The sequence below is a fragment of the Melanotaenia boesemani genome, chromosome 16, assembly GCF_017639745.1.
Source record: "Melanotaenia boesemani isolate fMelBoe1 chromosome 16, fMelBoe1.pri, whole genome shotgun sequence".
In the NCBI taxonomy this organism is placed as follows: Eukaryota; Metazoa; Chordata; class Actinopteri; order Atheriniformes; family Melanotaeniidae; genus Melanotaenia; species Melanotaenia boesemani.
Window position 1 is genome coordinate 21,005,617 of NC_055697.1, and position 121,896 is coordinate 21,127,512.

The 121,896-nt window shown below is 38.1% G+C and overlaps 7 protein-coding genes across 12 annotated transcripts; 3 read left to right on the forward strand and 4 right to left on the reverse strand.

Annotated features, from left to right (window-relative positions):
• Positions 1-24,413: 24,413 nt before the first annotated feature.
• Positions 24,414-26,525, reverse strand: hmx2 (H6 family homeobox 2). Its single transcript, XM_042010622.1, has 2 exons — positions 26,037-26,525; positions 24,414-25,384 (listed from the first exon to the last, which is right to left on the reverse strand). The coding sequence occupies exons 1-2, from the start codon at positions 26,308-26,310 to the stop codon at positions 24,837-24,839; spliced, it is 822 nt and encodes a 273-aa protein (XP_041866556.1). The 5' UTR covers positions 26,311-26,525; the 3' UTR covers positions 24,414-24,836.
• A 5,591-nt stretch (positions 26,526-32,116) lies between these two features.
• Positions 32,117-34,266, reverse strand: hmx3a (H6 family homeobox 3a). The gene is made up of 2 exons (XM_042010510.1): positions 33,688-34,266; positions 32,117-32,861 (listed from the first exon to the last, which is right to left on the reverse strand). Exons 1-2 carry the CDS (start codon positions 33,974-33,976, stop codon positions 32,242-32,244), a joined length of 909 nt encoding a protein of 302 aa, XP_041866444.1. The 5' UTR covers positions 33,977-34,266; the 3' UTR covers positions 32,117-32,241.
• A 23,940-nt stretch (positions 34,267-58,206) lies between these two features.
• On the forward strand, positions 58,207-63,256 carry ikzf5 (IKAROS family zinc finger 5). 2 transcript variants are annotated; one of them, XM_042010837.1, is made up of 4 exons: positions 58,207-58,626; positions 58,855-59,026; positions 59,961-60,134; positions 60,382-63,256. In XM_042010837.1, exons 2-4 carry the CDS (start codon positions 58,894-58,896, stop codon positions 61,344-61,346), a joined length of 1,272 nt encoding a protein of 423 aa, XP_041866771.1. In that variant the 5' UTR covers positions 58,207-58,626; positions 58,855-58,893; the 3' UTR covers positions 61,347-63,256. The 2 variants fall into 2 exon arrangements, with proteins under 2 accessions (XP_041866771.1, XP_041866770.1); XM_042010836.1 differs by having other exon boundaries at positions 58,863-59,026.
• A 53-nt stretch (positions 63,257-63,309) lies between these two features.
• On the reverse strand, positions 63,310-70,341 carry cuzd1.2 (CUB and zona pellucida-like domains 1, tandem duplicate 2). 4 transcript variants are annotated; one of them, XM_042010549.1, is made up of 17 exons: positions 69,802-70,341; positions 69,581-69,625; positions 69,318-69,462; positions 69,014-69,198; positions 68,776-68,871; positions 68,300-68,338; positions 68,115-68,213; positions 67,791-67,826; positions 67,598-67,696; positions 67,496-67,522; positions 67,279-67,420; positions 66,886-67,091; positions 64,550-64,725; positions 64,193-64,423; positions 63,954-64,114; positions 63,564-63,808; positions 63,310-63,449 (listed from the first exon to the last, which is right to left on the reverse strand). In XM_042010549.1, exons 1-17 carry the CDS (start codon positions 69,851-69,853, stop codon positions 63,427-63,429), a joined length of 2,007 nt encoding a protein of 668 aa, XP_041866483.1. In that variant the 5' UTR covers positions 69,854-70,341; the 3' UTR covers positions 63,310-63,426. The 4 variants fall into 4 exon arrangements, with proteins under 4 accessions (XP_041866483.1, XP_041866482.1, XP_041866487.1 ...); XM_042010548.1 differs by having other exon boundaries at positions 67,279-67,423; XM_042010553.1 differs by lacking the exons at positions 67,598-67,696; positions 67,791-67,826.
• A 2,095-nt stretch (positions 70,342-72,436) lies between these two features.
• Positions 72,437-76,488, forward strand: agt (angiotensinogen). The gene is made up of 7 exons (XM_042009935.1): positions 72,437-72,518; positions 73,915-74,359; positions 74,442-74,808; positions 75,100-75,224; positions 75,363-75,511; positions 75,715-75,871; positions 75,960-76,488. Exons 2-7 carry the CDS (start codon positions 73,946-73,948, stop codon positions 76,134-76,136), a joined length of 1,389 nt encoding a protein of 462 aa, XP_041865869.1. The 5' UTR covers positions 72,437-72,518; positions 73,915-73,945; the 3' UTR covers positions 76,137-76,488.
• Positions 76,489-77,233: 745 nt separating this feature from the next.
• Positions 77,234-85,333, reverse strand: cog2 (component of oligomeric golgi complex 2). The gene is made up of 18 exons (XM_042009934.1): positions 85,187-85,333; positions 84,663-84,824; positions 84,382-84,447; positions 84,212-84,292; positions 83,897-84,000; positions 83,358-83,466; positions 82,848-83,027; positions 82,554-82,678; positions 82,139-82,265; positions 81,873-82,012; positions 80,982-81,043; positions 80,747-80,898; positions 80,373-80,558; positions 80,077-80,149; positions 79,603-79,745; positions 78,389-78,528; positions 78,021-78,204; positions 77,234-77,879 (listed from the first exon to the last, which is right to left on the reverse strand). Exons 1-18 carry the CDS (start codon positions 85,241-85,243, stop codon positions 77,781-77,783), a joined length of 2,190 nt encoding a protein of 729 aa, XP_041865868.1. The 5' UTR covers positions 85,244-85,333; the 3' UTR covers positions 77,234-77,780.
• Positions 85,334-89,395: 4,062 nt separating this feature from the next.
• Positions 89,396-113,715, forward strand: pgbd5 (piggyBac transposable element derived 5). 2 transcript variants are annotated; one of them, XM_042011036.1, is made up of 8 exons: positions 89,396-89,815; positions 89,891-90,132; positions 95,785-96,215; positions 100,246-100,380; positions 105,171-105,351; positions 106,151-106,348; positions 107,461-107,566; positions 108,206-113,715. In XM_042011036.1, exons 1-8 carry the CDS (start codon positions 89,763-89,765, stop codon positions 108,399-108,401), a joined length of 1,542 nt encoding a protein of 513 aa, XP_041866970.1. In that variant the 5' UTR covers positions 89,396-89,762; the 3' UTR covers positions 108,402-113,715. The 2 variants fall into 2 exon arrangements, with proteins under 2 accessions (XP_041866970.1, XP_041866968.1); XM_042011034.1 differs by having other exon boundaries at positions 89,396-90,132.
• The last annotated feature ends 8,181 nt before the right edge of the window (positions 113,716-121,896 follow it).

A 121,896-nucleotide genomic window follows, 5' to 3' on the forward strand; every position in this document is an offset into this window, starting at 1 on the left:
GAGAATATTATTCCATTTATTCTGTTTGTTCAGGTAATTCATGAAGGACTTTGAGCAACACTGAAGCATCAAGATGAAGACTATTGTGCCTTGTGTACAAATGGACACTTGCTTATTTCATTGCACACATTTCATCTATATGGAAATCAAACGATGCACTCTCAAGCTTTGTTTGCCTGTTTGTGTTGTCCAGCAGGGACAATGAAAGGAAAATAGGAATTGCTTGTGTGCTGGGAACTTTTATAGAAGAAACCCTTATGGCATTATTCCAGGGCAAGAGAATAGTGGAGCTAGATAAAAGAGATGTCTTGTGTCACATCCAGCCCAAATCTCTATTATGGAAGAAAGTGCAGCTTTTTTGCTTTTTTTTTTTTTTTTTTTTTGGCTTGGTTTGTTTTGTTTTTGTGTTTTGTTTTAGAATATGATTGCACTATTAGTGCTCACGCAAATTTACCATCATTTAATTTTCTGTATGAATTCTATTCATGATGTGGCAGCATTAAAACAGAACGATAAGTAAACAGAGCAAATTGGACATTTTAGTAGAAAATTAGAAAGTACTTAATTCAGTCTAACAAGTTATCAATCCCCTTGCAGTACTTTCATTATTAATCTCAAAAGCATTTAATTTTGTAAATTATTCGCATTTTATCCAAATAATTGATTTCCATGCAAATTTGCTCAATAAAAACGGCTATCAGCTGAGCCTTCACCCTTAAAGGCCCATTTATGCTCGACGCAGAAGGTGGATACGCAGATGGATGAACTGCTTCATCTGTCTTCTGCATCAGCACGTAATTTGGTAAATTTTCATGGCACTTATCCATCGCTTGGCATAGAAGACGGAGCAATACTGCTAGAAATCGTGGGGCAGCGCTGAACAGAATAGCTGACATGAAACCAGGTAAAGAAACTTTCTTTTAAAAATGTTTAAGGCAAGTTGGGCGGTTAGAAACAACTTTATAGCGACGCATTAACCACTGCCAAACGGTGTCTTAAACTCATGTCGGTTGGCATGAGTGAACTCTGGACTCTGCCCACTAGTGGAGGAATTGACTTAACCATGACGACATAAAACATGCATGTAAGTATGAGGACAGCGACAAATGACAACGTCACTATTTACGGACATAAGGGAGCATATATGGGCCTTCAGAAGGTTGTGGCAAAGCAGTGAAAACTGTAATTTTACAAACCAGAGAGAAGACCTCCTCTATACCAGAATTATGCCATATCATAGTGTTTAAATTTTTAGTAACAAATAAACTTGGTTAAAATCTGAGTGAATATTTCACAGTAGCAGCAATTATGTAAAACAGCAACATGGGAATAAAAAAAAAAATCAAACTGGAGGGAAAAACAAATCGGAACACCATTAAGATATTGTTCATTTCAATTCATTAAATCATAAGAGAATGCTGAAGGGATGCTTGGTGAAGAAAACCTGGTATCTAAACAGAAAAAAATTGGTCATATTTTATTCAGACTTCCATGGGGGTTTCCAAAAGACTTATAACTTTAATTTAAAAGAAATATAAATAAGCTTTTACATTGGTGTGTCTCCATATGCTATTTTAAAGTTTTACATGTGCATTCTGTTTTTCTTTTTCTTTTTTATGGAAGAGAAGCATCTTCAGACCTTTTGGTCACATTTTTGCTGATTTCTGCCTCAAACAGAGGACAAAGAGACCCCTGTCTTCTGCGCCTGCCCATAGACATCAGGAAGTTAAGGCGGAGAGAATTAGGAAGGGGCAGAAACAGGGCTCCCAACTACAAGGTAACAAGGGAAAACCAATCCCACCTGGAATTATCCTGATACTGGAGACACAGGGCTCACCAGACAGCAGATCAATGGGGCTCTCTGGAAGGAAAAGGAAGGAGGAGGGGTCCAGTGCAGGATATGTTGCCTCTAAGAAAGTGTGCCACGCCGTGTCCAAATTACCCCCAAAGTTGTGGGAGATCCAGTTACCTAATCAGATGTTTTAGTTTGAATGTTCACTTGTCTGTTTTGGCTGTATGCCCACACTACACCAACCAAGGATCTGTCTTTGGGACTCATATTACAGATTACAATGACACAGAATTGTCCAACAAGCTCAATTCTGTTAAGAGCCTCCACACAGCACACAGCACCAGCAAAAGTAAAGATGACAGTTCAGTTTAGTTTACAAGTTTTAGGACCAAAACCATAAAAAGATTGTTTCGTGACTAACATTGTGATTGCATGAGAGCTGACATGTACAATCTTGAATAAGCACAGACGCTCTCTAACAGCACAGCTTCACTAAAAGTTAATGCCCATTGTTCAAGTACAACAATGGAAACATTTTCTCAATTTTTTTTTGGGGGGGGGGATAACTGGACTACAACAAAAGGCTAAAAGTGTATCAGCTGTAAAAGGATCAAGACTACCACAGGTCCCTACAGGTGCTGACTATCATGTTGTACACGTTCTTTTCCATAGACAGCATGTTTACCTTATTGTACAACTAGATTCATAAGCCCAAGGCCCTCTTGTCTGCCTTCATGCACCAGCACCTACTGCTCTTCCTCTCACCTGTTGTCTGCCTTTATGAGAGCATTAGCTATCCCTTTGTAGCCAGCACACATTGGAAATAAAAGAGCAGAAACTCCTTGGTCCTCGCACTCCCAGCCACCACCACCATCCCGATCCTACAATGGTCGCTTGTCTTGTGCCATGTTTCAAGTGAATGTCATCATCCAGCAACTATGAATGAGTAAAACGCACTGCCTCACATATTGATCCACTCCTTTTGTGAGCCCTTCCAAGCTTGTCATAATTAGCGTCGTCCATTACCGGCTTTGCTGCACTAACATGCCCATTAAGAGTCAAAGCTTCTGTTCTTCTCTGTGAACATTCATTTGGCCTGGATATTCTTAATAAAAGAGCATAAATAAAGGAATGGTGAAATATCTTGTGGAAAGATGAAAAGTGGAGAACATAAAGTGGGTGTTTAAATGCATTAAAAGGCATCTAGATTTAATTAACACCCTAGATAGCTGGCAGCTTTGTTCATGTGCTGTAAATGATCATCTCAAAAAAGATGAGAGCTATAATTTCGAGTATGTTTTCAAAAGGTGCTTTCTGAATCATTTCTAAAGCCTTCTTCCACAGCCCAAATTTATAACTTCCTTTGTCCACTTTAGTGCCAAAAGTAATCTGTTAGAGCAAGGCTTTAATCATCCTCTCTGTGTTAGCAATGTGCCCGGATTTGGTAAAAAACAGTAGTGAGTCTCATGGATTTGTTAGTAACAATCATGACTTCCCAAATCAAACCAAAGATTATTTCATAAAAGTAAAGAGCAATAACATCAGAGATAGACAGGCTTGCTAATGATGATGTATCAGTCTGACAAAAAATATGGACGTTTGATGATCTATCTATGCAAAACATAAAAAGTTTCAAACAGAACATGTTGACACTTCATGGAATTGCTTCTTCAGTGGTCCGAACTGGAGTATTGATTGCAGCACAAGAGGTTCACATCTAGCTGTTTACTTTCTCTGTTTACTGTTTGTATTCCTCTGGCAGACGAAGATATTATTTTTTGTTGAGGACCCTAGAAAAGCGTCCACCCTGTGCTCAGTGTTCGACCCCAGCACCCACTGTAGCACCGCTGATATAATGAGAGAATGTGGAGAGAAACTGCCAGCACCAGTAGAGGCTCTTGGTGAGGTATCCAAACAGCAGCCTCCGCTCTTGTGTATATGGATGGCATTCTGGGATGCATGCATGTCAAGTTGACCTTCCTGGCCATCAGCTGGCTAAGAGCAGAAATCAACACAGGGTATGAGAAGGAGGGAGCACCAAGGTAAAGTGCTCACCCTGGGCCATTATGATTAACCATCAGCAGTTTTTGTGTAATCATCGTCAATGTGCTTGCTGCAGAACTCTATATGGAAGGGGCTGCAGAGGAAAATCAATGACATTATATTACTGTGGACATGCTTTATTGACCTCTGTTGGTGTTCACACATTTCATACTTGATTTGTATCTACTGGCAGGCATTTAGAACAATGTGGGCAATTTGGGCAATGAGGAAAAACAGGGCAGCGTTTTTAAGCCTGAAGCCCATGCTTATAGATTGAGTGCTGCTTCACGAAAAAGAGGAGCCTATTTAGATGCACTTTCTTCATACATTTCATGAAACACCCAGAGGTGTCCAGATAGAGAGAGAGAGATAGATAAATAGATAGATAGGTAGATATGGTGGCATAGGGGCCAGACACAGTATAATGTGTGAAATATCTTCTTCAGGCAGACAACAGTAAATAATAGTTGGATGTTTCATTATCTGAACACCAAGCCGTGACAGTTACATTTATCCAAAATGTATTGTATCTAAAGGTTAAGAGTAGTTATGAGAAAAGTAATGTATTATTAAAATACCTTTCGGAGTGTAGTACCTTCTGATATATTTTCCTTGGTAATGAAAGTAGGGTTCAGTGGAAATGTAGTAATTTGGAGGCCCATATCTTCAAGCCTTTATTCCCCCTCTCTCTCTTCAACAATTTATCCGGGGAGAGTGAAGAGCTCACAGCTAGCGAGCAGACAGTAAACATTTTGTTATAGCCAGAACCATCTCTTATTACTGGTTTTTCATTTAAAAAGAAAGCCTTTCGAAGCATTCAAAGCATTTCGGCGGATGAAGATGCTTCACAATTTTCTCTCTCTCACCCTCTTTCTCTCCTCACTATACCTGAATCCTTTCTCTTTTTGATGCTGTTAAGGGAGTAATTGAGTGCAGAAAATGGCTTGGCTTATTTGGACTGAGCCTGATCCAGAAATGATTAAAGCTAAAGGGGTTTGAGGTATTCAATGGGAGAGAATGACAGAAAGAATATGGTTAATGCTTTTTTTCTTTTTCCATTTTGTGAGAAGAGAAGGAGACGGGAGGGGTGGACAGGCTGAGCGCCGAGCATCCAGAGAGGTTGGTGTTCGAGGGGACTGGGTGGGGGGAGGGGGTGTGAGCACACAGAATAGCCCGTACTCATACCCCTATTAAAAGCATCAGGGTTGTCAGAGACGGTAAAAAGACAGGAAATCACGGTAAGAAACGAAGCTTCTTTTACCAATTACTGAATACCGAGTGCACACCTTGGAGCCCTTTGTCCTCTGTAGCACCAGTTCCCTGTCTCTCAACCCCTTTCTCTCTTTTTTCCTTTCTTTCTGCCTTTCTGTCTTTCTCACTGGCTTACAGCCTTTGAGTCAGATACATTAGCACCAAGGCCTGGAGAAGAGGCAGCGTTTTCAAAGCCCAGTTGGACTCACTTCTAGCATGTCGTTGTGGCTCCTTTTCAGGCTTTTATTCACAGACAGCAGGGGCAGGTCTGAAAGAGACGCCCTCAACCTCTCCACTCAAACATTTATCTCTCCCTTTTTCCCTTGCTACAGCAGAGATGATTAGTAAAGGGAGCCATTTACTGATTTGTAGCCCCTTTCCATACAGCATGTTAAAAAATAAAAAGGCAGCACATTGAGCATGTCTGATTAACAGACACCCACACAGATGTGCACATTCAAATACATACTCTCAAACAAACATGTAGCATACATGAGCACTCTTAAACACAGAAATGGATACAAATCTGTATCAGTCAAACTATAACGTGGTTACACATGACAGAAGTATTTTTTTATCATCAATTATTGATATGAGTGTGAACCTTTAGTTGAGCATCTGTCAGGTCATTGGGTTTAGATGGATGGGCTCTGCCATGCCCTCTCACCTCAGCCATGACTCTTGGGACCCATAAACACCTTGTAGACTGGCTCTCCATTCCAGCTATTGACTAAGTCAGTTAATTACTTCCCAGTTAAAACAATACCAGATAGCTAATTCAGTCTGTGGAGACCGTTTAATGCCTTTTGTTGTGTGGGTTTGTAGGCTGTTCATGTGTGTAACAGCATAGCCACACTCTGACATGGGAACAATCTTGATGTGGTCTCACATTGTGGATTTTGTGAGGATTGTTGCTGGGGATGCAGTTATGGTGATAGCCACCAGTAATGGTGTCATTAAAGAAGATATAGCTTCCAAATTAGAGGTTCACAGAGCATATTTGCCATGGATATAGCTACCTTCAGGATCCATAACATTGTTAGTGAGTTTTCATAGACCATCCAGACAGATGCTGTCAGCTTGTTCAGGGTTTGCTCTTATCAAGACACATGAGGATATTATAATGTAAGATTACTCATTCTGAAGGGCTCTAACTCAGGGTCTGTTCATATGTAGCCACTCCAAACACCCCAACCCCATATCTGCTCCACACCAATCCCTTTACATCGTCCTCACCTCATCTGTCATCCAAATAGCAGACAGCAGGAGACACTTTTCAAATCACCCAGTGTTTTTGCCAAGAGCGCTGTTGTGAGGCTAATAAGATTTTCATATACTCTGAAATATATTACTTTATTTTAGCTTTCTGCATGAGTACAGGTATTTTTAATGGTTTGAGATTTTTGGTTTGGTGTTAATGTCAACCATCAGGAAGTTGCCAGTGTTGACAGCAAGAATGTGTGTGTGTGGCATGAGGCATTGCTGTTCTCTGGCAGCCATTTGCAAGGTTAATGTTGTAGAAAACAACATCCATCTTTTTGCTTTCCCTTCTCAAAACAGTTTCATTTGTTCTACTGCTCTGGTCCTTCTTCTTATAGTGTTGTCAGATATGACATGTATCATATTATCAGCGAGTGACGCAATCAATAAAATCTCAGCATTGATGCTGCAAACAACTTGCCCAATGAATGTGAATATTTTAAAACATGGGGTCAAAGTAGCGTTGTATATGCTGCACCAACCATCGCCTTTTCATCCCAAACTGGTTGATAAATAAGACGTGCTGAAGGCACCAACTATGTATAATAATAACAGAATGAATTTACCTTGAGAGCTTATGATGAACGAAGCTTGCATACCTTTCTACAGCTTTGTTTTCTGTTGTCACATTGGTGTTCTGTGTGAGTCAAACTATTTGATTTAGGAAATTGCATTAAACATACTGAGCTGAACAGGCCATGGTGTTTCCTCTTTGTCTTTTTATATGTACAACTGTATAGTTGTAATTACTTAATCTTTTTTTTTAAAGAACATATATTTAAATGTAGCATGGAAAGGTTGCCCAATGATGTTGAAATTTATACATCTATACTGAAAAATCTGTAATTTTCCATTTCTGTGGTCAAACAAGTTACCTGTCAGTTTGGAGTGGTCGTTTGGAGTTTGGAGTTTGGAGATCACAGACCTCCGCAAAAGCCATAGGGTCACTTATCTGAGATAAACCCCAAAAGGACCAACAGCCCACCCAGTACCCCTTATATTTTGAACCTTCTGGATCACCAGGTCCAGAATATCAACATGATCCAGGTCAAACATTCAGATTATAACATCTACCATGATATCTTGAATTGGCAAAATTATCTCTATTTCCCAATAGTAAAGAATCCTTAAAAAAAAATCCTGGATCCAGGCAGTAGGCCAGATCACCCCCATACTCCATTTCTGAAATTTTGTAAAAATTTTATCAAAATCCATCCATAACTTTTTGAGTTATGTTGGGAACAGACAGACAGAAAACCTGACGAAGACTCAGATGGGGGATAAATGATCAGCTCCTCTTACTACAGTAGGAACAAGTTAGGGGTAGACATCCTTGACATGATGCAGAGGCAGCATTCATCTCGAGAGGCAACTAGAATATGGTCTGTTGCATGAATGCATGGGTCCTCTACTGGACCTGCATCAATGCCAGAATTGAGCTGTCGACATGCAACTCAATAAATCTATATCAGTTGGCATCCAGCCCTCTGTTTTGTTACTTTAGTATGAGGCTTTTTTCTAATTTTTTCCCTTCAAATAACTGATAAAACGTATAAAGACTTTAAAAAAAATGATGGATTTTTGTTATAAGTTTGCTGGAAAGTGAATTTTGTAAGCTATTAAATCATTTTCTATTTTAAATATTAGGATCAATTAATCATTTATTTATTTAGGCTTTGTCTACCTCTGAATGATAGAAAAAAAAAAAGATTCAAATGGGAAAAAATAGGCCTCTGTAAACGCCACCTTTATCATTTTTATGCTGCGTTGGCACAGTACGAAAATGACCCCCCTCTGGGGGTCTTGGAATGTTGGCAGTTCTAGTGTTAAAAAAAAAATAATCCTTGATCCAGGTGGTAATCTGGATCACCCCCAAAATCTAATCAGTTGTTCCTTATTCCATTTCAGAGATTTCCCAAAGATTTAATCAAAATTCATCCTCTACTCTTTGAGTTATGTTACTAACAGACACTCAGACAGTCAGACTAGACTCTGACAAAAACCTCCACCTTAGCAGAGGTAATAACCACAAAGTCTCTGATGGAGCTTTGTTGCAGTGTCTGCAGAACTTTTCTAGCTCCAAAACAAAAAATAAAGGCAGAAGTTCTAATGCAGAAGTTTTTAACTGACTGACTGTGCTCAGGCTGGTCTCACAAATGGTTTGTATAATTTCAAAATAATGCATCGATATTTCTTCATATCCTTTGAAATCCTGAGCCCATCAGGAATGATAAATTAGTGGTGCCAGTCTGAGTTGGTGTCTACAGGATGTTTCTGGATCCAAGCAAAACAAACAAAAAGGCAGAAAATGCAGAAATTTTTAAAAAATATCTTTATCTTAATTCACTGATTTAACTATGGTACACTATGAAAGTTTTGCTCTCTATTCATCCATCCATCCATCCATTCATTTTTTCCATAAAATTCTGTCCTTAAAGATTATGAACAGGATCGGCAACAAAGGGCAGCCTTGGCAGAGTCCAACCCTCACTGGAAACTAATCTGATTTACTGCCAACAATGCGGACCAAGCTCTGACGCCAGTCGTACAGGGACTGGACAGCTTGTACAAGGGGGTTCAGCACTCCATACTCCTGGAGCATGACACGGTCAAACGCCTTCTCCAAGTCCACAAAGCACATGTAGACTGAATTAGCAAACTCCCATGCCCCCTCCAAGACCCTGAAGAGGGTGCAGAGCTGGTCCACTGTTCCACGACCGGAACAAAAACTACACTGCTCCTCCTTAATCTGAGGTTTAACTATCCAACAGACCCTCCTCTCCACAACCCCTGAATAGACCTTACCAGGGAGGCTGAGAAGTGTGATCCCCCTGTAGTTTGAGCACACCCTCCTGTCCCCCTTTTTGAAGAGGGGGACCACCACCCCAATCTGTCCAGGGGAATTGTCCACATGCTGCAGAGGCGTGTCAACCAAGACAGCCCTACAGCATCCACAGGCCTAAGGAACTCCAGGCGGACCTCATCCACCCCTGGGGCCCTGCCACTGAGGAGCTTTTTAACCACCTCAGTGACCTCAGCCCCAGAAATAGGAGAGCCAATGCCAGGGTCCCCCGACAAAGATGTGTCGGTGGGAGTGAGGTGGTCTTCGAAATATTCCCCCCACCAACCCAGAACGTCCTGAGTTGAGGTCAGCAGCCCCCCATTCCCACTGTACACAGTGTTGATGAAGTACTGTTCCCCCCTCCTGAGCCGCCAGATGGGGGACCAGAATCTTCGTGAAGCCATCTGGAAGTCATTCTCTGTGGCCTCTCCAAACTCCTCCCATTCCCACGTTTTTGCCACAGCGACCACCGAAGCCACGTTCCGCTTAGCCTGCTGATACCCATCAGATGCCTCCAGAGTCCCACACGCCAAAAAGGCCCAACAGGACTCCCTCTTCAGCTTGACAGCATCCCTCGCTGCTGGTGTCCACCAACGAGTTTAGGAATTTCCATCACGACGGGCCCCGCGACTTTACAGCCACAGCTCCAGCTGGCAACAATAGAGGCACATAACACTGCCCACTGGACTCAGGGTCCCCTACCTCACCTGGGACATGGTCTCACTGTCATTGCCCACGTGAGCATTGAAGCGGTATTTGGAGTTGATAGGCTTTGTCTATATCTGTTTGCTTGTATTTTTTTATTTTCTTCTTTTTTTATTTACAGTTTGCAATGACATCCAGTAAAGCACTTTAATATTTTGGGCTGGTTTTGATGTTCCAATTGTAACTTGAAATTACACTTGCCTACAGGTATTGCTGAAAAACTGTGTGTGTTTGCAGAGAAAATCTTGAACTGTGACTATAAAAATATGATCAATATGGGGTTGTACAGGTCTTTATAAACCCCTCATTAAACCCTGCTTCATTTTCATGTATTTAATCAAACTGGACTTAGTGCACTGCATTAAAACTGCAGCGATGCATCATTTAATTACTTATACACAAGCAAATACTGAAAATGTTTTATGTTTGCTTTCAAAACTATATGCTATTGCCTTCTGTAGTTTTTACATTCCAATTTCACATCAATGAAACTTTTTCACTTCACCTTTTTTTTACATTATTTCTCATTGGTTCTCAACACACTACAAATCAGACTTGCAACTTGACTACTCTAGCCATATTTGGCTGCTCAGAATTAACAACTTTGTCCTTTCATCAAAAGCAGACTTTCAAAACAGACATGCTTGCTGCAAAAAAAAAAAATCTTTTTTATTAAACTGGAAGTCTTATAGGTGGCTGAATGAGATGATCTCCATAGCCAGGATGGAGCAAATCTGTCTGGAAATCTGGAAATCTGGAAAAGCAATGCACAGGTCTGCCTGCATGAAATTTAGATGCCTAAATTGGCATCATTAGCCAAAAACTAAGAAGTGATGATCCACCCTCTGGTTGTGTTTCCTGTTTTTTTTTTTGTTTTTTTTTTTGTGTGTGTGTGTGTGTGTGTGTGTGTGTGTGTGTGTGTGTGTGTGTGTGTGTGTGTGTGTGTGTGTGTGTGTGTTTTATTTATTTTATTCTTGTTCTTCTTTTTTTTTTTTTTTTTTTTTTTTTTTTTGCTGCTATATTGCTTAAGTGATCTAAAAGCTTGTTTTTACATTCCAATTTCATGTCAATAAACTTTTTCATTTCACTTTTTTTCACGTTATTCTCAATGGTTACTGAAATGGTAGCATGTGCTTGTGTATATATTTGATCATCTGTGATATTTCCCTGACTTTTACCCAAAGACTGTGTGCTGGGACATGGGACCAACTGAGAGATCTTGAACTAAGCTGTCATGTAATAACTTATATATTATAACCACCTGGAGGTGCTGTCAAATATGGATAAAATACATTTTTATTCATTTAAAAATTAGATTATTAAGATCTGAATCAAACAGCTGTGTTTACTGTTCCTTTTACCCCCAACCCTGGTGTGTTTTAAATTCAATATTGCCAACATTAAATTCAATACAAAATGCTCCTATTATCTAAAAACTACAATTCCTCACACACACACACTATGCAGCTGGAAAAAAAAAATCTGTGCCATGATTGTAGTTTATCCGGTTTTAAAGTCAAACTAGTGTTTTTATGGTGTATTTGAGCTAGATCTTCCTGTTTTGCAGTTGTAAATAGGGTCCTAAAAACAAATGCTTACTTCATGTTTCAGTCATATTGTACAGCCGAACCATTAGTTACTCAATAACTAAATATCTATATGTCAGTTTATTTTAGATATTCTAGCCAAACCATTCCATAATTGACAGCTTTCGCATGACGTCTACAGCTGACACCAAAAGCAGCCAACAGGAAGCAGAGGAAAAAAAACTCCCAGATGAACCTGTAGCAGGGAGACTTTTATGTAAAACCCAATGTGGCATAATACTACATGTCTTGCTTATTTTGACTATAAACCTTGTATAATGTACTGTATTATGGGAGAGTGGCAACGTGTGGTTAGAGTGCCTCCAGCACACCTCCATGATGAGGTGATTTGGGCGCGTCCACTGGGAGAAGGATCCAGGGAAGACCCTGGAAATGCCTGAGAGAAATCGTAATGCGGAAACACTGTGGGATCCACCTGTGACATGCACACACACAAAATAATGTTATTATTAAGCAAAACTTTTCCGGTTTACCAAGAGTTCATAACTTTTTTTCCTCTTAACCTTTGTCAAGTGAATGCATGATATCCATAGTCGCTGTCAAAAATGTGCTGACTAAAACCAAAGACAGGATGAATGAATGCTCAGGCTCAACAGCGATACGGATCTCTCATGTTACTGTAAATACGTAGCAAATCTACAAAATGTTGTGCAAAACTTTTCATATGATATTCTGGGCACAGGTGTTGTTTGGTGTCCTACTTTCTTCTTATCAATACTATTTAATATACTATATAATAATATAATAATAATACTAATATTGGAGGTGAACTGATAATAGAAGAATAAAATTATCCTTTCAATCACGTAAATAAAATCCCAAAAGTCCATGGCCAGATTTTGTTTAAAATGATCTATGAAAAAAAAGAAAGAAAAGAAAAGAAAGTAAAACAAACAAACAAACAATAAACAAAACACACACCTACTCCCTTAAGAATTATGGTATTATATATTATATATATATTATATATATATATGAAAAATATTTATTTCTGCATTAGAAACATAGCTTATTTTTTGAGTTTGTTGTTAAAAAAATAATAATTTACATAATGTTAACATATACTTTAGATTGACTAATAAGAAAAAAATGCTATGTCATGAAAAATGAATATTTTTGTTGAGTTTATTTTCAAGACGCTCATCTTATTCTTTCAATTTATTTTTTTTATATATATATAACAAGTTATTTTGTTGAAAAGAAACAGAAAACCATGCAACTGACTTACTATGATTTTAATTGTCTTGATAAGTAAAACCAACAAAATGATAAGAATTTCAATTATGCACAAATGTGTCAAAGGAACTATATGACCACTTCATGAGCTTTGTCAGATATCATTCAGTTTTCTGATGGGCTTCATTATACTTCAGCTACAGATGATCATGATTTCTTCCATGGACACTGACTCACATGCTATATTTTCCAATGACTGTATCAAATGTACTATCTAAAATGGACACGACCGTGGATTGAAGAACTCATGTTCAAGTAAACTTAGAGTGTACCACATTTCCAAAATGACCTGCTCGTAATCAGTGAATAAAATATTCGTATGCCTGAGCCAACAGAAATGGACAAAAAAGCACTGATAAATTGCTTTTCTCATTGTGAATTCTACACACAATTGCTGCATTTTCCAGGCTAAATGGAATTGTACATTAAAGTCTGAATATGCCTGACTTTGGGGGAGTGACACATTTTATTTTCTTTTTTCCCTCCATAGATGTGGCCTGTGGAAGCCACATTTTTGCAGTGCATTCTGTGAAAAGGCCATCTTTAGGACCTCTTGATCAATCTGTGACCTTTAAGTACGTAGCCATCTCGTAAATAGGAGGGTGCGCTTACAGAGACTTCAAAAGCAAGGGGACCCGATAATTTCAAAATGGAGCGGTGTGGAGTGGCGCTGGTGGGGAGTCCATAAAAGCCTGCCTTGTTCTCTACACACCTCCTCTTTGCTCCACAACAGCCAGTTAGGGTAATAGCTCAAGGGAGAAAGGGAAAGAGAGAGGGAGAGGAGGAGGTATGGATGGATGGATGGAGAGAGTGAGAGACAGACAGAGAGAAAAACAGGTAATTACTTCTAATCATTGACTGAGGAAGAGCTGATGACCCCTACAGTATAACCAGTATAACAGATTGTACTGTTCTGTGTTGAAAAACACTGAGGGGACCGGATGTAGTTCTTTCAGCAGGTAACAACTGGGAAATTAGTTGGTAACCTTACCCCCCCACCGTGGAGAGATCATGGAGAGATACTATTTTCCTCTTCCTTTTCTTTTCACTTTCACTGTAAGGAGTTATCTCAATATTCCTCTTGATAATAACTGTACAAGAGACTGTGGTACTTTATTATATCACAGGTTTTATTCTATTTAGGTTGGGCATCAACTGAAGGGAAGGAGCTCTGGTTCAACAGCAAGGATACACAGACTCTAACACTCAGAGCCACAAAAGACTGTGTATTAATTTAATACCTGTCAAAACATTTTCTTGAGTCAAAATAATTCAGACACTCAAGCTAAAGTACTCAAGAAGTAAAAGCTAAATTTACTTGTTTTTCTTGTTATTTTAATTCATATGCTGGTACAAGATTGCCTTGCAATTCCCCTGCAAACTGTTTCACTTTCCTAAGCCCGATTTTCCAGCAGCAGGACTGTTTTACTTAAGTCATGCACTGTAAAACACAGTTTACTGTATTTATTAAATGAAATTGCTTCTAACAATGTGGTGGAATTTGTAGCAATATTTCCCAGAAATCACCATCCTTTGATCGCAACCACAATTCTGTTGTTTTTTTGTTTTTTTGTTGTTTTTTTTTTTCTTAAATCCCAAACAGGAAAATGAAAATGGAAAAATGGAAATAAAAAATGAGTGAGAATTGAAATGCAGTGTAAAAGAAAAGTGTGTTTGTAAAAATTAACACAAAAAAGTTGAAAAAATATTGGAATACATCATGTTTTCTCAAGAGTAAGCAAATTACAGCCATATGGATTGATATTGCTAAACAACTTCACACCTGCAATTAATATCATCAGTGCACCAATATTGTAGCACTGAGTATCACTTGTTTCTGAATGATTTCTCTCACTGCCTCACACATTCACAGTGGTGAGCTACTGGAAGTGTGGACTTTAGCAGAGCCAGCGACACGGGAAGACTTATTGATTTTGAGCGGTGTCTCTTCTTAGGCTCAGTGTGACTAGACAGTGGCCTCATGACAGTGGGAGTCTTTAGTGGATCAATTGGGAGCACTTGTGCTGCTTGTACCTGTTTGTAACTGATAAGACAACACTTCAGACAACTGGTAATGATTAGCTGTGGATAAACACAGCAAATCAACATATTGGGGAGGAGAACATGATGAAATTTGTAGAAGAAAACTAACTTGGATTATTGATCGTCCATTGTCTTTACAAATAAAACTCCAATACCATTTTGTCCTGATATTTTCAGCCACTATTTTAAGAATGACCATTATCATAATGATAAATCTGATTAGACATGAGAATTTTAAAGACAGATGAAGGGTTGCAATCGCCAGCAGGTTAATTAGACTGGATTTTCATATTTTTCTTGGAACTGTGTGAAAAGGTCTACTAAGGGGCCATTTTGTTGTGTCACTTAAGACTCATGAGATCATTGCAATTTCATCCATATCCCATAATGGTGACACGGAGAGCCCATATCCTGATCCTGTCCCAGTTAAAAAGGGAGTCATGAGATCATTCATATCTTGACCTAGATGCTTAAGAACACAGATGGGATGACCTTTCTAAACACAAAAGTTATTTTTAAAATGAAGGCAGACAACATTAAAATGAAGACCACTTTTTGTGTAAAAATAAAGATTGAGAAAGATGAGGCCATATGATATGAATAAAGTCAATGAGGGAGTAATGTTTGCGGTAAAATGCTTCTCATGTTGTCATGTGACAGCTTTAACCGTCGTCATGGGAAGCCCATCACTTAAAACAGGTCAGATCAAAATGTGCCGCTGGGAGTTATGCCTTCTGTCAGCTCTGCCAAACAATGGCACAGCAGTGCAGGCGTAATTCTCACTCTGTTTGTTTTCAAAATTACAGTATCACTAGCACATTTTCCACACCCATGCAGTATCCTGTTTTTTTTCAGGCTGCCTCAGCCAGTGCATAGTTTTTGTCATGGCTATTCAAAAAGAATTACCAATAACACAGCTAATAATAAAAGGCTTGTAATGGATACATGGGGGGGTTTGTCATCTCGCTACAGTTTAATCTGGCCTGCAGGTACTCTGGCAATGGAAGACAGGTAATGTGAGACTCAAAGATTCGCTGCATTAGTTCTGCTTAGCTAACCGTGAATGCTAATTGCAGGAAGAACAAACTGCTACTCTCCCCTCCTTTTCCTCTCTTCTCCCCCCTTGGACGACTGCAGAGCATACTGAGAAGTACAGAGAGTGTCATACAAACATTGGTTGCAATGGAAACAAAGACGGTTGTTCTGCAAGCAAGATTCAATATGTGAAGCATTGAACACTGAGCTGTGCAGCCATCAAGTTGTTGGCTATGAGCACACTGATTCCATTTACTAAATCAGTTATTTGGGAGTAATCAGATTACTGTAATGATCTGATATGACACATCTACATGCATTTCTGAAATACAACTAACAATACACTGTTCCCTTGATTCACAGCAAAAAAAAAAAAAAAAAAAAAAAAAAAACCCATTCAAGACAGAAAAAAGTTTAACTTTTTAAATGTTCGATAAAGATCTTTTCATTCAGTGGAGTAGCTCAAAATACGATTTTGGATGGAGGCAACACAGGAAACTAGTTGTGTATATAGGCTATGCCAAAATCTCACCGCTCGTCTCGTCACGCGAAAGTAAGGTCACGTCATCAGAAAAGAGGACGTATAAAAAAATTGATTTCCAAGTTTATGAATTGATATTGGATTTGTTAAATTTGAATCGATTCAAATTGATAAATTGATTTTTAAACCCAGCCCTGCTAAACATGACAAAATGCTCATGTACTAATCACAGAAGTTAAGAGCAGAGCTCCTCATTAAAGAATTTTCTACTGAGAGGAACCAAAGCTTGACATGCCTCATGAGAAAACAGGACAATAAAAGAGAGAGGACTAAAAATGGGAGCGTTCAATCCAGCACTAGCTCTGATACTGATACTAATCTGTGGACAAGGTCAAAGACCCAGTTACACACTAGAGGCTATAATGGCTCAAAGGTGCTGGTCAGTTTTGGCCGCATAGCCTGTGATCACGCTCTGAGGTTCTGACCTGGGCAAATGAGAGGCCATAACCCTGTTGGCAACCACTATCTCCTATCAGTCTTCTACTCAGACATCTATAGACTACCTACAGGCCCTCAGGACACAGCTATCATATAGCCACTGTACCAAGCAGTCCTGTCTTTACCTTGCAGTGGAGATTTATTGTAATTAGAAGATTCCTTTACAAAAGCTTGGGATCAGCGTTTCTCTTAGGATCTCTGTGCGGTCCCAAGGGGGACACCCTTTGATCCCGACCTTCGAACCCTCAGGGTTAAGCCTTCCCTTTGCAAATGAGCTTGTCACGATGGGCCACTTCCTAAATGGCAAATTGCTTAGTGCCATTTCGAGGTCCTGCTAGTTTAACAAGCGTGTGTTTTCCTTCACATCCACAATGACTTACCACATCAATTCTGAATGCGTTTAAAGAGTTTTTGTAGCCATAACATAACATAAACATTTATATGTTATGTTTTACAACTTTACAGAATAATTATGCACAGAAAAGTTTCACATATTTCATGTGAACATTTGAATTAGAACTGTGTTGAAATCTGGGTTTTTGTTTGTGCCTTTAGGAACTTCCTTAGTTCTTGCTTGTGTTTTGTGTCTTGCTTGTCTTTTGTCTTTTCACTCTGCCTGCCACTGTGTTAGCCAGATCATCCTGAAGGCTGTAGTAGCTCTTCAACCATCAGGGACGGCAGAGAAGAGTTGGTATCGAGTCCCACCCTGCAGCATGTGGTTTATAAGTTTCTGTCGCTCCCCGTCTCCATCATTTTCTCAATCAGATTAGTTTGTCTAATAGTGAGAGGAAAGGTTGTTCCCAGTGGGCCCTGCAGGCTTTGAAAAACAGGTGGCCAAGCGCTGAAATGGTTTCCTTGAATTGATCTGAAAAATGATGTCAGTGGGAGCCTGTATTCATGTTATGACTCTTGGTCACCAGCATCTAAAAGATTGTGTGACTGTATACAATCTATTGTATCTATTAACTCCAGAGTAGATGCAGAGAAATTTTTGTTTGCATTTTGAACTGTGTAATTAGTCCCTGAATCAGGCTACATTTCCTTTAAAATTCTTTAAAATTTCTTTAAAATTTCTTTTGATATTTACCTGTAACTGCACTTGTATTATAAGATATCTTTCAAATCTGTCTGACCACGTTTCAGATGACTTAGCCAGTAGCCTTTCCCAATGACCTTTGTTAGGTTTGTTCACCTGCAAGACCATGGGAATCTCCTCTGCTGAAATATATCTTCCCCACTACACACACAGAGCGTGCCTCACCAGCCGCTCAGCACCAAAAACGGATTGATGAGGGGTGCAGAATTAGTCAGGGCAGGGAATCCTTGGCCTCAGGCCTAGCTAATTCCTTTCTAATGTGACGACAATTCTTTTGAAGAACTGTTTTCTCGCTGACCAAATCTCTTTAAAAGCATCTTGGGGGTGCAAACAGGGCCGAAAGGGAGTGCGCTGTGGCAGCCCACACCAGGGCCAGAGGGTGTGCTCGGGTTACACCCTGCCTGCCGTGATGCATTGTTGGTGGGACGCCTAGGCTCCAGAGCTTCCCCCCTCCTCCTTCCCAACCCACCACCTCCATCCTCCTCTTAGCACTGTTTCTCCTGAAGAAGCTGCTGCAGAGCCTTACAGAAACTCTGACACCAGTCCAGAGGATGCACTCTGCACATGAAACCTTACACTCAACTAATGGTTACAAATGTGTTTTCAAAGAAATCCCTGGCCTCTAGTACAAACCACACACACACAGATGCCCCTGGATGTGCACACACACATGGTGCCAGAAATATGGACACACTGACTTACAAATTTGGGGACAGCTAGTGTTTGCTGTAGTGGGAGATGTTAAAAATAAAATGTAATCCTGAGATTTGAAGTTTATATTTTAGTTTAATATAGTGAAAACATGACAGACCTATGTGACATAATTAATACCATTAACAATTTACAGCAATGATAACCAAACATGCACCCTTCAAGGAGTTTCCTTTAGAAACTGCAGGTGGCTTGTGGCTTTGACTGACACTTCACACGGATTTCAGTGACCTCTTGCTTTTGCCTCTCATTCCCTCAAAGACGATGTATTCCCTTCCAGGGGAGTGATCCCTAATTAGCTGTCAGGTGATAGTGCGCTGCTCTCATTGTGTTCCCTGCTGCTGTGCTGCAGGCTATGTGGTCAGCAGTCAGTCTCAAAGTGAAGTGACAGATCATCTCTCTATACACCAGACCCCTGCAGCTGAAAGAGACCACTTGGTCTTTACAAAGAGATCCCTACTCTCTGTATAAAGAAGACCTCAATATCAGATCTCATAACAAACAGATCACTGACCCTGCAAAGACAAAGGAATCACTTGAGAATCTGTTTATGCTCTCAAATAAAAACAAAAAACAGAAACAATGAATGCATGGATGGCAGAATTAGGATTTGAATTATTTAGTGGCCTTTGTGTTGTCTGGTTGTTGGTTTTAATGGAGACATGGTTGTCATGCTGTTTTCCAACATGTAGCAACTCTGACAAAAACCTCTTGGAAACACACAATTACATATTGCTATATTAAGTGCAAAAAAAAAACAGAAAATAAAACCAACAATATGTTCCCATAAAAGCCCTATCTTCTTACTTCCAAGGATATAGCAGGTCATTCTGATATAAAGATATGACTTCTTCCTGTCTGTCTGTCTGTTAGGTCCACTGCAGGTCTCCTCCAGACAGTTCCAGTATCCACCCAGGCAGCAAAGGGACCTTGTTTGAAGGTCATGTCAGCACCAGGGCGTAAACGTTAGACCTTTTTGTGGTTGGGGTAAATGTACAAGGCCGCCCTGCGGGAGCACTCCTTCCCTCTCTTTAATCGGCGTGTAACAGGCCCTTGTAGAGCCAAACTGTCTGCGACACATCAGCACTTAGAAATAAAAACCCCTCAGCCAAACCTGCAACAGCTGCGGTTGGAGAACGGCAGCTGGATCATTTCAGAGGGACAACACAAACGAGTCTGCTAACTGAGGGGAGGCAGGAAAGAGCTGATCTATTTTAAGCCTGAGCTCTGCATTTTTGAATCTTTCAATGTGAGCACTGAAATATGAAATATTTATTTATCTATCATTCTTAAAATAAAAATAATTTAATATGAAAAGGCTCTCAGTCTTTCTTGACACAAAGCAGTGCAGGTGCATTTAATTTCACTGTTGTTGTTGGTAAGTACTATAATATCTCATGATTTCTGATAATAGCTCCCTGCAACTATTTGTCCACATGTTATAGTTTTAGCTTTGTTGTTTTCATTTTTTTTCTTTTAAGAAAAAAACTGAGATCATGAAGCTTATCAAATTATATTTTTGTGTTGTTGCTCTGTGATCTGCAATACATGGGAAAATAATACCAAAGCTTCAACAAATTTCATAATGCATCAATATTCAGCTCCACAAACTGAACACTCTCAAAATACAAAGGCTAGAAACTTAATGAGACAAACACATAATATACAAACATCTTTCTGTCAGTGGAGTCGATCATTTGAAGGAGCCGAGAAAGCAAACTTAACAGTTCTAATGCTCTAGCCGAGAAACTTAATTTACCAATTTGCAGGAAGACAAGATGGCAGGAAACAAGCCAATTTGCCACGTGTGCAGCATACAGCAAACCCCAGCCTTGCTCCCCGGCCTCATGAGAGGTAATTATCCCTAAAAAAGAATGCCATGCTGTATTAAGATGTAGCCGCATCAAAACGAGGGAGACAGCCTCATTACAAGTAATTATGAGGGAATTAGAAACATCATTTAACTAAACGAGCAAATAATGTCCAGGATATTGAAGAAGCTGCCTGCACTTCTGCCGACCACTGCAAGTCCCATTACAAAAATTGTAGGTCTTTAATAGAATAATGACATGCTTTATCTTCTCTGCCGCTCTCTGAAAGGGTCTATGAGCAGAGGGAAGGGCTTAGGGAGAGAGGGGAGGACGTAAAAACAACTGTTGCGGAGCTCTCTGTCTCGGTGGTCTCATGCTTGAGTGTGTAGCATAAGGCCTTCAAGATAATCCCCCTATTATCCTTACAAACACAAAATGGGGGGCAGAAAATTGTATCTCACTGCCATTATTGTGTCAAAGGTAACGCTAATGGACTTATCCCAGAGTAATAGCAGAATTTTCTACACGAACTGTAGTCTCTAATAGTTAGATGCGTATTGCACCATGAGTGGCACTTCAGAAAGGAGAGTTCAAGAAATGTCAGTAATTTAGCAATGAAGCTTAATGCAGTTCACCATCAGAAGCATAATACACATTTTTGGTTAAATATTGTTCTTGGGAATATAAATTCGAGATTGAAAGGTTTTTACTGTGGTTCACATAACAGTACTGCTTCTCTTTGACCTTTTGCAATAAACATCTCAAAAGCTACCATATTAATACTAATATTCACATCATTATTAATTTGATTCATTTTAGTAATACTTCAATTAATCCTAAGGGAAATATAATTGTTTTGGATAGATTATAAATGATGTTAAGGAGAATATATAGATATTTTTTGTAGAAATGAAAGAACTTTTGTACTGCCCCTGCTGCAGCAGGTGTGAAGAAGCCTCTGACTGAAGACACTGTTCAATGTTAAGGTTTTGCAGTCTTTTCTATTGCATTCATGCAGCATTTGTTCCACAATCAGCACTAGGGACTGCAAACAAATAAGAGAAGTCATTGTTTTGTTTGGTTGGTTTTGGTTTAACTAGATGACAGACTAAAACTTTTAATCAGCAATTTCATTCCATGTCATTAACATTTTGACTGCTCTATCATACAGATGTATCCCTAATGCATTAAAATGATTTTTACTATGCTTTGTATTTATATGTTTTTATACACTAAGTCCATACATTGTATTTTCTGTACATCTTTGCCTGGAAGCATATTTCTCTCCTGTTAAGGGGAAAGGGCTGTGGAAGGGGGACACAAACACAATTTCCCTTCAGCTCCTTCATTTCCAGTTGATATAAAACAGAATCATGAAAAATCACTTCTGCTCCAAGCTCTCCTTTTTAACCATTAACCCATAAATACAGAGCTGATTAAAGCCAGCGGATGACAGGGCCTGCCTCAAAAATCTTGTTATGCTCCCCTCAAATTCATTTAGGGAGCAAACGGGTCTTGAGAGTTGTCTGGCTTAATGCATTGCGATCGCTTTTAAAACTCTTGTCTTGAGGCAGACCCGAGATTCTGCATCTGCTCGTGGTGTTATACTTCATATCCTTCCACTCTAATATGAAGCCACACATGCCCTCTTTAAATCAAATGGCTGTAAATATGTTGGGAGCTAGTTGAAAAGCCCTTATCCAAATGAATGATGAAAGGATGGAATATGTAAAAAAAATTAAATCTATATATATATGAGGAGAGCATTAGTGGTGTTGCCGCCTGTTTAAATCTAATGGAGTCTTTATTAAGTTATTTTTGATCTAGATCATTTTATCTCAAGATGTAAAAGAGGTGTAAAAGCTGGAGTTTTTGTATAATTCATAATGATCCTGTAAATATGCTCTAAAAACTACCCTGAGAATCAATTTACCCAATGCAGTCTGTCTTTGCCTCTCCCTTCCCACACTGTGTGTAGCCCACAGTTTCCATTACTCCCATCATAAATTATCCCACAGAGTGAATTACACTTGCTTTTCACCTTACCAGGCAGGTTTGATGAATCCTAAGGCACAACATATCATCTCAACAAATCTTCATCATCATGCCAGTCGCTGTCTCTTTGCAGTTTAAACCACTTCAAATCATTTTCATTGCCTTGCTATTAAAATTTGTAATTCACGCCTGCCATTGAGGTGAAACATAGTTACATCAAACACCCTCCTCTGCCTCCCACCTATTTTACTTTCTGTCTCCGGCTCTCATTCTCCCTTTTACTCCTCGCAGCATCTCCTCACATCTCTCTCTCCCTGCCTGTCTTGTAAATCAAACAACTTCATGTGACAGGTCATGCAGATTTCCCACAAGTCAGAGGGGTGCAAACATCCATCCAAAAGAGCAGCACATTGCCGTTACACATGATGACATAATGACCACTTGGAAACTAATAAACAGCTTCATTCAACCAAAGCTATTGCTCCTTTTCATAAGCGTTACCGTTCCCCATCCCTCTTTCCGTCTCTCTTTTCTCTTTCGCTCCTATCTGTCATGGATTCATCCTCCTGTACCTCACCTCTTCGCTGTAGCTGGAGTTACCCATAAATCACAGCTGTTGTCTAACGCTATCCATTTTCCCAGAAACACAGGGCGGCTGTTGCAGAAATTGGGTCAGGCATAATCTGGGAGGCAGCAGAGTCTGGCTAGTCATAGGTATTGTAGCCATTAGCACACAGTGAGAGATTGGTGGGATGGTAAAATGGGGTTGGATGGGTAGAGTGTAGGGAGCTCCCTCGTACATGATGTGACACCCAAGAAAAGCTGGCAAATGACACAATTTTATCGCTTCCCATCAACCACAAGTCATCTGAGTGTGTGTGCATGTGTGTGCTTGGCTTTCAAGTTAATATGTGTGAGCAGATCAAGGTGTGTGATTAGTATTTTTTACATGTCCTGCACTGTTATCAAGATAGTCTTTTTTTTATCTAATCTAACCTGTAAAGTCGAAGGATGCACTGTCCACAAAGTGTGGCTGATCCAGTAATCCGTTACACAAATGAAGAATAGGAGTACATCTCAGTGACAGCCGGTGTCTTGAACTTTCCCAATATGCCTCCGTCTTAGGTTTCCCCTTGCAAGGCCTGATGCCCGAGAACTATTGGAAGCAGACTTCAAATGAGAGTAGATCCCGCCCAGAGGCATGATTGGCTAGTGATAGTGTGCATCTCATTTCCAGCTTATGTGTTTAACTTACTGCTTAGAAACCAGCTTCAACCTTGTCATTAGCAACAGATATCATTTGCAGCATTTTTTAAAATATAACACTAATTGGAAAATGCCACTTAATAAAAGCACCAGAAGTTTTAGAAAGTTTTTTTTTTTTTTTTTTTTTTTTTTTTTTTGTTTGTTTGTTTGTTTGTTTTTTGTTTTTATTCAGCTTGTAGGTTCAGGAATCAAACAGCTATAATATGTCAGCCTTGCAAAGAAATAAATGCCTTATATTTCTCATTGTATACCTATAAATGTATTGTCTTTCTGTGGAGGCTGGAATTGAAATGCACCTGTTAGGTAGCTCATAACCACATATTGCGTAGAGCGCCAACAGAAATTTACTGAAAGCAGTTTGGTTTAACATTTAACTTAATCTTCTTCCTGCATTTTTTCCCCCGTTGTTTTAATAAAGGTGTAAGCATCCACTCAGTTTAAAACACCTGTTTCCAGGAGGAAATTGCTATAACTTTACAATCTTTATAACAAAAATGTACATATTATATTGCTAAATTTTTACATAATAAATTACTACTCTATTTTACCCAATCAGAATGTTGTTGTGTGCTTCCAGAAAATGAAGTTTTTAAAAAAAAATTTAGTTCTTGCTTTAACATGCCTTCTGTACTGAAAAATAAAATGTTCATATGTAAGCAATCAATAGCAACAAAGTCCATATAAGAAAACCAAGCAAGCCCCATTTTCACTGAAATAGAAAAATTTATTGAATGTGTTTAACTGAAGGTTTAAATTACAATAGAAACAGTTATATTTTTTCCTCATATGGAAGAGTTGTGTCTTTCTTCTCCTTGGATGAAATAAAATGTCTGACTTGTAACATTTTGCCACACCGAAGTGTCCAAGCATCTCTTTTTCAATCCTGCTTTTCCTAATGTGATATGAAGATTTAAAAGCATTTTTTTTTCAAAGGAAGAGAGCAAAATAAAAGTACAAAATTATTATTGATTATACACATGGTGTATTTTATACATGTAGGGAAGTTTGACTGCTTTCTCGTGAGACTTACAGTTGCTGCATATTATCCAACAAATAAAGTAATACAATTAATATACACGGCTTATGTGGAGACACTAATAAGGATGTTGTATTTGTAATGAGTTTTTAATGTGGACTGTAGTGATAAGCATACAGCACAGTCAATCAGTATTCGATTTTGTTATACAGGTTGTATAAAGGTAACGCTGGCAGGTTGCTCCCCGGGTAATACAGGGGCGTCGGAAAGGCGATAGACCGGGGAACCGGTACACGCAGTAAGTTGTTATCTCTGAAAACCAGCGGCATCCCAACGAGTGTCTGTGCGGAGGCGTGGGCCATGTTTGCCGCCTCCAGCTCCGCTGAGAGCTGCCTTTTCCATTTGTTCCTCCTGTTCTGAAACCACGTCTTGACCTGAGTCTCCGTCAGCTGTAGACTGGAGGCTAAGCAGGCCCGCTCCGAGCTGCTCAGGTAGCGTTTCATGTCGAAGGTGGACTCCAGCTGATATACCTGACTCCGGGAGAAAACCGTGCGCGTCTTCTTTTTGGCCGAGTTGCCCTGTTTGTCCGCACCGTCTGTCTGTCTCTCCTCCGACAGAGGTGACATTTGATGGCACGGTCTTTCCTGCTCCTCCTTATAATCCTGCAGCAGAGGCTGTGACAGGTGCGGCCGCCGTGCGAGCCCGTCATTTCCAGACAGAAGTCCTTTAGCGGGACCTGAATGCATCACGAGGAGGAGGAGGTGATAAGTTTCATACCTCACAAAAGCCTATGATTTAAATGTGCTTTTTAAAACATGCGAATAAAACTATATTTATATGCTACGTGTATTAATAGACATAGCCACTCAATTTAAGAATTTGTCAAGTGACTTATTAACTTATTAAATCGTCAGCTTCAACCCAGAGACTTCTTAAATAAACTATCCACCATGACATGCAAGGCGTAGCTAAAGTAAGCTATTAATTCAATTCTGCTCTATTTAACGCTCAATTGACGATGTGTAGTGCAGCCATGTTTCATCAATTAGTCTTTATTCAATTTTAAACGAGAGGAAACATGGAAGGCTAATTGTTCGACCTTTCACTCTTTTTCGGTGTTAGTCAGCACAGAGACAACGAACAGAAGTAGATGTGCAATCACAAATATATGCTAATTAGACATGCCCTGCAGTGCAAACAAAACAACCACAAACATAAATAAATAAATAAATAAAATTAAATAAAAAAACAGGACGCCTACTTCAGAAAAAAACTTATGTGGTTAAAAAGATTTAACTATAAATAAAACTAGTACTTAACTGAATAATAATAATAATAATAATAATAATAATAATAATAATAATAATAATAATAATAATAATTCTTACCTAAACAGGAGAAGTTGTGGGTTTGGTGCTGCGTGCACGGCTCGCTGTGACCGGTGTCAGAGCAGAAACAATCCGCTGAGTCCTCGCCACCGCTGCACTCTTCCTCGGAGGACACCGACAGTGAACGCCTCCGCGGCGGCGGCTGCGGCCCCTTGGAGAGTTCTTTGGTCCCAGAACGCAGCTCATCGGTTGGTGTGCCTAAAATAGACTGGATGGTAAAGCTGGAAATCGGGCCCGAAGAGCACTTGCTCCCGCTGTCCTCTGCGCTACTCATTCTCGCTTCATAACAGTATTTAAGTATTAACTGAATCGGTCTGTCCGCTTGTATTCCGTGATTGCTTTCTGTACGACTGGTGCGTAAAAATTACGAAAGCGTCTTTTGTCTGCCTTGTTTTTCCTTTCTTTCTTTCTTTCCTTTTTTTTCTTTCTTTTTTTTCTTTTTTTTAACCCCCACCCCAGCCTGTTTAATTGTGGAGTATTAACATTGAAGGAGTTGAAGGTGTTTTTTCTAGAGCTCGGGGAACATGAGTGTATTCCTGGTCCTCCTCTTCACGCTCTGGATCAGCGGCAGCAAGGTTGCGTTGCCTCATTTGCATGTAGGTAAGCTCCTCCTGGGCCAATCGCAGCTCCCAACATAAGCCCGGAAATTTCAAACTTCTGTCAAGCTTCTGAGATGAAGAGAGGGAGAGAGCCCAATAAGAGCAATATTTCTACATTCAGGTTACAGGCAATACCAAGAATATATGGCTAGCGCAACTAGGAACAACCGCAATTTTGGCTTTTATAATTATATTTAATGCACGGAAACCAATCACATTGTCCTCGGAAACGATGTTGAGATTTATGAATACATACATACATATAGATAGATAGATAGATAGATAGATAGATAGATAGATAGATAGATAGATAGATAGATAGATAGATAGATAGATAGATAGATAGATAGATAGATATGAAAAGTGCTAAACCGTCCAACATGGCCAACATGGCGAAAATACGACAAAGGCTTAAAAATCCCCCCCCCCCGAAAATAATAAACTCATTCTGCGTCCATTATCTATGGTTAAGAATTAATTTGATCATTACTGAGCTAATCTGCTTCGTGATGACCGCGCGTGGAGTGGAGGCCGGCTAATTGATTGACTAATTGATTGGAGGTGGTGGGGGCTGAGGAAGCGCACGCGTGAGTGTGCGCGCACTCCTCCCACCTTCATCAGCCATGTTGTAACTGTGTGTGTGTGTGTGTGTGTGTGTGTGTGTGTGTGTGTGTGTGTGTGTGTGTGTGTGTGTCTGGCTGGCTGCGGGACAGCTGCGAGGCTGAAGGTTCGGGTATATTATCCCCGTTGTTCTGCTTTGTTTGGAAGCCCAAGACACATCGCAAATGCTCAGCTTTAATTAACGTGTCAAACAGCACCAACATAACTTGCTTGTGGCTTTAAGACAATTTAAAAGAAACGGAGAAAAGACCTGGGTTAATTATGGACTAATGACATCAGATTCTGTCGTCATCGTCAGTGACATTTGGATTCCTGTGCGTAAATATCCTTAACTTAGCAAAAAGACCAGCATCCACAAAGGTATGTTACTAACGCGCAGGGGGAGGCTTTACTGAAAAGGAGGGGGGCAAGCACTATATGAGGGCAGTCTGGGCGGATGCTGGATTTATAGTGGTTACACATAAGGCGTGAAATCTGCAATGACAGTTAAAATGGTTTATTTTATATGCGTTGTTTTTTTTATACAAAGACCCTTGTCAGTGTGCCGCCTTCACCACTTTCAGGCGACTTTAACAAAGTGGAATAGGTTCATCACGGAGATAGTGGACACAACTCGCTACTATTATGTTGAAGAGAATAAATTACAGGTGCTGTTTTTATGCCAGGGTTGGCATTTATAGTCGTCCCGGCCGGTTTCTTCTATTTGTATGGAAATGTTCATCCCCCTATACGCCTCTGCATTTCGAGGCCTGGCGAGGCCTAAAACAGGAAGAAGCGGGCCCAAGTTCGTGCTCTATCACAATGATAGGTGGTGTATGGCCGCCCTACCGCAATAACAGAACAAGATCTTTAGCAGGAGAGAAAGGTCTGGGAAAGACAGATGAAGTTATGAGGCTTTTTGATCTGGGAATCAAGCTTCGATAAATATTAAACAAAGACCCTTTACACGTGTGTATTATGATATATGGCGTGTCCAAGTCTAGAATAAGGAAATTACCAGAGAAAATGATATCAATAAATTTTCTAAGTATAAACGTTGATTATGTTTCGATTTTCATTCAAGAAAGCGGGGCTTGCTCTTTTTTCAGTAGGCGTTTGTGTGGGTCTGTGCGCGCACGCGTGTGTGAGTGTGCGTGCGAATGAGAGAGAGAGAGAGAGAGAGAGAGAGAGAGAGAGAGAGAGAGAGAGAGAGAGAGAGAGAAAGAAAGAATTGAGAGAGAGTTGTAAACGCAAGCAGAGCACCCGAGCCCTGGAGGTGTACAATTTATGTAATCTGAGTGTGGAAATGAACTGGGTAATTTATTGGAAAACACAAAGTCAGGAAGATTGGATCAGTACAGCCTATCCAAGGGCTCCTATCCATCAAGTTCCAATTAACAACCTAACCATTGAGTTTTAATGGCTTTCCAATCTACTGCCCTGATAGACTCATCAATTCCTCGGGGAGAAATTAAGAAAATCGACCGCCCCTCGGCGTTTCAGTGTCATTCTTCACAGCAACTATATGTCAAATTAAAAACACAATTAAAATTTAAACTGTTCCAATCAGACGCTGCCCCGCAACCTATGTTTCACTTAATAGAACTTTGATGAAAATCTGATGTTCGCATTCAATCAGGAAAGCAATGGCATGGGTATAAAACTAGATCTGCTCTTCAAGAAGTGTCAAAATGACTTGTTTAAACACACGATGTTTGACCCAAGGATGGGAGGAGCTGGTATAACTTTTTCTTGCGTTTAGCTAATTATGGATTTACTAGTGAGTATCTGTGCGCTGTGCGACAGGCTGCATGGCAAGAGATTTTAAGGATTTTCCAGAACTTTGAACAATCATGTTTGGCCCCCTTGCCAGAGGCAAAGAGGACGAATGTTGTCATATATTGGAAATTTTGAAGGTTCATTATCTTTACATCACGAAGGGGGGGTTTGCTTTGGCAACAAAAAAAAAACCTTCTTTTACTCCACTAAATAAAAATTTAAATATCATTTTAATAAGCCAAAGTCCACATAGGCAGCAGCTGCAGAAAAGCGGTGAGCATTATGCAAAGTGTTCAAGGTGTCCGGGCCACTTGTGGGTTTCAAAACTGCTACTGAAACCCACGATAGGGCTTAAAATGACCCATTCAGTCCTCCATTTTAATACAATACACTGAGCGCTGTCCTCCGGTCACGTCCGTTTGTCCCCGTTCGCGCAAATGTGCTTTATCTGATTTTGGCCCCGCTCCCTTTCCTCCTTTACATAAAGATGTAGCACAAATGGAAATTATCGAGTGGTAATTTTTTCAATTTATGCGCGCAAATCAAGGTCATAAGCTGAGCCGAGGCTGTGTGTGAACGTTGCTCTTACTTGACGCAGCATGCTGCAGACGTTCACAGATCGATATGTGCCAGAGGAATAATGCCATACTAATCTATTAATTTGCTGTAATGGGGCCGTGTTGAGTGTGCATGGTAGGTACACGTCAATACTCGGGTGATCTGATAATATTTGAATGGACCCTTTGTCTCTTGATGAGGTCATCATAGAGAGTTTATAGCTGACTGATTAATTTCCAATAACTGTATTAGCCTCCAGATCAAAACAATAAATGGCTTTAAAGCCTGTTCTCACTAAAAACTACGTGTGCCTCATATCTGCTCGTTTCATCTGTTCAGATTTGACTTTCAGGTGTTTTCTTTTTGCTACAGTTTCCAACGTTTGGGAAATGCAAATGCAGTGTGGACTTGTCTGCTAATAAATTATTTTATTCCTTGCACTACAGGCTCAACAGGCTACTAGGACTGTCTTTAAGCTTTGAAACTCATCGTCAAACACCACCAGTGTTGGAGCAGCCTTTGTTGAGAGTTGGTATTTTAGCTAAATGGACTATACAGGACAGAAGTTTTTACAACTTTTCATCAAAGTTTGAAGGAAGATATATATATATATATATAAACGTCTAACCCTATCAAAGATCATCTGTGTCAAAATATTATTCTTATTCAGTACAGTTTAATTAAAAGTCGTTGATGTTCTCAAATCTCGTGAAATCTTAAATTAAGCTGAAAGGATAGTTGCATCAACATTGTCTCAGATGTTGCCTCCCCGCCCTAAAAAAAGAAAAAATAAATAAAACAAACAGAACAACTTCTTCTCCCTTTCAATTTCTGTTATTTGTTAGATGTTTATGTCGTTTAATGAATAAACTTACCACCAAAGTAATCCATTTCTAGGCTAAGATAGTCTAATCTAGTGTCCAGTGACACCTGTATAATCTTGTGTAACAAAGTACCAGTTTAATAATTCATCTGTAATTTGAAATTTTACATCTTCATTTACACCTTTTTTCATGTAGATGAACTGGTAATTTTATCTACAGAACAGTGTAATTATTAACGGTGGAGACACTGTGATATAGTGTTTAATTCGGAGGTAATAACAAAAACACATTACAAGGGAGAAGACGTGTTGTCTATGCGATCTTTTTAAAACAAATTACGCAACTAGTTTCACAGCAACTAATAAAGAGAGACGTTTCCACCGTTAGCCTCAAAGCGACTATATTTTGGCAAATTGCAGTGTGTGTAGTGTGTGTGTGTGTATATATATATATATATATATATATATATATATATATATATATATATATATGCTATATCTGTGAGTGTGTGTGTGTGTGTATACACAGACAAGACACACATATGCACACACACACATTATCATGTCCATGACACAGAAAACGGGGGAAAAATAAAACAGCAGTTCATACTTGGAGAGTAATTTACTCTTCTGAATACATCGCCCGTAATTTTGGCAAGATGGTGCCAATTACGCATCTAATTGACCGAATCACTCTTTATGCAAAATAACGTTTTAAAGTGCATAACACTAAGATGATTAGAGAAACCCACCTGCCATCGCTCCAAGTGCTCGTGCATGTGCGTGCGCGTGGCCGTGAAGTATTGAAAAATTAAATTAAAGTTGTCTTTTTATGTAGGCCAATAACACTCAGTCTGATTACATTTTTAATCAGAAGTAAATTGTCCAATCGGTTACAGAAAAAATACAAAAATTGCACAACAACGTAAGGAATATTCTCCATTTATTTCACAACATAGTTCAGCAATACAATATCAAAACGTTGTTTTTACTGTACAAAGAAGAAGCCTTGTGAGGACGTCTCAATAAATATATACATTTACTTTTTTTTCTTTCTTTCTTTCTTTCTTTCTTTCTTTCTTTCTTTCTTTCTTTCTTTCTTTCTTTTATTACATCTATTTTTAACCGCCTGTTCAAAAACACAAAGTAGCTGAGGAGACTTGTGCTTGAAAGACCTGTCCATGTGGAAGGAGCGAGAGAAAGTATTACGAAAACATAAAGCTACATGTGGATTGTACAGCTCTACAGTGTCTTGATTGTCCCCCGTCAAGCGCAATAAAAAGGAAAAACGAAAAAGAAAACTACATCAAAGCCTCATCAGTATTCCGACATGAATAGATGACAAAACACGTGTTTCCCGTTTAGTGGTTTCATTCATTCACAGCACAGAGTCAGCGTATTGCACATCTTTGTGTCATTGGTTTTGGAAATGTAAAAAAAAAAAAAAAAAATCAAATGAATGTGTTAGATGAAAAGTATAGGCCGCAACCTATTTTTTTGTAAACAATGTAGTTTTCGTAAATTACACAAGAATGGCCTGTCTAGGAACGAGGAGAAAAAAATAGTCGTCAGGCGGTGCCAGAGGGCTGAATCCTGAGGTGATCGTCACATAATAATAATAATAATAATAATAATAATAATAATAATAATTTCGTATCATGTGTAAACGGCACCCTTATGGAAAATGGAAATTTATTTGCCAAAATAGGTCCATGTTTGTCTGACAGTCTCCTCTAATTTTTCTTCTTTTTCTTTTTGTGAACATGTATAAAAATATTGTCTTTTTTTTTTTCTTTACTTTTTAGTGAGGTGAGATACCAACTGTTGCCACAAAACTCAGCTGTTTTCAAACCGGTCTGAGCAGCGGCACTGATGTGACTATGGGATGGGAGTAGTAGACACCGGGATGCGGGAAGGTGAGCAGCGGCTGGCTCACGGGCACGTTCGCAGCGGCGCCCCCGCCTTCTGAGGCAGAGTTCTCGTGGTAAAGAATGGGCACCCGGACTATCCTCTGCGCCGCGGCGTGGCTCAGATTGGCGGCCTCCAGCTCCGCGGCCAGCTGTCTCTTCCACTTGTTTCTCCTGTTCTGAAACCAAATTTTCACTTGAGTCTCCGTCAGATGGAGGGACGCGGCCAGGCCCGCTCGCTCCGAACTGCTCAGGTAGCGCTTCATGTCGAAGGTGGACTCAAGCTGGAACACCTGGCTCCGCGAGAAAACCGTGCGTGTCTTCTTCTTGCGGCACGGCTTTTTTTCCTCGTCCCTCTTCTTCCACTCCTCCAGCTCATCTTTTTTGGCTTCTTCCGTGTCGCTTTCTTCCAGGATTATCTCATCACTGCTTTTGTTGTTGTGCTCATCCTCCTCGTCGTCGTCTTTGGCATCCGGCTCGGATTTGAGTACCAGGTCGGGAGAGTCTCTGTCCGTACCCGAGGTTGGAGAGGAGTCTCTGGCTGCTGGTTTCTCAGTGACTGGAATGAGGACACATGCAGGGAGATGTGGTCATAAACACAGTGGACTGTGTGTTTCGGTGTTTATTACAGCCTGTTGATACCAGACATTTAGTTGGCTTTGGGAAAATAAATAAAGCCTGGAAAATGGCTTGCGTCAGACTAAACATAAACCATTTCAGTATTTAATAGCACCCTTGTCAAATGTATTCAAACAGTATCTGTGTCCTGAACAAAAAAAAAAAAAAGCTTTATGTTAAATAAATATAATTGTGCTTTTAGTTAAATTAGCTTTCTTAAGTTCATCTATCAGCAAATATGTTTTATTTTCTGTGCGTTAATTTTTAATTGTGTCAGTCATAACAACGTGATGTATCTCACAAGTATAAATCATAGAAAGAGGCAGGTAAAAAGGCTGTCAGTGGCCAAGCCTCTGGGGTAAGATGTGCACCACGAACGCCAAAAGACAAATCAAAAGCATGCTGCGCATCGTCACCCTCAGCCAATGATTTGATGATGTCTACTTCATTTTATGCACAGTGTGTTACTTTATTGATCTATTATCTCACGTCGTGGCATAACAAAATAGGCCTTCTTAGAGGAGAAGGTGCTAAATCATCACACTCTCAATGGCAAGACAGTGGGAGTGATTTCCATCATGAAAATAAACAATGTATTTTATCGGTTCTATTTCTGTTGAGGGGTTTCAATTATTTTGTCGTTGTTTGTGACTATTTCTAAGTTACTATTGCTATTTTTTAAGATATTTAACCTACGTTATATGTGTTACTCATTATGATGAAAGCTCAAGCACCTAAACTCAAAGTGTCGCAGCTGCTTGTCTTACCTTCGGTTCTGTGTAGGTGAGCGGCTGAGCTGAGGGTGTAGGGGTACCACCACGCCGAGGTGCGCTCCAAGTAGTGTGCCGGTAGACTGAACCTCTGTGCGGGCAAGTCAAAGCGTGGAAAGTTGAAATCCCCGACCTGTGAAAGGGAAAATCCTCCCTCTAAGGCCGCCTTGGTGGCAGCCAACATCGGCTTGGGCTTGGATGGTTTACTATCACAGTTCAGCAGGTTCTTAATGAAGAAAGGAGAATCCTTGGCCGGAGCGCACGCCTCTTGCGTTGTCTCTGGCATCGCTGTTGCGGTGGTCTGAACAAGAAGGACCCCGGAAGCAGGATTTTTTTTAAGGGGAGAAACAGACAAAGCTGACTTACAGACTGGATATCCTGGCTGAGAGGTGTTCTTGTTTTATTCTTCTCCTAAACTTGAGTTCGCACCATGAAGAGCGCGTCAAAACACTCGTCCTTCTGGGCTTGAAAAATAATCAGTTAAAGTATTTAGTGGTTAAGAAAAGACATGCACCAACATGGACGTGTCTCATCCCGGAGTCTTCCGTCAAAACGCAAAGCGTGTCCACCGTGTCAGTCAGTCTGGCGTCTGATGCTAATGATGAAATAAAAATGTCATCCAAGTTAAATGCGGAAAGTATAGGCGATTGGGCATGTACAATGGCAAATGGGATTAAGGGAGAGACGGTGAGGGGAGGGAGAAAGAGAGGGAGAGACCATCCTCCCCTCCCTGTGCGCTGTGGCTGCAGGCTGTGTGCGCTCCCCTGTTATTGGTCTCATACAGTCCAATTAGCAGCAAATAAACACGGGGCTTTTACCGCGAAAAGGAAGATTTGGACCGACAGAACGAGAGCGGGAATTGACCCGAATTTAATGTTTGTTTAATTTTATTTAATACTTTCTTCAACGTATATGTGATGATAAATATCTAAAAAAATAATGAGAAATAAATTATATATTGTAAAGACAACCTATTTAAAATTTGTAGCTTTTATTGGCCTGTAGTCTTTTCCCAGGACCTTAACATGTTGTAATTTAGTGGGTTCACTAAAAAAACAAAAAAAAAAAAAACATTTCTATTAGCCTAAATAAAAAGCAAATTATTCAAAATCACATCCCAACATACGTGGGAGTGAGGTCTCGGGTTAACAGTCATCTACACAACAGCGCACAGGCCCCCTACTCTCACTATCATGCAAACTCATAAAACAATAACCGTAATGCAATCTTGAACAGCAAAGTCTTAGAATCATGTGACTTTAAAAAAAATCAATATTAAGTCTTGTGCAGAATTTTTAATTGGCCTGCTTTCATCAAAAATTAAATAATACCGTAGATGCCATGCCTGCCAGCACTCTTAACACGTTAAATAGTCTCAATTTTTTATTTTATTTTATTTTTCTTCTCCACACAGAGGCACAATATGAGAAAAGGCCTGAGATCAGACTGCAGCTCCTCAACGTGTCACCAATGGGCGATTATAATCATATTTCTAATTTATTGATTTTTTTCTTTTTTTTCTGAGGGCCACTTCCACCATGTCTGCGGGTCGCATAGTCAGTTTTTCATCCCTAATCGATTTCGTTAATTTATCCCTCAGATTGCACTCTTTGTAAATGTGCTATGTATATTCACTCATTGATATTAATTGACTTGTTAAAAACCCGTCTGGGTGGTAGTGAGGAACAACGGAGAGACAGCGTCCTCTGTGGGCCACGGGGAGGAAATGCACTTGAGAAGAACGTGTGTTAATGACTGATTTAAGCCTATTGTTGTTTTATCACGTTGTCACATTGTGGAAACTCACTTTTCACTCTGACGACAAAAACGGGCCCTTACCGAATAAAAATATTTAATATGAAGCTAAAGAATTTTTTTTTACTATGTCAGACATGGAGTACTTAAGATAAAACTAGATAAATATGTTGATGCAATGTCTTAAAAAGAAAAAAACAAAGTATTGTTCTATTAAAAGTGTGTTCAGTATTTTATTTATTTACACGAATAGTACTATGTATGCACTAACATGTTCATATAATTAATTAAATCTATTAATTTCATCAATAACTCTAGTAGAAATGTCCATTCTCATACTGATATTTAAATAAATAAAACAAATAAATAAACAAAAATTACATCATTCCAACAATCTTCAGGGAGTGATTTTGAATTGAAATTATCTGGTGCAAGGACTTTGATCGTCTCCATTCAGGTCATACAGTATTGTTATATTTATTTGATTGTTTTAGGTTAGTTTTGCTTTAATAATGATACTGAGTAAAGCATGGTGAGCAAAGTTAACTTAATATCCCTAAAGATCTTTGGACATTGTTGCTGTGTGACAAGAGCCTTGTTTACCAAACAGTAGCATTCAAAGACAGATCTAGGACAAAAACTGATTGCAATTTCCTCTCTGTTTATGTTTTACAAAATTAATGATAAAGAAGAGAAACTACATAAAACTGTGGTGGATCAAGGTCCTAAAAATTATTATTTTGCATTAGTTTGGCTGCCTGAACACCATATTAGTAATATGTTATATTTTTTCAATAGTTGTGTGGGCTTTGTTTTTTGGAACTCTGCTGCAGGGATGGCACAACCTTGTTGTAAAAATATTGCCAGTTTTGATGATGATGGGGAAAACAAGTGTGTAACTGCATCCAAAGTCACAAAGACTTTGACAACTAAAGCAAATGTTACCTACATGTGCAGTACTCAGGTGGAAGAGCATTTGTCTACCTGGATCGATTCCTAGTTTCCCCATACCATATGCTAAAGACGTCCTTGCAGGAAAGACACTGAACCCTTCATAGCCTCCTAAAGTGTCTGTCGGGATATAAATGTGTGTTAGTGAAAAAGCACTTAGTATAATAACAAAAAAGTCCTGTATGTTTGAAAAGGTGAATGTGACATGTAGTGTAAAAGCGCTTTGAGTGGTCAACATATATCTAGAAAAGTACTATATAAGTACAGACCATTTACTGTCAAACATTCTCATTAAACATTCTCAACAATTTACCTCATGTCCTAATCACTGTCACCCTAGAGAACACCACCCTCATCATGATGGAAATCTTTTATTGTGAGATTAAGGTGATCACTCAGACCAAGTCTGCGATGATTTACAGCAATCGTACCACAATTTGATCAAAATCTCTGATAATTTACACAACCTGGAAAACCTTTGGTGAATAGGTGAATTATCTAAACCTTGACCCTTGTAGTTAGTTATTCATTGTATGGTCTAAACCTGTAAGACCAATGCTTTGCTTCTGTTAAGGTTGTCCAACAGGTTAAAAAGAATACAAACAATAACCCTGAAAACACACTAAGATCCCAGAAACTAAGCTTCTGTGTGGAAAATTGTGCAGCTCCTACTTTGCATTGATTACAAACACACAGCAGATATTGCATAAATAAGCCCTCTGAATGCTCCATAAGTCTATTTTTCTTGCTCCTTGGGTAGGTTACTATGACTTTTATATTATTTATTTCAAAGTGCCCAGATATTGATTATTTCACACGGAAAAATGACAAATGGCAGGAGAGAATGACACGGTCAGCAGGTTCTATTAGAGAAATGATAGTGTTGCTCGTGGTTTGTTAAAAGGTCCAGTTTAGATACTTTATAGGTTTACATCCATCATCATCTAATGACCTATTTGATGAAAAACACGCGCTCTGGTGACAACAGCCCTGTGCAGCCAACTTTGCTTTGTAATTGCTCCCATATTAAATATAGATTTTTGTTTTGATATCTTGTGAGAATTCCTTTCTGTGGGTCAGAAATGTGATAAAAGACAATGGCAAAAGCTCAGAGGAAGAAAACTGGAAAGAGAATGAGGGAAAATAGGTGGCTAAGAGACATTGACAATGGAACTGTGAGTTTGTTATTGAGTTCTTCAGCGATGGAGGAAAGATTCAGGCCATTTAATGAAGTAAAAATAGCAATACACACACAATAATAAAATTAAAAGTAAAACTCTTGCGCTAATAATAAAGAAAATGTACAAATAAACATTTTTGCTTAAAAAAAATGCTCCAGTAAGTTGAACATGTTAATTATTTAAGTTTTATAGTAAGAAAATAATTTTAGCATCTAGGTAAAGTTAATGTTAACTACATTTTCTTGTCCATTATTCTACTCTAATATCATAAGCTAAACTAGATGTTTCTTGTATAAAATTATTTGAAAATGAAATGTAAATTTAATAATGCTATACTATAAATACGGAAAATCATAATCAAATCACAGTGAAATGCAGAGCTCAGTTTTCAACACAAAGTTTTCAAAGGTTAATTCTGCTTACTAAAATTCAACAGAATTGGGAATTTAAGTAAAGAGTAATATTTACCCAACATGTGAGCAATCTGAGTACCTTAACATGTTAAATTATACATGTATGGATTTCAGCTATTTAATATGTCAATTTAAAACAGTAAAAAAATTCAAATCTAAGGTACATCATATCATTAGAAGATTCAGAGAACCTGAAGGAATCTCAGCAAATATCAGCAAGAACATAAAATCCATAAAAACACATTTAAAATGTGTGCCCATCAGAAACTATTGGAACTTCTACACAAATCCATTAGGAGTGAAAACTTATGCTAAAGGAGCAGCTACATCAATCCAGACCCATGAAAACATTTAAGACATTGTGAAACAATGGCAAAAGTCCTCATTAGGCAAAAAAAAAAGAAAAGAAAAAAGAAGAACATTTCACTTCCAGGCCAGTTAACTAAATCTAACTGACCACCTGAGTTTGCATCTTGTTGTTTAAATGAGATAATGTAGACATTATGATACACCAGGTGTGTAACAAAACATTTTTAAAAATCACTTCTTCAACATTTGTTTGTTGATTTTATAGTATTTTCTAGTATTTAAATGGATTGTATCACTCCATTCTACTTCTCACAGCCTCCTGACCTTGGAAATGGGGTCATACTTGAATCATAAAAATATACATTTTACTGTAGGCGGTCAGGTTTAATCCAATTTTTCTCAATAAATCTACTGTTAACTGTAGTTTTCATCTATATTAATGTAAATCAAAACATAATAAATATAAAATCTATAAAGTAACTTGCTAATAACACTTTCAAATAAATGTAGTGAAGTTAAAGAGGAAAAATGACAACAAATAGTAGTGAAAACAATTAACTGAAATGTAATCGTTACTATACTAGTTTACAAATTAGGAAAACTCAAAAGAAATATGGTAATAATAGGTAATTATGTGAATTATATCATGCTCTTTTCCTGGCCCCTGTTTGGACAAATATTGTAAAATGTAATAAAAGAGTGCTGTGATGAATACCCATGCATGCAACTTTTATGAACATGTTTTCATTAGATATGAGAAATTCAAACAAAGTTTGCACAAAATCACAGTATCTCACTGCAATGAGCAAAAAGCAGTATTTATCACTTAAACTTGTCCACTCTGTCCTTCTTGCACTCTTAACCATCAACTTCAGCTGCAACGAGCCATTAAACAAACGAAGGCCACACTGAGATTGTTTAGATTTAAGTATTGCATTTAAAGGAATTAGTGGCCATCCACTGACCCAGCAAGCTTTAATTGGGAATGTGCAGGTATTGATTCTATGTGGCCAGGCGAGTCTTGAATTACAGCCTGATTAACTTTTATGTGGTGTCTTGCATCGGCCATTCGAAATAGCTCAATGTCATTTAGCTGATCCTAACTGAGAGGAATCTTGTTACTTCCTGTGTAAACAGGAAACAGCATGTATCTAAACTGTATCTTAGATTCATGAGAATGACAGCTCCTGGCAAATTGTAGCCCACTGTCTTTTAAAAATAATCACAAAATATGTTGCTTAGCATATATCTTATGGGCACAAAGAAGATATATTCTCCTTTTTTATCTCCACTGTTCTCATATTATCTACATTTTATCACCCTTTCTCTTACTTTATTGTTTCTCAGCAGAGATTATGACCTCTGTAAGGTTTGGATGGAAACAGTCATTGGAGTGATGTAGCCCTTTTTCTATATTATGAGCAGTTTTATCAGGGCCTTTCAGGTGCCTAGCCTCTATGTCCATACTCTGTACCTTCAAAAACTCTTCCCTGGATCGTCAGCTTTTACCTTGCCTGCCTATGTGTCATTACAAGTTGGTAATCTGGAGAGGGTAGCAGAAAAGTTCTCATCAGTGTCAGTCTGAGATATAGACATGGGCTGGGTAACAAATGGCCAAATGCACAGGCAGCAGAGCACACCATCAATAAAGCAATTTCTTGTGTCATAACAGCTACGCTTTTCCTAAAGCCAACCTTTCAAAACTTTTCCCTCTGCAAATCGCTGCAGCTCCACCATTAGAGTCCTGCCTTGTGAATTTAATGGATTCCGTACAAATAATATTCCACCATAATGGAAAAGGTTGAAGTCACTGAAGACAGATGAAGTCATAAACACGTATAATTGAGAATCAAAGACCGATAAATTTTAAACTGCTATCCGTTTTCTCTTTTTAGATGATGATCTATGTTGGTGCGACTGCAGGAAAATGGAAGAGATTATGGGGGAAAATTATAACAATAAATTTTCTAAACATACACCTTGATTATGCTTCGATTTTTTTTGGAAGAGTAGAGGGCAAAGGAGGGGGTTAGAAAGAAAGCTAGGATTGCTGAAAGCTTGCCGGCTAAATGGCACCATAAAATAGGTTTCCTGCTCTTTTGCCTGCAGAGCGTAGGCATGCCTGGAGGTGTGATCCCCAAACACCCCCCCCCCCCCCCCCCTCCTCAAATGGGGGGAAATGAATTGTGTAATTTATTGCAAACGTGCACACAGTGAGATTAGATCAGCATATCCCATCAAAGGAACAACAATCAATCAGCCTCTAGTTAACAGCTTGAAACACATAAACCAGGGCACCTAATGGCTTTCCAATTTAACAGATTGATAGACTTATCCGGTCCTAAGGGATGAATTAAGAAAACCGGGTACTTTCACACAGGCACTGGCACTTTTGACAGGACCTTTTCCCCCCTCTAGCTTACTTGCTATCTATTCTTCAGAATAAAGAGACAAGGTTAACCTCAAAATCAAGAAAAAGTCCATTTTCCCTCTTCTCTCTTTTTTCTTTCTGTTTAAAAAAGCATGCTGGAGCCTATTTGTTATTCAGATGAGGTGGGAGTGGAAGTGTGTCAGATGTGGAGAATGGGCTCATTTTAATGACCTGATTATCGCGGGTCATTTGGAACTGTGAAATCAAGGGAGCCATTCAAAGCCACTTAACAATATCTAAATGTGACCCCAGTGATCCATTCGACCAAGAATGTAGTTTTAAAAAGGGAGCTTGTTTATTTCATATCTTATTAATCACATAATTGATTGATGCAAACTCAGCAACATAAAATATTTGCTAAAATATATAAAAATATTAGTATGGATTAGTTAGACATTTTAGGAACTATTCTTGATCAGTGGTAAATGACAGGATTTATTCTTCTGTATATTTGGAAGTATACAGCTAACTAAGCATGAAGGTTGGAAGCAGGGTCAATAACAAACCTATTAAAAAATCTCCTACAAAATTATTCACTCAAACAACTCCTCTAATTAAAGAAATGCCAGTCTATCATTTTCTAAAAGCTCATAACTATGTACAAATTAGTTTTATTTTCTTTCTAAAACAAAAATACAAAGAAAAAACTATCTCAATTACAAGAAGAAGAGATTATTGCTATATTTTTTAAGAGTGTAAGTTAAGACAAAATCCGGAAATAAGTTTTTCACAAAACTTTTAGCAGTTACCAAAAATTTAAGAATACTTAGAAGAGGACACTTAGAAGGCCCAAAAGTTTCTTAAACAGATGAAAAAGAGTTTTGAAAAATGTCCTAGATCAGGGATTTGAAGCTCCAAAGCTCAGTAGTGTTAGACCCCCACCTGGCTCCGCCACAGACACACCCACTCCTGCCAGGCATCATAGCAGCCAATCTCCAGAATACTAACCAGTCACACCTGTAATCAATTTACTCACCAGGCTTCAAATACTCCAGCTCCCCACTCAGTCCTCGCCGGACCTCGTTTCCACATAGATGGACTTTCCTCTTTACCCCTTCCCGGTCTCGACTCCTCTGGCTGAACTCCAGACTCCAGTTTGGCTTCCTAGCTCCCTACACTTCGTAAGTTGTTGGTGAATCCTTGACAACCTCTGATTTGTCTCAGTGGGGTCCTTCATAACAAATGGCCACTGTTCTGGAGGTTTTTGATGTTTCCCCACTTAAACTTATCTGACTAAAAACAGTCATTCTGCAATACTTGAAAACAAGTTAAGCAGGGAAACATGTAAAACCTGCAGGACTGTGGCCTTCAGTGTTTCAGATGCCTGATGAACTGCTACAGATTACAGGCGAGATAGTGTTAGAGATGTGCTCACATCTCTCACCCAGTGTATAAATGCTAAAAAAGAGCAATAACATTCTATGAAATTAATAATATATATATATATATATATATATATATATATATATATAAAAAATTGCAAAAATGTAACTGATGGCATTCTTGTTTTCTATCTTTAGCTCGTCAACTTGACATGACAGTTGTCTGCTCACTTCTTTTAAATCAGAAAAACTGCTAAAAGCTAATTTTTCATCACTTAGTCAATCAAGAGGTGAGTATAAAGTTACATTTTTAAGTTGGTTAACAAGTTATTCAACAGTGCTGTTTGATACATAAAACAGTAATTCTGATTATTCTGTAATTTATTAGTCCTATCGGTTTCACTGTCCATTTTATGCTTCTTATCAATATAACCATTAATATGCATTTGTTTGTTTGTTCATGTTCATCTATAACTTATACCAGTTTAAATAAAGCAATAAATGATTCTATTCCGGTAAAATGAATGAATGAATGAAGCACAAGTGTTATATATTTTTCTTTCTTATGTCTACCAATGAAATGTGTCAAAAATAGCGTCTGCCAAAAATATGCTGTCTAAAATATCACCATTCAAGTAACTTAAAGACAACATCTGCGTGGTGAATTTAAGTTGCATCTACAACGGTGTTTCACAGAGAAAGAAGGTATAGAATTTCTTAAAAGTTTTCTCACACAGTCCACAATGTTGCAGTGTCAGACATACAATCAATACATCAACTCCTCTACATGTATCCTGTACACTGGGATGAGGATAGTGGTGTGATTTAATATTCCATTCTCAAAGCTGGTAGTAAACTGATGATAAAACCAGGGTGCAAACAAACCATCCAAAACATGGAATTTCATAGTTTCACATTAAATCAGAATCAGAATTCTTCTCTTTATCAGAACACTGCAGCAGACTAGAATAGAAAAATCACTCTAGAGATGTTCTTTAGCATTGTTATAGCTGCTACAGAATGTTTTCATATATACTCTGAAGGGAAGTGTAAGACAAGTTATTTCCCATCAGTAAATGTCAGTAAACCCTTCAGTGTTTCTCTATTTATTTTATTTTTATTTTACTATTTGTATATATTTTCATGTGAAAAGTAAAACTTTGAGCATTCACTAATGGGAAGTCCAAGTGACTTACAACTCAATTAAAGATTTCTACCCCCTCATTATTTGTGAAGACACAATCAAATAAGGTTAAACTGGCTGCAATACCTATTTAAGGCATTTGGCTATTAACCCAAAACCTTGACCCAGTGAACTTGTGTAATGGACACTCAGTGTCACCATATTATCTTGTCCCCATCTACAGAGACAGCTGATCTTTCTGTGTCACTGCATAATTGAGGAGCTGTTGGTTTCAAGGATGTGATCCTGAGAGGGATGTGAAAGTGTTCCCCTAGAGCACCACAAGTATATCAGACTTGAGTGAGCCCAGAACCACAGACTTGGTGAACCCACAGGGAAGAGATAGTTAAAAATCACCACACAGGCTGCCTCTAAGTCTCTGGTCTAAACATATGGACATAACTGATGAACACAATTTAGCCTAATGTGTCAGAATTCTATATTTAAGACTCATCCTGTCTTTGCATCAGCAATACAAATGTACAGCGCTGGAGTCAATTTCCTTTCACATCAGGCACTTCACAAAATGGAATGAGATTCAGGTCATGGGTTCGGAATGAGCTGAAATTGATCACTGATGGATCAATGAATTGGGTAATGAATAGAAGCCCATTACTAAGCAGTCAAAACTAATAGCACTTTAACTGTCTCTTTGTTTCTGCTCTTTTATCAGCCTCGTTGGAAACCTGCAGCTATTTGACACATGGGAGGATCAATGTTCCAAAACTAAAGAGGACAAAAGAGGAAACAAGTAACCACCAAACAGGAACAAAACTGTCAAACTCAACCAGAATCTAATTTTCCAGGTCGAAGACCAAAGAATGTGTTTTCCTACTTGACACCAATATCCTCCCCTGTGAACACAACTTTGCTGGCCCTCTTGTTTTTATCTGAGAGGAGTAAGGAGCACATGATCACAAGTATGTCTAAACATGATTGTCCCCTACTCCTCCCTGCCCATGATAGACAGTAATGGGTGTTTGTTTACACTCTTATCTCTCTCTCTTGTGTCACGGAGTGGTAAAGAGTGCTATTATTGTCAGCTGATTAGCATGACTCCTCTGCCTCTGCAGCCTGTGAGGATATTTGAGCAGAAAGTCATTGTGAGATAGAGACTTTTATTTATGAAGCAAACATATGTATATGATACAACACCAACTTTGCTACAGTATGAGGAATTCCCTTCCATGTTTCAAAATGACAAGCCCAGATTTCATAACATCATCAATGGAAACCTACAATGATGCTTCTGTGGCTGAATGAAGGAAAATTCTAGAAGCATGTTCCACCATCTTGTGAAACACCAGAGGAATGGAAGGTTCTATAGTAACATGTTAAACTAAATACAGAAATGAATGAAGAATGGACAATGTGACATATATATATAAAAATTGTCCCCTCGCCCTCCGTGGGCGGTCTCATCCATCCAAGCTCGGGTCCTCTACCAGAGGCCTGAGAGCTTGAGGGTTCTGGCAGTATCTTTGCTGTTCCTAGGACTGCACTCTTCTGGACCGAGATGTCTGAGGTTTGTCCTGGGATCTGCTGTAGCCACTCATCCAGTTTGGGGGTTACTGCCCCGAGTGCTCCGATGACTACGGGCACCACTGTTGCCTTCACTTTCCAGGCCTTCTCAAGTTCTTCTTTCAGGCCTTGGTATTTCTCCAGTTTCTCATGTTCCTTTTTCCTGATGTTGCAATCGCTTGGTATTGCGATGTCAACCACAACAGCTTTCCTCTGCTGTTTGTCCATCACCACAATGTCCTGCTGGTTTGCCATTACCATTTTGTCGATCTGGATCTGGAAGTCCCACAGGATCTTAGCTTGGTTCTTCTCTACCACCTTCTGAGGTGTTTCCCACCTTGACTTCGGGGCTTCCAGTCTGTACTTCGCACAGATGTTCCTGTACACTGTACCAGCCACTTGGTTATGATGCTCCTTGTAAGCTTTCCCTGCCAGCATCTTGCACCCTGCAGTTATGTGCTGGATTGTCTCAGGGGCCTCTTTGCACAGTCTGCACCTGGGGTCTTGTATGGTAGATCTGGGCCTCTATTGCCCTGGTGCTCAAGGCCTGCTCCTGTGCAGCTCATGTTTTCACATCTGTGGTCTGAATCTCTTCCTTTGGCCAGCTTATTATTCCCGCAGGGTATCTGATGACCATCAGGGCATAGCTGTTAATTGCCCCGACCTTGTTCTTGCCATTGAGCTGACTCCTTAGGACTTGCCTTACTGGTCTAAGGTATTTGGCTGTGGCTGCTTTTCTTGTGGCCTGTTCGAGGTTGCCACTTGCTTGTGGGATTCCAAGGTACTTGTAGCTGTCCTCAGTGTCTGCTATTCTGCCATCTGGGAGTGAGACCCCTTCTGTATGGACTACCTTCCCTCTCTTTGTCACCATTCGCCCACACTTCTCAAGTCCGAATGACATTCCAATGTCATTGCTGTAGATCCTGGTTGTGTGGATCAGTGAGTCAGTGTCTCACTCGCTCTTGGTGTACAGCTTGATGTCATCCATGTAGAGGTGATGACTGATGGTGGACCCATTCCTGAGTCGGTATCCATAGCCAGTCTTGGTGATTATTTGGCTGAGGGGGTTCAGACCTATGCAGAACAGCACAGGGGACAGGGCATCTCCTTGGTATATGCCACATTTGATGGACACTTGTGCAATTGGCTTGCAGTTGGCCTCAACGGTGGTCTTCCACTGCCGCATTGAGTTTGCAATGAAGGCTCTTAGAGTCCTGTTGATGTTATACATCTCCAAGCATTCCATGATCCATGTGTGTGGCATTGAGTCATAGGCTTTCTGGTAATCCAGGCAGTGCACAGATTGGTATTCCTGGTTCTGCAGTCCCGAGTGATTGTTCTATCTACTAGCAGCTGGTGTTTTGCTCCTCTGGTATTTTTACCAATACCCTTCTGTGCTGTGCTCATGTATTGATCCATGTGCCCACTTATCTTAGCCACTATGATGCCTGACATGAGCTTCCATGTGGTGGGAAGACAGGTTATTGGCCTATAGTTGGATGGAACCGTTCCCTTCAGGGGATCCTTCTGGATCAGGATTGTCCGGCCTTTAGTTAGCCATTCAGGGTGGGTCACCATCCTTTAGCAGCTGGGTCATTTGTGCTGCCAGGTGCTCATGGAGTGCAGTTAGCTTCTTCAGCCAGTAGGTGTGAACCATGTCAGGCCCTGGTGCTGTCCAGTTTTTCATACCTGAGACTCTTTGTTGAATGTCTGCCACTGTGATCGTTATTGGTTCTTGTTCAGGGAGGTGGTCTGCTCTTAGATCCATCAGCCACTGTGCACCACTGTTGTGCGATGCCTCCTTCTCCCATATGTTTTTCCAGTATTGTATCTCCAGCCTTGGCGGGTCTGCCATGTTGTTATTACCCTGCCACTGAGAGTACACTTTAGCCGGTTGAGTTGAGAACAGCCGGTTTATTCGCTCCAATTTCTCTCGTGTACCTCTTTAGGCGGGTGGCCAAGGCTTGGAGTCATTGTTTGGCAGTTTCTAGTGCTTCAGGTATGGGAATCTGGCTGTACCTCCTGGGTACCTGTTTTTTCATTGCACCTTTCTGGAGCTCTGATAGTTGGCTCACTTCTCTCCGAGCTGCCTTGTTTTTCCTTCAACCTCCTCTTCCATGGTGGATATGTATCTTTATGGTTGCTCTACGGTTGATAGCCAAGCACCTCAAGGATCACTGCTGCTGAGGTGTAGATTAGCTCATTGGTTTCAGTGATGGTCATTTTAGGAATCGTTCTCAAAGCTGCATTCACATCTTCCAGGAGACTTTCCGATGATGCTTCACTCAGCCTCTGTAATTGGCATCAGAGTTGCCTGATGTTAATTTTTGCCATGATCTTATCTCTTAGGTCAGTCGCTGCCTTGTGCAGTGTGATTGTGCTTATTGGGGCTTTGTACCCAATCTCTGGATGGGGAGTTGTTGTTAACTCCCCCCTGACCTGGCGTCCTGGCTCCCCCTTGCCGTAGTATTTGTGTTGTACCTCGTCAATCTCAAGCTGTGATAGCAGTTGCCGTCTATGGATGATGGAACTTTGAGCTACTAGTTGTTTGGCAGTGAGTGTTGATTGTGGGTTATTTCCGTATAAACGTCACATTCAGATTGTAGAAACAGTATAAAATAATAGATATCACTTTAAGAAAAAATTAAATCATAAATGTAATAATACTTTTTAGTGTGTTACATCAGCTTAATTATAGAGTTATGAATCTTTGCTTGGCTCATGAATTGGATAGGTTATGGCTCACCTGGTAGTGATTCGTTGCTTCTAAAAATGCATTTCACTGTCTTCCATCTTTAGAGTATTAGCTACATTTTAGTGATTAATACAGTGCAACTCAAATTAATCTGAATTTCCTTTTTTACTTTTACTGTGTTTAATATGAAACCTACATAATTTTTGTATGCTCCTATGTACTGTATATTACATAATAGTCTTTCACCACAGAAATCCACATTTCCCTTGGAATTACTATTCACTCATTTACTTGGGATTTAGTTTGACTGCAGTGTTATACTTATAAGAATAGCTGTGCTACCCAGAAATCATATTTTACATTTATACAGTCCATGCTTCCAACCATTTTTTAGTCATGTATGTAGAGTGACAAGTAGTGAATGAATGGAGTAATGCATGCAGCAAAAGTTAAAGCTCTTGACCAAAACCAACTGGAGATGGTCTGACCGTATTTGGTCATATAGGGATAGATGGTCAAACTCATCTTTATTACCACATTGATTAGAAAAGTACCATATAAATAAAGTTTTATTTGATTTTATTTGATTTAGCAGTGTATATTGGATAGCACTGATTTAAGTGCCTTTAATATGCACTGACTGATTAAAGTACCAGTTTCTCAGGCTTTTCAACACAATAACTTCTCCTGGACATTTGAAATTTGCAAGTAGTGATAACAGTTATCTTTAATGTAAATCCAAGACTTTTTCTCAGGATAATGAATAAGATCAATAGTGTGCATAAATATAAATAAGTATAATAATATTTCATTTGTAACCTAAGTTTTATGAAATACTCCCCAAACATAAAATTAAAGAAAGACCATTTGACATTTCATTGTTTTCCCTGATGCTAAGTAAAAATTAGATACATGAGAGACTAACATCAATCCCTAAAGGAGCCATTGAAATTTTATTACACTGAGTATTCACATGAACCCATGACAACTCTATCTTCTACAAATCTTAATGCACCCCAATAGTCCTCAGGGCACCCAGGAAAATTACCCATTTAATAGCAATAAATAGTCTGACTCAAGGGGACTTCAAATCACTCTCTATCAGACTCACACGCTAACACACAATAAAGAATAGCCACATACAACTGCTTAACAACACATAGTTCATTCAAGTGTTTATGGCCAAAATAGCACCCAGTGCCTGGCCATATATGTATTTATTTATTTAGGGCTTTACATAAACTATGATGCTACATTTTTTTATTGACTTCTTTTAGAATGACCCAGAGATAAACTGGTTCTTATATCAAATAAATTTTGAATAAAAAAGAAAAAAAAATGTTTATACTAACTGAATAAAAGGTATTACAACAAAACATTTTCTCAAGTACACATCAAGCTTTACTCAATCATAGAATAAAGTTTTACATAAAAAGAGGATTTTATAAAACAGACATTATTGTAGATTGAGATAAATATACATAAAATGGCTTAATTAAATGTCAATGTAGAAAATTTAAATAATTTTACATTGACACAACACTGAAGCACTTAAAAACGTAAAACAGACATTGTAATGTACGCATATTTAGCACTATTAGTGCATCTGGATATTTTCTTGTAATGTGGCATTTTCTTTTACAGCCTTTACTAAATTTTACTACACAAGGTTTAGTCATTCAGCTGACTTTGTGCTATTTTAGACTTTTGGTTATGCATCTTTTCATTTCTCTTTCCTGTCAATAACATTTCTGTTAATACTTGTACTTTTTCATTTACTCGCTCCTTTTTTTTGATATTGTGCATAATGTCACATAGTTTTGTGTTAATCAAAATGGAACATTGATTATTTCTAAAAACAAAAAAGGGCTGCCTATCTGTGCAAATGCAGGAAAAGGGGGCAGTTATTGACCAATTGACTTGATGTGAAGGAGGGATATTCTTTTTCCCCACAGTGAAAAGACCTTGAATGTAAGGCCAGCAATCACTCCACCACCTTACCTCCACCTACAACTGCCTCTAATACCCAACTGTGTCCTCAATCTCCACTCCAACAGGCCCAGGTATGCAACTCTTCCGTCAGTGGCGTTATGTATTTGGCTTTCTATTTCACTTTAATAGGGGAGAAATTGCCAACATACTCTTTTACAGCCCCCTGGCACCATTAGAAAGCTACCTGTCATTTGGATTATTTATGAAAAACTATTTCATGCTTACTTACATTTGCTGCTTATTTTCCCCTAGTGTGACCTGCAGGAGATTTAGTTCCATTTTGAAAGCCTTAAAGCCAATTCTTTATGTCTGCAGGTCAGCATTGTCGATTGAGTTGAGATTGAAATACCAGCATGTAGTGGGAAAAGTATGGCAAGAGGAAACCAATAGTATTTTATTGTGTTGGGGGGCCTGTGGTAAGGGAAAAGAAAGGTGTAGTAAAGGAGGTGCAGCAATGGAGGGGGAGAGCAGGGGAAAAGAAGGTGATTTTGGGTGGATATTGAGTTGGAGACACCCACGGAAATGCGAGGCAATGCAAATGCAGCTTTAAAAGTTGAAGAATGAATTGCACACAAACATCTAGTTGCTACTGAGAGGCAAAGACAACAAAGACCAGGGAAGAACTGAGTCAGCAAGTTGGCATTGAAAGTAAAAAGAGAGGACATAAAGAGGAAGTGGTCTTAAATCTACAAGCTTTTATATTTCATCCAAAAACATGTCAGAAACCTTCCCCATGCACAGTGTTTTACAAGGGCAACAATGATAAACTTTGCTGGGTAGTTTTTCTTTCTGTTTTTTATCTCCTCTGTGTTGCAAGCAGTTATACTCTTATTCCCGTCTGTACAAAATAATTGGAAATCTTTGGCTGTCAACATACCAGTTAATACCAACGCTCCATATATAAGGACAAAACAGTCCCACTTCCCTTGGAGCATGCATCTATATTCATAATCTCATGCTTATGGTATTGGCTCCTTGATTCCTCATTGTACTCAGACACACACTGGACTGGGCTTGGCCTGGGCTTTATACAATGACCTTAATAAACTGCGGCGTGGCTGTGCAGGTTTGTCACTGTCACAGGTAAATGATGTAATTAATGAGTGTGTTGTGGTGTGGATAGGAGCTGGGGTGTTAGATTTTAAAGACCTCTCCAGCTGACTGGGTTTCGGGAGGCCCAGCTGGACACAGGCAGCAGATCAATGTGGGGTCAGGGGTCAGTCAAACCGCCCATTATGGACGAGGTAACTCCCATCATCATCTGGCTAACGATGCCTGCAGGAGGGCTGGCGAAGGGAGCCGCCACAGGGAGAGCACACAGCTTTTGGAGCTTCAGGCTGGAGTGGTTTCTGAAGCCTGAAACTTAAAGATCTTTATTTTTACACACTGGAACAGCAAAAATCTGCAGTACTACTCCTCTTTGGCCAGTTTGCATCATCTTTGTGCAGTATGTGCCATATTCTGTCCTATTTGAACATAAAAATATGCTGCCCCAAGGAACTGGTTTTAACTAATTTGAATTGAAAAAAGAAGTTAAATACAGTCATTGCACCCATCAGGTGGGTTGTTTAATTATTTATGGAAATGCCGTTTCAGAAAAAAAAGAACAAAAATATCCTGCTGTGTTCAGAATTGGAGTTGTCTGTCAGCTAAAAATCCTCATATATCACAATTTATTACCATCACAACACAACAGGGTGTCGTGTTGCTGTTGTTTGTTATTTTTTGGTCATGGGAAATATTTTATGATTAAACTGTCAGTAATTGTTTTTGATAGAGCACATAATACTCCAAGTTTTGTGCTGAAAAGAATATTATAGTAGCCTCAAGATGCATTTCATTTCATGAGTTAGAGAACAGTTAGTTAAATAATGTTTTCTTTGTGATTTGTCTTTCTGGCTATTAAGCTACCTGTAAAATCCCTGAAAAATTTAATGCCAGTGTGACATATTATATGTTTTCAATTTTTCATGTATTTATTGTGTTATATTCTGTATATATATTATTTATTCTGTGTGGTTAGTTTATTTTTTTGTTGGAAAACAATGCTTACCCTCTAGAATATGTATAGCGAGCCTTCAGTCAGAGGCTTCTTCAGGTCTGTTTCAAAAAAGAAAGAAGCAGGAGGCCAATGACACAATGGCATTTGTATTCTTATTTCTTTATTACAACAATACAATTAAATTTAGATGAGTAAAAATGGTTGTTGTTTGTTTGTTTTTTCCAAATCACTCCATTTCCAGAACCAAAATTTTAATGACAAGTAAATTTGTGTTTCTTTTTCTGAATTTTATTAATATTTGCTGATGCATTTGAGTTACCTGTAAATATTTATTTATCATTTTTTGTCTGTTAATCAATCACTTAACCTAATTTTGTTATTGGTGAGTTCTTTTATTTGATAATATTTAATAATTTTATGTAAAAACTTTTAATTTTGAATAAGGTGAAGCTATAAACTTTCGTACAGTTATGGTCTGAACTACTGTATGTTTTTATCTCCTCTTCATTTATTATTTGCAAATAAATATCAACCTTTTTGGGATTACTCTCAAAAAGGGCATACATCTCATTATTGTAAACTATTCCTCCTATAATGACAGTCCATTTTAGATCACGTCACAGACACATCTAGTTCAACAGATCCATACAGAGATCAGAAGAACTTTTAAAGTTCCTTTCATATGTCTTGAAGCTTTGAGGATGTTTTTTGCCCTTTATGAGCTCCAAGGAATACAGTGGCCAGTTTTACTCATGATGTTGATACATTATTAACATTACAGCAGGGGAGCATGGGAAATCGTTCCTGGCCAGATTGCCTCTGATCAATAACCTCATAGAGCGGAGGCCTCATTAATCTAAAACTTCCCTCACATTAGCAGTGCTGTCCAATTCAGAACACTCTTTACTCAGACTCAATAACCACTCAGATCAGATCAAGGAATACTGAAACCTGTCATTATTATTATAAGAATCCTAATTTCTAAGGAAAATATTATGCATATATATATATATATATATATATATATATATATATATATATATATATATATATATATATAAAGGTTTTCATGAGAACAAATGGAAAAGGGAACATTTTTATTGCATTTAAAAGTCGTACTTTTTTAAACATTTTTTCCCTCATTAATCTGGAAACTCTTTGTGTCCTGACAAAGTCAAAGGCTACTTTATTCACATGGTATTGCCTTATAAATAACAGAGGAACTGAAATTATGTTAGACAAGGAGCTTAAAATTGTGTTTCATCACATGAATAGTAACTGAAACAAAAAAATGCTATTAAATTAATTGTACCACTAGCAAAATTAAAATAAACAAGGCGTTCCCTCTGGTCTGAGTTCAGCAATATTTTATCTTTTTAATTTCTCTTACTTTTATTCTTCTCCTATTGTTGCACACTTTAATCCAATTCTGTTATTCTTATTGTCGTATTGTGTCGGCCTGCTGAAGGACTAAAAAGGGAAATTAGCTTTAGCTTTAATCTTGCAAATTTACATTCATATGTATATTAATATGCATTATCCCTTTTAAAAAAATCAAATAAAATAAACTCAAAACTCAACAAGAGAAATGAAGAGCAAATATATTGCGTAGCTTTGTGATTACAAAGATAATATCTTTATCATTTTTCTATGTCTGCTGATGAAAAAGAAAAACATGGGTAAAATTTATCATAATTAAATACAAATCTTTCACATTTGTTTGGACATCCTATAAACTAAACTACAAATTGATAACCCAGACAACTGAGAAAACGCAGTAAATGGTGGATTAACTTTAAATTATTGCAGCTTTCTATTTTTTTTCATTTGAGATATAATGATGATCAGCACTAAATGTGTAGGCATGCTGCAAGCTGATGCTCCACGTGTTAACTGGTGATGTTTAAAGATGTGCCAGTGGATGCACTATATTATCATCTTATGGACAGGCTAATCTATTACCAGCCTTCTCATGGCACAAGTGAAATGCTCGTATTAGGGCAACTGTGCGTTCAGAGGCATCATTCAGGACAATGAGCTATAGCCAGAGAGTGACAAGCTAGAAAAATGTCCCCACTTTTCAAGCTGTACAAATGACATTTTGCCACGATAAGTCACAACTGGACACTTCATTTCAAGTTGGGAACTAGCCGGCCAGTCAAAAGCTATTATACCATCTTCTTTATTTGTGGCCCATGGTTTTGGTAGAGGGACCATCAAATAAATACTGCTAAAATGCCACTTCAGTCAAAAATATTGGCCAATTCTTTCTCTGCCATGACTGGGTCCGGATGGCAACCTGTTTCAGATGGTATAAACCTTTTAGAGTCAGGTGGTCAAGCAGCCAGCATCCATCACACCACAACAATACCATGAGTTAGTGCTGGATATTCAAGTGAGTGCTGCTGATCGCTTGTGGCTATGCTAAAAGCTTAATAGTTAAATGAATTGATTACCAATTTATCACTGGGGAATTGCTTGCTTAGAGGAACAGTCTCTCACCAATAAAGAAGAAATGACTATGAATACATTTGAAAGATGACGATCTTTGAGGAGTAATAGTATAATTTGTCACTTGTGACAGTCTATGTGATTGTTCTCAATATTTCAGCCTGTTTGGAGTATTGGATAGAATCATGGTGGGTTGTCAGAGACAGACTGGGGTGTGTGTGAATTCACTGAATGGTGATTCAATGTGGAAATAAGGTAGTCAGAAGAATACACTTAGACTTTCTAAGGTGACAGCAGCTTTATCGCGCATTGCCTCATAAAGTCCCATCATATCCGCTCACCTCTATTATCAAATGGGTGTTTAGTGTGCCTTTGTGGGTGGATGTATGAAAAGCGGACAAAGAGAACGGATAAACAACCTCATTTGTGTGAGTGTGTGGAGGGTGATGTCATTAGAGTAGAAAAAGATCTAAATGAAAAGTGAGCTGATCCTACCTGAGGGCAGAAATACTCAAGGATCATAAAGACTTTGACACTTTTTTTTTTTTTTTTTGGAAGAAGAATCCTGCCATACTGGAGTGAAACATAACTGTTTTTGTGCCATTCCCTGCTAAAGCTTAGGCAGCTGTGGTCAAACTTGGGTCAATAAAATGTCTGTCTGTCCATTGAGTTCCCACATCTATCAAATGATTAAAGTTTGTCTTTAAAGGAGAGATAGAATTCAACAAGGAGAGAGTGGAACCTTTCTGTGAGACATGCAGGAAATTAATCAAGGAAATGGGGTTTTTGGTGTGCCTATATCACATCTAATCTATCCTTTGTCCACATGTAGCCGGCTCCAAGCCTCACCAATCAAGAGTGACACGCTGGTTTTATGAAAAGCCACTTGTTCCCTGCATAATTGGGAGGTCTGACTGCTGAGTTAAATGGGAGGTGGAGGTGGAGGGAGGGCCAGTCTTGTTTGCCCATGTAAAGTGTGATCCAGATAATAGCATTCTCATCAAAGGCAGCAATTACATTCATTACAACGGCGAAAGGCGCGCCTGCAAGGAAATTAAGTGGTGAGAGGAAAGAAAAGCTTAATATATACCTCCTTTATCCTATCCCCCACCTCTCAGTTCTTTTTCCAAATGCTCTCCGTGGAGCTGTAGACCTCAAGAAAGAAACAGTCTCAGTCAAAGAAGAATAAATCTTGTCCAAGTCCCCCTTTCACCCTTCAGTGTCCAAGAGGGTCCCGTCTGTTACTATGGCTGCACTTGTCTGGGATTAAAAAGCTTTCTATGAAGGTGATCTCTAATGCTGCTTTTACTCAAGCACAACAAATGACACCAAGTCTTAAAAAACTGCTGCAGACCTTCTTTAAATTAAACTCCAATTTGATTCAGGAAAGGAGGCACAAATGAATTGTCTTGTGTGGCATCAAACCACAAATGGCCTGTAAATCAAGCGATTAAGAGGAGAAGGGAACCTTTTCATTCTCACCTTTTGAATGTGAATCAGAGCAAGTGGATAACACCACAACCTCCTCAAAGACAGGTGATGTTCCTGAGGCTATCCTACATGTGCCAGTGTATTTTTAAACTCACTCATGCCATTTAGATAAGCTTTACAAAGCTTTAACCCAGGCCAGACCTTCAGAAGATATTAAAAGACTGTAACTGAATAAAAAAATTAACAGGTTTTTAATTGGCATTTGTAATTTTGAATCAATTCAATACAATATGTTAATATATTCCCTGACAATGATGTTTAGAATTATGTATATATATATATATATATATATATATATATATATATATATATATATATATATATATATATATATATATATATATATACTGCCCTTCAGAAGAACAGCTTAATGTATCCTGAATGAAATATTAGGTTAGACCCATTATTCCCCTTTAGTATTTTTAGGTGTGATGAATTATTTCTTCAATCGAAAGGCCACAATGTTTTGAACTTCAGGAAATTCTTCATAGTAAATTTAACATAGGATTAGTGGTTCAATAATTAATAAGGTAAGAATTAAAAACAAAACTATTGAAACAAATTAGAGCACAGAGAAGTGTGCACTCTGTCTTTTTGGTGCCCACAAATCATCCTGGCTGTGTGTAAATTATTCAACAGGTTCAGGCCCCCATAGAAACCTGAGCATAATTAAATTGCAATAAAATAACGTTAGTGTGGACAGGCTGTTAGTGGGTGATGTAATTGGCTGCTCCGGCGGTCATGGTTCAACCGATGAGGTTCACTGTCATAGCTTCTGCTGGTCCTGTACATGCTCCTTTCTAAAGACTGTGAGTCGACACAGATTATACCAGACAAAGCCTGGACACAGAGATGGCCACAATCTGTGTAGTGTTGAGGTATGAGCTCTCAGCATATTAGCCTTTATGTGTCTCCTCTGTTTAAAGCGTCATGGGGAGCACTTTAGCCATGCTGAGATGTAGTTATTTCACCACTGGTATGTGTGCACCATCTAGTGTCCAGACTGTTCAACTAAATTTACATGTGTGACCAAGGAATAGCAGCCGTACATGGACATGCTTGTATTTTTCAAAAATGTTTTTACAATGATAAATATTTCTTTTTCTCAAATGTCATACAAACACATTACACAAGCCCAGCTGTTGTAAAGAATACAGTGTAGATTGGTAGATAAACTCTAGGGTCAACACTAAATGAGCGACTCGTGTTACAAAGTCAAGAGAGCCCTCGCAGCAGGTTTACATTACTTCTGTAATACTCTTGCTTTGACAGTAGCAGTTGTAATGCAGTAAAAGGATACAGTGGTCTCTCTCTAACTGGTCATTTATCATCTTCTCCTCAGTGGTTTTCCTACAAGTTTGACACAAATGGGGCAACATGATCTCCACCACACGCTTACTGGTAAATTATTGATTGTAATAAAACATGAATGAATGAGTCAATAGTTTCTGAAAGTATTGTAATTGTTGGCATAATTATAAGCTGTATGTCTAGTAGTGCGTCTTGTAACAGACATGAGCGGGCAGACCATCAGTTAAATTTATTAGCTGGTGGTGAGCGATAGGTGTTACTGATCCCTCATATTTCTGAAAAATTACACTCCCTTTTGTAATAGGATATATTATTTAAGTTGATGGTTTAAATATAGATTTTTAATTATTTATTTGTTTTACAGAAGGGAATACAGTATCAATATCAGTTGTAAACAATCTACATAATGTACAAGAGATTATGAACAAGATCCTGCAGTTGAATGCTGATAGACAGGTATTTCAGCTCTAAACTCTTCACTAATCAGTCTTCTAAAGGCAAAATGGTTGTTTTCATATTAGTGCTAAAACTAAGCATGAGACCTTTCAGTGCTTAAAATAGTTATTTATAAGTATTTTGTAGAAAAGCTTTAGTTTAAAAAATACTGCATCATTATTTTAGAAACACAAATGTAACAAAAAATGAAAGGCCTTTTGTCCATTGGCACTTCTCAATTAATTATAAGTTACATTTGTACATTCTGTAAACAATACACCTAAAACTGTATTAATCAGCTGCATCTTACTCATGCCACTGTGGCATGTTCTTATGGCCTTGCTGACTTTCAAAATCTGATCAATTCAGTGGTCAGGATGAGGAAAAGACAGGGTCCCAAGAGGTCCAAGAATCCAAATCTTATCCTAGAAATATAGTTGGATCACAGAGATGCACAAAATAAACAAAGTGAAATTCAAAAGAGATTTGGTTTTGGATGTCTACACCACAAAACCACCTCAGATATTTAAAACTAATATTACACAAATTAACTTTCATGATGACTAAAGTTAAGATATCAAATTGGAGCATGACATTGAGGAAACTTCAAAATACCCTAATAGGACATAAACTGAAACAAATAGATGAAACAAATCTAAATTTATTGTAAAACTGCCAATGAAAAGACACAATTATCACACAGCTGGAAAAACAACCAAAGTCTGATAAAAAAAATGTACCATAAGTAGCACCAAAGATTAAAAATGACTAGAACTATTTCTATATGAAAGAAAAAATAATCATATAAATGATTAAATTACATGTAATGATGCAAAATATCTGCATGATGCAGATACAGAAAGACACCCAAATTTACATTTAGATTTTTTTTTCTTGTTGTTTTGTCTATATTTTAGTCGGGATCATGATTACCTGTGGTGATGAATAACACCAGCCTTGTTGTAGGCTTCTATATTCATTATCATTGCACGAGACGGCATTACTACATCCGCAGTTTTGCAAAAGGAACCTTTCTTCGCATGTATATTGTAGTTTTAGAGGGACGGGTTTTCTCGGCGCACACAAATTTAACTTTGACCCCATCGAGTAGTTAATTGTTTTGATTGAGCCGGTTAGTATTCCTAGCAAGTTTAAGACATTGACTAGATACTAAAATATCTTACAAAGCTATTAGAATTTTTTTAAATAATGATGTGTTAGGATACATTCGGCGTTGTTTCTGACTAAAATGTTTTCTAATCGGTAAGCTAACGTTAGCTGTCTGGCTAACGTTGCGTACGTAGCTTTGGTAACATGACGATGGCCAGGAGCTGCGTGTAGAAGCGACCGACCAGACATCGGATCTCGTCGATTTCCTGCTTGCCAATCATTCTTTTGCACGATTATGTTGTCTTTGTGTACGACAGCCCTCTAAACTGTATTTCAAATCAATCAAAACTGGCTACATTTATCTGTGTTTTAATTTTCAAAAGGTTGGTATCAATCTCTAAAAATCTGCTAGCTAACATTAATATTTCAGCTCTTTAAGTTGGTGTGATTACATGATTGTTTTTGTTATTATATTGTAAGTACATTTAATGATACAGGTTTATCTTTATAATTAAATTAAACACAACTTAGTAATTGTGTTCAATACAGTAAAAACAATGTTTTTTGCTTGTTTTTTGTTTGTTTGTTTTTTTGTTTGTTTGTTTGTTTTGTTTTTTAGTGTATAATTGCATCACTTTCACTCTCGTCCAATGGGTGAGGAAAAGCCGGACACACTGGATTTTGTGAAGGATTTTCAGGAGTATCTGAGCCAGCAGACTCAGCATGTCAACATGATTTCAGGCTCTGTCAGCGGCGTCAAGGAGACGGACGAGCTGCCAGCAGGTAATCGGATGTTGTCATCCACTGCGTAAAACCGTATGTTTGATGTAATATCCTTCAGGTGCTCCTTTACAGTTTGTGGTTTCATTAATGCTCTTACTGAAATCATCAGTTATCAGGCGTGGTTATTCCTGTCAGTATCTGTCCATAAGTCTGTGTAGAATGTCATTGTTAAATCCCAGAGGGAGTTTATCAGTTCATTTTTAGATCAGAGCTGAACAGTTAAAAATAGCTTCTTAGCAGCATTAGATTAAAAAATATGCATTTTAATTTTCTTTTACAAATTTATTATGCATTTAGAAGTGGGGATATTTCTCCAAGTTACATTTAAGTGATTGTTGAAATGTAGTTTACACAAAGACATAGTTTCAAATGATATGCAGGTTGTAAATATTGAACAATATAACTGAAATGTTGCCAACAAAGCACTTCCAGTTTATCCAAATGGGAACAGCTGATTAGACTTTCAAAAAGAAAATGCATTTATAGTATTGCTTATGTGGTATAGTGTCTTAGTGCCCCGCAGTGTATTTGCCGTATAAACCTGCTGCGTTGGCTGGATGCAGGTTAGTAATAACAAGGTTGCTAGTGCAAGTCATGCTCAGACCATTTCTTTCCTTATAGCTAATCCAATTAAATATGGTGAAAGCCTGAATGTTAATCATTTTCAGTTTTGCTGGTGACCATAATCACTATTGTTATCTATTTTCCCAATATGAAAGTGTTGGGATTATTGGCATTCAATGACAATAACAATTTGACAATCAAGTTAAGATCCCTTTTGTAATCAGCTGGAAAACCAGCTATAGAAATGTACCAAAAAGCAGCTATACTTTTCACAGATGCAATATCTTACAGATGTAAAACCAGACTTTGCATGTTGTTTTGCTTCCTTTTGTGTCTTTACAATAACTCCTGCTGATGTTGCTACCTGCAGACTGCAGTCAAAATGGGCTGGATCACCCCTCAGTGGACATGTCATTGGAGGACAGCTCAGGGATCTTAGTGGATGGTTTTGAGAGGACCTATGACGGCAAACTCAAATGTCGTTACTGCAACTATGCCACCAGAGGCACAGCGCGACTCATTGAACATATCCGCATCCACACAGGTTAGTGTTTTCTAATCCATATGAAGTTGTTTTTTATCTTTTTTGCATATGTCAAAGAAAACAACATAGTAATACGTTACAGGTTTTTTTTTCATACATTTATTGTGCTTATTAATTTGTCACAAATTTTCTGGCATTTAAAGTATTTGTGATATACATGCAGGCCTTCTTTTTTATTGTATAGGATACATTGCACCTGCATAATTTTGTTATTCAGTTTGTCTTTTTTTTTCTCTTTAACAAACAGGAGAGAAACCTCACCGCTGCCACCTGTGCCCATTTGCTTCAGCCTATGAACGCCACCTCGAGGCCCATATGCGCTCACACACTGGTGAGAAGCCTTACAAGTGTGAGCTTTGCTCCTTTCGCTGCAGTGATCGTAGCAATCTGTCACACCATCGACGTCGACGTCACAAACTCTTGCCAATGAAAGGCGCTCGATCACTTTCCCATAAGAAGATGCTGAGTGTTTTACAGAAAAAAGCCAGTTCGCTGGGCTATGGTCGACGGCTCCTCATCAACTTTAGCCCCCCTTCTATGGTGGTGCACAAGGCTGACAATGTGAACGATTTCTCCCATGAGCTGCCCCACTTACGTCAGGAAACATATGATAATCAGAGTAGAGCAGTTGAAGAAGGTCTGTCCACAAATCAAAATCACCATCACCATGATATGGTCATGGATAACCCCCTGAATCAACTGTCCACACTGGCAGGCCAATTGGCCAGCCTCCCTTCAGAGTCCCAGGCCCAGACTCAACCTCCCATGTCTCCTGGAGCAGAGTCTGTCGTGGATGAGAAGCCTTTCCTCATTCAGCAGCCGCACCCTGCCACAGCTCCTGTGGCTGTCACAGTCAGCATTACTCATCCTTCTTCCTCATCCCCAGTCACCCCAGAGCCCCGGGCTCCTCCACACAGTAACTGCAGTCCTGGAAGTGGACCATGCAGTGAGCACAGTGGGCACACCAGTACTCCCAGTATCTCTAACAGCCAGCCCAGCACACCGGCCCCAGGCCTGTCCGCCCCACTTCAAGACCCCCATATGCTACATCACTGCCAACACTGTGACATCTACTTCCCTGACAACATCCTCTACACCATCCACATGGGGTGCCATGGCTATGAAAAACCATTCCAGTGCAACATCTGTGGCCACAAATGCAAGAGCAAGTATGACTTTGCCTGCCACTTTGCACGTGGACAGCACAAGTAATGACTGACCAAGGAAAGAACTTTGAACAGACAGCTTTGTTTAATTCTATAGTAATTTTATTTATTGATCTTTTACTTAGCCTTTATGTAGCCCAGTTTGTAAAAGCTGTACTTAGACAAGAAAATGTCAGCATTTAGATATTTTCATTTAGCATATTTAAAGGTGCCCATTCCAGTGTATTACAGAGGAATGATCAGTGTTTTGGACAGGTTGAGAATTTATTTGTGGTGGTGTAGGCAGCTACATTCCAATAATCTCATAAATCTTATAAATTCTGTCCCCACTTAGCTAAACTACAGAACATGAAGGTGGGTAACAAAATCACAATCATAGATAGAGTGTAAAATAGGGGAACTGATACAGTAAATGGAGCACATTTGTAATTTCCCTTGAACATGTTTAATTAACATATATACCAATGTTTAAGTGAGAAGAATAAGATTATTGTTGCATAAAAGGTAAATGTCTGGAAGTAGAAAGGTTGTTTTGCTTCCAGTGAAGTGGTAATAGTTTCACTTAATGTTTTGCAAAAACAAAAACTGTTTGCAGAGTTGCTAAATACTATATATTAGTTGATTTAAATCACTATGAAACAAGTATCACACAGTGGAAAAGCTCAGCTTACTTTCTGAAATAGCTCTCAACACATTCATTGTGAAAAATACAAAGTGCATTTGAAAGAAGGACAAGTCTGTGAGTGCCACACATAAATTCTCAACACTCCTGGACTATATCTACCTATTGCTCTGACAATATTGATGCAGAGTGAAACTGTTAGCCCTGAGTGATCTTATTTAAGCCTTGTTGAAATTATTTTAGTGCTAGGTGCATTATTACTATTTTTTGCAGTGCCTGACAGAGTCACTTTCTTGTGTCCAATTTGGATAGGACTGTTATTTATAGACAAATAGATATTACAATATACTTTTCTTACTTCAATGACCTGACCCAGAACCTTATGGAAAAAGTTTGGTTATTGTAGATTTACTGTGGGAGCCATTGTTTTTTGTTTGTTTTGTTTTTTGTTTTATTTTTAAAATTGTTGGGCCAAAATTTAGTTCCATAAATGCTGCTAAGAAACAAGAGTTTATGCCAGCTCTACTGTATAGATGGCATCAACGGTGACACTTGGCCAAACTTTGGTGGTTTTTGGTCTGCCAACTGCTTTGTTGTGTTGTTTCGAAGTTCCTCCATACAGTGCCCTACCATTGTGGTGGTAACTCACTTTGTTTAAAGGGGTTTATTCATTTAGGTGCGTCATGTGCACCTAAATTCTGATCTTTTGATATTGTATGAAGTCATTTTGATATCCAGTATCTCTGTGTTTAGGACAGAATCACTAAGTCTTGTCTCTCATATAAAAACTTTCTCAGAATTGCCACGTAGCACCGGGATTGCCACCTTTAGGCCTTTGTGATAACTCACACTGAAATCCAGTCACATGGATCTCAGTATTTTTCTGAATATTTACTGCATATTGTATTCTGAATGGTTGGATAAATGTTCAGTGTAAAGAAAGAAAGAAAAAAAAAAGCTAAAATATGTTGCAGTAAGACTGCAACTTTAGCAAAGTTGTCTTTTGTCATGGGTACTGTTGTCTTTGCTTAGCAACATGTGTAGAGAATAAAGTTCATGTTTTTAGAAGCATCTCTGTGTTACCAAATTTACCAGTAATGGGGACATCCAGTAATAGTTGCCTTATGTTCTCTGTGTTGTTGATTCATTGATAGTGGTGAATGTTTAAGCCTTCTGGCGATCATGATCTCCCCAAGCTGAGATGGCAAATCATTTTATTGTGAGATGGATTTATCTAATTTATAAGTAAAGTGTTTTCTAACCCAGTCTTTGCCTTCTGTTTTCTTTTTTTCTTTGTACTCAATAAGACAAATAAAAAACAGTAATATTTCCTGTTTGCTTGTTAGTTTGGCTTAATTAAATACACAAACACAAATTGTCTTTTGATGCATTTAATCAGATAATAGGACAGAAATATGTGGTAGAATTCAGCTAATCAGTGAAAAGAGCAGGAAGTTGATTGGAACAGATCACTGCAGTTTTGAGTTGAGCCTTGTTCTGCTCTTCATTCTCCCTTTTTCTCAGGTTCTGCAAACAACAGAAAACATCTGATTATGTCTTTTTGAGATCATGTCTTCTTCTCCCAGCCTACAAAATATTTATCAATGTTCTTATCAGAGCTATATTAGAATGATTTCTGACCTTTGAGTTTAATCGGACCCACAACTATTGTTTGGCTTTTGTGCTCTGATGACACGTCTCTGATAGCACGTCCATTGCAACCACGGCGGCAGCGTGAATTACCATCTGATGCGGGACATATAAGGACCTTGCATTGGATGTACACTGTATCTGTCGCCCGCAGGAACTGGAAGGCCTTAAATGTGAAACGGGCCAAGGATTCGGTGCCACTACTTATGGGCCAGTAGGTGTTATCAACACGACATCTGTGTGTGAAACGGTGACAAATACCTTCATGTTTAGATTAAAACAAAATAACAGCCACATGAGGCCAGTATAAGTCAGTCAATTCACCTACGCTACTTTTAAGGAGTTAAAAAAAACAAATAAATATGCATATTTTCATCTTACCCATCACGAACCAAGTAGTAAGCTCTGGTATGGAAATCAAAGGGTGATGGTGAGGCTACACAGGTGTCCAGGAAGAGGACGAGGGCGCTGTCACGCCCCTGCAGGTCCACTTGGACATACAAGTCCTGGCTGAGTGCTACCTCATATGGAACTTCAGTCACCTGTGTGTGAATGCTAAATATCAGCATCTTTTCTCAAATGGGTTTAATCCAAATCATGCTCTCACTACCAAATCACACCTTATCATAGAAGCTGCTGGATGTGTAGAAAGCCATGCTGGTATTATATCTGCCTGAACCAGTGATGCTGCTGTTTGAACCATGATGAATAGCAAATATGTTCTGGGATACTGAGTCTTGCTCCATGAGACAGGCCACATTCATCTTGAGGTGAGACTGGCGGGTGATCTCTCCGTTGTTGGAGGGGTAGGCACGGACATTGTTGGTGTACACAATTCTGCCATTATCAAACTGTTCAATTGTGGAAGACAATACAACAAAAACTCTTTGTATATCTCTAAAATCACAATGATTATTAGAATTTTCATAGAAAAAAAGTATTGTTTATGTTTTCTAAAAAGTAATTGTGTTGTCTACCTTTCTAATGTTGCCACAGGTGTTGAGGGGGAAGCTGAAGACCACCTGGTATGTGGATACCTGTGGTCTGCAGTGTGGATCATCCAGGAACAAACTGTGACCATCATAGCCCAGAGAGTTCAGATAGCTTCTCTCAATTACAATGTTCATGTTGTTTGAGGAACAGTCCACTCGACCTAAGAGAGGTGGTGTTTGCACTTTTAAGTACAGTGCCTATAAAAAGCATTTACTCCCTTTGATTTTTACCCTTTTATTGCATTTGTAAATCAATCATGCACAATATAATTTGACCTTTGTGACCAAAAACAAAATCTTCTTTGTTAAATTGAAAACTCATTTCTACAAAGTAATGACAAATACAATATGTAACATAAAATAAGTGATTGCATAAATATTCACACCCTTAAAGTGACTGACCTAATTTAACAGAGATTCCATCAATTGGTGGAATTAGTGTAATGGAGATCACCTGAGTGGAGTGTTTCAAATGATAGTGGTATAAGGACACCTGAGTTTTGAAGGTCCATTCACTGGTTAATCAGTATTCCTGGCTACCACTGAAACATGAAGACAGAAGAACACTCCAAGCAAATCAGAGAAAAAGTGACTGAAAAGCACAAGTCAGATGATGACTACAAAAAAAAAAAAAAACACACCATGAACTCAGTTAAATCCATCATCAAGAAATGGAAGGAATATAGCACATCTGCAAATGTCTGTACTGTGATTGCAGAACAGGGAGGGTCTACTAAATACTGACTTGAAATGGGTGAATATTTATGCAATCACAAATTTTTTGTTACATACTTTTATTTGTCATTACTTTGTAGTAATGAGTTTTCAATTTGACATTAAAGACTATTTTTTTTTACTTTTTGTTTTTGGTCACAAAAGACAGTTTATATTGCACATGATTCATTTACAAAAGCAAAAATCAAAGGTGGTGAATACTTTTTATAGGCACTGTATATCATGGCAAGGTAAGTTTAATTGTATAGCACAGTTGAAGAACAGCGTGATTCAAAGTGCTTCCTAAAATCATTAAAAAAAAATTATAAGCATAATTTAAAATAAAAACACCGAACAGAAAGGAAGGAAAAAGAAAGAACATAAGATAAAAACTATTTCAACACGATGACATTTAAAAATTCAAGCTTAAAAGAAACAGTGCAGATTTGGACTTTGAAATAAAAACTCCCCAAATGCAGCAGAGAACAAGTGGGTCTTAAATCTGGGTTTAAATAAACGGAGTGTTTAAGCTCATCTGAGGCTTTCTGGGAGTTTGTTCATATGGAGGATAGAAACTGAATGCAGGTTCTGACTCTGGAATCTGATAAAAGAGCCCGGATCCAGATGACCTGAAGGGTCTGGTAGGTTCATAGGCTACTGGGTCAAGAGGTCACTGATGATGAACTTTAGAATCTTTTACCGTTGATATGTTCTTAAGGTGATAGTAGGCTGACTTTGTGATACCCTTGATGTGTTTTTCAAAATTTAGGTGTACAGGTATACAATTCTGAATACATCACCACACCCAGATTTCTGGCCTGGTTGGTGGTTTAAATCCACAGCTTAAATTTACAAAAGGATGAAGGTAGGCAATGGTAAAATACGCTTAATGATTCCTACTAGAAGAAATCAAGTTTTCGTGTGGCCAGAAGTTAACCCTATGGTGCATAGTGTCCACTACAGTGGACACATATTTAAAGGCTGTTTTTAAATGTATGCATGGGTGTGGATCATAAATTAGCAACTTCATTGGACATTAGTGAGTCACCAATACTCTGCCACGTAAAAATAATAACTACATTTGATATAGTATATATACATACATTGTAATTACCAAGTTTGCCTCAGTGATAAACAGAACAAGAAAATTATCCAGGTGTTTTTATAGAAAATTTATATTATATTAATATGACAAGCTATTATTTTATAAATATTTTCATAGATCAAGTAGAAAAATCAATACACTGAGTAAAAGTTAAAATAAGATTAAAAAAAAATAAACAGACAAACATCAATGTGCATGTCTGTAGAAGTAAAATATTTTATTAAAAAAATTATGGTACTGTTTTGTAATAATTCATGCACCAGAGGGTTAAGATTTGTTACTTTGTTGAAACCACTGGATTGATTGGCAGAGATTTACATATCTCTCACAACTGATCAACTGTCCTAAAAAGGAGATGATAAAAAAAATGTAGAGGTTAAAATACCCCTACTTTTGATTTATACTATTGGACAGCGCAGACCGCAAGGAACCTTTAACAGACATGTCTTAAAATTTTAGAACAAAATGTTTCATGCCTGTATTAAATTCTAATTGAATGTACCTGAGGTGGGTTTCAGAGAGCTCATGAACTCTGCACTGAATCCTCGGCCGACCACAGAACCATCAGTCCGGAAGACCACAGTCATGTAGTTGGAGGAGGAGTAAAAAGTATTCAGGCTGTTGTTGCACACTTTTCCCAAATACTTTGAATTAACAGAGGGCCCGTCGTAGATTGAAATGTAGTCGCAGCTGCAGCAGTTCTCCAATCTGTTTGTTAAAAAGATTATAAAAACACAAACTATTATAATTGTATCCAAAGTACCAGGAATCAGTACAAATTCTGAACCCTGTTTCAACATTTTCTTCCATAAGATGATGAGGGTCGTATTCTACATTTATATGGCAAATTACATTTTTTGGTCATTGTCATAATTCTGGTCAGTTTTTTACTCACTGCAGGTATGTGAATGCCAGGAAAATTCTTTGGTCATATGCAGCTCTGAGGTGCCAGACACAATAGGCATTGTCAAAGTAGTACGAGGGATGGTTCGGACTGGAAAAGGTGCCAGAGCCAAACAGAGAACCTCCACATGACCCTACTGATGAAGGATAAAAGGTCACTGCTGAGAACAACAATACAGCAAACAAATTTTACAAACTGAGAATCTTACCTGAGGGTGTTGTTGCTGCACAGTGTGCTGTTTGAAGAAAGAACATTTTTTAGAATTACTGAAACGGGGCATAATGTGTAAGGTGTTGTATGACATACTCACAGTAGTAGTCATGACAACAGTTTCCATTGTATTGGCAGGAGCTTGAGCAGGAGCAGCTTCCCATGTGACTACCACAGTTATAACGACATGATGGCTGAGCTGAGAGACATTTAAATAGGTTTTGTTGAGATTTTCTGCTGGTAGAATAAATAATAGTCACATGTAATCAACAAGCTTATTGAAGATTTTATACCTGTTGTTGGTTCGACAGAGGTAAATGGGCAGTAAGCTAAAGAGAGACAAAATATGCACACATCTTTTACACATCTTGCATAAAAAAAGAAAGACCTTTTCCTGTTTTTAAGCAAATTTAACGCTGTAATTTTCCATTAGATTTATACAAAACTGTGAATTCTTAAAGCAAGTATAGCTACAAACAACTTAAGAAAATCTGTTACTACAATTAATTAAACATGCTTCCATTAAAATCTTAGGCTGTGTGAACAAGAAAAAATGCTTTAGAATTACTTTGCAAATTCATCACAATGTGTAGGGTGTTGCATGACAGGGTACTTACAGTAGTAGTCATGACAACAGTTTCCATTGTACTGACAGGAGCTTGAGCAGGAGCAGCTTCCCATGTGTCTACCACAGTTGTGACGACATGATGGCTGAGCTGAGAGACACAGATTCATGCTAAGATTATGTAAATGAGTCAGAATTAAAAATTAAAATTATTTGCAGCCTATAAGGCTTTCATACCTGTGGTCATTGGGGGATAGGTGGTTTCTGAGCAGTAAACTGTTTGACAAAAAAAAGAAAGATAAAGGGTGCAGATAAGAGTATATTTGATCATTTTCATTCCAGCTTTGTTTCTTTTCTCATTTTGCCATCAACATAAGGATTTATTTGTCATGATATTATGAGGCTGCAGAAAATGAAAAGCCTGAAGAACTTTAATGCTGTGGAGTAGTAAAGTGGGGCTATTTCTAGCTGATTTATTTTAATTTTAAGTTGTTATTTTTCATTGGTTTCCAAACCAGAAGATAAAGTTTCTTCTGAGGGGTCACAGTTTAAATCTAAGCTGTCAGCCACTAAATACCGGGGGAGGAGTTTTCTAAAACATTATAAAGTGAGAATGTTTTCTGAAACTGGGTTGAGTAAAGTACAAGTCCTCCAAAATTGTTCTTTAAGTACTAACAAAGTCATTTTTAAAATTATTTTCCCTCACAGCCTACTTTCATGGTCTGGACAACAGTCCCCATTGTGTCTACAGTAATCAGAACAGGAGCAGTTTCCAACTTGGTATCCACAGTTGGAAGCACAGGAACCTCCTACAGAAAGAACAGATAAGAAGTGCCACTGTTAAAGTCACTGGGATTAAAGTTAATAACTACTTTTTTTGCCAAAACATTTAAGTTGTATTTGAAACACAGTCACTGGTCATTGTGCAGAATGATCATCTAAATAACCTACCCACTACTTTGTAGTTGGCACGGAACCCTGAGTAGTTCACTGTGCCATCACTGCTGAAGCGCACAGTTAAGTAAGAACCAGTTGAGGAGAAGACGGTCTCCCTTGATCCACAGTATGTTCCCAGAAGCCTTCCTCCAGTATTAGAGTCATCATAGATGTAAATGTCATCATGACTGCACTCAATGCTGTCATAGAAAACAAAAAGGCAGTTTTAAATGTGAAGTACCAGACAATGTGGAAAAGTTGTTAGCAATCTCTCTTTACACACACATACCTGCACACACACACCCCACATTTCACTTACTTCACAGAGCTGAATTCAAGTCGAACAACTGGACGGCCAGGTCTAATGTACCATGTACAGGCGGCATTGTTTGGGTAGTTGCTTGGATAGTTAGGGCTGTAAAAAGTGCCACTGCTGCCATGCATGGTCCCACCACAGGGTGCCCCTGTAGCAAAACAGTCAGAACAATTAACCAACAGTTTTAAAAACCTATAACATAAAGTAGGTAGAAAAAAAACCAACATAATCAATAAAAATGCATTATTGACTTTACTAAGTAGTACCTGAAGAACTTGATATTTCTGTTTCCATTTCCATTGTTGTCTGTCCTGATACGACAAACATGACTGAAAGTCAGTGTATAAATGACGTGTATATCAAGCCAAAAAAATAAATAAAAACAGTAAATCTTAAAATATATAAGCAAGACTAACATTTCTAAAAGTAATAATAATAATAATAGTTAAAGAAACAGACAGAAATAGTATAAAAAATTGAACAGTACCTTGCACTCCAATTGTGGAGAGCACACTGCAAAGAAACAAGAGTGACCACATGGCGAATCCGTTTGTCTTCCAACCTGCTTCACTTGCAGCTTATATACTCAGCAGTCAACTTGTTATCGCACCCATAAAGTTTTTTGTCACAAAATTTCAACATGATATTATCCAGTCATCATAGTGCATGTGAAATGCCCACTTGGTAACTATAATAAACTAAGATAATGCATCTCGGGATGGGTTTTAAGGTATTTGCAGTTCCCGAACTTTATAAGGGCTTTGGAAATAAATCTTTCAGACTATTGTGCTATTGTTTGACTAGAAGTGAATATTAACATAAATTATCCTGATAGTTATCCTTTTCTTACTTAAAGCGAAAACTGAGTTTAAGTATTACTTTTACCATAACATACCATACCACAAGTATTTATATAACACTTTAAAAACACAACACATGGTTGACCAAAATGCTGCACAAGAAATAAATCCCGGGACAGACATAACTCTAAAAACAAAGAGACAAGAATACAATCAGAAGGTAAAAGTAAAAGCTATGTCAAACTTGCACTGGGTTAAAAGCCAAAGAAAATAAAAAGATTTTAAAACAGCAACTGAGAGAGCTCGTCTTATGTGTAATGGAAGCCCATTCCAGAGTTTTGGGGCCACAACAGAAAAGCTTGATTATCTCTCATTTTCTTTTGTGATTTTGGAACCACCAGCAACATCTGGTCGGCTGACCAGAGAGAACAAGAATGAGCGTAGGGGTGCAGCAAGTCGGACAAATATGTTGGCCCAAGACCATTTATAGACCTAAAGACAAATAACAGAAATTTAAAATTGACCACAACATCAATCGGAACTGTGGCACCCCCACAATTAAGACAAGTAAGTAAGACTTCATCCACTGGAGAGCTGAGCCTGTAATTCCCACCCATTGCTCCGGTCGAAAAATCAAAATATTATGGTCTACCATGTCAAAAGCAGTGGTAAGATCTAAAAGTACAAACAATACATTGTTCCCACAGTCAGTTGCTAAAAAAATGTCATTAAAAATATTCAACTCATTAAGGTCCGACCCATGAAATAATGGTAAGAAACATCCAATTTTTTAAATATAAGTTTATAAAGGTCTTTATTTGGCCATTAAACAAAATGTAACAAAAAAATTTAAAAAAAAATTTGGGGGGGACACCTACTTACCATGTGATATAATAAAAATATTATAATATGGTTTTCTGCTTCTGGGTAGAAGACAAGTATCAGATTGTGTTGAACAGGATTTTGAGCAAAGTTTATACCATAAATTGAAGCAAAATGTCTCAAAAAATGTATGTGACAAATATGTTACATCGGGCTCTTATGGGTTAAAAGAGCTGATTCTGTGCTGTGAAATGTCTTAAAACCAGACCGAAATTCTTCCAGAATTTAATGCTCATCCAGGAAGTCCTTCAGTTGAGTGCAAACAATATTTTACAGTATTTTACTCAGAAAAGGTAACTTGGAGGCAGACCTATTTTTATCTTTATTGACTCTTCTCTTCTAGTTAAAATTATTATTATGGTAACAATGTTTGTAAAAGATAAAACCAGGACTGTAAAACACTTGACATGTTTATATCCGTGAGAAGCTCTAGTTATCCTGTCCCATTTATTCAGGTGTGCATTTGAAGGATTTTCCGCATTAAAATTACCTAAGTTACTAAATTTCAATGACTTTGTTTGATAAAGAACTAGTTGAACACTAGAAAAATATTTGTTTTTCCCAGGAAAGGTTGGGTTTTATGCTACTAAATCCAATTACAACACCACCAGGATAGAAAACTGCAGGAAGTTATATATCCACTGATGCAGCAAAGAAATAAACCTGTACTATCATAATTGTGAGCCACTCTCCCACACAAGATGACACAGTGTGTTAGACCTGCCCTGTGTTCATGCAAACCCACTCAGACAAATGCTCCCAGAAACACCATTTAAATTCTGGTATTGCACTCTTAATGCACCAAAATATGTATGTTGTCATTTAGGAACGGTTTATGCTATTACTCTGTCAACTTGATGTTGTTCTGGTTTGCACTTATACAATTTAACTGCATCTTCATGCAGTACTGTCATAATGTTAATGAACCCTTGCATTCTTTACTCTATATTTTGAATCATCTTTATTGTTTTGATTATCTGTTCTAGTCTTTTGTGACTTTTTATATCTTGAAAATGAGACATTGGGTCTCAATGGATTCACCAGTATAAATAAAGGTTGAATAAATAAAACTAATGAACGTTATTGTAGATGTATAGTATATAGTATTGTAGACTCTTTGTTCTTATTGACTGATATTTGATTTGTTTGTTTGATAGGTTTGACCAATAGGTTAAGCAAAATACGTCATTATTCCAGATCGTGCCACATACAAATAAACATCTACACAATATGGTGACATCTGAGTGAGTCACTTTGAAAAGTTGTTTCTGTTCCACCTTTGTGGAAGTTGAGCTTCACTGTCACCCCTCTTTTTTTCCTTTGTCAGACCTATTGATCTATAGCAGTAACTTTTCAGTACAAAGTGGGCTGTGAGTCATGACAGCAGAGCCCCTGAGTCAATGTTTGTTTGGTTAATCTGTAACTAGAGATCTAAAACTGCTGCTGATTGAATGGGTTTAAGTACCAGAACAGAGGAGTCAGTTCTTCATTCTGAACCTCACTCAGCAGCTGCAGATACAAGGTAAGAGCAGATTTTTGGCTTTATCTCAGATGATAAAGTTTTCAGAGTTCTCTTATTAGTAGAGCAAAATCATTAGATTCTTCTAAACCAAACAACGTTTTCAGTGTTTCATTAATTGAACTTTTAAAAGTTTACTTTAAGAGTTTTGTTGTAAAAATACACAGTGTTGTTTATTTCTGCCTCTTCATTATGAACTAGATTAAATGGTAAATGGTCTGTACTTATATAGTGGTTTCATCCAAAGCGCTTTACATATACGTCACATTCACCCACTCACACACACATTCACGCACTGATGGCGGAAGCTGCCATGCAAGGTGCTCAACCACAATCCATCAGGAGCAATTAGGGGTTCAGTATCTTGCGCAGGGACACCTCGACATGGACTCTCTGGGCCAGGATCGAACCAATGACCCTTGGGTTACAGGACAACCGCTCTACCCACTGAGCCATGCCACCGAATGCCATAGCGAAATTATATACTAATTTCAAAATTCTAGAGATTGACGGAGGTAATTGTTAATTATGAAGCAAGCATTCTTTTTACATAATGCTTAGGTTTTGTTTAAGAACATTTGTGCACTGGTTTTATTGATTAGGAATCAAGGCCATGTACTATGGTTCGTGTCCAAATAGAGAAAAATCTATTGTTTGCTCACAACTTCCAAGAGTCCATCAGTCCACATGTCTCCATGTTCTAGTCAAGTCAAAGAGCTGTTGCTGTATAAGAAAGCACAGAACATTTAATTCCTTCACAGATATGTAAATCCATACATACCAACATAGATATCAACAAAAAAAACTGACTGCAGTAAAATGGCCTGAAATGTTCCATTGAACTAAATAACTGCACACATATGTCAAATTTCATGCGGATTTTAAATTTTGTACGTGACCTAACATTAATTCATTCATCCTATACTTGTCGTAATTGTAGAGTTATTATAACATGATTATGTAAATGTGTTTAAGTACACTCTGTGTCTCGGGTCTGAAGCTTTTATAATGGGATCTGGATGAACGACATGCAGATGAGGCACTGACAGCCATTTGAATGTAGTCAGTCCTCACATACAAATACACAAACTTATATTATCTTTGCAACCTCTGTGTCAGGGTTAATGCTAGCCTGCATTCTCTGACCAGTAGTAGAAAAAACATACAAAGTAAAAAAAATCAATCAGTGAACGTTGTGCAGCTCTATGATCGATGCTCCTGCCAGTAAATGCTGCCAAATCCAGATTTAGCCAGATTTGTGACGAAAGCAGAGGTTATATTCCTGTAAAGTTCATAGATAACTTTAAACTCAGTGCTCTTTAGTAAACAAGAGACAGTTGATAAGTTTAAACAATTCATCTGACAATGAAAATGTCTGTGTCCCCCCCTCCCACTATAGAAAATCTTCGTAACAGCTAACCAAAGGTAAAATGCAGACCCTACAGTCGCCTCTTCTAGTCCTCCTGCTGTGCTGCTGCCTCTCAGGAAACCTTGCCAACCGTGTCTACGTTCACCCCTTCTACCTTTTTGCTGGTGAGAATATCAGCTGTGAGACCCTGCAGGATCAAACTGTTAAGCCTCTGGAGACTCTTCCTGTTACTCCACTTGATAATATAGTCTTGACACCAGACAGCAGGGACTCATCAAAACTGGATGCTCAGAGGCAGAACTCCACAGAGAGAAAAGCAGTTTTGGCTAAACTGATGAACTTTTTGGGCCTGAGGATTTATGATGCGCTCAGCAGGAAGAACAGCAGCAACATCCTTCTCTCTCCAATAAACACTTACGGGTCACTTGCCACCCTCTACCTGGGAGCCTCCAAGAAAACAGCAAACTCTTTCCAGGTGTCTGCTCTTTATCTGTTATAACATTATACAGCGTTCTTTTTCTCTGTTTTCCAAATTCTTAATCTGTTTCTTCTTCCAGCTTCTTCTCGGCCTGAATCGTGACACAGACAGAGAAGACTGCGTATCCTTTGTGGACGGACACAAGGTTCTCAGTACCCTTCAGAGCTTTAACTCTCTGGTGGATGATGGACCTAAAGATGAAATCACTACGCAAGTCTGGGCCTTCGCCCGTAAGGATGCTCAACTCTCTGAGGACTTTATTCAAGGCACACAGGACTTCTCAGATACGTCATTCATCCGGGGTGTGGATTTCTCCAAATCCCAGGAAGCAGAGACGCTTGTGAACACCTTTGTGGAAAAGACTTCAAATGGGAAGGTGAAGAATGTCTTCAAAGATCTAGACCCAAGCAGCGACCTTCTGTTCATGTCCTCCTTCAACTTCCAAGGTCTGGCTCTTGGCTTTTTTTAATTTCCTTTATTTATTTATTACTGAATATTCATGTTTAACAATGATTGAAAGTTGAAAGGAACTTTTAACCTTACAAATACAAATTTATTCTAAACATCTCACAATATCACCGTATCTCAAAGAACTTGTCAAGTACACAGTCACTTGACTTGTGAATTGACCTAAAAGCTAATTTAACAATCTAAAACCCTACAAATAACAATGCCAGGAATCTCATTACTTATTGACCAGCCTCCAGTAACTCCGTTCTTTGGTCATGTTTGTTTAGGCAACTGGATGACAGCTTTCCAACCAGAGAGGACCTCCCTGCAGGAGTTTCACGTGGATGACACAACAACAGTAATGACTCCTTTTATGACCAGCACAGGTCTTTACCACTACCTAAATGATAAGGTAATTCTAAATTCAGCAGATTTGAGGGCTCATTTGAGTATTTGTGTTCACTGCATTATTGCAGCAATAAAACAAAAAAGTAGTTTAAATGAAAAGGATTTGACAAATCTGTGATATTTTTGATTTGTACATCTAAAGGTGAGGAGGTGCACCGTTGTGAAGCTCTCTCTGAGCAAACGCTCCCATATGTTGTTGGTCCTGCCTCATGAAGGCGTCAGTCTCCATGACATCGAGTCAAAGCTGCTCACTGATGTCATGTCTAGCTGGCACCAAAACCTCCAGGAAGGGTGAGTACTGTACTTTTCAGCTTAGGGTGTCCCTATTACATGTTGAATGTGTCTTTTATCTTCTCAGAAACTTTCTACCTTTGTACCGTTTTATTTGCTTCAGGTTAATTGACCAAAATTTCTGTGTCTCAGTCAGTCATGAAATTAATGTAAATCTATTTTAGTTTAAAAACTTTTTTTTTTTTTTAACTCTTTTTTTAAAGTCTCTTGGAGCTGTCACTGCCAAAGTTTTCCATGTCAACTGTGACTGACCTGCGCGATTTGCTGGCAAACATGAATCCAGTTATCGAGACCGAGCTGTTGGGCTCCCTGGCTGAGTTCAGCCAGCTCAGCAACATCAAACCCTTCACTGTCAATAAGGTTAACCAGATGGCATTCAGCTTGCTATCACATAAAACCCACTCACTGAGTATTTGTGTCATTAATAGTTTTCTCCATCTCCTCTCAGGCCATCAATAAGGTGCTGTTTGAGATGTCAGACAAAGAAGCAGAACCTCAGGACAAGAAACAGGAAGCAGGCATCCCTCTGAAGCTATCATTCAACAGACCTTTCTTCTTCTCTGTTGCTGAAGGATATTTTAACTCCATCCTCATTCTGGGCAAGATCACCAATCCTACTCTCTAATGGTGGATCGTACTTAACATCAAATAAAGAAGCATCTGATTATATTCAGCACTAAAGGCTTTATAATTATTTTCAAAACTTAGCTGAACTCCTAACAAGCTGAAGCAGGAACCTGTCTCAGTATTTATAAAAAGAAGTTACTTTCAGCTGACTTCTTTCAGTTGGTTAGTTTAAATTCTAGTTTTTCTTCTCTGAAGTTCATAATGGCAGGAGTCTGTACAGTATTTGTTAGTACAGCAGGTACAATCACCATGGTTGTCTACTTCAAATGAAAAACTTCTTGTATATTGTGTGTTTATTTTTGTTTTATGACTTTTGATTGCTGAAATAAAGAAAACATTTCTTGATTTAACTTAAATGCATCTTCTTTCATTAGGATTTTGAGGTCAACACAACTGAATTGTTGAAAATGACACTTTTATTGACTAACATCATCTAAACTGGCCCAGAGGCATGCAAAGTGGAGGGAAATGCAGCAAATACCATATATTAACCATCCTGTTTACAAGTCTTATCTGTCAAACTCCCCCCCAGATGTTGTGCAGAGGAAGACTAGGGCATGATGTCATACTACATTAAAATGACTTAACGTCACCAAATTAATGCAGGTCTAGGTTACACATTTTGTATTCATTACATCTTCATATTTCAGTACAGAGCTGAATAACGATTAATACAAAACATAATCAGTACCTTTCAACCAAACTTCACTACAATTAAAACACACATGAATGCCTGTCCTGATATGCAGAAAAAATTACATGTGTTATAACTTAGCATCATTACTCAATTTCATGAAACTGGGTTGTTTGAGAATTCCTCCACACAGATAAGACACAGGTACTCATTTCAGTCAGAATAGCTGTAGCAGATTTTGGTTTATAGCTGCCCTTTTTTTTAAAGATCCTTGTTTTACTTTTACCTTGGGTGTTTTTGCAAAATTGTGTTGCATACTTATGCCATTTTTGTATATAGTCAATCTGCCTACATTTGTAATATTTTGTGTGCTGATGTGAAAGTGGGGTATCAGAATACTGAAGCTAAGGTATCAAAAAGAGGCATTTAGGTTTCCTCTACCCAGTACAAAATAAAGTATCCAAAGTCCTTCAGTTTATTCCCATGTAAATTATGTTACACAAGCCATTTTTTACAATTTTGATTGGATCATGTACATGTTACACATAAATATTCATCTGAAATTAAGCATCAGAAATTAGACTAACATTCTCCAGCTGAAATTCTCCCTTTAGAAATGAGATGAGGCTGCTGCTGCTGCTGTGAAACATTTTGGCCCCAACATATAATCCGTGTAAGTATGTATAGCACAGCGCATATCAGCATGCAGTAGTATCCCACACAACAGTACCATGCAGCCCCTTGTAACCATATAGCCAACAGCAATCTGCCAGTTCCTTGTCTTCTTAAAGTGTTAGTGCACTGTAACTCTGCAGTTTGCATAATGAATTTATTAGCCTCAGTTCTTTTCTTTCTTCATAATCTCATGATTTTAATCTCATCAATTGTGATCCTACTAGAACTTCTGCCTCGACTGGACAAAGTGTTTTTTTTTTTCCTCCAAGTGTCCAGATAATGTGACGAGAAGTGCAGTATGTTTGAGGGTTTTCAGTTACGGTAGTCAACTTTTTACTGGTTCTGTTCAGCGAGCTCCCGGGCCTCTTTCACAAGATCCATCAGGGGGGAGAACATGGAGATGTCATTTGGCTGAAGACCCATTTTCTGGATCTGAAAGACAACAGTAGAAAATGATGACTGCAATGATGACAAGATGTTTGCGACTTCAGTAATACTTGCTAATAATGTATATATGTTAATAATATGACTTGTTTGTTAAGACATTTGTTTGTACATCTAAATGACACTTGCCTGTTCTCCCAAGTATTCCACATCCAGTGCAAGCTGAAGACGGATTTTGCTGTCATCTGTTGGTCCACCATTTGTTCCTGCTGTGGTAGTTGTGGAAGCACCCTTTCTGGCTTGCTTTAAACGCTTCAAACTTTCTTCCATCTTTCTCACTGAGCTCAGCACTTCTGAGATGGTCTCATAGTACCTAAGCACAAAGTGGAAAACAGAAGTGAGAAATTATAGCTGGATGGATTTTAACTGTCATTGAGAAATACAGAAGAATTCCTGTCATGAAACATCTGACTCTACACACAAACTGTTTTTGAAAGACTGTTACTGGCATTATATCTGGATCTATTTAAACCTTTAGGTGTGTATTTTAAACTTACTTCTGTGTGCATTCAGACAGTGCAACTCTCAGCCATTCTTGTGCTGTGTGGGGGGTGACCAGCCCTGTGGAGTCAGTCAGCAGCTGATGTAATGGCCGTAGCGCGTTATCCATGTATGCTGATGCACGCACTGGCAGATCCTTCGCAGAGAGGAAGTCCAATGTTAAAGACAAAAACAATAAATGAATTAATGAATGAATGAATGAATAAAATAAATAAATGTTTATGCACGCATTGTTCTCTCATTACTTTTTCATGTTTAGATGAGCTACTGTTAAAATCCTGATTAAACACATACAAATGTCAACATTCAAGATATTTTTGAGGATAGAAGACTTAGGGAAACTGAAGAAATACAATTTAAGTTGGAGCCATCATGATATAATTACACAATTAATCAATTCATTGATTTACTTTTTACTTACAACAGGCAAACTGATTACATGTTGACGTTGGATACACAAAAATCAATGAATATCAACTAGATGCAATAAGTGAATGTAAATATCAAATGAATGGTTATTGAGTAGGCTCACATAACAGCAATGTAAAAACCAACTTCATCAACTGGACCACTTGTGCTCTATGAAATATAAACATGAACACTGCTCCAGATGTTCAGGTGTGAAAACAGCTACTGTTATCAGCAGCAAGGCATTACTTATTCCAGTGTTACTGTGTTGTGGCTGTTCACTCTGCAGTAAGAAATAACAATAGCAAATAGTTTGCCAACACTGCAATACATAAAGCTGATCAGTAAGAAAACATGACATCATAAAAGCAAATAAAATGCTGAGGAACAGTGCAGTGAGGCAGCGATACCAACAACCACTAGTGAATTTATTTTAGATTTCTTGTTTTTCTTAGAAACTCTTATAATAACATTAAATAGAACTCAAATGTGTTTCATAATGCCAGTGCTTATACTGAAACCATCTTCAGTTTATTACTGGTACTGCGCTCAATACAGACAAACGACATTTGTCAAATTCATTTACATTTTAACAAGAACTACCCATCAATCAAAATGTAACCAGCTAATGTGTTTACAAGGTAAAAGTCTGACCTTTTTTCAAAGCATTTTTCATCAAACCATAACAATTTTGAAAATCCATGGTGCTGTGTAAATCATATAAATACTGCTCCCAATGGCTGCTCTACGGCATATAAATATATATTAGATGATGAAATACAGGAGAAACTCATCCACTAACTTTATTAGTCCGGCGGTACAGTCGTGGAACCTCAGAGGCACTTTTCAGGAAACGGCAGCAGCGTTCAGTCAGATGCTGCGTCATCCTGGTGTTCAGAGAGGGAATGCTGCTCGACAGACAAGCCTTCGAGTCTGCCAGAGCATCTGACATTAAAGAGAGCGATTGTAAATACACAAGTACACAAGTCTGAGTGTGTTTCATGGAGGGAAAGCAGAAAACAATGAGTGAAAGGGCTATCATATTTTATGATGTTATCATTTTAGAATTTCATTAGGATGTTTACTTTTTTTTTTTAATTACACTGAATAACATTTATGACTACATAACAATGCATCTCTGAAAGCACAGCAATAGCAGAGGCTGTACAGACATTTAAATAACCTCTAAATCCTGTTAAAGAATAAGAATAAGAATGCACTGCAAAGGAAGGGGAAAGCTAAACTACTTACTGTACGGACAGTATGGACAACCTACCTTCCACAGCCGAAACGTTTTTAAAACTTATGGCATCTAACCGCTGTCTGACCATCTCTGACAACTCTGGGATCTGAGAGAAATAAAAATTCCTGTTAGAAAATAGCAAAGAGGAAACTAAAATGATGTTAACTCCATGAACTTGAAATTGACTGATAGCTGGAGAGATAGCTACTGTAGATAACCAGAGAGACAAGTGTAAAATTGTATCAGACAGGGAGGTTTAGGTGGAAACCCATGCAAGTAAGCTGAAGTTATAGTTGTATGTAATATGCATTAATTTTGGGTGTGTGAACCTGCTGCTGCAGCTTCTGGATGTCGGCTGCGATGTAAACCAGCTGTTTGGTGGACAGAGAGGCGGGACTTCCACTCTCACTGCCACCTTCATCCAGTGACGTTCGGCTGGATGTGGAGGAGGCTGAGCTCGGTAGAGGCCTGACTGGCTCCTTGGGCACCTCAGGGGCTGAAGTCTTTGTCAACACCTATGTAAAAACCCATGACAATGAAGAACAGGATCAAGTAACTGCAACTAGCAAGTTAGTGGACTGTGCCAAGGTAAGAGTTGGTAAAGATTGGATAAGAATGCATTGCTGAATCAATGTACCACCACACCTATAAATATTGATATTGCTTTATTGACTCATTCCTTTCATTTTTAGCTTTTGTTTACCTCATCAAGAAACGTGGCATATCGTGAGTACAGCTGCAATGTCAGCTTCCAGAAACGATGGGCCAGAGGTGACAGATACACTTTGTCTGACCAACACCTCACTAAACAGGACCATAACACCTCAGATACCTGCAGGTGGTACACACTACCATCTGAAAGTAAACAAGCACACAGATATAAAGTAGAAAAAGCATTTGGTAAACACTGATACATGTGATCGAGAATAAATTTCCACCTGGTGCTGCTTCTAATCCATCATTTATGGCGTTCTCCAGGCGCCCAGCTATTTCCTTGTAGCTGAAAAACAAGGTGAAGCATGTAAACAGGGGACAGGACAATGTGTCATTAGTGTGCTTCTTGCATCAGCTCCAATACAAACACAATCAGCATGTGCACTGGAAATTTTCCGCTGCCTGGAAAAACTGAACTGCACAGGTTTGCATTGTCAAATGAGGATGCAGGACCTAATCTTGGCTTCTATGTGCAATGGTGGATCTGCATGTTGTGTAATTTGCAGTGTATGTGTGTGTGGTGGGAGTTGACAAACACCAGAAAACTTTAGTACCTCGTCACACAGATCAATGGCCATTCTGTCAAGGTCTTGCGTCATGTTTATGGGATATGTTTAGTAATAAGCTTACACACATCTACAATTTACATTTTGCTTGGAGTCATCATCCTGTTTGAAACTCGCAGCCATAAGCAATATCCCAGATTCCCGTAAAACTGTGTTTTGTTTGAGTATGACTTCCTGCCAACCTGTCTTTATCTACTGAAAATGCTGACAGGCTGCTATTTTAATCTAAAATTGTCTCTTAAGCTCTGAGAGCAAAACCCGTCAATTCTCTAAAACACATGCTGTGCAGAAACTGCACTTACACTTCCATCTGGCTATAATCATCAAACCCTGACTAAAATATTTCTATGCAATGCTTCATGTCCAGTGATTCTGTATACTAAAATATATAACCCATTAGCTTAGAAAACATTAATCATCTATAGGTTTTTAAATAAGTAGATGTGACAATGCGGGCATAACACTTGGGTGTGTACAGTGTGTACAGTGTACTATAAAAACGACTGGTTGTAGTATGCAAAACATAAAGTTGATTCAGGTAATATTCACCGTAGCTGAAAGTAAACAGGCAGGTTCCATTTGTTGTGGAAGCTGGTATAAGAGGGATGAACTCTCAGCCTCTTCACGCTGGCCTGTGAGCTGCACTGACGCTCAAACTGCCGCACAAACTCCATGCTCACACTGTAACGCTGGAGGACAATAAAAAAAATTTAAAAAACATACAACCACTTTTCCAACCATACACAAGATCCCCAATGTTTGCACAGGGAAAATTTACCCCCTAACCCCCCAAAAAAACAATTTTGCAGCTCTACCTCATAGAAAATATCAGGGTTTCCAGGGTTGAAGATGTAGGCCAACCTTTCCTCTATTCCTTTCATCATCTCCGGCCAGACTGAATTCACCAAGAAATCGTAACCTGGCACTGTGTCAGCTTTGTCACTGAGAAGAAATGGACCATTTAATACATGTTATGATACCTTCTTTAGTGACTGATTTTATGTGTTGAAGTCTAAGATTTGTAGTTGTAGCTGGTGACTGAACATACATAAGTTGTGAAAATACATTACTTTAACAAAACTAATAAAAATGGATGTTATAAGACTCTCACACAACCTGGTAAATAAGCTGAACACAACAGAAGGAGGAGGATTGAAATTAAAGTAATAACTCGATCTTCAAATGATGTGAATAAATGTGCCTAAAATGTTTTCAATTTGAGATTAATACCTGGATATGGCTCCTCCAGTCACCTCTCTAAGCAGTCTGCAGTGGTGAGGAACAAAGTCCAACAGTCTGGAATACATCAGCTGGAGACCATTTGGACTGGACTTAACCACTTCTTCATTTATTACCTAAAATGAGAAGAAAGCAGGGAGTATTTCTCACTTTTAGAAGCAGGATATTACTGTTTACATAATACATTATCTTTCCATATCAAGCATTATACTTTTTAGTCGCCAACATTTTACTCAAAAAAACAAAACAAAAAGAAAAATCTACAACGATATTTGCCATGCTGACCTGATCCATGTAGGGTTTGACTAGCACCTGTCCCACCAGAGCCTCAGCATCTCGAGTCTTGTCTATGGTGGCGTATGTCCTCAGGCAGTGACGAACCATGTCTACATTGGACGTCTGTAGGCCCACAATCAACAGGCCCTCCAGAGATTGCTGTAGCATAGAGGTTATCCCTGCAATACGCTGTCAGAGCACATCACAAGTGATCGTGTCTTAGAAAGATGCTTTTTTTATAGTCAGACTAAATGGTGGCACAGAGTTAAATGACTGAAAAAAGGCTGATAGTGAATGGAAATTAATAAAAGAATAAAAATTATGTCATTTATCCCAGAGGGAAATTGTAATATGCAATGTAATATGTGTATAGTATAATATTATATAATAAAATATCATTTGTGATTATCTTATAAAGGTCATTTTGATGGATTGACAGAAGAGTGGGTATTCGTTTAATTGATAAACTAAGTGGTTTTTTATGTCTCAGCTGTCTGTGACTAAACCATTAACACTTACAGGTCTAACTTTGTCCAGCAGCGGCATGCCTTTGCTTTGTACTGCGTGAAACTGCAGCTGGTTGAACTCAGTAGCAATCCTCTCCAGGATTTGACCTGTTAACAAGGGACTAAACATAGATAATGAAGTAGTCAGTTGTACATGCAACTATATGGAAAGAGGTTTGTTTACATGACAAATCTAACTTCCTGCAATGACCAGATTAGATTATTTCAAACTTCTGATCTACTCAACCACTTACTTGCCTACATGAAATGCTCAATATTACAACCATGACATTTGTAAGAAAACTGGATGATGTAGCAAATTAAAGAGAATAAAGCATTAAACACCTTTGTAGACTGTATTAAAAAAAATTTATAACTTTACGACTGCCATTTGTTTATGATAATTTTATACTTTGATTTTGTTGAGGACCACTGTTCGTATTATATTTAGTTAATCAATAAAATATTCAACATTGGAAATATAGCTATATTAGCTGGAAACTTAATTTTATTACTGATACCATCAATTTGATCCGCTTATCAGTTTCCCACCTGCTGATTTCCAGAGAACTGGATTCCTTAGAGTTCTGTGAGTGGAGGATCTTCTCAATCTTCTCCACCGAACGCACCACCTGAATAAGCCTCAATACACACACCTGAGAGATGATGATAATTAAAGGAAAATAATTTATCAAGATCATCCACCGAACTATAGCCTTTCCATGTTATTGAAATTTAAATAACAATTTTATCATCTATTTTGTCTCAAATATAACTTGTATTTGCTAAAAGATTATCGTCATAATAATAATGACAAGCACAAAATGGAGTATGATCAAAATATAAAGTCATCTATATAGTCAAAACCTTTTTTTTCTGCAGGTCCTCCTGTTTGGAAAGCTGACTGTCAATAGCCTGTATCACTTCACTAACACAGGACCGGAGACTCTGAAATTATCAGAAAAATGTGTTACAAATCTCAAGGCTGGAGTTACAGTTACAAAGCTGATAGTATTATATTTAATGAGGGCACTTGCCATAACCTCCTCTCGTAACTGGCCTAATGGCACAGAAAGCTGATTGAGGGCTTTATCCATCCCCACCTGAGATGAAGAAGCAGAGATCAGACTAGAAGTTGTATACATTCACACAGTTTACTTTAACAGACAAAAGCTGTGCAAGAGCGTGTTAAGTAGGCAACTCCATGCTTGATTTCAAGACTTACGTTGATACTGATGCTAGAATAACTGACATAATATTGTTCAATGTCTTCTCTTTGTAAACATAACTTTGTTACTACTCAGTAATAACAACTAACCAGGTTGGTGGAGAGGTTGACAAAATCTGCATAGTCCTTGTTGATGAGCTCCACCATGGCCGTTTTCAACAGTTTGTAGTAAAGCTCCAGGTCTTCTCTCATCTCCTCCAGCTGGACCTGCTTTCTACACTCGGCCACAAACTGGTCAACATCAAAGTCATCCTGTAGGCATAAAGACAACAGGCGGACAGCGCTGCCTTGTCAACCAAGTGTACAGTAACATTAAATGACATGTTTGTCACATATGTTTGTCACACGTTAAGAAAAGATGTACCAAAGAAATACAAAGAATATAGATTTGCTCATTGCGAAAACATTTGCTGATAACGATTACGGTTTTTTCCCAATATTGATTGAGTTTTTGGATATTAAAACTATAGGGATGTGGATTAAACGTATAAAAAAACTGAAGTGTAAGTATTAACTGATAACGTCAAATATCGAAAGCTAGTTGGATGCTAACTAGTTTGACAACAAACCTAAAATTAGCGCTTTAAAATAAAGCAACGTTGAAATATTCTTACCTTCATAAAAACATCCTTGTCAAAACAAAGAGAATCTGGTCCCTTTGGCAGATTCATTTTCAATTCTAAAAGACAGATACATATAACATACACAGATTAAGGTGACAAGCCTTGAATTAGCTGCTTCAGCTAAACTTCCGCAAACATGGCAACAGTACCAACGAAGAAGAGAAAGGACCTCCAAATGATCCGACTTCGCACTCTAGAGGCCGGTGTCACATTTCGTGATCACAGAGAATTGAGACCGTGGGGAGAAAACGTGGATGTTTGGGGGGTTTCCTGGAATCTGAGATTTAATTTAATTTGTTTTGTTTGTTTGTTTCCTTTCTGTGACTATTAAAATTCGTGTTTGACACCTTTTGTGTGCTGCAGGCTTTAAATCCCATTGAAATCACCCAACTGAGCCTACACTAAAAAGCTGGTGAAAGACGTCTAGCTATACTGTATTGCTCAAAAAGGTGTTAATCCTCAATTAAACTAACCACCAGGAACCTAAAACAAATAAAGATAATCCTCATTAAAAAATTTAAGGTTTGTATACTGTAGCCTATTCAATATGAGACTTATGAGAACTGATCATAAGCATTTAATGCACTGTAGTACTGTAATAGGTTTATGGAAAACTGCACAAGCGCTCCATGTTGGATAACATAAGGGAGTTTTGCTCCTCAAGGAAAACATTAAGCTTTTTGTATACACTATGCATGGTTTATTTGTAATTTTTGCAAAACGTTTGGACTCAATTCTCGTTGGCAGTGAGCCAACATAATTTTTCATATAACTTTCTCTGTAAGGCTTTTGATCTTCTACACTCAATGAAATTTACTTTTTGTTCCAGTTTGGTGTTTCTTTTGCTTATTTGTTTCTTTTTCCCTGAGGATGAGGCACTTTAAACAAAAGGTATGCATGTATAATCATGAAGTTCAAGTCTTTAAGAAGCTTATCACACACTATCCACCTTAAAACCTTTCTGGTTTAACCTTTGCAGTAGAAGTTTCTTTCTGTGTAGAACAGATGTGCATAGCCAGCTTGCTCTACAAAGCATCTTTAGTGGCATGATGTACTGCTCAAGAAAGATGAATATGAAGCACTTCCTACAACTTAGAATCTACATTGCTAATTATTAAATCATCATTTATTTATTTGATTGACTAAATTGAGTACATTAACCACCATTTTAGATTAAGGTAATCTACTGTAAGGTTGACAAAACTATGTTTATTTATTATGAATAAAGTGCTTCTTTTTTTCTTTCTTTCTTTTATTTATTTATTTACTGTCAGGAATCAGAGTAGATGCAATACTTTTGCTTGACATTTTTTTTCTGATATTAGAGGTTTAATAAATGGGGCCCTTCTAAATGATTTTATACTTTAAATGTAAAATGGTCCTGAACAGGTATGCGTATAGCACAAGTTACCAAGATGTAAAAAGAAGAAAATCATTGGCACTGATTAAGGAAAATGACATGACATTAGGTTTAACTGTCTAAAGCCCTGTTTCCACCAATGGGTTCGGTTCTGTACGGCTCGCATCAAATGAGTGACGGCTCCCAATTTTTCCTTTTTCTGCTTAGCTTTCACAGTTCTCACTAGTGATGTGTTGTTCATGATCAAGCATGAATCTGGGAGGAGAAGGAAGGGTGGGGGTATATTCAAAGTTTATGAGTAAAACGCATTTGCCATACGGAACCAATGAGAAAGCGTTCATAGTTGCATTTCCTATAAAATCTCCTAGGAACTTTGGATTCTTATCAACTCTGACTGTCAGTATACATTTACTGTTCCAATTACACTCCTTATGTCAGCAGTCTCACCACCAAGGAGGTTGTATTTACACAGCAACATACATTTAGTATTATCTACATTTATGAATTTATTTTCCACATCCATGACTTCTCTGTGATAGAGTATAACGTTAGAATTATTATCATCAATTTACCCTACTTTGTTGTTTGCTAGTTTTAGTACCTTAATGTTAGCTAGTGAGATAATTAGCATTACTGCATTTGCTGTGTGAGTGAGGCTCTTACTATATTTGCAACTTCTTTGTCATAAAATCTAACCTGAAAGGTAGTTATTGATTATTCAATAATGTGTGTGTTCGTGCATGCATGTCTGTGCATTTGTTTACATATAAATGCACAGACATTTACTTACATAGCTACGTAATTATTTATTGTTTTGTGTGTCCTTTTAATGATTTCTCATCTCAAGTATCATGGCTGCTAGGAGGCCAGCTAGAATTCCCAAGGACCTTGCCCAAAAAATGATCCTAGATGGATGGGATGAAGTGCCCATCGGAGGGACTGACTCGGGACCTCAGATGTAGAGGACCCAGACTGTTGTCTGCTTTGTGGACTTGGAGAAGGCGTTCGACCGTGTCCCCTGGCGACTTCTGTGGGAGTTGTTCCGGGAGTTTGGAGTGCCGGACCCCCTTGTATGAGCTGTCCGGTCCATGTGTGATTGGTGCCAGAGCTTAATCCGCATTGCCAGCAGTAAATCAGATTTATTTCTAGTGGGGGTTGAACTCTGCCAAGGCTGCCCTTTGTCACCAATTCTGTTCATAATTTTTATGGACAGAATCTCTAGGCGTAGCCGAGGTTTTGAGGGGTTTGGTGGCTTCAAGATTGGGTCTCTGCTTTTTGCAGAGAATGTTGTTCGGTTGTCTTCATCGGGCCGTGATCTTTAGCTCTCGCTGGAGCAATTTGCAGCTGAGTGTGAAGCAGCTGGGATAAGAATCAGCACCTCCAAATCCAAAACCATGGTCCTACATGGTCTCGGATTAGGAGGTCCTACCATGCAAATACAAGCCGCCAAAATTAATTGCCGGGCTCTCCCTAAGTGATTGGGTGAGAAGCAAGAACTTGTGCCATTCAGAGGGAGGACTCGATTTCTGCAGTATATGCTTAGCAAGCCCACCAAGTATGGCATAAAGACCTTCTGGGTTAGTGATGCACGCACCCCATATGTAATTGATCAGCTCTTGTACACAGGGAGACAACCAGGGGAAGTAGTCCAGAATAAACTGGGGAAAAACACTGTCCATCAGTTGTGCAGTAGATTCAGACATACAGGTCACAACATCACCACTGACGTTTTCACCAGTGTGCTTCTTGCAGACTATCTCCTGGAGCAGGATCTGACTATTGCTGGAATCTTGCGACAGAACAAGCCAGATATCCCTCCAGCGATGGCAGCTTCCAAGTCCAGGAAAGTCCACAGCACTTAATTTGGGTTCAATGGCAGCATGTCTGTGATCAGCTATGTCAGAAAAAAGGTAAAAGCTGTTCTGCTCCTCAGCACAATGCTGAGCACACTGAATTTTACACAGGTATCACCAATGCATGTCAACACTTCCTCGCAGAGCTCTCAAAGGATCTTGTGACTCCTCACATGAAAAGTCGATTGGAAGGTCACCCAAACCTACCAACCTAAATCACTGAAGTAATGGGAAGGTATGGAGTGACAAAAGCTGCAATCCAGCCACAGGAAAGAAGCACACAGGGTCAACAGAATTGAAAGATGAGTCAAATGTGTCCAAGATACAAAGAATGCAAAGCCACCAATTGCTGTTGGAAATGCAGTACCACTGTGTCCATTGGTCACAGCTAGAAGCCAGTAGTTTATGTCAGCTGCACAGAGTGAAAAGAGAGAAGATGTTTTTGTGCACACATATGAGTGGACAGTGTTATGGTTCCCCAACCTACTGATCTTCTCTGTTCGTCCTTCAGGCAAACAAACAGAAGGACACACAAACAATTAACTTTGACATTTTTTTTTATACCTGATTGATTGTTTTGGGATAAAATGTGAAAAAAAGTGATAAGTGAACATGTAAAAAATAAAATCAGTCTGTTGTTGACTGAAATACAATGAAAATCAACATCTTTAGCCAGAATTAAAGAAATTTTATTGCAAAAATGCACTGCACTGATTCTAACTGGGGTCATTTTTGACCCAAAGGTAGGTCAAGCATCCAAGGGTTAAAACAGCATGAAACGCAAATAAATAAATGATTGTACAGCTAGGAAAACTTTGATTGGGACAACATTAACAAAAGAATGTAAGCATAGAATATTTATTTGTTTGTTTAGATGGCACTTTGGTGACTTCATACAGCCGCTCCTGGTGGTTTGGGTCAGAAAGCGCGATCCTATTGGTTGATGGTGCGGGGTTTCGGTGTCAGGTGATGCAGAGGCAGGCAGCCACTACTCTCTCCTTTTCTCTGTGAGGAGAATCGCTGCTCTCTCAACCCGGATGCTATAGCTTAATAACTGTTGATAGATTTGCCCAGTGCGCAGCGCAGCGCTGTAGGCGCAGCGAGGGGTTGAAATAATTTCCGTACCCTTGAAACGCATCTTTCCCCGGTTCCCCACGCGCCGGAACCCGCATCTGAGTAGGGCAGGATTTTTTTTTTTTTTTTACTAAGACTAGGGAGGGTGTATCTTCACGTTGAAGCCACACATCCTTGTCTCTGCATCGTGACCACTTTCACGCCACTGAGGCTGTAGTGACAGGGTGAGAAAGAGGGAGGAAGAAGGAAACGGGGAAGAGCAGCATCACTACAGAGAGAGATGGCGGAGTGCGGGCGGAAGGCGCTGTCTCTCCTGGAAGCGGCCCGCTCCCGGTATGAGAGCCTGCAGATATCCGATGATGTGTTCGGTGAGTCTGGGGATGACAGTAGCGACAATCCTTTCTACAGCACCTCCGGAGACTCTGACTCCGATAACTACATAGCCGAGGTCGGCGAGGAGGAGCAGCCGCAGCACCACCACAAAAAACGGAGCGACAAGGAAAGCGGACACAGCGGGGGAGCAGGTGGCGGCACCAGCGGGGGCAGCGGAGCAGGTCCCCCGGGCTCCCTGTCCCGAAGTCAGGCGGAGGAGGAAGGCTGGACGGAGACGCTGCAGGATGTCACGGTACCGCCGTACAAAGAGACATACGGTGAGACGTGATACACGACGACACGAATAAGGTCATTTCTGCTTTTAGAAAAAAAAAGAAAAAAAAGAAAAACGGAGCTGTGATTAGACAGAAATAATCCAGGTCACGGCTTTCAGGTCAGACAGGCTGTTTTTGCGGCTCTCTATACGTTATACAGCACACTCAAGCCAGTGGTGCAACTCAGTGCTTATTTAATTTCCACCGGTGTGTGTGTGTGCATCTTCATCAGCGTGCAAGTGTGTAATGGTGAGGAGGATGACATTGCACCGTTAAAAGCTGTATGAAGTTAATGGCAAACGCTTAGCCTTTGATACTTCGCCCCTTGATGCTTTGGTACACATGCTGTCTCGTGTGTGTGTGTGTGTTCATGTTTCAGGGCAGTGCAGGGGGGCATGCTGTATAATTTAGAGAAACTGCATGATGCCTCTCTTTGCTCTACACAGTCTGATGTATACATGCACAATAAATACAGACATGTTGGCCGTAAGTTAATTACTCGAACCCCATACATTTATTTAGACAAGGCTCTTGATTTTGGCTGTATGTTTTATGCTTTAGCATCTTTGTGTGTGTGCACGAACAGATTTATACATGAATCATGCACATGGAAACGTCCTACTCTGTCTTCTGTCTGTCACGTGAAAAGTGACATGTCGCACTGTTGCCTTAAAAGTGAATCAGCATATGGCCCAAATCCCACTTTACCCACACAGAGTAATCTACTGTCTTAGTGAAATGAGTTAAGGCACAAGCAAAATATTGGTTGTAATATAAAGATCCAGGAAGCTGCTGCATTGTCAGTAAAATGTACTGTTTCTGTGCAAAGAGAAGACCACACTTGAGCATCCCTGCTGTTGAAGCTGTCTGTGTTAAATTGGAAGTAAACTTCATTTTTAAACAAAACAGGATAGCTATATTTACCTCTGAAAATGATTTTTTTTCAAGCCCAATTACCATTCTCTCTTCACCAATTATGCTTTGTTAAATTCCACCCCTGGATATGGAGTGTTTTTTTCCCCCCTTCATCATCCAAAATAATCTGGGGTACCACATGAGATCCTTTGGTGAGACAGAAAGTTACAGGATGTTCTCTCACATACCCTACTGCCCTGCTGTGTTGACTTAATCTAGGGTGGCAGCAGGTGTGTCTTTCTGCTTTATATATCCTGGTTGGATTTGTTAAAATGCAGTCTGTTTGCTCAAACACAGCAACAATCCCTAGACACTACTGTCAGAGAGCACAATCACACCTTACCTCAGCTTGACAGGGTCACACTCAGATTTAATCAGGCTGAAGACTGAACATCAGCAAAAATCTGTCTTTCCAAAGAGTTTAATGGCATGGGAAGCTGCTTAAGCTAGATGTGGCTCTCACTAAGTTGGCCCAGGCTGCACTGTGATAGACATACCGTAATATTTCTACTAAGTGTCAGGACTTCTCTGTCCAGCTATTTGCCCAGCTGTCTCTCTGTCCATCTTTTTGTCACTTGGCTGTCTGTCTGTCTGCTGCATTATGCTGACACAGCCACAGTGTGGATGTGACAGCTACACTCTTTGGACACTGTGCACCTTGTTCATAAATCATCAGCCCCTGTCAGACAGCATCAAGTTAGCTTCATGCAAACTCACTGTTTTGTGTTGATTTTCTATAGAAACAGGCACAGGGCTGAGAAAACATTCTGGGCTTTTGACTTGCATAAAAATGTGGTGGACACAAGGTCAGACTCAGAGGTGACGCAGGTGGCAAAAAACAAGGATTATGAAACATAAATCCAAATCTTATGTTATATAATCACTTTATTATGATGTTGAAGGGAATTAGAGAACTATTTATTCATTTACTTTGCGGAGCACATCTGCAAGATTACTGCCATTTACCATATGTAATCTTGTCTATTTGCTGTCACATAAACGTATAATAACTAAAAAACTAATCAGTTCCCAGACTTATACGGCAAAGATAGGAATATTTAATATTTTTCCACTTACTTTTTAAAAGCATTGATATTTCTAAGTTTTAGCTGATTAATTGAAAGCGGACACCCTTATGTAACAGATTGAGATGAAGTCTTACACATGCTGAGAGGTTTGTCTGATGTAATGCATCATAGTACATTATATGGTACTTGCCCTACATTCTTTCTATGGCTTTCTTCATGCCAAAGTCAGGAAATTCATCTTAGAAAACCCCCTTAGTAAAGATGGTCTGAAATTGCACTCAAGTCTTGTTTTTCTTTGCTGTTATTTCCATTAAAATTGAGCTTAAAGCATGGTGAGTTTACAGTAGCTATGTGAGGGGTTTATCTGCTACAAATACACGATAATCTTTCATGCTTTAATCCCTGGATAGAAAACCTCACTAAGGCAGATGTTTGTCCCTCAACAATAGAAATACAAGAACAGCTGATGATCATAGTAATTTTCTGTCAGTTTACAGCATAGGTGGGCTTTTGTATTGAGCAATTTGGGAAATGAATATTGTTAAGCTTCCATATACTCTAAACTAATATCAGACTATGTTGGTAGACAGAAGAGCTGTGTAAATATTAAAATCATGAGGATGAGACTGAAGAAGAGCAGGCTGGGCTTTATGGGGAAAATCTTGAGACAGAGTATATTTGTTTAGCAAGGAATGTAGCAGTTTCATTATCTGCATAAATGACAAGTCATCTCTCAGGTTGTATTTTTGGCTTCCATCTCAGAGGTGAGTCAGTTTACCTCAGAGGACTTTCAGTTTGAAAATCAGCATATTTTTATAAAACATTTTCTTGTAAGCCATGCCAAATTTAACATTCACCTTTTGAGTCTAATGGCATGCAAATGAGTGGATTTCGAGCTGTGCTTTGGCTGTCTTGGCCGCAAGCATCAGCTATGTAGGCGTTTAACACTTCTTGTCCTCCCCCAAAACTTCGGCAGCCTACCATTAAGTGTACAGCCTTGTGCATGTTATCTTTAATTCACCGTAAAGACACTGAAGCAGAAGTCCTTTGTTATTAAGCTGCGGCAAACCACTCAGAATCAGAGAACGAACAGAGAGAGAATAAAAATGTTGCTCTTTGGTGTTCAGGGAATAATGAGATTGCGCTGTTCAATTGAGCTTGAAGTTGTTCTACTCTGTATCTAAAGTCTTTAACAAAAAGCACAGAGAAAATCTCTAATATACCAAAAGCACACACAAACCAACCGCTGTGTTGTACACTGACAGTATAGCTTTAGTACAACACCTAAAAGGTTGCAGACAGGGAGCCTTTAAATTGGAGGTAAATATCACATTCCCTTACCAATGAAGGAAATTTCACATCCTGTTTCCCTCCTCACTTCCCTTAGGAACTCTGGACTCTGGTATGTTTTGGTGGTGCCATTTATACAGTGTAAGAAATTTTATCTGTTTAATTTCCCAATGAGGGACTGACCTGTCCCGGGTGTTCCTGGCCCTCATATGACCCTGAATGGAATTAAGCAGGTATAGAAAATAAATGTATGAATGGATTATCTGTTTTTACACTTACACACATCAGCCCCGACCGAACCTGTGCAAGCTTTAAGCAAGAGCATAAATGCCCATATCAGGTGGAATGGACTTTGTGCAGATTATTTCCAAACATAAACTACAAAAATTTAAGGTAGGATTGGTCTGTGAGAAAGCGGTTTTCACACCCTCACGTACGTCGCAGTGCTTTTTCTCTGTTCGTATCATGGCTTTGTCAAATATTAGCATTGATATCAGTGCAAAAGCAGTCATCATTATGTAGCCTCCTAATCGCTTTATCTTCCTTTATGTGATGTACACAAAACAATGTGAATACTGCTGTTTACTTTTTGCATCATGTCTTGTTTCCTGCATGCTTCACACACTCGACATTCGGAGTTTTTCAGATGTAAAAGTGTGTCTCACACATTGTTGTCTGAAACATGTGTATAAGCAACTTAAACTTCAGCCAGTGTCTGAACCTGACTTCAAAACCAATTGCTGTTACAGCCTATCGCAGCTCTTCAGCAATTCATTTTTATCAATTTGTTTTTAATAATTTATTGTTTTCCTCAGAAATCTACACACAGTACAACAATATGGAAAAGCAAAAATCAAATTTTGAAGGGGAAGTTTTTTATGTTTTTCTTTTCTTTATTCCAAAAGGCAAAAAAAAAAAAACAAATCTCTCATAATACTTTTTTAAAGCACCTGTGACAGTAATGGCAGCCTCAAGTCTTCGTGGAAATGATCCTATCAGCCTGGTACATTTTTGGAACTTTCTTCCATTCATTTTTTTTTTCTCATCCTGGCTGGATGTGGGGTGTTGGTGCACAGCCGTTTTCAGGTTCCCCAGAGATGCTCGAGTCTACTGGGTTCAAATCCAGACTCAGACTGGGTCACAGAAAACACTGTCATATAATCCTGTAGTGTTCAAAATATTTAACTGTAGGGATACTATTAATGGGGCGATTCTCTTTTTTCTGAACACAAACTTTTAGGAGTTGTACAACTCATAGTCAAATAGGGGCCTTTTGTCAAACCCTCAGTAAGCTTCTTTAGTTTTAGCTGCCTTTTGGTTACCAAATCATACAGACAAGGATTAGTAGACTGATGTAACACATGTCTCAGTTGGCTTGTTGGTTACCTGTCTGACCAACATCCTTCATCCCTAGCTAGTCAGTTTGGCAGTCAGATGTTGGACATTTTAGACAGATGGAGTTTGTTGTTCTTTAGGCACTAAAAATGCCATTGGGAAAAAGAAGAAGAAAAAAAAGCTGGTGGACTCCTGTTCAGTTGAACAAGCAATTATTGTTATTTCAGTTGAGGTATTGTAAGCTGTTCTTTACTCAGACTTAAAAGTTACACTGTGAATCCATTAAGCTTACAGTTTGAACTGTTTAACCACACCTATACACATCCATTTCAACCACCTATCTCTCACATTTCGCAAATAGGCCATTTAACAAGTGCCTGCAAGAGACAGCAGATTCACGCTGTGGGGGTTAAATCACACCTGTTTGGAAATGGCTTGAGGAGAGGGCTGGTTTGCCTGCTGGTTGTGTGTTTTGCAAATCCACTGGGCTTAGATGCATCAACTATTTCGACAAAAGGTAATTGCTGCAGTTCAAATTCCACCATCCTTTATCAGCTGAGGCTTTATTGACAGACTTCAAATGTCTTTCAGCCATGCCTCTGTCCTCATTTGACTACAGTAAAACATGATTTTGTCTCATTACCTGCCGTTACATTTGAACAATGAGACACTGAAAGCTTCTGCAAGCAGAGAAAAGCCACACATGGCGGCTGTCAAGTCGTGTAAACTTTCCGACTACTGCCCTGGGCTTCTGACATTCATACCAAAAGCTGTCCTGGCTGATTCATGAAAAAGCCAAGTGGTTATTGTGTACTGTTCTACTTTTGAGATGACAGAGTAGTTTATTTTTGCGAGAGACAGATTGTGTCCCACTCAGTTTTGACAGTGACAGCTCAACACAATCTTAGTTTATCAAGTGTCAAAAGAGAAACCTTTGATTCAGCAAAGTCAGTCAAACTGATGGCTTATAAGAAAAGTTTAAGAGCTGGGATTAAGTGTCAGTTGTATCTGTGAAAAAGCCCCTGTGGGACTCTGTCCACTGCTGCAGTTTCCATTGCCATAATGTTCTCTTTCTCTCCTGATCCAGGCCCTGCTCAAAAGATGCCGGCCACTGCCACAGCCTTGGACTTCTTCCAGCTCTTTGTTCCGGACAACTGCATCCAAAACATGGTCACTCAGACTAACATGTACGCCAAGAAGTTCCAGGAGCGCTTCGGCTCAGACGAAGGCTGGTTTCCCGTTACAGCCCAGGAGATGAAAGCGTTTCTGGGCTTCGTCACCTCAACCAGCGTTCACCACTGCGAGTCGGTGCTCAGTATCTGGAGTTCGGGCTTTTTCAGCAACCGGAGCATCGCCTTGAAGATGAGCCAGTCACGTTTCGAGAAGATCCTCAAGTACTTCCACATTGTGGCTTTTCGCCCATCACAGGGAAGCAACCAGGGCCTTTACAAGATCCAGCCTTTCCTTGACTCGCTGCAGCAGTCATTCAGCTGCACCTTCAGACCCTCGCAGACGCAGGTGCGTACAGGATTCCAGGACTGCAACTTTTTTCAAAGCATCTTCTCTTATGTTAAAATTACTAGATGCAAAAATTTACATATATTCAGATTCAATTTTCACACTGATTTCTTACTCACATTACCAAATTGGTGTAGTGGCAGCAGCATCAGGGGTATTAGTGTTTGAAGGTTTAATCTCTTCTATCAGAGCTCTGTTAATTTCAGGCATCAGCACATTTTACAGAGCGGTTGGATTCAAGCTTACTTCAGTTTTATTAGTATTGTTTAAGTAAGTAGTATTTTGAAAAATGGACAAGTTTCCAAGGATTTTAGAGGCCATTTACATGTGCTTGATTATATAAAAAAAACATTCTAGGATCAAATTTAACATTTGAGAATTAGTTGAATCTCAATTTAGACAGTTTAGATAGTTTTATTTTTCTACATGTGTAAATGTTTGCACTTTTTCATGCAGTAGACAAGGAATGTCCCAATTCCTCTGAAAAACAACTTCAGCTTAAAGTAATGTGAATCAGTTTAAAAGCTGTGCAAACATCAAGTCTGTTGAAAATCTCTCATTTTTAACAGGTTTCTCATGCATAGTTAGTTTTCTGTTGCACTTGGTTTGTTTTAGACTGAGATTTATGCAACTGGGGCAGTGGAGCACAAGCATTGTTTCATTATTTTGGGTGGGCAGGACCTTTTTTTTTCTTTTTTCTAAACATTTACTTCTCTGGATAGTATCAGCTCTGTTGGTGTGGGAGTACCTACAAATAACCAGCCACTATTATATCAGATGTGATCTTGTGTAACACTTTTAAGTAAAGGGTTAAACTTCAGTAAAAAAAAAATCAACCACTAGAAGCTTCTGGTGACCAATAGCACAGTAATTATAGTAAAAGGCAAAGTTTTTTTATGTTTTTAGGTGATGCATTTGGCTTCCATTTTTTTAAGGGGCCATTCAGGTGAAGGTTATTTCGTAATAGTAACTTGCCTGGTCAAGAGGTCCAAGAAGGCGATTAATCATCTTCCATCTGACTGTGTTATAGCCACTAAAGCTGTAAAAAATTGAAATAAGTCGATTTGTTTGCTTGTTGTTTGTACAGTATAATTGTTGTAACATCATCCTTATTGTGAATGATGATGTAAGAGGGGTAAATGCATTTTGGGAATACTGACACTTAGCAGCAGTCACACACACACACACACACACACACATCTAGTTTAGCATTAAATTTACCAGTTAAATGGCTCAAGTAGCAGTGTTGCTGAGCTGGTTTCATTACAGGATCATTGGTGGTAATCTGAAATGCGGGTTCATGCTAAAGCTTTCTATTTGCTTAATTTCTGAAAATGACAAATTTGAGGCACACTGACTGTCACAAAGTGTGTATGTGTTTGCAGTAACAGTGTATACGTGTATTCTGGCCAGTTTGATTTATTTGTTGGTTGTCTGTGCCAGGAGCAGCGTGGGTCCAGATACTGAGAGTGGCACAGGCTGAAACTGTAGCTTCAAGGAACAGTTTTCACTCATTTAGTGACAAACTTAACATAAGGGAAGGACTTTGATTATTATTTGGTCTTTTGTTTAATTTCCAGCTTAATTATTTAAGCCAGGTGAAAATACATGTTCTTGTACATTGTGATTTCTTATTCTATTTTGATTTGACTAACAATTGTTGGTCATGGTTTTATTTTTAAACCTATATATTTTAGATTTCTGTAGCAAACATTGGTCTGTTTGCGCTGAAATGTTCTTTTAGCTTCTATTTCTTCTGTTTCCAACTTCACCGAAAGGCCAGGTCTGTCCTGATTGGTTAGTCAATGCTGCTGCTCTTTTTTTTGTTTTGAGTGCAGTAAACTAGCCACTAAAGAGGCATTATGCAAATATTACACAGTGGTGTTGTTTGATACAGGAAAATAAGACTGGACTGAACAAGAAGGTGGTTCAAACTATTCAAGAGAGCTATTTTCTCTGAGAGAGAGAACTTCTCTATTGTTTGAGATTTTAAAGTCTTAAGACCTTTGGGATTGAAATATAACACATAACAGAAAAATTATATGTTCAATCTATGTTTACTGAGCTATATGCAGAGTAACTCTAATAACACTAAAGGTAGAAAACTCATGTATAACATGTCCTCTTTGATATTCTTGGGTAAGTCCAGCAAACTCTTATGATTGGCCAACCATTCGCCGATCAGTTTCTGAAAACTTAAGACTTTAGCTTTACTTTTAAGTGTCATATATGAACAAAGACAGGGGTTAGACACCTAGACTATATATTTTTAAGACAAGTTTTTTCTTTACATGTGCATGTTCATGACTTGGATTTAAACATCACTTGTTCTTTTGCTTGGAAGAGCAGAGGCGAAGGTATGTGATTGTTGCAGCTCATTAAATATGAGTGCTAACTTGCTAATATCTGCTGCTGAACATCAGTCCCTACCAACGTTGATGCTTTTCTGTTTTTGTGTCATTCCAGTAGTATTGAAGTAAACTTCTAATCTGGTAGTATTGCTTTATATTGAATTCCAAGTGTAAAATCTTTAAGATAATTTGTTGGAGCCCTCACAGTAAGTAGATACATTTTTTTTTCCTTTCTTTATCCAGTGCAGGGTCAATGAACCCATGTGAATAACTTTTTGTATGTTTGTTTTTAGAGCTTAGGAAGAGCCAAAGAGTAAGCGAAAGTGGAGGATCTCATGCTCATGAAAGGCAGAACAATGAGATGTTTCTTAAAGGGTAGTTGCCGTTTGGGGATGTCATCCAGCTAAAGGCTTGATAGCCTAATTATTTTTCATTAATCCATAACTCCAAATTTGACTTGGAAATGTGTTGCTGCTGTTGGTGCTACAGAAGATTAAAGCTGCTGGTCATCACTCACTCACTTGAGTTTCAGTCAAATCATGATGAACAGTGAGGTGGGGAGGAGGCAGCAGAGGAAGGAAGAGTGGAGAGAAATTTGAAATGCAAATTTTGATGCTGTTTTAATACCTCTGCTTGTATGTCTTTAGATCTTTGAATGTGTGCCGGTTTTTAAATACCCAAACCTCTACTGAGGAATTCATCCTTAGTATCTAATGCAACTGTAAACTGTTCATAGCCTTAACATAAAGTGTTACCAGCTTTATTATCTATTGGTGACTTGCACTAGTGATAGAAACATTAACTCATTATTGAAATCCTCATTGAGGAAGCCAATGAAGACTGGGGCACCTTCCAAACAACCTTGAATTAGGGACTGTTGCTTCTAGTGTATCTTATAGTTTTATATGAAAGATGTATAGATATGTAATGGAAGGCCTTATTGTTGTTGCTGTTAATCAAGCAGTAAATTAGAATTTTTTTCATGATGAAGAGCGCTCTCTTGTACAAGTGTAGCAACTAAACGTAGACCTTAATGAAGTGTTATTCCTGTGAGTAACCCAAAAAAAAATAAGAATATAACTGTTACTTTTTTACATCTGCTTTGAATAGCTAATGACTAGTTTGGAAACATGGGAAAAAAACACTTTTCAGACTCAGACTGAAGAATACATCTTATATTTATGGTCTTGAAGTTGGCTCATCTTTATCATTTAGAGACAGTGTGTCTTTGAGCATAAAATCCCCAGTGCAGCTTCTGAAATACTGTCTGTACTCTGTGTGACTTTTGTAGTGGTTATGGGAACAAGGATACACACTAACAGACAAATTCTGCAAGTTTGAACTCATAACCTATAAACCCATAATTGCTAAGGACAAACCAAAACCTGAAGCAACAGAAAAAGTCTAATTAACAAGGTCAACGCATTTTTTCAGAAGCACTTCAAACACAGAGCTTAAATGTCTTTCTGCAGAGAGCAGTGTTTTTTGCTTTTTGTTGTGTTTTTTCTCAGCATCCCACTCAAACATACAAAACTGCCTCATGCACAATCTTTCATCCTTCACACAAAGAGCTTTGTTAAGGTCAGGTGTTGCTCTAGCAACACCTTCTGTACTTGTGCAGTTCTTAGATTGTAATCAAAAACATGCTGACATATATAACACTGTCTCTGCCTTTCCAGGTTCTGCATGAGCCCTTGATAGATGAAGACCCCGTTTTTATCACCACCTGCACAGAAAGAGAGCTAAGGAAGAGGAAGAAGAGGAAGTTTAGTCTGTGGGTTCGACAGTGCACTTCCACCGGATTCATCTGTCAGGTACATGTGCAGAGTGAAAGAAGGGCGAAACAAGCAGTCGCAGTACCAATCACAATAGTTTAAATAGGGAGTGAAGAGATGATGTGAGTCCGCTTTGACTTTATTTAAATTTGCTGCTTTAAAATTTCCTGGCAAAGAATTGATGTGGTATCAAATACACGAGACAAGTTTCCATTTTGCCTGTTGAAGTTAAAATTGCTTTCACAAAAACACAGGAGGCTTTGATCTACAACAACTTTCAAATTTCACTCTCAAGTTTTTGATGTTGCATCATTTTGAATTGAACCACTGTGCCTGCCGAAAAAATGAAAATCACTTTTCATTAAATGTTCAAGTATGGAATTAATTGAACTTATCTGTTAAGGAGACCATGTTATGGATAAAAATACTGACTCTGATTTTTCTTCCTGATAAAGTCTTGCAGCTCATGATTGTCCCATCGCAGGCAGGCAGAGCAGCTCTGCAGACTAACAATCTTGCCCTCAATGTAACCTTTCACTCCTACGCTTGTTGCTTATGTAACATCCTCTGATTAACTGAGGCCCGACACTGAGGAAGATTGACAGACTGACCAATGCAATCAGCACTGCACAGAATAAGAAATCAAATCTCATAATTTATTCTTTAATTATTTATTGATTGTCCAACATTCTTCCTCTTCCAGACTTCTAGACATTTGTCTTAAAACAGAGTTTGAATGTTGTGCAGGTTCGCTCTTCCACCCACACACATGCAGGCTCACACCAGGAAACATCCAGTACTTTCCCCGGTATACTTGACACGATGCATTTATCTCACAGGTAAAGAGCTTGGAGGAATCTGACTTATACTCAGAAGAATGGAGTTGAATGAATTTAGTTGAAAAATAAAATTACATTAACGTGTGAAACAGTGTCCTAGTTACTCAGTCATATCACGCTGCCAGAGGGGAAATGTAGTTGGTTGGGAATCTCTCCACCCAAAATAAAAACAAACACTTTTTTTTTCATTTTTGGTTGTTTGTGTTCATAATTGTTTTATTTTTTTCTATTGTTTTGTCCATTTCCTATTTCTTTCTCCCTGTAAGCTATGATCACAAAAAGGGATGACATTGCTTTGTATTTTGAAAGCTGTGTTACACCACAGTTTCTAATAAGCACAACTTTCTGAGAGAATTAGGCTAGTTTATTTTTGACTAGATCACAGGACTCAGCTCCACACAGCAAGACCCAAAGTGAGCTGCCAGCTGTCATAGAGACTGATAAAAGCTGATCAGCCTTCTCTCTTTTTATCTGCAAGATGTCAGTTTCAGAGCCTCCATGTGAGATGGTTTAGATGGTAAAGTTTGTGTGCTTTTTAAAGAAAAGATTAACTATGCTTGTTATGATTTGTTTGATACCATTACTTGGGGACAAAAAGGAAAATCTGATACGCCACCAGCTGAGGAATCTGCCCATCCCAACTAACAACACATCCTGATGTACTGTATGTACAGTGGGAACGCCAACATTTTCTCTAAGCCTAACTTTTAAATGATTTTAACCATACAATAGAACTGGATTTAAGTTGACAGACGAAGAACTTAAAACCAAACGCATCAGTGAGCTAACATTATCACAACCTGACTTATAGATATAGGTGCACAGCAAAAACAGCTATGGCTTCCCCACAGCACACACAGCTGACCATGCACACAATGCAAAAGAAAATGTCTTGTTAATACAGGATGTTTTCTGCTTTGAGTTTTACTTTTTAAGCTCATGTGCCCAGTGCAGGTGCTTTCTGCAGCACAGGTCTTCACACCTCACATTCATATCATTAAAACCTCAAGTGTCTATGACCTTGCTACACTTCTGGTGGGTAGAAAACACCTGCATGCTAGGAACGCCTCACAAGATAGCCACCTCGATCACACAGATCCTATTTGCAGAAAAATGCAGCTGTAGTTCTTTTTTTCCAAGCAGAAAAAGAAGTCCAGTTGCCTGTTTTTATACTTGATGACCAGCACCTGGAATACTGAAAATTCATGCAGACATACTGCCTGAATGATGCTAATTTGAAGCAATAATAAAAACAACGTTCTGTAAATACATACAGTCAAGATGATTAAATCATAGATTGTAAAAATAATAATAAAAAAAAAGTGAAATGTCATCAGGGAGAAACAACTTTGAAAACACAACATCTCAGGTGTCACCAAATAGAAAACAACCATTATGGAAAAAGTACTTTCTATAAAAAAAATAAAAAAAAAGGAGGGGGGGGTCACACATATGAAATCTTAACAAACAAATCTTAAACACATCTATAAGATGGAAACTCACATAGAAGGAGAGATAACAACAGTGGATATGAGAGACGAGGACAGGAGGAGACAGAAACTAACATGATTCATAGCTTCCTGGCTGGCGACCTGTTACAAAGAAAAATCTTTTAATAGTCTTTGAACATCATTTTTATTCATGGCGATCTAAACAAAAGCACATTTCTAAATATGAACACTTACTTGAAAATAGTCTGCACAAGTACAACCTTAACCCGACTTCTAAAATACAATAGAAGTAAATTTTTAATTGAAGGTTTTTTTTTTTTACTGCAGAGGACCCATAAGTAGATTTACATCAGGCATACAAATACATACTCTGCAGAGTATTTCCTTCTTGAGCCTGGATACATGCCAGGATTGCATTAGTGGAGAGAGTAGCAACGGCTAACAGAATGTTAATTTGCCTGTTTTCCTTTTTTTCTTTAAGTTAAAATGTTTTATGAACAATAAATGACTTCATTTACACACTAATTCTTGCATTCCCAAATATCTGGCGTAAAATATAATGAGGTATATGGAAAAAGCATCAGTACTCCATCCTTTAAGGCCACTTTCTATTATGTCATCCATTTAACAAATAAGCTTTAGCATTTACAGAGACTGCAGCCATTTGGCAGTGAGATATATTACCAGTCTGTTGTATGCTGACACACTGAGATCATCTCTGTCTAAATGAGTTGTGTCAAGGGACAGGGAAAAAGAAAAATCAAAGAAATAAAATGAGTTAGTGGAGCAAATCAATGAGATCCCATTAGCTAGTGCACCACACAGGGATACACTAACACACACACAATAACAGATGCATAAATTGACCACTTAGTCTGATAACTGCAGGTCGAAAGTGGATTCTGGCTAATCAACTTACTTGCTGCTTGTTCATTTCTGTTTATTCATAATTGATAATGGTTTTCGATGGAAGTCAAGCGCTGCATGTTTCATTTAAAACGTGTGTTGTGTGAAGAAGCACAACTCACCGCTCCCTCATCCAAACAAACTGGAAAGATTAATCAGGTCATTTCGAAAGCATATTCACCACTCAGTGGATGCCCATATAAACTTTTGACAAGTTCAGAGATGTGATCTTTGTAAAGTTTAGAGGCAACCTAAAGAATAAAAATGTATTGGTCAGAATGCCATAAATTTTGTTGAGTACGTTGTTGTTCTTTCAAGGAGACACGTTTCTTGCATCATTAGGGGCAAAATGTAATTTGTTGGATTGTTATCAAGTAAAATTCCTCTATAAATTGTTATAATGGGGAAAAAGCACATTATTAATCTTGCATAACTGAAAAAAATAAAAATAAAAAAGTTCGGTCCATGCACCAAAACAACCTGCTTAGTGGTGCTGTCTTTATACAGAGGACAGGGGGGGAAGGACAAAAGTCTTTGTTATGACTCAAACTGGAAACATTGTGACTGATGGTCAGTGGCTTAACCATTTAAAGTTCCCTCTAAGAAAAAAAGCAAGAGAAAATTTTAATTTGCATTTTTTTTTTTGTGACAATTATAACAAGAAATGGTTAATGTAGTAACATTATTGAAATGATTCAAACTTGAAACAGTAATGGGATAACAACACTTACTTTTGGCCTAACATACCCATACTAAGTAATAGAGATGATAAAGAGATGGTTTCCACAATCTTTATAATATATATAAGAGTCTATGAAAATTATTCTCTAACAAATAGTAGACCCAGACCATAAAGGCTTTAAAGGCTCTAAATTACGTTTGTTTTTTAGCCTCTCTATCAACCATAGATAGGACCACTGTGACTCTTCATATCATGCTAATTTTGCTGTTGCAGTCATTGGGGAAAAAATTACAGGGACTCACACAAGGCTCCTTTCTCCATCTTTTATTTTCTATACCTGTATCATCATATTCAGGGCTGAGAGGGACTGTAGCCTCCCACACAGGTACATCCTGGACAGATTATTGTCCATCACAGGCCCAACACACACAAATGAGACTAAACAACCACACATGCTCACACTCACTCCTAGGGCCAATTTACAATCAGCTATACAACTTATTTAACTTGAATTGTTTCAAACTGTTGCCACTAAAACCCACCTGAAAGGAAAATCAGAAATCAGTACAGTTGTGATGGAAATTTGTTACATCCCAATTCCTTTATTCTCTATAATCTTAACAATAGAGGAAAAGGGTGCAGCCACAGAATCACAATGGTCACATGAGTGGTTGATGTTTTAGGTTAAAAATGAGCCTTGTGAACTCCATTGAGGGTTTCATGTATACACTAGCTAATTTACCCTCCAGTTTAAATATTAATAGTAAGTCCTTGATTTTTTTTCAACATTTTGTAACTTCTGCTTTTTGGAAATTCTCTAGAAGGTTGTGACTGCTGGATTTTTAACCACTGAACATGATAAAATGGTACTTGAATAAGAACCGTAGTGATATTTGCTCATTCTGTATCCATGTTGTGTAAATTTCCTGTCTGGTTCCACCTTCTCCATAGATCTCGGTCCATCTGAAGGAAGGACAGGGCACAGAAGGTCTGGCCACCTTAAAGAACAAACCTCAGCTTCACAGCCTCGTGGCCAAGCAGCTGTGTCAAAACATCTCCGGGAAGAACACCATCATCTTCACAGGGCCATCTATCACGAGCCTCAGCCTCTTTACCGAATTCAGCAAACAAGGTGCACATAAAAAAAAAAAAAAAAAAACGCCCTTCTCCATTAGCTCCATTAGTATTGTCAGATGAGAATAGACATCGTTACAATGACATGTAGGGGTTTTTTGTAGAATTTTTAACCAAACAGCACCAGAAACTTGAGCAAGGAGAGCAACAATAGGCCAAGGAAAGAAAGAGGACAAGCCAAGAAGAGATGTAATCAAAACTTTGTCATTCTAATTAGGTGAGGCAACCAAAAGATGTAAAATAAAAAGAAGAAAAATGTATGAGAAGGCTTTTTTTTTTTTTCAAATTTATCTTGCAGGATTAATTAGGAGAGTTAATTGCTTTGCATTATTCTGCTGCACTTGCTGTGCCCACATGAAGAACATAGATGGAAATCATTTTCCAAATTGCAAGCATTATTATAGCAGTAGCACAGCCACATTATTTCTTCGTTTCTGCTTATTTGAGTAAGATAAAAAAAAAAGAGGGAGAGGTTCCAGCTGTGCAAGAGATGACAGTTTAAACAGTTTTGTTGGTTTTTGTCCAACCAGTGGATGCCTGCTGATTATCTTCATTGAATTGGCTGGTTATTTTCTCAGTTACTATATTCAAACTTGGTAAATAATTGTTTTGTATGTTAACAGTCATTGCAGTTGTGCAAAAGTCAAAGTGATATATGCGTTAATCAATTCCTAAGTTTTAGATGTTTGGTGTTCTTTCTGTAGCTCAAAAGAAACACCTGCTGTGAATGCAGGGTACAGTCAAATATTTCTGATGTATTTGTAGAATGAAGAGCATGTCTTACTGTTCTGTTCCAGATATCTTTTGCTGTGGTTTGCTGAGCACCAGGAAGAGTGACTGTACAGGATTACCCCAAAACATGTTGGTCTGTGGCTCCACACCAGCACAGCGTGGTCAGTCGCGTGTGATGATGAAAGGCAGTATGTCCCTGATCAGCTGGTACAACAAGGGACATTTCAGGTTCCTCACCAACGCTTATTCACCCACAAAACAAGGTACATAAAAGAGTAAAATTACCAATTACCAATCCATTATCAAGAACATTTCTAAATACAAGTTATAATCAGAAGAAATTGGCACATTGTTAAGCATCCCTGTCAGGGAAAATCAATGAGAACTTCTAATCTATGATAATCCATTTTCAGGAGGGGATAGGATCATGATATCATCCACCTCGTGCAGCATAATCTACTCTCAAAGAAACAGTTTTGTTAGGTTTTAAACCTAGTTAAGGACTGCAGTGCAAGTGCTTGCTCTGCGTAAGATGAGTGTGAAAGTAAGGGCACAGATCAGTTATACTATGATCCAATATTTATTTTCTTTTTCTTTTTTTTTTGCCCTGTGAGTATAATAGTGTGCAGATATGTTTTTAAATCTGTGTATGAAGAACAAAATACTAGCAGTACCATTTTTTTTATTAAAAACCTTAAAGTAAAACTGTATTAAAATAAATGATTGTTATGTAGATAATAATTGGCTCAGTTATTAATTTAAAAAGGGACAGCACAAGTTACAAATGACCATAAACATGTTATAGCAGACATTACTTATAATTGTTTTGTAATTTGATTCTTTTCTCTAAACACACACTTTGAAAAACGATACCTTTTCCAAGCTCACACCTGTACGGAAAAGATATGAGAATAAAATCCTCCACTGAAGCTTGTTCAGATCCATACAGCACAAGCCAGTCTTGACCATGTATGCTGCTGTTATTTGGGTGCTATGAATGCAGTAGTAGCAATTTAAAGTGACAGGAAACCCCCACAGGCTTCAATACAAAAAGAAAAAAGGATTCTTATAGAAATCTGAAAGTTACTCTGTTTTTAACTTGTACACTAAAACAAATTTAACATTAATTTGAGTGGGGTAATCTTGTGATGCCCAACATCTAAAACCTAGAGGACTGTGGTCCTTGATGACTGGATTTAGACAACCCTGGTTTCTTACTGCAGCAAGTAGACTCAACCAAAGTACTTTTAAACTTCAATAACAAGGTAATTGTTGTTTTCCAGCAGTAATCCAGGTGATCAGAGTCCTGAACGAATAAGTAACCTCAGCAGGAATTTATCATGTTTCTCACTCTGTATCTGTGTGTTTGTGGCAGGAATGATCATTAAGAGGAAAAGTGGTGAGATCCCATGTCCCTTGGCTGTTGAGGCGTTTGCAGCGCACCTGAGCTACATCTGCAAATATGATGACAAGTACAGCAAGTATGTGCAACACTGACAAATCCACATTCGATTCCAAACAATATAGTTGTTTGAAACCTGAATATGTTTTTAAATAGGAATTTTTATATATATATGTATTAAAACACAGTCATAGTTTCCGCATCCACGTGGACAGACCAATTGTGACTTTGAGTATGTAAAGTTGTTCCATTCTTCCTCAAATTTTATTTTGGACAGTTTTGTTTAAGCATTCCTGGAATCTGGAAGGAAATACATATTTAACATACCAAATAGTGGAGCTCTTGTGCTTTTTTATGGAGGAACAAAAAGAAGGAATGAAAAACTGGTGGGTTATGTGTGTCTTTGCAAGTCCACTGTTGTTTAGACATCTGCAGACAACCCCACCTTCTGCTATTTAAAGAGAAGTTTAAATGATATCTGATTAGTTGATTGACAACTATTTTGATCTTTGTGCAATCATTGAATTCACCAACAGTCTCTTTTTACTCTTGCTCAAGCAAAAAGAAAGTACTAGACATTATCTGCTCTTAAAACCGGCCATTTGGTCTCCTCCTTCCATAGCTCACAGAGTGTTGTTGAAAGAAGAGCTAATGTTTAGTTGTAACTTAAAATCTTTAAATAGAAACCATGGAATAAACCGCCAAATTTCTCACACAGGTACTTTATCTTCCATAAACCCAACAAGACTTGGCAGCAGGTGTTCTGGTTGAGCATCAGCATCGCCATCAACAACGCGTACATCCTCTACAAGATGTCTGACGCCTACACGGTCAAACGTTACAGCCGAGCGCAGTTTGGAGAGAGACTAGTCAGAGAGCTGCTCGATCTGGACGACTGCTCCCCCACACAGTGAGGAGGAGGAGGAGGAGCGCACAGCAAAAAAAAAAAAAAAACACACACACACAAACTCAATCCCCACACATTCGTTTGCACTCGGTTGTACAGACTCCTCAAATCTGTGTCTATGTGATAACGCTGAAGCAGTGCCAAGCCCTTGTCTCACCTCCTGTAGTTGTTTATTTTCCTTTTTTTTCCTGTCTTTCTGGTGGCCCTGTAAATATTCACTAACACAACTACACACCACACAATAATTATGAGCCATGGGACGATTCACCTGCCTCAACTGCAACTATTAACCAGACAGATTTACATAAGATTTGTCAGCAGGAGCTGTTTTACAAGCAGAGATGGAGGAAGGAATGACAAAACCAGGAAGGTTTCACTTTAAAATGATGCCAGCTTCAAGTTTTAACTTGGATCAGAGTGAAATTATTCAAAATGAGCCTGAACATAATATCTGCAAAGGCGGGAAAGCTACATGTAGCTCAATATTTACACTCTGCAAAAGCTCCTGTGATGCTGTAACACAATCTTAGAAAACGGGACACTGCATGCATCAAGAATCTGGATTGTGATGTTCTCTTGTTCTGTGTGAAAATGATTTCTGCTCCAGGAGAGCCTTGAAAATGTGTATGTATGTATGTGTTTAGTTGGTTGAACTTCCATTTGTGTGTGGGATGTTGAGGATGTAAATGTATGGCGCCTGTGATCCAAATGTGTTGTGTTGCTGCATATAGATTTACTAAAGGAAGACTTATGAGTTGGCATAAAGCCACACTCTGCAGTGTGTCACAGATTGCAGCCTCTCGCATCAAAAAAAAAAGAAAAAAAAAAAAAAGAAGACATTTTAAAGCCCCTGATAGTTTTTCTCAAAATTTTTTATTACCTCTTTATAACACCAAATACAACTTAAAAGGCAACAATGCTCAGAAACAGTTTCAAGTTTAATTTTTTAGAGTTTAAGTTATAAAACCTGTTTCATTAGAACAGTATTGATACATCCACAAACTTCATAACACAATGATAAATCTCTTTATTGGGTTTAAATTAAAGTTTTCATCTCAAACAACAAGCTCTCACAGAAAATGTCATCTACTATTGGCAATAAAACTAACCAGATGTTCCTGTTTCATTACAGTTAGCTATACTTCTCTATGCAGCAAAGAACACATCCAAGCCCTCCAGTGTTGCTAGGCAACAAATACAATCAAGGCTAGTTGGATGGGGTTTGGACAGTAATCGTGTGGTGAGATTTACTAAAGAAGCAGGGTGGGAACAGATCGTGATGTAGATGAAAGGCTTTGAGACCTACTTGAACAGTGATGTGAAATGACTAAAATTATTTATTTAGACGACGCCTTATTTTGTAACTAAGTGTATTTTACACCTGTGTGTGTGTGCAAATCATTAATTAGTTATATCTTTAGGAAAAGCATCTCCTTTTCCAAACCAATTTATAAATGTGAATAACTAGCTTTGAATGCTAACTGCAGCACACTGCTGTCTGTGGCTTTAAGAAGGGCTGCTTTGCTTTGCTTAACATGGTATGCAGTCAACACATTGTTGTCATGCTGGAATCATGTAATGAAGAGTTTATGTGAGAAGTTGTGCCACGTGTTCACTCTGTCGACATGGTTTGATATGTGAGTACATATTATAATAATATGACAGCATTTGTTGAGTGATTTTCTGGAAGAACTCATGCACTTTTTGTCCTCCATCACAGTCTTGCACTTTGAGAGATGTAAAGTTTATCAGATAATCCTTTGAGTTTTGACTAGAAATACAATAATACACACTGCTCTTATAAATCAGATCTGTAAGTGTAAGTAGATAAAATAGATGGATAATACATGTAAAAGTACACTGATGACATAAGATTAAATTAATGACTATAACCAAAACAGAAAGAATTTACACTGTAGATTTAGAGTGCAAGTGTGCTGGTGTGTTTTGTTTACGAATCACAGTGAATACATGTTCATAATCACTCTGTTACTGAGACTAAAGATTGTGGTTTTTATTTGAATCTTTCCACTAATCCAAAGCTTTGTTGTCGATGTTGTTCATTTGTGTGTGAACCACCGAATGTTGTCATATTTAATTACTACTCACTTCCAGCTAACATTGTTTAACCGAGGAGGTACTTCATGTCATGTCACATGTTTGTTAACTCATTATTTTAATACAATATTTGATATTTTAACACATCACACATTTGTCATGAGAGGTAATCTTCAGCTGACTTCAGGATATTGATGTAAAAAATGACAAGTAAAAAATTTGAATCTGCCTTTTCAGTTTGTATTTAAAGGTTATAAAACTTAAAGATTCTTCAGCTTGTTGAAGTATGAAACATTTTAGGGTTTATTTGACTTTCAACAAGCTAATTCCCAATATTGACATAATATTCATGAAGGCTAGTGCACATTAGATCATATTTTTCTATCCATCCATTAATTTTCAATACCATTTTTTTTTCTTTACAATCACAGGGAGGTTGGAACCTATTCCAGCTGCTGTTAGGCAAGAGGCAGAGTATATCCTGGATGTGTTGTCTGTCCATCCCAATGAAATAAACAACCATTCACATTCACTCCTAGGCAGAATTTAAAGACACAAAATTACCCAAAAAAGCCTGTTTTTGATCCATGAAGGGAAGCTGGAGTATCTGGAGAGAGTCCATACTTGCACGGGGTGAACATACAGGAAGACCTCAGTCAAACCAGGAACCTTCATTCAGTGAAGCAGCAGTGCTAACCACCACATCACCATGCAGCCCCTAGAACAGATTTTTCTGTTGAATTAGAAAGCAAACTAGACTTTATTACTAAAAAAAAAAAAAAAAAAATGGAATTCAGCTTACTCAGCTGAGGGGAAATTCAAGTTCTTGACTATTTGTACCTATGATGCATTTGTGATTATACACCTCTGTTGACACAAAACAGATACACACAAGACTAAATTTATTCTCTATATTTCTAGTTTCTGTGACTAGATATCCTTATTCTTCTCTACTATTTGGTTTCTACCTAAAAAGATCTTAGTTTAATTATCACTTTAATGTTTCTGATTTCCATAAATAACAGGATACATTGACACATAGTAGTGTTACAGCCATGCTTTTTAACTTTAAAAATATCAATGAAAAGTTCCCAAATCTAGAAAAATACTTGAACAACTCTCAGGTAGTTCACATAAGGCCAAAGCCCAATTTTGCCCTTTTATATTATTACTCCAACTCTCATTCAAATTTGATTACATTTATCTTGGAATCATATGGATATTATTGCTCACAGCAGAAAAACATATTTGGAGTTTCCTTTCCTTTACACTGTTTTAATCATCATACATGTCATAATGTTTGTACAAGCAGGTATCCATTGTTTTAAAGTCAGAGGAACCAGTTTATCCCCTGAGACTCACCTCTTTTGGCCTTAATGTAATCATGTTTGAGGCAAGGCATGTTGTAGTTTGTGGAAAGGCTATGGATGTAATCGCAGTGAAGCAGCAGTGGAGGAGGCAAGTTGAAGGAGAGTGAATCAACCTGAAAAAAAATCTAATCTAGGTCTGCATCACAAAGTACATTTAACTTTCAAGAGTAAATAAAGCAAACATTTTTCATCCAAGATTTATCATGTGCACATAAAAATGAGCCTCTATGGTAGCTGCAGACTGTCCATGAAGTCTGTAGCCAGATGTCACTGACCAAGGATGTTAGACATCCACAGAGGTTTTCTGTAAAGCTTATATCACTCTGCTCAGAACACAAAAGAGGAAATATTATTCACCAGGGACTGCAAAGCAGTGGTTGCTTAGCAACAAATTATATATATGAGTATAAGAGGCAGAATAAAAGGAGCAGTCTTTGAAGTTTTCCAGTTGCAGAAAGACAATTGAAGCAGTAATATCCTGTGTTCATCATTTCTATGCCTCCTATTCATCATCTTTCATCAAAGATAATCCTTTTTACGCTTTTACTATTTAGTTAATGAAGGGGATGTGTTGTATTCGAGCTCACGCAGATCATAAGGCATTATAAATTCTCAGGTTGATCTACAGTAGGATGGGATTATAGACAAAAATCTCTTTCAGCCACTCAGTTCAGCCCATTCTCTTAATCAAATAAATAAATTTTATTTCTATAGTGCCTTTTCTTCTCAGTTATTCCTGTCTTTGCAATGGCTCAGTACAATTGACGTCCTGAAACTGATTTTATGTGAATGACTTGAACTGAACAGACATTTGTTTGGAGGAAAAAAAGGAAAAATGTAAAAACCTTGTCTTTTTAACAATAGATTTGAGAAATTATTTGTCACTTCTGCAAAGGAGATTTAGACACTTGGATGTCTCATGCTACTATATTTCCTCTTTCCATTGCTGTACTGACTCAGCTTGAGCAACATTATACTTTGGGTCTATAAAAACACTAAAAGGCCTTGAATGACTTACATGTACTTGATCCAGCTGGGGTTTCATTTCAGTATTAATGGGTAGACTACTGTGCAGAAGTCAGAAAGTTCAATAAACCACTGCCAGATGTATCACAAGTTAATTTTGCATTAATCTAAAGTACAATGCCAAATTTACACTAGAAAGTAGAAATGGGTGATTTGATTACAACCTTAAATTTAAGCCCATTTGTTTATGGGATAGAACATGATGCAGGAGATATATTTCCCTTTATTATAGATAGGTCTGCTAACTACGAAGTGATGCCAGTCAGACTCAACTGAAATGTAGTGAAAATGATGATATCCATGTTTTTGGTGTGATCTGTGTGTCATTGTGGTGTGTCTGTAAGGTGCTTAACAAATACATCATCATGGGTGAGACAGTTGTCTTATAAATGTCAATAACTGGCTTTGGATAAGTTAAAATGTTTGACCTCAGGGCTTCACATACATCTGCTACAAACTGATTAATGAAAATAACATATTTAAAGTATATTATTTCTATGACCATACCAGGTGCTCTCACACCACTGTATACAGAAGTGTTGAATTAGATTTGCTATTGTTTTTGGAGTTGAAAATTGGTCTGTAAGAGTTTGTAAAAGTATAAATGCCATCAAGTGTTACCAGTTAAAAGTGTTAGGTATCAAGCAGTGGCAACATGTATTATTCTGAACAGCAGCGATGTCTTTGGGGTGTGGAATTACTGTGGGCTTACGTCTTATCTAGCTTCACAGAGGGATGTGTGAATATGCATGAATTGTTAAAGTCTGTTGAAATATTGGACCAAATAACTGTGTGTGGTAACTAATTGAACAAGGTTGTTGTGTAAGTGTGAAAAATCATTAAAATTTAGCCCTTGTTGGTGTCCCATTTTAGAGTTGGAGATGTTTATTACTGAGTAACCAAGTAGTTGAAATCACAAAGAAAGCTCTGACATGTATTATGTGTATTTAGATATTTTTATTTTATTATTTGAGAATAGTGGGTGTCTTTAATCTTCCAATTATTCAATTGATTTCCTGTCTAAGAACTAAAAGGCTACTTTTACATAAAAAGCATTTCTCTTTATAGACAGGGGCTATCTAATCCTGGTCACACCCTTTGACAGTTCCCCCTTAAAATCTATAAAAGTTGCTCGATGCATATGGCATTAAACACCTGTATGATCCATCTAGTTAAATCTTTTTGTTCTGAATTAAAAAAATTCCTGGAAAATAATTGAAATACAACTGAAGCTAATTACAAAAAGAAAAAAAAAAGAAAAGGACAAATATTAAGGAACTGGCCAACCTTTCTGACTTCAGGTCACTTTTGATCATTTAGTCACTTTGCTAAATAAAAATATGAAATATCCGCTTAGACATTTATATAGTTTATATTTATATAGCTAAAATGTAAAGTTAGTTTTCTGTATTTATTTGTTACTCAAAAATGGAAAATAATAAGTATAAACCTCTCAGCTGTGTGTATTATTATGTGCTGTACGTTTTCTGCACTGTTAACCCTAAAGAGCCCAACATGATGGTTTCTGAGACATTTTGCATCAATTTATGGAATAAACTTTGCTCAAAATCCTGTTAAACTCAATCTGATACTTGTCTCATTTCATTTGATGGACTTCAACAGCAAAAAGAAACAAAATTGGAAGATTTCACCATTTTACAGATTCCTATAAACACAACACTACACAAAGTATTTCAAACAAGTCAAGACAGGGGTAACAAAGGGCTGGAAAAGTAAGAGGTGCCAAAAATAAAACAGCTGGAGGAACATGTTGCAACTAATTAAGTTAAAGGTAAGTAGGTTGGTAATATAAATTTGTATAAAAGAGCACCTTGGAGAGGCAGAATCTCTCGAAAGAAGAAAAGATGGGCAAACGTTCATCAAGCTGCAGAAAACTGCACAAATTGTGAAAGAATTTTAAATTATTATTCCTCAAGGTAAAATTGCAAAGAAATTGGATTTTCCATATCTAAAGTACATAATATCAAGTTCATGAGTCTGAGGTCATCTATGAGAGACAGGTAAAATTCATTATTACATACCCACAATATTTGGGACCTCAGGTGCATTAAAAACAGAGATTTCCACCACTGACTGTCAGTTCACTGTGTCATCCACAAATACAAGTTAAACGCTACCACGCTATGAGGAGTCAGATGTGAATATGGTCAGGATAACTTAATGTATTTTTAGGGCCAATATTTATTTAAAATGAACTGAGGTGAAGTGCAAAAAAGTGTTGTGGCCAGATGAAGTGAAATTGTACATCTAAAATCTAAATATATCTACCAGATCATGCAGGACAGCACCTTCTTGGCTTGTTATCAATGTTCAGTTCAAAAGCCTGCATCTGTTAATGGTGGGGTGCATTAGGGTATATGAAATTTGCACATATAAATAAGGCTGCATCAATGCTGTTATAGATTTTAGAGTAACTCGCTCCCTTTCAAATTTTGTCTTTTTCAAGGAAGGCCTTGCATATTTCTGCAAGACAATGTTAAACTGCTTACTGCATCTATTATAACAGCATGGCTTCATAGCTGAAGAGTCCAGATGGTGGACTGGCCTCCTTGCAGTCCAAACCTTTACTCACACTGCAAACATTTGGTACATTTTGAATTACAAAATACCACAAACCAGACCCAACTAGAATCTTACATTAGACAGCAATAAAACAACATTCTTTTTCCAAAGGTTCAGCTTCCACTTTTCATAGATCCCAGATGTTTACAGATTGTTTTATTTTTTTTTATTTTTTAAAAAAAAGAGGGAATGCTACACAGTTTTTAGGCATATTGCTTCAATCAGAGTTACTATTTTCTAAATTTCTCACTTTTTACATCTTTTTTAATGTCCTAATGTGAATCAGATTCATGGGCTTTGCAAATAATTACAGTCATTGTTTCTCTGCCTTTTACATATCATCAACAACTTTTTTGGAAGTGGGATTTTGATTTAATAATAGCATTCAGTTTTTAGCATTTCATTTAAACTGCTGGACCAAAAAAGACAATTCTGCTGTTTTCCTCAGAAATTCTCTCATAAATTGCTCAGAGGGGGTTGCTGTCATGAATTCCTGGCAGCAAAACTTCATGTTAAACACTGACTTAATTGACAATGACAGAGTGGAGAGACAAGGATGGAAGCAAGTATGAGAAGTTTCTCCTTCTTTGGATGTTAATGAAATAACATCTTCCCCACATCACCCAAAAGGCATTTGATATTTTTGCTATATAAGGCAACGGGAGCAATCCCACAAACACAGTACAGAACTTTTACACAGGACAAAAAGCAAATAGTCAAACGATTAAAAAAAGAAACAACAAAACAAAACAAAAAAACGTTACCACCACCAAGCTGGCATTATGACAGTTAATGCAGTGTTCTGCAAAAGCAAAAAATAACTTGACTCATTCATTATAATTGACAACTTTGTGAACATGTTTATATTTAAAGACTTCATATTATAGTATTCAGACAAATAACACATAACATAAAACTTAAAAAAAAACTCTTTGGAAACTAATCAGACATTTGAGTAAAACGTTGTCTTGATTTGTTAAGAAAACCAAAGCCCTATGAAATGTAGATGTAATACAAGGCAAATCCAGTAGAGGGCAGCAAAGCATAATTTCTCTTTTACTGTGACCATCAGCCTATTGATCGCCACTGAAGATAAACGGTTTATAACCAGCCGGAACACCAATGTGAGACTCTGTAATCAAATTATTTTTGCCTCTTATTGATTACATGCTCCATAACAGACTGTCTGTCTGACATCCTAAAACTGAAAGTAACTGAACCTCCAGGAAGAAGTGGTTTGGCAAAAATAGTGGCTTGTTTTCCCATCTGCAGAGATCAAGAAGCTTTCAAGGAAAATATTATTTCGGCCTCCGACTGTGTGTGGTGAAGCATAAGTGCATGTGTGTGTGTAGCAAGTGATGGAGAATAAAGCAGCCCTGACTGTCTCCCATGCCTGACAGCAAAAATCATAATGATTACTACAGAACAGCAGCTTATGCAGAAGTTACACAATTGAAACGTCAGTAGAGGCTAGCTCTGGGAGGAAGGCTGTCTCTAGGGTTCACACAACCACCAACAGCGCCAAGGGGCTGATAAACAGGGTAAGTGTAATTAGTGGGGGCGCAGACTGATGGAAGGTCACACTTGAGGGAAAGTGTCAGTGGAACCGCCCAAACGTGTCACAACAAGCTTATTACTGTAAGTTTAAAATGTACAATAACTGGAACTGATTTTATCATTTAATTCTTCTTTGCAGATTTTTTCAAACAGGAAAAAAAATATACATACATAGATGGTAGCAGAGCAAATCACTGAGCAGGAATGCTCACTTACTGTTAGGCTGCATTCAGAATGATAAATTCTGCATACTGGCATTCACACATAGCAAAAAAGATAAACATGATTGTGTAAAATCTTCTATATCAGAACACAGTCAGTTGCACTTTTGTTGTAATGACAAATAAATTTCAATTCTATTTAAATTTTTCTGACCCTCAAAAGTTTCCCATGCCTTCTATTTCTAACTCATCTAACATGGACTGTTTTATTTCATTCTTCATCTGTCAGCAAAATACTGACAAAGAAAAAAATGATAAAAATAGGTTTTTGACCCTATTAATTTGAGAAATTAAAACACTAAAATATCCCAAGAAAATCCAAAAAGTGTGAGGCATTATTTTGTCAAAGCAAAATACTGGAAGGAGAAGCTAAGTTCTTATCTGGTAAAGTGACTATTAAACTAACTGCCACAACTCTGGATGGTGGTTATGAATTACAGTGCTGATATTTGCTTAATGAATACCATCCCTGGTGGCAGAATCATTGTCAGGGTAAGTTTATTTAATTATTTATTTTTGTTTTTGTTTGTTTTGATTTTGTAACAGGAGCTAGCAGACCAATCGGAAAGGAGAGAAAGATGTTTGTATGAAATTATAGAGCAACAGTAAAGAGCAGTAAAAATATTTTCCAAAGTGAAGTGACTCTGAGGCTGGCTCCAGAAATTTTGACTCAATCTGATCCAAATCTGAAGGAAAAAAGAAAGAAATTAAATACTCTTTATACAAATAAGCTTGTACTAAATTTGAGTCAGAAATTGGACAAGATTTCCAAAAATCTCTGGCAAGAGAAATTATGTGACTATGATTATTTTATTGAAGCTCTACTTTTTAACACTTTAAACCCTTCAATTTTAATCTTCATAGGTTTTATCTTAACTAGATTATTCTTATTTGTTTTAATTGTATTCCTGCCCTTATATCAATGCACTTTGAGTTTCCTTGTGATGCACTACTGTCCTGATGCTAGACCATAACTTTATTTATAAGCACATTTAAAAACAACATATGTTGACCAAGGTGCTGGTGCTGTACAACTAAGAGTGATAAAATAGAAATAAAAATTTGGGGGCCTAAATAATAAGACAAGAATATATAAGAATTAAAATACTTTAAAAACATAAAAACACAAGCACAAAACAAATAATTAGAAAAACAAAAGAAAAATGTAACTGTAAGAAACTCTGTAAGTGTCACTTAAGGGTGGGGCCAGTTGCAACTACAAATACCAGCATGTAGCTTAATGTATTATTATTTATGTAGTGATTTATACATGTAAATGTTTGTATTTAAAGTAAGTTCAATCAAACACGATAATAAAAGCCATATAAATACATAAGCATAAACTTACATTAAATGAAATTATTTAGAAAGCAATTAGGTAATTAAAAGTGCACCACAGATACATGATAAAAAATTAATTAATTAAAACAAAAACTACAAACCTTATGTTTATAAGACATATTTCAGATTAGATTTGGTTCCATGTTTTAAAATTTTGATTATCTGAGCACTCAACACCTGTGAGGCACAGTGGTGACACAACACTGTGAGCTCTAACTCCTGTTTTGAAAATGTAGCTTCACAGTTATTGAGGTGCAAAAAGTCTATTTTTAGCATCTCATCAACATTGTGCCGTGAGAAATTTCACTATCCTGAGGGACACCATAAGACAATAGATGAAATAAGGTATTTTTATAACTTCATAAAAAGAAATTTAAGGACCCTGTAAATGATCAACAACTCTCAAGGTCCCTTATATTTTAATGTTTATTTTCTATCTGTTAAAGGATTAAAAAATAAATTTTATACATTTTTATATAAAATATAAATATATTTAATATGTATATATATATATAGGGATGTGCATGATTAATAATCGATTAAGCGAAACACAGACATGGTGCTGTTTATAGTGCTGCATTAAAAGAACAGTGTGCCTTCTTTAAGATCGAGCTTAGACGGGAAGGAGAGAGATGCTCAGCACATCAGAAAAACAAGGAGAATAACTGGTTTGTGTAGGAGCTGAAGGCTCCTTTCAGCACAGTGTTTAGTTCACCTGGCATAGCGACCAAAATATAAACTAGTCCAGGTTCGATCCTGATGTCTCCCTGACTCACAGTAGAGTCCACAGAATGGTAAAAATGTAAAAAACTAAATAAAGAAAACACTCGTTTATAGAACACACACATTATACAAATAACATCTTACACACAATGGAAAGGCTGTTGATGAGGTGTGAGGGGCCCCCTTTGGGGAAAAGTGTGCAACTGCACTATGGACCGGTGGGTGCTTAAATAAAACTTAAGAGCAACAGGAATCATATGGAGAGCCGATTGAAAGGTGGACTTTTAGGTAACCGAATGTTGTAAGTTGTGTGCTTCTGTGAAGAACTGTAAGTAAACTGTTGTATTCCTGTCTGAACAGGGTCTTTCTATGGCTTTCAGTTTGTATAGAAATCTTCTTCCCTACCTACACAGTGTGGCTCTTTCATGCTATTAAGCTAGCTAACTTGTTATATCCTGGGTAACTGTTAGCCTTGGACAATTTGGTATAAGCTAAACAAATTAAATAGTGGAAATGTAGTAGATATTTCTTTCTCCTTCAGCCCAGGTGTGTGATCATTAGATTTTCTGCCAGTTAGGTTAAAAGCATGTGCAATGAGGCATCTCACCTTGTTTCAAATGCCCCATTCCTCCTCACCTCAGCAGTATTTTCTGCTGTGAGGGACTGTCCCACTCCCAGCAACGCTGTGGAAAGTATGTCCTGGTCATTAACAAAATTACAGGTTACAGCCACGTATGCATCCATGTGAATGGATGTCCACACGTCACTGGTAAGTCTCACAGCTTTGACCTTCTCCAGTTCCCTCTTTGCTTTCTCCTTTTCTTCCTTGAACCTTTCCTCCACCATTTCCTTCTGAGCTTTTCTAGTCTGGATAATGTAGGTTGGGTGCAAGACACCTACAAACTGCCTGAAGCCAGCATCATTAGCAAAGGAAAAGGGCTGCGAGTCCTTGCCAGTTAAGCAGCATCGAGCAGTTGCTGTCTGGTCTGAGTGGGCTCCATGTTCGTGGTCCCTTTAACACAAGGCAACATTTGAATGGGAGTCCATAAATGTGCCTGTCTGTCTTCTGTAAATAGATTATTCCATAGTGTTGTTAGTTACAGCTAATTGTGTATATTGTGTATTCTTTTCTTTTGTGTGTGTTTGTGTGTGTGTGTGTGTGTAGTGTGTATTCAATAGTGTATTTCCATAAATGATATAATGTTGCATCAAATGAAGGAGTCTCCCTTCTCACCAAAAGCGTGCTGTTATTTCATAAGCAGAAGAACAACCATCAACCATCCTCTCACCAAACAGTGAAGGTAAAACACAATTAGTGACATTTTATGCAAGCAGCAATGTGAGAAAAGAACAAATTAATTATAGTTAATGTACATACCATGACTACTTGGGCTCATTGCTGGTCTACTCCCAGAGGGGGCAGCATGATGCTTGGCATGATAACGCCTCAGCATTGACAATGTGTAGTTGTTGTAGGCCAGCTGCTGGTCTCAGACCAATCCCCGGACCTACAAGGTAGTAATTTGAAGTATTCCCACACCGCCGAATGGGTTCTTAACATTTCGTCCTCATTTGGAGCACTCTATTCAGAAGTTTTAAGATGCCGGTCTAACTTAAATCTGTTTTTATATGACTTTTTTGTCAGTTTGTTAGACTAGGTGCTGCTGTGTACCACACTGAGCTTTAAAACAGTAGGTAATGATTTACTGGGAAAAGACAATAAGTTCTACAGATGATATGCTCTTTAAATTCTTTTGCACAGTGATGTGTGTACATAGTGATGTGTGTGTCACATCTGATCCAAAGAGAAGTTTTAGCTGTGATGGGTACTTTTCACAGTGAAGATTTTGACTTGAAATAGTGGGACAAACACAGGTGTATCAATGAAGGCTGCATCCCACTTGGATGTTTTTTGTGGATTTCCTACAATTAACCAATATGTACAGGTGCTGAAATGCAGTGCAGCTTTCATTAATACACTGGCCCTACTATTTTAAGTCAAAATGTCTGCCATTAAAAAGGACTGTTATGCTGGGAAGTTCTTCTCACCTGCTTTACTGTTTCTCCTTATAAGGCTATATAGGTATCTAATGGAGACAAGTGGTAAATGTTCATATACTATACTTTCCACCTCCATGCCAAGAAGAACTCATATAAGATTCTGGTGGAGGAAGTGTTATCTTTTTCAAGTCTATAAGAAACATTTTAAAACAGTGTTGGTTCTGATGTGGTAATATTGCCTTCATGTTGGTCTGGTGTATGTGTTGTAGCTTCATGTCCAGTGACACGGCAACCACATTCTCTGCATTTAATCATTGAACCAAATCTCATCTACAAAGATCAAAATAATGGGTTCTGTCTTTTGTACTTTCAGGTGTGGAGATTCCTTGTTCGTTAATGTCACCTGGCTGATAACTTGTGATATAGTTGACAGTTGTACTTTTTTACACACTAGCCAGAATATGTGCAGTTTGCTTGAGTAATTGAGAATTATAAATAAATTGTAAAAAGACCATTTTCCAGAGTCAAACCTATTGATTTGAAAGAATTCAGCCAAATCAAATGAGTTGTTAGTATGTTCAACAATTAAATACCATGTCATGTCATAAAATGTTAGTCATCT

Excerpts from the sequence above, each read along its gene's own strand:
- hmx2 (XM_042010622.1), bottom strand. The coding sequence starts at position 26,310 with ATGAGTAGCGCAGAGGACAGCGGGAGCAAGTGCTCTTCGGGCCCGATT. Across the intron at positions 25,385-26,036 it reads CCACAACTTCTCCTGTTTAG|GTCCCGCTAAAGGACTTCTG; the intron begins GTAAGAATTATT and ends TGATGCATTCAG.
- hmx3a (XM_042010510.1), bottom strand. The coding sequence starts at position 33,976 with ATGCCAGAGACAACGCAAGAGGCGTGCGCTCCGGCCAAGGATTCTCCT. Across the intron at positions 32,862-33,687 it reads TCACCTACACAGAACCGAAG|TCACTGAGAAACCAGCAGCC; the intron begins GTAAGACAAGCA and ends TCCTCATTCCAG.
- ikzf5 (XM_042010837.1), top strand. The coding sequence starts at position 58,894 with ATGGGTGAGGAAAAGCCGGACACACTGGATTTTGTGAAGGATTTTCAG. Across the intron at positions 59,027-59,960 it reads GACGGACGAGCTGCCAGCAG|ACTGCAGTCAAAATGGGCTG; the intron begins GTAATCGGATGT and ends TGCTACCTGCAG. Across the intron at positions 60,135-60,381 it reads ACATATCCGCATCCACACAG|GAGAGAAACCTCACCGCTGC; the intron begins GTTAGTGTTTTC and ends TTTAACAAACAG.
- cuzd1.2 (XM_042010548.1), bottom strand. The coding sequence starts at position 69,853 with ATGTGGTCACTCTTGTTTCTTTGCAGTGTGCTCTCCACAATTGGAGTG. Across the intron at positions 69,626-69,801 it reads CTCCACAATTGGAGTGCAAG|GACAGACAACAATGGAAATG; the intron begins GTACTGTTCAAT and ends TTGTCGTATCAG. Across the intron at positions 68,872-69,013 it reads TGCCAACTACAAAGTAGTGG|GAGGTTCCTGTGCTTCCAAC; the intron begins GTAGGTTATTTA and ends TTCTTTCTGTAG.
- agt (XM_042009935.1), top strand. The coding sequence starts at position 73,946 with ATGCAGACCCTACAGTCGCCTCTTCTAGTCCTCCTGCTGTGCTGCTGC. Across the intron at positions 74,360-74,441 it reads AAACAGCAAACTCTTTCCAG|CTTCTTCTCGGCCTGAATCG; the intron begins GTGTCTGCTCTT and ends TTCTTCTTCCAG. Across the intron at positions 74,809-75,099 it reads GTCCTCCTTCAACTTCCAAG|GCAACTGGATGACAGCTTTC; the intron begins GTCTGGCTCTTG and ends ATGTTTGTTTAG.
- cog2 (XM_042009934.1), bottom strand. The coding sequence starts at position 85,243 with ATGAATCTGCCAAAGGGACCAGATTCTCTTTGTTTTGACAAGGATGTT. Across the intron at positions 82,679-82,847 it reads TCAAACCCTACATGGATCAG|GTAATAAATGAAGAAGTGGT; the intron begins GTCAGCATGGCA and ends TTCTCATTTTAG. Across the intron at positions 77,880-78,020 it reads TGGAATACTTGGGAGAACAG|ATCCAGAAAATGGGTCTTCA; the intron begins GCAAGTGTCATT and ends GTTGTCTTTCAG.
- pgbd5 (XM_042011034.1), top strand. The coding sequence starts at position 89,763 with ATGGCGGAGTGCGGGCGGAAGGCGCTGTCTCTCCTGGAAGCGGCCCGC. Across the intron at positions 90,133-95,784 it reads GCCGTACAAAGAGACATACG|GCCCTGCTCAAAAGATGCCG; the intron begins GTGAGACGTGAT and ends CTCCTGATCCAG. Across the intron at positions 106,349-107,460 it reads TTATTCACCCACAAAACAAG|GAATGATCATTAAGAGGAAA; the intron begins GTACATAAAAGA and ends TGTTTGTGGCAG.